Source organism: Pipistrellus hanaki (assembly GCF_964339955.1).
Source record: "Pipistrellus hanaki genome assembly, chromosome: 3".
Classification (NCBI taxonomy): domain Eukaryota; kingdom Metazoa; phylum Chordata; class Mammalia; order Chiroptera; family Vespertilionidae; genus Pipistrellus; species Pipistrellus hanaki.
The window spans coordinates 11312576-11456754 of NC_140505.1; the positions used below are offsets into that span (position 1 = coordinate 11312576).

The window sequence follows — 144179 nt, forward strand, 5'->3', positions numbered from 1 at the left end:
TGAGATTGTTTTTCCCAGGTCTGTGATAAATGCCATTGGAATTTTAATAGGGTATGCATTGTATTTGTAGATTGCTTTGGGTAATATGGTCTTTTTAGAACATAAATTCTTACAATTCATCATAGTTTCTTTCAATCTTAGCTTCAACACTACTTGAACTTTTTTTTTTTTTGGAGAATGATGGTAAAAATTCCTATTCCACCATTTTGTTGGCATAATTTCCTTTATTTTTTCACATGGCTTTGAGTTCTTATCTATTCTCCTTTCATTTCATCATTAACAACTTTTTTTTAGCATCTACTGTAGGTAAGTTTAGTAGCAACTGAGATACACCGGCCAGGCTGGACTGTACCATTTCAATTAACCTAGCTTCAAGTTCACTGGTTCTTTTGCCTGTTCTACTCTTGAATTCTTTTAGTGACGTTTTCTTTCTTTTTAAAAAAATATATTTTATTGATTTTTTACAGAGAGGAAGGGAGAGAGATAGAGAGCTAGAAATGTCGATGAGAGAGAAACATCGACCAGCTGCCTCTTGCACACCCCCTACCGGGGATGTGTCCGCAACCAATGTACATGCCCTTGACCGGAATCTAACCTGGGACCTTTCAGTTCACAGACCGACGCTCTACCACTGAGCCAAACCGGCTTCGGCAGTGACGTTTCCATTTCTATGGTGTTGTCCAACATCAGAATTTCTAAGACTCTGTTATTTAATAATATTTTTTATTTGGAGAGACATTGTCCATGTGATTCCTTTCATTCTTTGTCTATGGTTTCCTTTAGCTCTTTGAGTACATTAAGTACAGTTACAATATTGATTTAGCAAGTCCACTGTCTGTGCTTCCTCAAGAACAGTTTCTGTTCATTTCTTTCCTGTGAATGGACAGTGCTTTCTTGTTTGAATTCCTCTTTGGATGTTGCCCCTTTTCTTGACAAACTGGCCATTCTGAATCTTGTGGCAGCTCTGGAATTGGATTTGCTCCCTCTCCAGAGTTAGCTTTTGTTGCTGGTTGCGGGTTAGGTTCCTGAGTGAGTTTCCTAAACTGCTTGTAAAAACTATTGTCATGTGTGATCTATAAAGTTTCCACACCGTTAGTTTAGCGGCCACCTCATGGTTTGACAGAGCTGTCCTGAAAAGCCTGGAAACAAAAAGAAAAAAAAAAAAGGAAAACAAAATATTCTACTGGTCTTTGCAGATTGGCTCTGTATGGGTCACCCTTTCAACACTTACAACTCAGCTTTAGCCTTCACTTCTGCCTGGACTGGGGGTATAGATCAGCAAGGGGTAAAAGCTTAGGGTCTTCTCTGAGCATGCATCCTCTCCTGGATATAGGCATGTCCTTCTAGATTCCTCTTAAACCAGTGGTCGGCAAACTCATTAGTCAACAGAGCCAAATATCAACAGTACAATGATTGAATTTTCTTTTGAGAGCCAAATTTTTTAAACTTCTTCTAATGCCACTTCTTCAAAATATAATAGATTCGCCCAGACCATGGTATTTTGTGAAAGAGCCAAACTCAAGGGGCCAAAGAGCCGCATGTGGCTGGCAAGCCACAGTTTGCTGACCAGACCAAGGTTCTGGCAGTTTTCGCTACTTCTGCCCTTCCCCACCCCTCAGTGCTTTATATGGGGGGGATGGGTCCTCAGAGTTCCTCACTCTACTGTTTTCATTTACATGTGCATAATTTTTTATTTTTATATTTTTGTTGATTTCAGAGAGGGAGATAAAAATATCAATGATGAGAATCAGAGTGGCTGCCACCTGCCCCCTCCTCCTTTCTGCCTCCCCCACTCTTACTGGGGATGGAGCCTGCAACCCAGCCATGTGCCCTTGACCAGAATTGAACCTGGGATCCTTCAGTCAGCAGGCTGACACTCTATCCACTGAACAAAACTGGCTAGGGCCATATGCATAATTTTAATATAAGTAAATGCATACACCAACATTTAGGTGAATGTTTTCCTATTATAGTCTAAAGTTGTGATGTTTTATTAGCTGTAAATAAGGACTCTATAGTTACATGATATAAACATTTGTACATATTTCAGGCATTTAAGATTAACAAAAGAAATATGCAAAATTTACATGTTAGGGTGCTCATGAATTAAATAAGAGAATTTAGGGGCTAATAATGCACATATTGGCATCATTTAAGTGTAACTTTTTTTAAGTGTAACTAGCTGACACTTTCCTACTATTAGAAAAATATATTATTAATTATATTATTGGTCTGACCCAATATAGCTTCTTGCTGAAAGATGAAAAGCATCTTGTTTTCATATTTAAACTTAACGAGCTCTGTGGACTCTGAGGAACATTAAACCTAGAGTTCATTGAAATGTTTTGTCCCTAGATGCTCTAATGTGTTTGCCCCTATCATGATGTTAAAACACACTGTTTAATGTCACTGACCTCAAGACAGTATGTCATGCCTTGTTTAGAATGACCACTCCCTTCATGTAGCCTTAGGATGGTTCTCATAATAGTAAGAAAGTGAATACTTGTCAATCTCTGTAGTTATAAAATTTAATCTCTCCAAATCACCATACTTGCTGACAAGGAATATGACTTTATTTGCAAAAGAAAATTACAGTAAAGACACAACAGCATTGGGCTTTCTCATGTGAATACCTAATGCAAGGAAGAGTGTGCTGAGAAAAATGAAACATGTTGTTTATGTTATTATAAAATGAAACTCTTTTTGATAGAATTTTATATTAGGGTTTTTCTCTAAAACGTAGTAGAAGAGAAATATTTTAATCCTATCTGGCGATTGTTACACATATATTTTTAAGGGAATCTTTAATACAGTGCATCTGGTTGAAAAGTGACTTGAGAGAATATAACATACCACACACAAATTAATTTTTCAATTTAAATTGTTTGGCAAAGGTAATGATGTCATATATCATAGATGTGACTTTGCACATTACATTCTGAAAGCAAACTACATTTGAGCCAATATTTGTTTTTGGAATTTTGCCCTTAGAACTTAATAATGATTAGTCTCAAGACAGTTTATTTCCCTCTAGAATCACTCCCCTCAAGTAACTATTGCCTATACAGAATTAATAGCTTTTTAAATATTAGAATTCTGAAAACCAACCAACCAACCAACCAACCAACAAAAACCCACTGTTTTTATAGTGGCAGGTATTGAATGTTCATAGATTATATAATTTAGGCTAGAAAACGTTTGCTAATATGGGACAGGGAGGTTCTTTTCACCTGGATCACAGTATTTGAGAACTTAATAGTGTTCTGATTAAACACTATTAAGCTTTGTAGAGAGAACAAATACGTGTTAATATCATTTAGTGAACTGCACACTAACTGAAAAAATTGAGAGCTTTAAAGGGACAAATACAAATAATTATACTTAATAAATAAGTGTTCATAACATTTGGCAAACTCCAACTGTAACGTCTGTTCTGCATGAACTTTAGGATGTGAAAATGCTCAATGGATTGAGATTGACAGGTCAAGTGCTACCTAGTAACAGGCATTAAACCAGTGAGTGTGTTCCCTTGTTGCGCTTCCATAAATGCTGTTCCAATACTAAATGTATCAATCTTTGAACAGGAACTAGGGGAATTAATACGGTTTTTAATAATAGATTTGGAGATGAGTTTAGCATAATTCTGAATATCATCATGTTTTGAAAAGAGAGGTTTCATACTGCTAGCACTGATATTGATTCAGGATTGAACTTAATATGCTCCTGTATGCTTTTATATTTTCCATTCTTTATTGAATTTCATACGTACAAAATAAGTAAATTCTGTGGATGTACATCGGCTCCTATTTGAGAATATAGCTAACAAAGTTGTTTGTGGTCTATTATTTGGATCTTAATAAAAACTAGATAACAAAGCCTAATGAGGAAAAATAAAAAGTTTATTGGGCTGTTTCTAATTCCTTCTTTGGGTAGCACCACAGAAGTAAAAATTCAGGTTTGAGGTTTAAAAGTCTAGCTACAAGTTCTTTTTTCTTTTTTGGCTTTCAGCTTGTAATATTTCTATAAGTCAGACAAAATTTACATTTCCTGTCTAATTTACAGAATTGCTGTGAAGGAAAAAACACCGTAACATACGAGAAGGTGCTGTATAAACAATCAGAAACAGGGTATGCAAACATAATGTTGGACTCCTATATCTGGTTTCAAAACAGCTTCACCGACTCACTCCCACGGGGTTAATTCAGGGAATGAGGTTTTGATGGAACACGGGGGAAATGCAAGGTTAGTTCTGTGATTCTAAGCCTGGATTCCTAGATGACACCTCTGAAGTTGGAGAGAAAAGAGTTCTTAGTTCGGGTGCTGCTTCCATTGCCGATGCCTTTGAGGCATGTTGATTTAGCCATGTTTGCTTTAGGATTATAAATGGAAAGAACCTGCCTTTCCCAGGTTAGGCATCAGAGTTGTAGGTACTAGTCACCGAGCTCCCTGTCCTGCACACCTTACTCTAGTTAGGACTAATTAGAACAAAACACTATATAACCATACATATCCTTTAGCTTGAAACTGCAATAAATGTAACTTTTCAGAACATGACATATTCTCATGCATATATCTTATCTCTGTACAGCCCTAGGAATTTATTAACACACACTTCTTAGTTTCCCCTTAGTGATGCTGCGGTTTTCCTTACTAATAAGTGAACATTTAAGCATGAATTGACACATTGCCATTTATTTCAGTCCTGGAGCACACACTGAATAGGATGATATGCTTGAAAAACACAACAGTTTTTCCTTTGTTCTTTCCAGTGATAATATTGAATTTAACCACACATTTCTATAAATTAAATTCACTGGGAAATCTCACATTTATAAAATTACACAAGAATAAGCTACATTATCACAATCAACATGGAAATGTACTGAAGAATTCAAAGTAGAGTGTCAGGATCACTTTATCTTCATGGTACACTTTCACTTTCTGGAAATCCCACTTGGCTTCATTTAATTAAAAAGCTGAAAAAGAAAAATTATGGTGAGTGGAAGTAAGGAAAACAATAGCTGTTCACCCCCTTCTAAAATAGTACATATAAATATAACGAAAAATGTCACAATTACATTAATTCACCTCATTTTAATAGTCATATGAGGTAATTGTGCTGAATTAGTTCCTGTAATGGGGTCAGGCTGGGACTAAATGTAGGTCAGTGGTGGGCAAAGATGCTGATAAGAACTTAAACTTGATGGTGAAGTTTGGGTAAAACACACTATTTCTGTGGGTCACTCTCATTGTTGGCTAGACCAATGGTTAATCACTCAGACTGGCAATACAGGGGAAATAAAGGAATGGACTGAAATAAAGTGGGTAATTTCAATGCCCTAAATATTACAATTCACTTACATAATGTAAACAATTGATGATTTTTATGAAATATATAATTTCATTATATTGAACCTGAAAGAAAGTATAATAAAATTATCAGATTCTGATGAAATGGTACAAAAAACTCCAAGTCCTAATGTTAGTAAAGACAGGTTCTTGGATTCTAGTTCAGATTTGTGTGACTTCAGAACCAGAGCTCTTAACTAATATACAAAATTATATATTGAACTTGAACTGATCTTCTGATTCTAAATACTATTTTTCCATGAGTCTTAAAAACAGGAAGCAAAGTGATACAATTATGAGGATGCTTCTTGTTACTTTCCTACTTGAGACTTGATGTGTCATAAATATTTTTACAGAAATATTTTGAAAACTTCAGCATGAGTGAAAATGTCTGTGGAAAATATTGGAAAAGTAATTACCCATAAGTGAACATTATCATGTATTGCTATTAGCATTTTGCTCTTCTTAGTAAATAGGACAAACCCTTAAATTAATCTTTATTTAATACCCAAAATAAATTCAGTGCTACCAGTGAAATAGAAATTTTTTTTTTGAACTATGGCTCAGATGGTAATTAGATCAAATTCTTAATATTGATGTTTTGCTGGTAGTTTCAAGAGACTCAGGAGTCCAACTAAATTCATCAAAAGGTTCAGGGAAAATCTGTTCTTCACTCAACTCAATCATGCAAACAAGTTACTTACTCTTAAGTGTAAAGAAAAATCCTGGTTAGAGAAATGTAGATTAAATATTAAATATAAATTAAATATAAATATTTCCATCAGAATTATAATAACCGTTAGCTTTAAACATTTGAGTAATTAATACTATGTGCCACTGAGTAATTATTACTATGTAATGGCGATGTGCCATTGATTTTACATGCTTTCTCTCCTGCAGTCCTTACACTAAGCAAAATACATATGTAAAATTTTTCCATTTACAAACGAGAAAACCAAGGTTTAAGTTAAGTAACGTGTCAAAGGACACAGCTAGTAACAAGCAGATCAGGGATTTAAGTCGGGAAGTTTAAAGACTCAAAAGACAATCTGGGAGAACTGAGTGATGGTATGAAACAATGATGGAGGGGGTAAAAAGTGAAGACTAAAAATGTGGGGAAGATGTATGGGCATAGGATAACATGTACAGTAGACCTTTATCCTCTTCAGCATAGAGACCAGCAAAAAAATAGCAGTATGAAGTACTGAGAAAATGTTCAAGGTTTTGTGAGGTTTAAGAGACAATAAAAATGACATAAAAAGATCACTCTATGTAGAGAAGAAACTAAGACAGATTAAACAGAACCCAAAATTGTGAGGGAAGTGAAAAATTAGTTTACAAATAATGATGGTCATGATTCTGGAGACTTTACTTGCTCTTTTTAATACTCTTGTTGCCCTGGGAGCTCATGTGCTTGACAACTCCTGTACCCTGCAGACAGGATTTAAGGGAGATGACCCCACAGCTCAGACAGGGTACATTTCTCCACCCCGAGTGCATTTATCTTTATGTGCGTGGGAAGAAGAGAACTGGAACGGAGCCTCTGCCATGTGAGAAGAGAGGTGGGGCTGAAAAGGCTTACTCCTCCACTAATAAAGCACCACAGGCAGATCTCCCCGTTACAGGATTAGTTTTGTCCCCCAGATAAAGCCGTGTACTGCTGCCGTCACTGAGTAATTAATAATATGTGCCACTGAGTAATTAATACTCTGTAACACAAAACCATCTTAAGATAACTGCATAGTGCGCATTGGGGAAGAGATGTAAGGTCTGATGAGATTTAACTTTATGAATGTATCACTAGTTGCCCTGACTCAGCAGTTTTAACTCTGCAGAAGGAAACAATAGGCCCTTTGCTCCCTAATGAAGAGAAGAATGGATAAGCTATTAGGAGGACCTCACAGAGAAAGGAAAACATTTATTCTCTTAAGGGAAGCTGAAGAAGGAATATGCTCAAGAAATAAATTTGTGCCCGGTTCATGAAATGACCAAGTATTATCTTGCTCACCAATTGTATTAGGTTTTAGTAAAAGTCTAAAGTTTGGTTATAATGAGGTGATCTGAGAATGAATTTACAATAACTGTCTACCTCCAGTCATGACAATATGTTGGTGGAAATTGAGATATTCATGACAACTCTAGTGACCAGAGATTATTTAGCATTTAATTTCCCTTTCAAGTTGGCTTTTCTTATTTGAAAAAGCTAAAACTCTGTAGAATTCAAAAGATGATGCAAAGTTTAGTAAAAAAAACTTAACAGATTATATGAGAAAAAAACTGAAAATGCAGTAAGCATGATAGGTAATCTAAAAGAAAAAGAAATTTTGATGAATTCAACAAAGCTTAAAACCCATTTTGTTATATGGATAAGCACACACACACACACACACACACACACGGTGATTTGAGAATGAATTTTCAACAACTGCCTATCTCCAATCATGACAATATATATATGAACATCTTTATAAAATATACTCTGGTATATTTTACCAGATTTATAAAGTATATTTTATAAAGATGTATACATCTTTATAAAATATACTTTATAAAATATACATCTTTACAAAATATATTCTTAAAGTATATAAAATATACTTTATAAAATATAATCTTTATAAAATATACTCATAAAATATATATGAACATCTTTATAAAGATACCATGTCTTCTATCTCCTTTGTATAATCTATGCTGAACACATAGCAGTGTTCACACTTGCTTAACTGAGTTTAAAATTTCTGGGAAAATGAGTTATTTACATCACTCCTTGAATATAAATTAACCATTAAAATTCTGTTTATTCTGTCAGTTAAGAATGAATACAGTCACGTTAGTATATTACCTGTAAGGATAGCCATGGTACTTGGAACGAAATATGGAGAGCAGAAAGCTGAAGAAGAAGACCACCAGACCCAGTCCCACCAGGCAGATGACTAGAGAGACAAAAGACACCATCAGTGTCTAGATACATGCAACCCAAACGTCTCCATTTAAAAATGCATTCAACAATCACAGTGTACTTACATCAATAGCTCATGGCACACACAGGTAAAACAAATCAGATAATCCAAAATACAATGGATTCACTATTTTTCACATTCTTCCCAATGAGCTGGAATGTTTTGGTTATGAAAACAACCGAAGTGACTGATCTAAGTATTCTAATAGTTTTCCTCTTAACAGAGTTCTACATGTACTAAAATGCCCCAGGAAGTAAAAACCACAAATGAAATTATTCCCTGTATTATGAAGCATAAATTCTATTAGCAGAGACATCTGCATTATTGGAATGCTAAATAGAATTTTATTATCATTGCCAGGACTGGTTTGGCGTCGGCCTGCGGACTGAAAGGTCCCAGGTTCGATTCTGGTCAAGGGCATGTACCTTGGTTGTGGGCACATCCCCAGTAGGGGGTGTGCAAGAGGCAGCTGGTCGATGTTTCTCTCTCTGTCCCTCTCAATTCCTCTCTGTGTAAAATCAATAAAATATATTAAAAGAAAAAAAAAGAATTTTATTCTCAGGGCCATGAAGTATTTATGAAAAATAATTTTAGATTATTGCATCAGTAAAAGCCTGTTAAAATAATTCATTATGATGTATAGAAAGCTAAGAATAAAAGTTTGGAGAGTAAAAGGGAGTATATGTGGTATGGTATTCTCAAAATAATGGCCTAGAAATCTGTTAGTTTTTATTCAACTCTATAGTAATATCATTCTCTCTTGAGTACAAATTAAGCGCTTAATAACATTCAATTGTAGTCTCTGTGACATTTCATTTCAAACAAGACCATATAGATGAACATCCAAGGAAGAAAAAAAGGTGCTCTATATCACAAAATGAAAAATTCTTTAAAAAATATTGTAGAATATCCAAATATGCTAGACACCAGGCACTAGATGGAGCATGTAAAAACATAGCTAACATAGCTTACAACATGTCTTACAATTAAGTCTTACTAAACCCAGTAAAATGGTGTTTTACTTTATACCTTCCTACATTTAGTACTTTTACCAAACACTTCTTTTCCTTTTTTATTTTAAAAAGCTTTTCAGAAGCTGAATAAAGCTTTTCACTCCCTTTGCCACTCTTAGTGGCCTCATTTGAATATGCGCAGTGGGAATGAGGCTCAAAATATGTGAACACATAAAAAATATTTGATTTTCTGTGGTAGAACAAAATAATGCCACCCAATACTTGTATAGGGATAAGGGAGAGGAATTAAATGGCTGGTGAGGCATTAGTAATTACTAAATGAATCACTGTAGCCCACTCCAGATGACATACTTGTAAGAAGTAAATGCTGACACAGGAGCATTCCAACCTGGTCAATAATGACAGTGGTTGTATATTATATCAATCCTGCTAGAATAAAGAAATAACTTAAAAATATAATCTCTCACACACAATTTGGCAGTAGGGATTGGAGAATCCTATATAATAAAAGCCTAATATGCAAATTGTTCCCTAGACAGGGAGTCGGAGAGGGAGTTCGACCAGGGGGTGGGGCTGCCAACCGCCCTTGGGCCCTTCCCCCCTGCTTCTCCACCCCAGCCGGCAGCGGTGGCAGGCAGCTGGGAAGGGAGGCCCTGGCTAGCAGTGGTAGCAACTAGGGACCCTACCTGTGCACAAATTTCATGCACTGGGCCTCTAGTTATATATAGAAATATCGACCAAGAGAGAAAAAGTTGGAAGTATTGGTTTCATAGACATTGTGTGATTAAAATATTAATACAGATTTATTACTATTAAGCCTGATATGATAGGACATATGGTAGTATATCATCACATAAGAATTTGCCTCATAAATGTTATTTATCAATCCTAAGAGCATCACATTGTTTATCCAGATATATCATGAAATGATATATCTGAACAATGCTTAGCTAAACAAAGTAACCTTTACTTCACTTCTATATTTCTTCAAAATGGTGTATAAAGGAAATAATGGAAAATGGTAAACTGAACTGTATATTTCACCCAATACATTTTAACACTTAAGATACCCAAGTGTTCAGAAATCACTATGATGTACTAACAATCATATTACCCTACCTACAATCCCATAAAGGAAGTAAGTTTTTTTATTTTAAACTAGAGGCTCAATACATGAAATTCATGCATGGGAGGGTCCCTAGGCCTGGCCATCCATCGGGGCTGATCTGAGGGGTAACCGGCAGGGTGATCAGGGGGGCTCTGCCAGCACCCACCTTGGCTGGCCTCAGGCCTCCGGGTTGGGGGCAGGTCCCGTGTTGAGTGTCTGACCCTGGTGGTCAGTGCATGTCAGGATGAATAGTTGTTCCACTGGTCATTCCATTGTTTGGTCTATTTGCATATTAGGCTTTCATTATATAGGATAAATTATTCGTCTTTAAACTTCTGAATAGATTGTTAGCCTTTCTCAGGTACCTGTGCTCCTAATACACAAATTCTGGGTTTTAAAAAGGGCTCAGAAATGCACACCTGATTCCTGTGGCATAAGGACCTATCATTTGACCATACATCTCTCAGGCTCCCCCACTGCCTGGTAATCCAGGGACTAGAGCCTCCATGGAGCTGGGCAGAGCACCCTTAATGAGGGTGGACAGAATTTCTCCTTTCTCTGCAGTTCCACAGAAAGTCACCCAATACCATTGGAATATAGTTTTAATTATTTGCACACATTTAATAGAAGAGTAAAAAACACTGCAACCTTCCTCAACCAGAACATTTCGTTAGGAGTTTGTTTACAAAGGACTTTTGTATTCCCCATTTGATTTAAACGAATCTTAAGTCTAAAACAAAATTACAGAAAAACAACAGAGAATTACTTCGTCTTTTTCCAACATCTCCTTTGGATGTTGCCGCTTCATTTAGAAGAACCATCCCCATGGTGATAGCAGCATCTATAGTAATTGTCAAGGAAAAAGTAGCAATAGATCCAAATAAGACAAATTAATTTTTTGGGATCTGAACACAATGTTTTCTATAGTAGGACACAAATTACAAATGCAAACAGAGGTAAGTACAACTTAATCTAAGCTGATAAAATAAATAAAATTATCATTTTGTATTTAAATCTACCTCCATTTAAAAAAATACATTTTTATTAATTTCAGAAAGGAAGAGAGTTAGAAACATCAATGATGACAGAGAATCATTGTTTGGCTGCCTCCTGCACACCCTCTACTAGGGATCAAGCTTGCAATCCGGGCATCTGCCCTTGACTGGAATCAAATCCGGGATCCTTCTGTCTGCAGGCTGACACTCTATCCACTGAGCCAAACCAACTAGTGCTAACTTGATTTTTAAAATGTATAACCTAAAACCTTGTGAGATTTTGCAAATAATTGAAATGCTCTTAAATTCTAGAACCCTCACAGCATGTATGCTTTATGTGGACTCTCAAAACCAATAATGACATTTCACATTATACATAAAGACAGTATAAAATCACAATGACACATTACATTAGCAGTCATAGGAAATTATAATATATTCAGAATAAAACCAACCAAATTTGGTCAGAAGTCTAAAGTACCTGTTTGTAAGTTTGTGTCTTTAAACAATAGCTGTCTTAATCTCCATTGCCTCCATCTCCTGGTAACCAGCATTTATTGTTTTAACACATTTAGTTTTCTTGGATTTCACATGTAAGTGATAGCATGAAGTACTTGTCTTTCTGTGTGTCTGGCTTATCCCAGTGCACATTCCGGTTACCTGCAGGTTTCTCATATATGGCCTTTATTTTGCTAAGGTTTGTTCTGAGAAAGTTAGTCAGCTGAGGTTTTTTATCATGAAAGGATGTTGTTGTATGATTTTCTGTACCTACTGATATGAGCATGTAATATTTCCTTTCATTTTAGTAATATAATATATATCACACTTATTGATTTCATATGTTGAGCCATGCTTCCATCGCAGCGTACTTGGTGGGCGGTGTACAATCCTTTGTGTTCTTGAATTTGGTTTGCTAGTATTTTGTTGAGAACTTTTGCACCTATATACATCCGGGATAGTGGTGTACCAGTATAATTTCCTGGGGTGCCCTCTATGGTTGTGGTAGCAGAGTAATGTTGGCCTCCTAGAATGAGTTTGGAAGAGCTCCTTACTCCTCAGTTTTGGAAGAATTTGGGAAAGATTGGTGTTAATTCTTCTTTAAAGGTTTGGAAGAATTCTCCAGTGAAGTTATCTGGTCCTGGAAATCTGTGTTGGGAGACTTTTGATTATAGATTCGGTATCTTTACTCATTATCGGTCTGTTCAGATTTTTCTATTTCTTCCTGATTTGGTCTTGATAGGGTGTGTGTTTCTAGCAATGTATCCACTTCTAGGTTATGTAGCATGTAACTATTCATAGATTGTCTTATGACTCTCCTTATATCTGCAGTATCAGTTGATCTTCTGGGGTATTTTTTGTTTTTTTTGTTAGTCTAGCTAAAGGGTTGGCAATTTTGTTTATTTTCTTAAAGAACTTCTTAGTTTCTTTGATCTTTTCAATTGTTTTCCTGGTTATATTTCATTTATTCCTGCTCTGATCTCTATGAACCCCTCTGAACGGAAAGTTCATATCCATAAATATGTATATAAAGAAATGCAAAACTTGGTAACCTTTGTACATATAACCCAAACATAGGAATTTTAAAGCAAAGAGATGCCTAAATACAGGCTGTGCACAACCCCCAATTAAAATACCTTATTAGAAAGCAGTAGGGTCAGAAAGTATGATCTCATCCTCAGAATGTTTCCTGCAAAAGTACTGAGAAATGAGCTGTGACCCTACTTTAAACTTGATGGTTAAAATTAAGATATAAGAATTAAACTAAAATGGCTTTAAACTCACCAACCCTCCCTCTTTTATTTTAAAATACTTTTTAAACTTAAAATCTTTGATTATTGAGAATTATTGGGCTTAAGTTCCATAGTATCAAAGGAAACAAAAGTTTAAAATTAAAAAAAATCTACGTAATACTTATCATTTGAGAAAAATAATTCACATTTATAGATGGATTAATTTTTAAACAGAGGAAAAAGCTAGATGCTCATTTGTCAGAGTTGATGTGTAGAGCTTCCTTCACTGGGTGGATGCTGAATAATTAAGGAAAGCCCCTAGAAATCTGGGAAATATTCTATGTCTAACTCTTGGATAATAGATGCTTTTCTGCCATTACAATTATGGCTGCAGCCAAATTGGCACAACATTGAAAGATTATATGAGATGTCAGTATATAGTGGATAAACTGTAATGTTCCTGAGACTTGTTCTATTGTTCTGAGATTAATGCATACACACACAATCTAGTCCAGGTATTACTTTGCACGTTTGTATTAATATCGTAGTAATATATAAGGTACTTCAACCACTGCACAATTTCTCTGCTGAGCCTGCCAATCATTATCTTAAAAAGTCAAAACACTGACATCCCACATAAACTAGAAAATGCTATTTGTGCAAATTATATAATAACCAAAGGCACTGGGCATCCTACTGAACTAATAACAAATGCATTTGTACTGCATTATAATTCATTCTCAATTGCACATGATGTTAGGTTCGCTGCTGCTCCTAGGAAGAGAATCACCAGTGCCAATTTAAAGATGAATGAGAACAGATGTTAAAAAATATATTAACACATTACAGAAGACTTAAAGGGATCTAAATGTAAAATTATCTTCAACTTGCATCCATTATTAATTTTCTCCTATGTTTTTGTCTTCAATATAACACAGTAAAATATAAGAAACATTTTTCTCTATCACAAATTGAAAATAAATGCAGAATCAATGACTCTTTCATGATAAATGAAAAACAAATATTTTCTCAAATGAAAAGCAAATGTGATCTTTATAATTATATATACTAGAGGCCCGGTGCATGAAATTCATGCATGGGGGCGGGGTGGGGGGTGTTGTCCCTCAGCCCAGCCTGCACCCTCTCCAATCTGGGACATCCCTCTCACAATCCAGGACTGCTGGCTCCCAACTGCTCGCCTGCCTGCCTTCCTGATTGCCCCTAACTGCTTCTGCCTGCCAGCCTGATCTCCCCCCGCTAACCTCTCCCATGCCAGCCTGACTGATGTGTAACTGCTCCCCTGCCAGCTTGTTTGCCCCCAACTTCCGTCCTCAGGACTGATCACCTTCAACTGCCCTTCCCTGCAGGCCTGATCACCCACAACTGCTCTCCCTTGCAGGCCTGGTCCCTCCCAACTGCCCTTCCCTGCTGGCCATCTTGTGGTGGCCATCTTGTGTCCACATAGGGGCGGGGCCTTTGACCACATAGGGGCAGCTATATTGTGTGTTGGAAGAACGGTCAATCTGCATATTACTCTTTTATTAGATAGGATAGAGGCCTGGTGTACAGGTGGGGGGCCAGCTGGTTTGCCCAGAAGGGTGTCCCAGATCAGGGTGGGGGTTCCCTTGGGAAGTTGGGCGGCCTGAGAGGCCTGTGATGGTTTGCAGGCCAACCACGCCCCCTGGTGACCCAAGCAGAGGCCCTGGTATCTAGGATATATTTACTTTCTACAATTGAAACTTTGTAGCCTGGAGTGGAGGCTTAGGCCTGCTAGGGCAGGCGGAAAGCTTGGCTTCTCTTGTTGCCAGAGGAACCCAAGCCTCTGTAGCTGCAGCCATCTTGGTTGGGATTAATTTGCATATGTGTTGTGATTGGCTGGTAGGCATGGCTTGTGTAGCAAAGTGATGGTTAATTTGCGTATCGCTTTTATTAGTGATGGTTAATTTGCATATCACTCTTTTATATATTTCTAGTATTTCATATTAGCACTTCCAACTTATATTATCTATGCTATCTTCAGAACTCAGACTTTAAGGACACGGGGAATCATGGGACAGGTCAGAGTTCATTTAGCTGGCAGTAAAGCCAATACAATACCTCATGTGTCCTGTACCCACTGGCACACAGACTGTAGCTTGGTGAATTCAGGTAAGGGTCAAGTTTACTTAGCAAGGCATGCAAACATTTTCATTACCCAGCCAAATCTCCTCTTCACAATTTGTGAATATTCTCTCTCATGTTATGTTCCCGTACCTGCAGTGCCTCCTACTGGAATATTCCCCCTCACTTATTCTCCGACAGGGAAACTTCTTTGGCTACTGCAGCAAAATGGACCCAACAGTCAGCTGAACTACCTGGACATCCAGGTGCTCCGCTTTCTTGCTGCGTCTGAGCACTGAGCTTCGCACAGGCCACTGCAGGGTAATTCTTTTTCGATCTGTATACTTTCTTGTAAATAGCAAATATCTGATTTGCATCCAGTACTAAAACATAACTGAACGAAAAATAAAAATAATTTTTTTACTGGGAAAACAAAGAATTATATAAATTCTTCTTGGTTCACATATATGTATTAAAATGCCATAATATTTCTTATACTTTTTATATAGTTCTTTTTCATGGACTACTTAGGATTATTCTTTTTTCTTCACTAAATAAGAAACAAATAAGAGAAAATAAAACACTACAATTAGGGAGAAAAGCATTTATAGTAAATATAAGTATATAACCTATGACATCAAACAACTCCATCTGTTCTTTCTTAGGTTTTTTCCAACAAACTTTTGCCATTGCATCTAATCATCTGGCTTACTAACTTAGGAGGAAAAAAACCAAAGGCAGAAATGGTCTCTACAGATTTTTTCCCAAAAGGGAAAATATACACACATAAATTGCAAGAAAAAAAATATAGTGTTAAAAAATTAGCAGACTACCAAATAAAAGTAAAATCACAAATTATTACATAATGACTTCTTTAACTTTTACTGATAATTTTAGTGAGTCTACCATTTTAAAAGAAATGTTCTTTTTCATAAATATCTATGAAATAAAGCAATAAATAATTACTGGTAACATAAAGAGAACAGGGACTTCTAATTCTTTTAGGTATTCCTGCTAAACTCTATATGGAAGACTTCACACTGCTTATGAAATTTCTTTGCATCCTAAACTCAGCTTCATGTCAATGAGCCATGAAATGAAACCTTGGAGAATTCCTGCATATAATAGAGCTTTCATTTCTTTTGTGAAGTACTCCTGGTGTGTTTAATAGACTAGCTTCTTTGAATAAAGTATGCTGCTAGAATGCTACATCAAGAACTGAAACAGGGCAGAAAAAATGTGTGTGTGTGTGTGTGTGTGTGTGTGTGTATTATATATATATATTTATATATATATATATATATATTTATATATATATATATATATATATATTTATATATATATATATATATATATATTTATTCAGAGTTTAAAAGTGACCTGCAACAAATATTTTTTTCTTACCATTGTACTTGAACACAAAGCTATTTTACTTCATAAACATACACTTAAGAGACAAAGTAAGAGTAAATATGGCCTTGCCCACATTTTTAGATATCGAGACGTTCTTATAAACATGTTTGCAAATATTTCATTTTCTCACTTAAAGCCCTCCTGATATGCAGAAAGGATTAATATCTTATCATATTAATGTTGGAACACAGAAAACTGTAGTTATTGATGAAAATCACAAAATTTGAGAAAGTTTACTAAAATGTAGGTATTTCCAAGTTCAATCTAAGAGGCAAAGTACAACACACATAAAAATACTCATCTTAGTCATTTCTTAAGTTTGAAGTCATAAAAGATAGGGGTAATTAAATAAATGCAAACTAGAAACAAAGGACAGATATGCACAATTCCATGTATGCGCCAAGGATGTGTGGTCACGTGGGGGAGGAATAAGAAGGTTGAGAACTGGTACGAGGAAGAGGGTCAGTGCTGATCAGTGAGCTTTAGGAAGACACAAATAGGAAATGGAGTCGTCATCTCTCTCCTCCAGCTTCATTTCCAAAACCGAAACGTCACACGACTCACACAAACCTCAGTTGTTTGCCTAAAGGTAACTCCCCACTCATAGAATTGTCTTAAATTTAGTACTTGAACTTCCTTCCTCCGTATGCTGCTATCTTCTTGACCCTTCTGCCTCCAAACTCCAAGCAGGGCAGAATTACCAGATTCAAAACAACAGGTCTGTTATGTGCCAGAAAGAGATTTCTAACAGTCCTACATCTCCATTTTTTCTGACTGATCATAATATTTAAGGGGACCAGTACTAAAATAATGTTTTTCATCTTGCTTTTTACATTATTGGATGCTCCTCCGCCTACCATTAAGATCCTATGGGAAAAACCATATAAGTTTTACAAATAACTCCTAGCCAGAGATAACCGAGGCAGAGCAAAAGCTCTACTTTAACATCCATTACTCAGTAAAAATAGAAAATTAGATTCTGTTAATGATTCAGAATAAAAGCCAAAATTATAATGGAAAACAATTAGCATAGAAATCAGAAAATTACACATAGAAAATTTAAAATATAATGCCTTTTATAAGTCTCGGTACTTATTAGCAGAAGAGAATTAATTTGACAGCACGTGGTTTTGTCTTTTTCAATCATCAGTACTTTAAAGGATACTCAGTACCAGAATAATGTGGGATTCGGCCACGAACTGGGCCTGGCTGCTTCCATGGATGTAGCTCTAAAAAACAAGACAAAGAAGCAATGTTACAATCTGTGGAATTAGGGATTTTTTTGTATGTTGTAGTTTTATATCATGACAATAATGGAAAAATCTGTTAACTAAGCTCTATTTGGAGTTGTTGTTTTTTTTTTTTTTACTGGAATTATTATTTAATAACTAGAAATAATAGATGGAAGTGTTGGTGGCTGATATTACTGTAAACGACAGGCAACAACTTAATATCAATGTGAACTTATATCTTGCTCAAAGGTTTACCACATACATACACACAATGTATAATAATAGCAAAAGTTGTAAATTAGAGCAAGTTAACCTTACTAAGTTTACTGAGTCCATTAAAATAAGTCAATAATAATCTATCAAATAGTCACTCTTCTCCACATTATCAAAATAACAAGGTAGCTTTATAAGTGCATTCGTTTCATTAGAACATTTTTAATTGATTTTTAAAATATTAAAATTATTCTAGCTCATTAAGAAATGTGTAGTTTTCCATACTTAATAAGAACCGTATTAATTGATATCAGTAGATTACAGAAAATCTGACAAAAATCATCTAGGATATTTTGCTTCTAAAAATTCTGACTTCTACATTATTTCAGCTGTTAATTTCTCATGAAAATTGGTTGCTTGGCAGTTGTTTTAAATAAAAATACTTGTCTAAGTTTTCTGTTCATAAAAAAAAATTCGAGAGAAAAAACATGATATAAAATTTAATATCCTCAATTTTACATCACATATGAAGAGTAATTGTATTATTTGAGAAGAACCACTTTAGTCCTGTCAAAATTTTCCTTTGTTTTTATTTTGACAATCATATGGATGAAGCATTATGCTTCACTGGAAAGAGTATTTCTGGAAGTATGGAACAGAGTGCGGAATCTCAGAGGGAGGGCGGGGAAAAATGAGTGGGTGGGAGGTGATCGACCAAAGGCCGTGTCTGTGTACGACCGGTAGTATATGCATAACCCATGGACAGGCTGAAGGCTGGGGCTAGCTACAGAGGGGATCAAAGCGGGGAAAAGGGAGACATGTGTAATACTTTCAACAATAAAGAATTATTTAAAGAAGAAAAAGAAAAAAGTGAATAAAGCAGACTATTTTAGGCTAAAAAAAAGAAATTATTCCTTCTTGGCCTTAGCCCAAAACACATCACCAAATGTCTCAGATATTCAATAGCTCCTCATTTATAGAATTAGGAACAAAATTAGATGATTCCTACTATCTCTTTGAAGTATATAAAGTCTTTTTTTTTTTTTTTTAATTCTGTATTGGTATTTTCATGTAAAGGCTGTTCTTTATACTCTGATCTAAACTATACTTGCTTCCATCTCAAATTTCTCAATAATTTCATAGTGCAACTGCCTCATCCAAAGGGATATTTAGATGTAGAAGCACAGCTTCAAGCAAACTGGCTAAAAGATAATCGTTTCTTGGCCATTCACATTATAATTTCTGAGGAATCCTATCATATATGTTTTCTTCTGACTCTATATAGGATATTTGTATTTAAGTGATGCATGCAGTTTGAAGTAATATGTAAAGCAATGAAATCCCTTTACAGCTTGAGCATGATGTTTATTGATATTCTTTCTCCCTCTGATTTTTACTAATTCAGATAAGGGGGATATTAGTAAAATGGTAATTTAATCCTAAATATATACATATTTAACCACATATCTTATAACCACAGTGCATTTGCAGATCAGATGACTTGTCAAAAAGAAAATGTGCATGTCTTTTGATATTGGATGCATATCTATTTTTCCATGGAGACAAATGGTTTGATAAACCCATTAATATAAATGTTCTTTACTTATTCTGTCCAATGAACACTTCATAGAGCATACAGATCAAAATCAAATAAAATAGTGACTAATAAATAGTACTTTATCAGAAAGTTCATTACCACAACTTACTTAAAAGCCAGTTTTATACAGAAGAAATATTAGATGACTTGAAGTTTGCAGAGTTAACATAAATAATATATATGAAAAATACACTTAATTTCAAGTGACCTCTTGAAAATAAATTAGTATATATATATATATATATTTTACTACAATGGTCCCAACAACTTTTATATAACAGTATCAGAAAAGGAAATGGAAATTAACCAAAATATAGTACATGTCAGAAGATAAAAGAAACCTCATTCCTTTTATTCCTCAATTCTTGGGAGGTAAAATGGTCATTACGTTCTGCTTTTTCAATATTGAGTGTGTGGGCAGTGAGTCATCGGTGAGGAGTCCTTTATGCCCTGGATGTTCTAAAACAGGAATGGCCAGCGCCGCCCCCTGGGCTGTGACTGCGAAGGCGGTCGCCCTGGTGAAGAGCACACTGAGCTTGAAAGGCAGGAGCCCTGGTTTCAAGTGCGGATGCTAAGCATTCAGTTTGAGAAACCAGTTGCTAATCTTGGTCTGTTCAATCATCGGAGCCTGAGTCTCCTAATGTGTGAAATAAAAACTGAGATCGATTTTACCAAGAAATCAGGGTCGTATAGCGGTTTATAAAATGGATTTTAATCAAAATGTCTGCCTATCCTGGATCTGCCACAAGTATGATCTGGAACAAGATTACTCTAAGCCTCCAACTGTTCAACCAAATAATGGAATAAACAAAACTTGAAAAGTGACTTAGATAATACAAGTAAAAAACTTTGTATCAGGCTAAAAACCCAAAAACAGTCAGTCAGTGTTATCTATTAGTCACTTGACTCACAGACAAGCATAATGTCCTCTGGTTTATGACTCTTGTTAATCAAGAATAGCAGATATGCCTGGGTTAAAGTCTCCTGCTATGAATAACTGTTTTTAACCTTCTTATTCAAGTGTCTTACATAGTAAGCTAATATTAACATGATCATCTGTGGAGCAAAAGCAAGGTATAAACAACCAATCCATTAGATAAACCTTAATAAATACTTAGTTAAATGGGCTTTCAAGTAAAATCAAACAGTACCAGAAACAGAGTACATACAAAATGCTGTACAGTGACACATACATTAGTATATAAGACAGGAAATTGCACTTTTGAAGACAATGATATATAGGACTCAAATTAGTTACTATTTCTTCCTTTTTCACTGATAAAATATATATTGGCATCTATTTGCTTTGGTATACGTTTCTTAAATAAAAAGTGTGCTTAAGCCAATTCTAGGGAGATGTAAGTTATCTTGATAATTTTAAAAGCTGTAAAGTATTTTAAAATTATTGCTGACACCAAGAAAATGGCAAATGGATAAAACAAAGAGTAGATATTGAGGGTGTTAAGTAAATGACAATTTGTCTAAGTCCAAGATCAAATCCACAAATGTAGATTTTTAGGTCCTTTTTTCATTTTAAAATACATGATTACAAAATGAACCAAGAACTGGTCAATATACATTTTCTTTCCATTTTCTTTCCTCTGTTCTTACATAAATCATGAAAAATTACCTGTGTAAACTCTTTTAGCCTTTTCAGCCTTTATTTTTTCCCCTGCCTTCCAGTACAAGGACAACAAACACTTGACATTTAAGAAAGTCTTTTAAGTATAATCTCTCAACTACCTAGTAATAGTGGGAAAAAGGAAACATGATAATTTAGTATAAACATAACAATACAGAATGCAAATCTTGTCTTTGACAGCACTTCCTAAGGAGACAAAAGGGTTGCCCCCTGCTTTTAAATAAATTTATGTCTTTAATCTTGGCTGTTTTAAGATTTGCCAGCAGAAAAGCCACTAGTTTCTTCAAAGCCTATGTAAAATGAGGGGTCCACTTTTTAAAAATTATTATTACTTTATCATCATTGAGTAGCCCTCATAATATATTTCCCTTAGAAACTTATTTTCATCACTAGCCAGTTGTCACATTTAAGGAAAAATGAATTCCTTCAATTCCTCAGGACCTTAGCCTCCAGATTTCTAAACAAACAGCACTAGATTTAGAATACAACTTTGCAGCATTATAGGAAAAGTAACCTGTCTACAGGTAGGCTTGTATGTTCACCACTGCATTGTGGTGAATCTAAATGTTAATGAACATAGACACCTCAGTAGGTAAAGAGAAGCAGGAAAGCAAGGTTAAATGTGTACAGTCAATATCTTCCCATCATGTACACGCAGGCTATTATTACACATTTTTGTGCGTGACAGAACCTACCATGTCATTCTAACTGAATAAGATGGTATTTCAAAATATGAAAGTCAGTAGGAAAGGAATAACGACACCCTAGTTCCGAGTCTGCTTCGTGTACTACAGTACCCAGAACACTAAAATAAAATAATCCCCATTCTCTCCTTTTCAGTTTCTTCCTGGGAATATTACTGTCCAGGAAAGGATTTGTTTGAATTGTGTCTTTAATAAGGACCCAATTGATTGGTACCATCTTGAGCAGGATTGAAGCATCATGTAGTGGGAAGATTCTAGATGCCTTTCAGTGTTTCTATTAGTTTTAACATTATGTAAGATAGCATATCTCAACAGTTCAAACGAATCCTTTCCTGAGCAATGTATCCCACACATGGGTGAGATCATGTGATATTTAACATTCTCTGACTGCTTATTTTGTTTAGCATAATACTCTCCAGATCCCGCCATGTTGTCTCAAAAGGTAGTTCTTTTTTGAGAGAGAAGAGGACACAAAAATAGCACTGTGATAGCTTTTTAAACAACATAAACTGATTAACAAAGATAGATCCAGAGACAAAGAAACATGGAACAGACCATCCAATCTCAGAGGGAAGCTGATGGGGTGATGGTAAGAGATCAACCAAAGGGGGGGGTGTGTCAATGGAGGAAAAAGGAGATGTATGTAATACTTTAAACAATAATAAAACAAAGAAACAAAAACTAGAATAAAAACATATCAGAGCCCAAAGAATCAAAGCTGAATTAGATTTAAGCCAAAAACTAAAGTAGTATGGATTATAACTTCAAGTATGAAATATATATATATTTCATATATATGTGTGTATATATGTACACACATATATATGTATACACACACACACACACACATATTATATATATTAAAAATAAATAAATAAATAAAACAACAGCAGCAACCAAACAGTGTAGAAAAGGCAGGCAGGTAGGCTTCTGTTGAGCTGAGGCAAAAGGAGGTATCCTGGGTCACAATGCTCCTGAACAAAACAAGCCAAAACACGAGGTATTTGTCACTCTGACATTCTAATAAAAGATCCTCTGTTTCTGGTTGCTAGTCATACATCTCCAGCCCTTTCCTTGCGGGTCTTTTCATTCATCAGCCTGCATCAACGCCTCAGTCAGCACTAGTGCTGCTAGGCTCCCACACCAGTGGCAGCTGTGACAGAGACCAGACAATAGCTGGGCCAGGCCTGCTGGGGTTGCCTGAAAGAAGAGGTATAAACAGGTATTACCTACATCTACGTGTTTGATTTCCCCAGAGGCTATATGTAACTCATGCTTGAAATTCCTAAGAACTTAATTAAATATTTGGCTTGAACTAGAAAATGATTACAGTACACATGAAACAGGTCTTGTGAAAACACTGATAAATTGGATTGCTGGCCACGCAGGTTTTTTGTCTGTCAGCTGTCAGCAATAAGACATTGAAATGTGGAGTGAGGTGCCCTTACTACCCCAGCCAGACGCTTCCATTTTACTTATCCCACTGGAGCCTTAAGGCTGACCACTCAACAATGGGCTGTTTGTTTTAAAAACCACACAACAGGTTCCTAGACTCCATCTATGCAGATTCTCATACAATAGGTTAGTGGTAGGACCAGAAATTTACTCGGTTCAGAGCCAAAAGCCATTTCTACCTTCCTACATTTTACAAGAGGCTGTATGGGGAGAGGAATGTGTATTTCTGTAAAAACTGTCAGAAAGGCTACAGATTCAGAGAATAATATCTTAGGAGTAAGAAGTGTTTTTAACAATAAAAGAATTGTTCCATATTCAGAGAAAGCATCTTACTAGTAAAACTTTTTTTTTTTTTTTAAACAACAATGCCTTCCTATTTCAAGTGTAAGTAGCTTAGAGCTCCATGGCCACAAGCCTGTGAAGAGGGCTGCCTTCAAATTGGGCTCAAACAACAGAAGAAAGAACAAGATGCTCATCAGCAGGTCCAACCGATAGCACCACAGCTTATGTTTACCAATTCCCATTTCAACCATCCCGTCTAGTACGGAGCGGTTCTGTAGATCCTACCAGACCCACGGTGAAGTCACAGAGGCAGATGCTGAGCCACTGGAAATGGGAGGACCGCAAGCTGGCAGCTCCTGCCCAGGGACATGGAGCAGTGGGCAGTGTTCGGACAGCTTGGCTCCAGCCTGGGTTGGGCATGCTTGGTCTTATTCAAGCCCTTCTCTGAAAAATGTTGTCAGTCCTGATAATAAAGGAGAGAAATCTCTCTCCTATGAGCTTTACCTGAATTACAGTGTCGGTAGTCCATGTATTTTAAGAAGGGGGGTAATAATAATAAAATAGACAACATCAAAAACCACCACAAAAACCTCCAATCAGTGCTAGGGACATCTTAAGCAGAATATGCTGAAATAGTTCAACACAGTTGTCCCTACCTACAAGGCCAGTGAGAACACAGAGTGCAGCTGGAACACTTGTAGGGGACAATAAAACAGCCTCAAGGCCCAGACACTAGTGATACAGTTAGCATTTGAAGAAGCACACTAGTCATACAGTTAGTATTTGTAATAGGCAAATGAGAGAGAGCTTCTCATACCAACCGTATACCTTGAAAATGCTAAGAATAAAAATAGGACAACATAATAAGATTTAAGTTTCTTCCAAGTCTACAGCAAACATTTAAAAAGTCCCATGCTTCACCTTCTAGGTAATTTAGTAATTAATATTTTGTTGACAACAGATTTCTAGACTTATGATCAATTTGTTTTATTCAGTAACAAAAGAAAACTTGAAACATGCTGTATAATTGCTCTCAACAGAATTTTCTTTTGTAACTAAAGTAATAGTATCAAAATGAAAAGCTGTTTGTTATATTCTACATTTTAACATCCAACTGAATAGGTTTTAATGTGAGATACTGAATATGTAAATCTATAATGCTTTAAAAGCTTTTCTAGCTGTCATATAAAAAGAATAATATAATTACACTGAGTTTTTTCCCCTCTTTTAATCTCCAGAAAGAAAAAAAACATCAAGAAAGATTAATATTTCCATGTCATTATTATAAATGTAAATCCAAAAATGCAAGAACAATGACAACAACAAAAAAACTAATTCAGCTTAAAAGTTACATCATTCTGTTACAAATAAAATCACTCATTTCATATCACCCAATTTTTGCATCTATCATTTGTCTAGAAATGTATTAAGAACATAATTTCTCTGTGCCCTAATCCAGCTTTGCCAATATTTGAATTATTTTCCCTGGAAAGCCATTTATCTCTGTAATTTTTGTGCCTGGTACAGACAGTTTTTGTTATTTATAGGACTATTAGGTGATAAAAAGATGTTATCAGGCAAACTCAATGAAATGCATTGACAAAAATAAACAAGAACCACTCTGTTTTCTTTCGAAGCTCAGTCTCTTAACATTTTTTTTCCTGTTTTTGCTGTATCTACATTCAGTCTCTTAACATTTTTTTTCTGTTTTTGCTGTATTTACTGAGAATTGGCCATGTGGAAGTCCACATGGCCAATTCTCAGTAAACGCTCTGGTAATTCTGTATATGTAAGCATATTCACATAGATGACACATACCCTGGGTGTCTAGGCCATTACTTCTTGATAATAAACTTTTTATCATATGCTGGGTCATCTTCTGATCATTATTTGTACTCTGTACTTATTCAAATCACTGACTCACTGATTGCAAGTTGAGCATAATACTGCTGAGTCTGAGTCCCATTGCACCACACTGGACTGTCTGCTACGACTGTGTCCAGTCCAGTTCTTCAGACAGCTTTAGTTTACATCCTTAACACTTCTCTCCCACTGTGCTAAAAATGACCCTTTCTCTGAAGTTCGCCTAATGCCACTGCTTTGCAAGCCCAGAATCGAGCACTTCCCCACCTGTCCAGGACCACTGCACACTGAAGAGCAGTGCGGAAAATCACTGCCTGAGTCTCTGACATCGGCTGTGAAATGTAGTGCCATGGTACGATAAATGAAGCCTGTCCCGGAAATAAAAATGACCCTGATCAGGATTCAGACATTAGACCCATACAGCACAGCTGACAGTGCCATGGCTTTGCAGGCCTTGAGAATGGGTTTAACTAATGATGGATGTTACTGGCTGAACCTGCTAATCTTCCAAATATGACATTAAGTTCTTGGGATAATTTTCTGTTTCTGCTTACTATTCCAAGGCTACAAATGAACAGCATTCATCATTATATTTCATCAGTATACCACCCATGTGAATCCAGGTATATGAGAACTACAATATTTTACATGTAATAGCCTGATACACAACTTCTGGTTTTACTGTAACAGTTTTATAACCCAAACACAGCAGTCATCTTCAACAAAAGCACTGCACTCTAATGGCCGAGGACTCTGGCTCCAAGCCAGGCCTCTAGGGTTGAATTCTGTGTGGAAGTGGGCATATCACTTAACCAATCTACGGTTCAGTTTCCTCATCTGTGAGATCAGGCTGTTATAATAATACAAAGCTTTTGGAAAGGCATGTCATGAAATAAGCCTTCAGTAAGTGTTAGCTCTAAAGGTGTTCTTATACTTATTTATTCCACAAATATTTATTCAACACCTAATGTGAGAGGTTACCTTTTTAGTCCCTTGAAATAAAATAGTGAACAGAGCAAGTATCTCTGGCTTACGTGTGTGTGTGTGTGTGTGTGTGTGTGTGTGTGTGTGTGTGTTGAGATGAGGGCAGGGAGCAGGGGGGTAGAGAGACAAAAACAAAATAAATAATGAATATATAATATATGTACATATAAATAATGTAAAATAAAGTGTACACTAAGGACATTAGGTAGACACACTGATTTTGTGGAAGTACAAACAAGGCAGTGGGAATAAGGACCAACACAAAGTCCTTAAGGTAGAAATGTGTTCAAGGAACAGTAAGGCCAATGTGTTGGTGAGGACTTACACTTCACTGAGTCACCTGAGAAACCATAATAGGAAAGTTTTGGGCAGAAGAGTAGCATGATCTATGTTGAGAATAGATTATGGTGGAGCAAGGATAGAAGCAAAAAGTGGTTACTTCAATAATCCAGACAGATGGTGTTGGTAAATTATGTTAATGGCAGGTGCCAAGAAGTTACTGAATCCTGGATATATTGTGAAGGAAGAACAGTGTTTTTTGTTTTCTATGTGTTTTATACAAAAGGAGAGTAACTTTATAGGTAACAGAATGTGTAGTAAAAATTTAGTTAAGGTTCAAATTGTAAATATATATTGCAGTATTTATACTACTACAAATCTAGAACATTTACTAGTACATGCAATTGGGGATACATGAGTTTAAATAAAATCTGTATAATCAGTTACATTTAGGTTTATTAAAGAGGTCATCATAATGGTAGCATATACTTTAATTATAAAGAAAATATCTTACATCATTTGTTTGTGAAAGTTCTATTTTCTCTTTACATTTTCTCCTATAGTCAACAGCTCTTCTGTAGCAAAGACCTATTCCCAAGCAGGGGTAGGTTTTCGCATCTTTTGAGGTAACTACTAGCACATTTCTACTGAAATATCGCACACGAGTGGCATTAATACTATAAAATCAAATCATTTTAAATGTCAATAATCTCTGTAACAACTAACTTATCTTTGCCAGCTTCCATGCTTCTGCTTGTCACTAACACAGCCATTCTTCGAATGATCCGAGTTTCCACTTGGATATCCCTGCCTATTCTAGCTAAATCTCCTCAAAGCTCTCATCAGTCTGCTGCTCACAAACCTTTAAAAATTTAAAATTGCCTCTAGGCCAGTCAAATCCCTTGGCACTGTAAGTCAAATGCCTTTGAATCAATCAGTCAGACCACCAATATATAAATCCAACAAATACCTATTTGGTACTTAAGAATAAGAGATTCTGCGCTCCACACAATGAGAAAAACAATATAAAACATGGTGTTTCTGCTCAATAGGAAACAGCATACGTGCATGGAAAGCTATCTGATCACCAAGGCCAAGTGCAAGGAGGCCGCTATGGTGAATGCTCCAGAGGTAGCAGACCAAGATTGGAGTCTGTGCTGGAGTTGCCTCCTTTGTAAATAGGAATATCACTATCCTTCTTATTGTGAAGTGCTATAGAATTAAACAGTATAATTAATAGGTACTAAATTGCATGATATTTAGTAAAAACTATAATATTGGCTATGAATTTAGCTATGTGTTCTAGGGAAATATAAAAGATGAAATTACTGTAGGCTAAAATAGAAGAGACTCCAAAGATGGTTAACTGTAAACAGGATACTTCAATGTGGATTTTGTAGTGCCCTGCTGTTGTACTTGAGCCTTGATTGTTTTGGGCTTGTCAGTGGGTGGAACTGACCTCAGGCTGACTGGCTGTGAGGGCTGGGTGTGTCTATAGTGGAAACGCTGTTATGTGGGGGCTAACCCCACTGGAGTTAAGGCTTTTATGACAGGTGAGTTCACCCTTTGAGTGTATTATTTGTGGAGTTGGGTGAATGGTGGGTGCTCTGATGTGGTCTGGAGCCACCACCAACTGTGTTGGTTCTGGAGACTTTTGGGAGGGGTTCCAGTGCAGGCTGTCAACTGTGCCCAGCTAGGGCCACCTACTGGGAACTACAAAGTGAGGCGCTGTTGGCTGCCACTTGTGCTGGCCTTGGAGGTACTTAGGAGAGACTATGCTCCCACTTGATACCCTTAGTGCAAACATGTCAAACTCTCGGCCACAAGGCGGTATGCCTACATAAATAAGGTATGTGGCCCACCGGCTGTGCTGTGAGTTTGACCTGCTTGCTTTGGTGGGACCCACATTGTTAATAGAGGCCAACTGCTTCTTGAGCCATGTTTGTGATTGCTTATTTGAAGTTATGTTTCAGCTAGCAGTGGTCACAGCTTAGGTCAGAGGGCCATCTAATAGGAATCACAATACAAACTGAGACTGGTTGTATCTTGTGCTGGGCTTAGGGCCACTTAACAAGATGCACAGGGTCCACTGAAGCCAACCCCTGACAGTCTGAGGTTTGTGGACCTATCAGGTATTGTGGAAAAGTCCACAGTGTGAGCTGAGGCAGGCCCGCTGGTTGGGTGGAGTGGATTCTCAGGGAATCACCAGGGTTGGGTGAACACTAGGCTAATGGAGAGCTCAGATTTGATGCCTACCTGCACCTGAGGGCTGGGTGAGATAAGGGCTCAAGAAAAAAGCAATGGTGCTTATCTCAGAGAGAGCCTTCTCAACCCCTGCTCCTCCAGCTTTCACCCCGAAGCCAGTAAATTTAGTTCCTTCCTGTACCTCCCTGGTGATCTGCAAGATGCTGCTCTTCCCTGGAGCCCAGAATGAGTGAGTATGTGAATGAGTCTGGCTTGGCCCTTCAAGAGAAATGCTTGGGAATGCAGTAGTTCTTGTCTCACTCAGATGCAATCTCTGCTGGTTTTCACAGCCTGCAGTCATGGGGATTCTTCTTACCCACTACTGATTGGGGATGGAGAGCTGGAGATGGGGTTAGGGCTCCTGGCTCCACAGGTGGGACCCCCCCACTGCCCAGATCTCTCTCCAGATTCTTCATTGCCACACGTGGGTGAGGGGCCAGCCTGTTCCCATCTCTGCCTCTCCTACCAGTCTTCTGACTGTTTTTATATTCCTGGTTTATAAGGCTTCTCTTCAGCTAGACTCCATGATGGTTGTTCCATAAATTGGTTGAAATTCCATGTGGTCGTGGGAGGAGGCAAGCACAGCATTTACTCACTCCACTATCTTGACTAGAAGACTACATAATTATTATTTGATTATCAAGTAATGAAATATTTATCTTTGTATTAGTATTTATCTTGCATTACAGACCACATTTCATTATAAGTTGGCTATATTATAAAAACACTGATAATAGTGTTATGTTTTCTCCACTCTTGCAAATATAATTTTAGGATAAATGTTTCTTCTATTGACATTTGAAATGTTTTTTAAGTATTCACATTATGACTTTGACATCTGTTTGATAAGTGCAAAATCACAAGAAAAGTTTGAACTGAAGGGCACTTTCTTAATTAGCTTAAAAATTACTATTTTAATATCTAATTGAATAACTTTGTCAGATTATATATTATAGAAAATCTTTGTTCTATTTCCTGGGAAAGCACTTCAAATAGAATGCTGTTAGGAGAGATACTATTTTCTGCTTTTCCGCTGCTTCCTACTGATAAAAATAAATACAAAGAGCCCTGGCCAGTGTGGCTCAGTGGGTGAACATTGTCCCATGCACCAGGAGTTGCTGATTCCCAGTCAAGGGTACATGCCCTGGTTGTGGGCTTGATCCTGGGTAGGTGACAGGCAGGATGCTGCCAATCTATGCTGTGCTCTCACATCAATGTTACTCTCTCTAAAAAAGCAATAAACTCTTTTAAATAAATACAAAGAACAGTTCTACTATGCTCTAAAATGAAAATATCTACTATGCTCTAAAATGAAAATCACCAGATATCTTATCTAATAATAGAGAAATACATAAATTGACCATACACCCACTACACTGACAGCCAATCAGAATGAGTATGCAAATTAACCCAACAAATATAGTGGTTAATTTGCATACATACCTGGGTCCCAGGTGACTGCCAGCCAGCCATTGGGAGGGGTGGGGGGCTCCTTCCCAATCCTAAACCCTGGGGTGGAGGCTTTAGGCTTGGGCAGGGGCCCAGCCTGTGACTGGAGGTGCTGGGGTCCCCCTTCCCAAGCCTGAAGCCTGAGGTGGAGGCTTCAGGCTTGGGCAGGGGCCGAGCCTGGGATCAGAGGGAAGGGGAAAAAATCAATGGAAACATATCCTCAGGTGAGGATAAAAAGAAAAATAAAGAAATGTCATATCCTATGAAAGACACATCTTGAAAATGCTTAAAGAAAGTTGTCATTTTTTCATGGTGAAGGGACTGGAGTCCATGCTAGTGAAAATACCTTGGTGACTGCAGTGACTGGCAGTGGCTGCAGCAGCAGGGTGATGAGGCTGGCACCTTTCCTTGATCAGCCTGGTCGCCTCCTGCAAAGGGAGGCCAGACTGGGGCTTAGGTCCGCTCCCAATGGGAATCGGGCCTAAGCCTTCAGTAGGGCATCCCATAGGGCTACCAGTATGTGAGAGGAGGCAGGCTGGGCTGAGGTACCCCTCCCCAGTGCACGGATTTTATGCACTGTGCCCCCAGTATATATCCTATCTAATCAAGAAAGAATATGCTAACTGACCCTCATGCCATCACAAAGATGGCGGCGCTCACATCCAATAAGGAGGGAATATACTGACTACCATGTCCTCAAAGATGGTGGCACCCACAGCCAATCAGGAGGGAACATACTAATTGACTGCCACACCCTCAAAGATGGCAGTGCCCACAGCCAATAGAGGGAATATGCTAATTGACTGCCATTCCCTCAAAGATGGCAGCGCCCAGCCCCCTCAGCCCCACTAAGGTGGCAGGCGCACGGCAAGACCAGGCCTACCCCCAGGCAGGCTTGGCCTTTCTGCGCACCTGACTCAAGAGTCCCCCAGTCCCTCAGCCCCCAGGGCTGGCCCGACGCACAGGCAAGACTCAGATGGCGGCTGCCCAGTCAACCCCCAAGGCAAAGGCAAGACTCGGATGGTGGATTCCCAACTGCCTAGGGCCAGCCTGAGGTGCAGTCAAGCCTTGGATGGTGGTTGCCCAGCCACCCAGGGCCGCCTGAGGCTCAGGTAACCAGGGCCGGGTGAAGCTTGCACTGCTGGCAGTGGCAGCAGCAGAGTTGTGATGGGGGCATTGCTTTCCCCTTATCGCTGAGTCACCTCCCACCCCTGAGGGCTCCTGGTCTGTTAGAGGGGGCAGGCTGGGCTGAGAGATCCCCCCTCCAGTGCATGAATTTTCATGCACCGGGCCTCTAGTATATATATATAAAGATAGCATAAATATATACCTTAATAGCCACTCATTTTTCAAAGGAGCACTATGCTAGATCAAAGCACTGGGACAATAAAATGTTCAGTGCCTGTTTCTAGATTACAATCTAGTTCAATTAAGTACAAAACAAAACTGTTTCTCTTAGACTCTGTTGAAATCTGAGAGAGATTCAACGAGGCACAATATTAGCATCTTAAAAACCTGTATTTAACTGGCATTTAAAAATCTGAATTTACAACATGTAAGAAAACAAGCAGTAGAAAACGGATGCCTTGAATTTGATCTCTGTTGAGAATCAGCACAGAGATTCAAGCTTGATAAGCAGGAAAGGGAATATGGAGTTTTACCTGATCATAAATAAGGCTTGGAGTGTGAGGCAGTAGATGATAGCATAAAAGTAATTCTGTGTCTAAGAAATGTGCTCACTGAACAGCCCCACCTCCATCCCCACAGGAGGGAGTACTTAGGAGATGCAGGAGGACCCTCTTCTCATCTATAACACAGTCACGCTCAGGGACAGAATGCAGTCTGCTGAGAAAGTTTTATCAGAACAAGCTGTCAATGTGTAAGCAAGAGTCATTTTACAAGTAGTTTGGTAGCTCTATCCTATTATAAAAACTAGTTACATAAAGATTTTATTCAATGTGTACGTTAATTAACGTATATGGCATATTGTTAGGTAATCAAATCCTATTTAACAAACATGTTCATCCGGATTTCTAAAAGTGAGGAATCAACAGGCAAGCATCTCAGCAGGTCTTCCTGGCCCAGGCTCTAAATTAAACAGTAACACGGTGGCCTCTGTGCGGCCTCCTGTGTGTAGCTGTTGAGGATTGTAGAGCCAACTGTCCCAACCCTCTCCCTGCCTAAGCGCTAACTGCCCAAGGACACAGACTTATTTAAGAAAATAGGAGATCCAAAGCTCTCTGTTATCTGAGCTTCTGCCGGCAATATTTTTCTAATCTTTTTTTGGAAACCACTAACTCTTTGAGGAGGGATTACTTCAGAAATACAGCTAGCTTTTCTGTGTTGCCTTGAAGTATGGTTTTTCCTTGTACAGACACATGATAAACACTTTCTTCCCCCATTCACTTCCAGACAATACAGCTATGAAGCAAAGAGCAGGTATTAATTTCTAAGTTACAACAGAATGACAATCCTTGGACAATACAGTTCCAAAAATTCTGCACATAATTCTGGTGGTTTTAATTCCCCTCTCTGGACCACAGTTATCTGTCATTTTCAAGTGTGTCTAGTAATGCTGAAACCTAATGAACCTCAGGTTTAACAGTCTGATGTAGGTACGGGAAAAGCTAAGAGAAAGTTAGCTTTGTTTCTGTTACTGAGCAATATAAATTACCTAGAAATAAAGGTTGTGCTTCTGCCCCTCCCTGTTCAGTAACATCTGGAGTGAGCATGCAAACTTGAGCACGTGCAGTTAGGCAGGGGGACGCTGACTCCATTGCCGAGCGGGATGGAGAACAGTGGCCAGACTGGGGGAGTTACAGATGTGCCTGTGACAGCAGGTGAAGGAACTGGAAATAGGTTTTCTAGAAAAGAGTCCAGAATGATAACCTCCAATGTTTGTGCAGCTGACCTGTGGATCTTAGAAGGCATCACTCTAGGAGACTGGGGAGAGGAGGGCGGGGCACAGGGGGGAGCGTATCACTAGCATTATGCATTTCAAAGGAACTGTTTTCAACTCAATACAAGAAACATCTTCCCAACAAATAAAGCTAAAACTAGCTGGCTCATGAGGAAAAAGTTATCTAAATTCTATAAAATAAAAGGCTAATATGCAAATTGGCCCCGAGAGTTTGACCAACCAAGATTGTATCCGTTCACTATGACATGCGCTGACCACTGGGTGGTGGCGCAGAACCAAGAAAGGCCCCCGCAGGCAACCAGCATCCTGGAAAAGGAAGGCCCTGAGAGGCCCTGATCACCGGCCAGGCTTAGAGACCCTACCCATGCACAAATTTTGTGCACCGGGCCTCCAATTGTTTAATAAGAGGCTCAACAACTATTACTTACTGTAGATGTTGTAAAAGGGTTTCTAACTCAACTAGAGGATTCTGGCTTTGATAACTTCTAGAGTCTCCTCAATTGAAGATCTATGAAAAGTCTCTAAAAAATAAATGCCAGGGTTCAAAAATGAGTCCCATCTAGGCCTGAAAATAGATCTCTTTATTTTCACTCCACACACAGTATTGATATAATGGTTCTTTCATTCTCATCCCATTGCTATTACCTCAGTTGAAGCCTTAATAACTTGAAATTCATCAACAACCTTTTAACTTATCTCTGAGAACTGAGACCATCTGTGTCAACATGACTTAATAGTTTCTTCAAAGAAATCTTCGCTTGGTAAAGATAAGATTGTAAAGCCAAAAAATAAAAATAAAATAACCTCACTGCTTGCTTCCGGAAATTCTTACAGATCAATTTATCAGAGACAGTCCACACACCTGTAACAAACAGCTTAAAGATTCTCGCCTCACCATGTCCAGAAAACCTAAGCTACTCTGATTATGTGTGTGTGTGTGTGTGTGTGTGTGTGTGTGTGTGTGTGTGTATGCCTGTACTGAAAAGCCCACCTTTAAACCATTTCAGTCTGGAGGCAAACTCTTTCCAGTGGAGCTCTCCCCCGGCAGGCAATATCCATAATGCGAAGGGAAAACACGGGCAAAATGAAGCCACCTTCCTTCTGTTTTTGTGCAATTACTCTCGGGTTTGGTTTTTCCCCACTGTGTTGCTAAATCTTCCTAAGTGGATGCGGTAGGTCTCCCAGAGCTGTTTCTATGTGTGGATAGCTAGCTATCCAATCGCTGAACTTCGTGGGGGCCAGGGTGGCTGCATGTTTTCATTTTTTGCAAGTGTAGCAATTTTAAAAGTCACATTAGTTATCTCAGATCATTCTACCCTTATTAATACCAGATTTTAATTACTGATAAGTGATAGCTGATTGACTGGTGTTTACTAGCGTTAATAAAATAGGAAGGAGAGAGAGAGAAAGAGAGGCATAAGATTTGAAAGTTTCTAGAATGAAGAAATGCTAGGAGAAAAATGCAAAGTATAAAACTTCCTGTAAAATGAGAATACCCTCAGTGATATCTTAATCAGTAATGAAGTCTAAATCACAACCTCATATTACAGGTAAAGGACTGCTACTTATATTTACAGTATATTTTAATAAACTGGATAGTTTAAAATATGTTGAAGATGATCCATGTTTTCAGAACTTAATATATTAACCAATAAGCAAATTGGAGAAAAATAATGCTTTCTAGTGATCAAAACCTAAAATATAAACAATACAAGAACATTGTGAAGACATTGCAACGAAAGGTATGGAAAACACTTCATTTTTCAGAAAAATGAGGAATGGTATAGTATCTGGCTGTATCAAATATTTTGATACTAAAATATACAGTCAGATATTATAATCACCTAACAGCACATATTACTTTGAGATGTGATATTTCTTCTTTACATCTAAGGCTTAAGAGAGTTTGTATCACCGTAGGGCTCCTGAAAGACAAGAGAGTGGTATTGCTCTGTCTATCCCACTCTTGCACATTCCAGGTGCTGTCAAGATCTTTAAAGCATGAACCATGGTTGGTCCCATGTAATTGAGCATATGAGAATAAGTTGTAAGTATTAGTGTGCATATTCAATTAAACTGACCCAGACAGATAGGTACTGTGGGTGTGATGTGACCTCATAGAACGGGCAAAGCATTCCTGAAGATTTCGTGTACATTTGGAACCTAAACCTGCAACCTTTTAAAGTCTTAATAAGTACATACATTGCAAATCAAGTTTCAAACACAATATATAGTTAGTGACAACTTATTTCATGTTTCCTTTATTATTAAAATGTTATTTTCATCCTTTCAGTGAAAGAAAACTATAATGTTACCTAACTTTCAGGACTTTTGACTGATTCCTGCAAAACCTGATGTACGACACAATAATTTTATTTCTTGGCAGAAATAAATGGTTGCTTTTTATAAGTATTGTAGTTGATTCTTTGGGAGATAATTACAGCTTTTTTGCATTACTAATAGCAGCTCTGCTAGTACATCTATTATATAAAATTAATTTTAAGAATGAGGCTTATTTTAGATATAAATTTCAACAGTTTTTTAAAACTATTTTTACACTCAGGGATAAAAGTGTAAGTTATAGTAGATGCATGTACTATTTAAAAATTGTTTCAGAACATTCCATGGTATATATTAACTCTGTATTTCAACACATAGTTTGGGGTAAATACAAATGAAGTATCTTCTGAATAAGTGCAAATCCTTTTAAATAGATTAAACTTTGGGCCTGGCCAGTGAAGCTCAGTGGTTAAGCGTCAACCCATAAACCAAGAGTCACAGGTTTGATTCCCAATCAGGGGACATGCCCAAGTTGTGGACTCAATACCCAATAGGGGGTCTGCAAGTGGCAGCCAATTGATGATGCTCTTCTCTCATCAATGTTTCTAGCTCCCTAACCCTTTCCCTTCCTCTCGTTCTAAAAATCAATGAAAATATATACAAAACAAAACAAAAATTTTTAGTACATGTACTTAAAAGTCTATATAGTCTTTTTTTATTTCATCTAAATTTTTATCCTAAGTTTTCTTTTTTCTTTTTCTTTATTGATTAAGGTATTATATATGTGTCCTTATCCAAGTCTATATAGTCTTATAAAGAAGCTATAATAATGAAGCTATAAAGCTGAGGAATATTCCGATTTTTATGGTCAAGATTTCATTTTATTAGTGATGATTATGCAAAAAGATGATGTAAAATTGAGAGGAATAAATAAGCAAATAATCACCACAGCCATTCAAAGAACTTCATGTTCACCCAAGGTCATAAAGAAACCATTTCACCAAAATAGTGACACTTTAACTAGGAAAAGAGGTTTTAAGTGTAGAGAAAGGAGGAATGTCATTTCAAGATCATTTATAATATTATAAGAGAAAATGTATTGTGTGTTCACTGTAAAACCAAATTAACAGAGAATAAAATAATCTGATTCATTATTTTACCTGCATACCACTCTAATATATGCTTTAGGCCATTAGCCAAAAGACCTCAAAAGTTAAAAATATTTGGGGCAAGGGAGAAAATAGAGGAGAGAGAAATAAAGAAAATGCGGATGTCAATAGACAGATATAGATCTGTTATTTTAAAATAGCATGATTTATGCAAAATAATGAGAAATTTCTCTAAGGCATATCTATCATTTCTTTCCTTTAGGGTTATTAATTACTCTGAAAATTTAGAAGTCATTTATAACTAAAGCATAATTTGGTCTACAACATGACAAAATTACACTGTGGGATTTTTTTAATAGAAGAAACAGTACATTTTCGTTCTGTTTTGATAAATATATGTGACATAAAGACATGTTTTGTTTCAGACTTTATGGGGTAAAAAACTTCCTTAAACATACAGAAACACTAAAACAGAAACATGTTTTTTTTAATGACATTTAATTTAATCTTTTTCTTTTTAATTAAATTTATTGGGGTAACAGACATCCTATATAATAAAAGGGTAATATGCAAATTGACCCTGAAGCAGAAGGCCTGGTCCCTACGACAGGCACTGACCACAGGGGGCAGAAGCTCCATGCAGAGGCTGCCCCCTGGTGGTCAGTGCGCTTCCACAGGGGGAGCACCGCTCACCCAGAAGGTGGCTCATAGCTGGCCAGCATAGCAGGGGTAGATGGAGCCTCTCCCGCCTCCGAGGCAGTGCTAAGGATGTCCGCCTACCGGCCGTTAGTTGGACATCCCCTGAAGGCTCTGGGCTGCCAGAGGAAGGGCTGGCAGGTGGACATCCCCCGAGGGGTCCCTGAGTGGACAGGGTGCAGGCTGGGCCAAGGGATCTGCTCCTTGTACGAATTTCATACACTGGGCCTCTAGTTTGGATATAACGTAATCTTTTAAGTTTTATACAAATTTTCTCAAAGCCCCTAATCTTTTAATATAAAGGTGATGCAAATAATATGACTACTAATGTCATAATTTTAATGCTAATTCCACCCAAGTTTATGAATATTGTATTTAAATAATAGATTATCATTGCAGACTTGAAATATAATACTTGAAAAAAGTGTATTGAACAAGAAATACTATGAGTCAGTAACTTATTTTAAAGTTGCAGCAAATATAACTTTAAAATGCTTTTTAAAAAACTAGACTGAATACGCTTATTATGAATTATGTTCATACAATTAAATGAATTTTGATAGGATGAGAATAATTTCCTTGGTTTTTAAGGACCACTGGGGTCTATGTAGTACATTACTCTTTCCAATGTACTAAATAATTTTCCAAAATTGAAAAAAGTTTGAACAACATGAACAAGTTAACAAGTAATTTATTCCTTTCTCTGCAGGAGAGTCAATTCTTCTCTTTGTTTTCCATTTTTTCCCCCTCCGGATTCTCAGAGTAAGTGTGACATATTAAACACATTCTCATTTTGTAGTTGTATAATCCCTCTGTGTATGTGCTTTCAAAATTTTAATTACAAAGTACAAACAAACCTTTGGAAGGAAAAACAATGTTTCCCCTGACATACTTAACATTTTTGAAATGTTGAAAATATAACTTAAATCCCTATTTGCAAAGAACATTTATTCATCTATTCAGCCATTATTTACTTAATGTATGTCCTGTGTGAAATGCTTTTTTAGGAAGTAGAATACAAATCCCATGGTCTATCCTAGGTAACAACAGTTGAAAGGAAGTATAGCAGCAGTTTGGGTTGGCTACAAAAATTGGTAATCAAGATCAGTCAGAGGTCAGAATCAAGAGCGCAGAGAGCTAACTATGAAGACGGAAGTCACACTAGGTGGACAGAAAGGCAAAGAGTCTTACCAAAGGTCAACTAGGCAGACAAAACTATGAAAATCAAAAGACTAAAAAGGCAAAAGAAGTAAAATGCAGAGTCATAACAACAAAGTGATCATGGTACTGAACAAAATTCTAAAACAGCCAAAACCGGTTTGGCTCAGTGGATAGAGTGTCGGCCTGCAGATTGAAAGGTCTCGGGTTCGATTCCGGTCGAGGGCATGTACATTGGTTGTGGGCACATCACTGATAGGGGGTGTGCAGAAGGCAGCTGGTCGATGTTACTCTCTTATCAATGTTTCTAACTCTCTATCCCTCTCCCTTCCTCTCTGTAAAAAAATCAATAAAATATATTTTTAAAAAATCTTAAACAATTCCAGCTTCTAGTACCAGCAATGCAGTAAGAAGCAAGGAAGGCTTTAATGACTGGGATGTGGGAAAATCCATATGCAATATCTGTGAGCTCCATGATACTGGAAAGCATAGTGTCTGGAATTCTTTCTAAATATATTTTTATTGATTTCAGAGAGGAAGGGAGAGAGAGAGAAACATCAATGATGAGAATCATTGATCAGCTGCCTCCTGCATGTCCCTAACTGGGGATTGATCCGTTACCTCCTGATTCATAGGTCTGATGCTGAACCACTGAACCACACTGGCCGGGCTAGTGCCTGGAATTTAATGAGCTCTCAACAAATATGGATTGTATAGAAAAATAATGAACAGCTGAAACCAGTTTGGCTCAGTGGACAGAGTGTCAGTCTGCGGACTGAAAGGTCCCGGGTTCGATTCCGGTCAAGGTCATGTACCTTGGTTGCAGGCACATCCCCAGTAGGAGGTGTGTAAGAGGCAGCTGATCAACGATTCTTTCTCATAGATGTTTTTAACTCTCTCTTTTCCTCTGTAAAAATCAATTTAAAAAAATAATGAACAAATTAAAGGGAAGAATATCAATTGTGAAATCTACCATAAGCTTTCTGCATATCTTTAGTATGTTAATATTGTGTTTCTAATTTTTTGTTTAAAAAATTTCTTCATATATTGACCTTCTCTTTTCTGATGGTATGGAAAGTAAACAAACGTAGTAAACATCCCTGTAAATATATTTATACAAAAATAATTATAGTTAGCTTGAATAAGCCTATATAACTTTCAACTTGTTACTAAAGTATGTCCCTCAAAGAGCAAGCTTTTGCAAATCCCTGAAGCATGAACATATAAGGCTGCTAGGCTGCCTGAAACAAAGTGTGCTTCCTTAATGATAAATTCTAGCGTATGCTATATGCCATTTTGCAATCAAATGCTTTTGCAGTGTTCGTAGAACACGGTTCTTAGTTCTATTAACAACTGAACTGCAATGCAGCGGAAACTTTTGGATTGTATTTGGTAAACCCAGAGCAATCTTTAGGCAGCAGATAAAGGCCAAATCTTAAAAAATGCATTTATTTATGTTGGGAGTTATAACCTAAGTATGAGCTTTATCTCAATGAATGCATTTCATTTAAAATGATTGGTTTTTTTTTAACAACAAAAAATGTCTTTATGCCCCAGGTAACTATCCAAGTGTATAGGTTCCCTTTAGCTACCCAGTAATGGCTGCTTCTGTGATGACTTTTATGCTGTTAAGTGGACCATTACTACTTGTGTCATTCCATAGCATCTTAATAGGAAAAAACAAATAAGCTTGCAATTAGCACAGCACCATACTGTCTGCATTATTCCTTTTCTTTCTCTATATTTAGATTTTAAGTTCAATACAGTGAAACTTATTCTGGTAGCATTTTTAGATTCATCTAGACATGTTTTATTCCACAATTAGCATATGAATATGTTTAATATTTTTAAAAGAAATAGCTAAATCAGGACCCAACAACCGCCCCCCCCACCCAGTCTTATCCACCCTGCCTGATCTAGTTAGTTCAGACTAGTTAGAAAAGATAACTAGTCAAGCTAGAATCACTAGTCCAGAGATAACATTGGTTCATTATGCATCAATTCAGTTCATGACCAAAAACTCTCTTACCCATTCTGGCCAACGTGTCCTGAGAGTATACTGCAGGATCTGAGGTGAGTAAGCAGTAGGGGTAACTAGCTCAGAGGACGGTCATACATACCACTTCTCCAAAATGCAATGCAAAACACAGACCCTGCTGCCAGAGCATCGATAACCAACTTACTATAAGGAAACACATTATCTCTTCATCTGCATACGAATGGTTACATTGTGTAGTAAGAATTATATCATTTCTGATGGATACTCTTTATATACTATACACTTTATATACTTTACACTTTCCTTGCAAGATTGTTTACAAGACATATGACATTGGCTTAAAAAATTACCCACAATTGGTGAGACATTTTGAGTACTATTTGTTGCTATTTCTTGCAGAGCATGATATCTTAACAACACCAATTCAGAAGTATAGTTCTTCTCAACGCCTTTCCTTTGCTTTGGAATCAACTAGAAAAGAATAAAGCTAGCACATCACTGGGCATTGCAGTGTACACTCCCTGTGCGTGCCCTGTGTGTTCTCTGGCCCCTACACCTTCAGCCTGACTCCGCCACCAGCATGGCATTGCTGATTGGATTTCTTTCATGGCTTAAGGCCACCAGTGTGGGGCAGCAATGCCTTCCCAGGGAAAGGGCACTCAGCCTGGGGCTGAGGAGGTGGCATATAAATACCCAACTGCCCTCCCACCTCTTCTACACTGGCTCCTGGAGACCCCCCCATCCCTGACTGACACTTTTTTGACTGTCTTCTCTTTCTGGACTCAGTTTTCCTCTTCTGTCCCATGTGTCCTTCTCCTCTGATACAAACTATTGTCCCCTGCATCACTGTCTTTGAGAAGAACCCTCACTAACTTTTAGAAGTGCTAATACACGTAATACCATATTTTATCTCATAGACAACGGCAAGGTAAGACAAGCTGTATTAGACTCCTCTTATAGAAGAACAGACAGACTGAGTAACTTCCCCCAAATAGTATAACTGGAAGAGGCAGAGCTTCGGACGAACTCAACCTGGTTTTCTTTCCTGTTTATTCTGAAGTATCAGGCAAAGAGAAAGGCAAAGAGTTTGCTCTTAACATAAACCTCTTTTAAGCTTGTAAAATGGCACAGATTAAGCCATGTTTATTAAGGTATGTTAAAGAACACTACTGCACCCCAACTATTTACATCAGTCATATTTACTGATGACGGTCACTGTCTACAATGCACTGGTTACTTCCATATAAAAACACTTTTATGAAGTCATCCTTGGGGTATATCTGCTAGATGAGATGATATCCTTGGCTGCAAAATTTTACTAAGGTTCTCCAGCCCTAAACCAAGGTCTCTCCTTTTTAACACTTATGTTTTGTGCCCGATGATCCTTTTTTTGGGGGGCTGCCCTTTGCACAGCGGGGTGTTTGGCAGCACCCCTGGGCCTACCACTAGCTCCCTTAGTGGGTACTTGCCCCACAGCTGTGACACCCTGGCAAGGAGGGGGGTTCATCCTTGGTTGCATAACATGAGTTTTAGTCCAAACATACTTTCACTTCTTCCTGAAAGACAGCCAATCTCCGAAGGCAGTAACGTTTAATGTGGCCTTGGTACATCAACTATATCTATTTTATAAACTGTATTTACTTTGACATTTTACAAATAAAGAAATGTTGCACCTAAGTGCTACTAGGTTCCATAGTTAAACGTGTGGAAGAAATAGCAGTGGCTGTGAATCTTACGTTTCTAAAACATGACTTAATGGTGTTACACAGAAAAAGCCCTGGCTTTGCATGCTTTAGCCAACAGCGGGCTCTGATCAGTCCGTGTTCCCCACTAAGCTCCATAGAGCCACCAAGCCATGAGGCAGACCCCGAAAGGCTCCGGTAAGAAAGGGGGAAAGGAGAGATGCCAGGCCTTCTTAAATGCAGACAGGGAGGCAGCAACATTACAAAGTACAGCTATTAAGCCCAATGCCAAAGCACAGAACTTCCATTACCATCCAGATCAATGGAAATGGACACTAGCACACAATTTTTGTGCTTATGAACTTTGAAGTTCCTTTTAGATTTTCACCAATTTGCCTACATCTATTCCTATTTCCTCTTGTGACCATCTATACTGCTGTGGTGATAATATATAAGTAGAAAAAACAGTTTATGCATATAAATTTGATGTAGGTACACTGGCTGATTTTCAAATCAAAATTAAAGCAGTCCTGAACTAAAAAAAGAAAAACCAAATATATATTATATATTATGTGCACGTACATGGCAGCGGTAGCAAATGAGGAGAGAAAGAACACGGATTCACACAGACAACCCTTTCTTCCCGAACACTAACCCCAATTTCCGCTTCCTGAATAAACAGAATTGCAGGTGAGAGTATGGATGCTTAGGAAGTGCACCTACCACTTGTCCGTTGTGCGGGTTCTTGTGAGCATAGGGAGGTCCACGGATATGATTCCACATCTGACCAGAAGTCATGGCGAAGACGATACACTGAAAGACAGGGTGCGGTGTGTTTCCATTACAGTCACAGTCTGGCTCATTCTGCTAACATTATACAGCGTAGGCTATTTTACACACTATAGAGGGGGAAGTACACTGTGATGACATACCAGAGATACCATGGCCCAGCCGGTCTTGTTATAGATGAACTCCAAATTGTTCCTTCTTAAATAGAGCAAACCGCCAACAAGTGACACTAACAGGGCCAGCGCAATGGTGCCAGAGTAGTTGGGTGGTCTGAAGACTCGAATCTGCAAAAAAGCAATGAAAACTTTAAGTGAAAGAAAAGTACCATTTTTTTCTTCTCACCACATTCTAAGTCCTTCCAATCTTCAATACAAATAATTTAGAAAGAGGACACCTTACTTGCAGACCTTGCACTAATATTCTTTTCACTCCTTACAAATAAAAAATGCATACAAAATGCATTCCTTGAAACATCATGGCAATGTGAAAGGTCTAGCTCTTCATTTAGGTGACTGCAGTTAAACATATGTGAAACTACTTTTGCATATTCAACCCAGAGCTGTTCTAATAATCCAGAGAACATGGGATCATATGGCAAATAGTAAAGGTGAGATGGGGGCATAATATTTGTATTATTTCAAATTGGGACCTGTGTAAAAAGGCTTCTTAAAAACAGTTTTATTGATAAATAATCCACATAGCATACAATTTACTACTCAAACTGTACAATTCAGCTTAGCATATTTATTGATATATGCAACAGAAGCAAGAATCAGAAAATTAGAATCATTTCAATAGGAATTCCCATACCATTTAGCATTTATTCTTTTTACCCTCCCTCTAACCCTAAGCAACCACTAGTATATACTTTCTGTCGCTATAGATTTACCTATTCTGGACTTTCATAGAATATGTGGTCTTTTGTTTTGGGTTTCTTTCCCTTAGCATAATGTTTTCAAGGTTCACCTTTGTTGTAGCATGTGTCCATACTTCATTTATTTTCAAGGGTGAATACCATATTTTACTTATTCATTAATCAGCTGATAGATATTATGAATGCTGCTGCTATAAACATTCTTGTACAATATTTTGTGTGGGCATATGTTTACATTTCTCTTAGGTATATATGTAGGGGTGGAATTGCTGGGTCATATGGTAACTGTGTTTAATAATTTGAGAAACTGTTTTAAAGTGGCTGTGCTATTTTTCATTCCCACTAGTGGTGTATGAGGGTTCCAATTCTCCACTTACCAACATTTATTATCTCAATGACTTAGCCACCCTTGTGAGGGTGAATGGGTATCTCATTGTGAGTTTGAATTGCAGTGCCCTGATAACAAGCCATCTTTTCATGTACTCATTGGGCATCTGTAGTCTACTTTCCTTGCAGAAACGTTTATTCAGATCCTTTACCCACTGTTTAAGTGATCTTTATGTTACTGGGATGTAAGAGCCCTGTACAATAGATATAAGTCCATCCTAAGAAACATGATTGGCAAAGATCTTCACCCATTCTGTATGTTGTCTTTTCACTTTCATGATTGGGCTTTAATGCACATCAAGACTATTTTTCATAAGTAGACATAATTGGTATGAACTCATGATTTCACAGTATGCATAAGCCTTGATTATACTAGCATTCACCACTAAAAGAAAATAAGGCTCCTAGGAGAAATGGCTAATTGAGTGCTGGGTAGGGTAGGTAGGCAGATGCAAGATGAGCCTGAAATAGAACAGTTGGAGGTTATCACACACCCTGACCTCAAATTTTACCACAAACCTACAATAATCAAAACAGTATAGTTTTGGCAGAAAAATAGAACAAGGAACAAAACTGAGAAAACCCACACATACAAGGCCAAAAAAAATGTTCTGGCAATGGAGGCAAAAACATACAATAAAGAAAAGAAAGCCACATGCAAAAGAATAAAACTAGAAGGCTGACACCATACTGAAAAATTAACTCAAATGTAAGACCTGCAACAATAAAATATACAGAAAAAAAACATAGGTACTAAACTTAACGTACCAAACTTAACGTACCTTGGTCACAAAAGGGTTTTTGTGAACTTAACTCCAAAGCAAGGGAAGTAAAGGCAAAAATTCATGAATGGGACTAGATCAAATTAAAAAAATCTCTGCCCAGCAACAGAAACCATCAACTAAATAAAAGGGCAGCAAACCAAAAGGGAAAAGGTATTTGCAAACTATACCTCCGCTAAGAGTCTAATCTCTAAAATATATAAAGAACTCATACAGCTCACCACCAAATAATCCAATTAAATACTGCACAGAGGACCTGAGCATACACGTTTCCCAAGAAGACATACAGGTACATGAAAAGATGCTTAACTTCAGTAGCTACAAGGGAAATAAAAATTAAAACCACAATGAGATACCACTTCACAGGATGACTGCTGGAATGACTATCACCAAGACAATAAATAAGTGCTGGGAAGAATGTGGAGAAAAGGGGCTGGTGGGAATGTAAACTGGTGCAGCCTCTATGGAAAATAGTCCAGAGGTTCCTAAAAAAATTAAGAATCAAGTTACCATATGACCCAGCATTCACTCTTCTGGGTATCTACCAGAAAAAATTTGAAAACACTTACCTATAGAAATATGCATACCCATATTTCATTGCAACATACCTATATTGATATTCACAATAGCAAAGCCATGGAAATAACCTAAGTGTCTTTCAACTGATGACTGGATGTGGTACATTTATAAATGGAGCACTATTCAGTCATAGAAAGGATTAAATAATGCCATTTGCAACAAACAGATGGACCTTGAGTATATTATGCCAAGTAAAATAAGTCAGGTGGAAAAGAATAAGAACCATAGGATTTTATTCACATGTGGGATATAAAATAAAGGAACTCATAGACACAGACAATAGCATGGTGGTTACCAGAAGGGAAGGGCCCTACATACATACATACATACATATATGTGTGTATACATGTATACATGTATATACGTATGCATGTATATGTATATGTATATGTATATGTATATGTATATGTATATGTATATGTATATATGTGTGTGTGTGTGTGTGTGTGTATATATATATTGTTAGAAGGATACGAGATGAGATTTTGGGTGGTGTGCACACAATGCAATATACAAGTGATATATTATAAAACCGTATGCCGATAACTTATACAGTGATTTCCTCTTTAAAAAAAAAAAATTATGGCTAAGTAGTTCATTAGTGATGGTCAACCCATGGTACGTGGACCACTGGTGGTTCATGAGGTCCAAAAGGTTGGAGACTGCTGGTTTAAATCATCCTTGATTACTTCCTTAAGTTAAATGACATATAATAAAGATATGACATAAAAGAATAGGTAGACCACTTTGCAGTGCCAAGAACAGTTTATGTGTGGCATTTTTTTACATGGTTCTTGAAAAAGTGTTATCACATTTGTATCTGCCCAAATAATAGATAAAAATTATACATTTAGCTTTTTAATTAGAAATTGATTATTAATACCACTGAGTAATAGTCAGTATATTTTTTAGCTTCTGAGACTACTTTGTGCCTCACATACAGTTTAATAATTCTTAAATGATTTTTAGAATGATATTTTAAATTCACCTAATTTATAGCTTACTAGTGGCCCAGTGCACGAAATTGGTGCACATTAAATGGGAATTTATTGCTATTTGCCCTTTCTCTATAAGAGAAGTATCAAAAATGAAAGAAAATGAATAAAATGGATATGAAAACCTTTCTCCTGTCAGAGTCTGGGGCACACCATGGGACCCAGAGTCAAGTCCCCACCCACCCATATGTATACCTCAAAATCCCATGAGACCTGGATCTGGCCAGCACCACCCCCATCAAGCTCCACCAGGCCGGGGGCGCAGCCTCAGGTCCCTGCTGATTGCTCATTACAGGAACCCCGCCTCCACTCTGGGTGTAGCCATCTTGTGATGATCTGAGGGTCAATTTGCATATCTATTATATAGAATAGCTATCAGACAGTTTTCTCTAAGAAAGGAAAAATCCTGCATAAAGAAATTTTTAAAAACCTGTGGCCTTCTTACAATGCTCTAACAAACCAAGCTAATTAGTCTATGATTTAAAACTGTGGGGGAGAAATACATACATGAACATCCGTTCTGTCAGCAATCCACTTTGCGAGCTGTTCAGCTGCAAATCCAATTCTTTGAAGGTCAAAAGTATCAGCTCTCTTGGGTCTGCCTTTTGGAGGGAAATGCATGAATGTAGGAGCAGAGTTCATGTTGAGCTGTAAGACAGAAAAACACAACATTAAATATAACATCTTTATATAGAGTTCATTTAAGAGCTCATGTATTTTGCTCCATGAATTTTGGAAAGATAGCATTTATTCAAAAACCCAGTGGCTTTCCAGAACTAATTACTGTTTTATTCACCTTATGGCACTCCTAAGTAAAAATAACTTAAAAATTAGGCTGAACCTCCACATTCAACAGGCATCATTCATATTTTATCAGCTATTTCATTCTTTTCCTACTTTAAATTCCATAATTAGAGTAAAATCTGAAGTGATTCAAAGTGCAAAACAGAAATATTGCAATTTGTCAGTGCATGGACTATTCTATATCTTGAGATATAGAGAAAAAGTACTGGCATCTGATGAACAATGTAAATTTCCAGGGGTCGGCAACCTTTAAGACATAAAGAGCCACTTGGACCTGTTTTCAAAGGAAAAAAAAAACCTCGGAGCCGCAAAACCATTGCGACATAAGTGATACAGCTCCCCGCGCCCCCCCCCCCCCCCCCCTGCTATCTGCCCTGCTAGTGTCGGACCTGCTGGGGGCCGCAGAAAGGTTCAAAAGAGCCGCATGCGGCTCCGGAGCCGCAGATTGCCGACCCCTGCTCTAGGCCTAGTGTACAGCCTGTCCTGTGGGGATCGGGCCAAAACCAGCTCTTGGACATATCCCAGGGGTCCCGGATTGCGAGAGGGCAGTTCTAAGGTGATGCACTCTGGAATCGGGCTTCACCCGAGAACCACAGCTGCCAAGTACCCACAGCTCAGCAGCTCCTGCCCCTGGTGGCCATTGCCCATTTTAGATACTGGTCGGAGGGTGGCTTAGGCTTCTACATATAGAGATTATGGAATTAATTTAAGACAAAGTAGATTGACCTCTCTATTAAACTTTAAAAATGCTGATGACCGTTACAGAAGCCAACATTTTTGCTCTAAACTAGGGGTGTCGAACTCAATCAGAGAAGGGGCCAAAATCTAAAATCCAGCCTAAATCGCGGGCCGAATGGTTTACTGAACAGTCATAAACTGACAATGTCATAAACTGACAGCGGAGTGCAGTGATGACAGCGCAGTGCGGGCCACATTGCAAGGCCTGGCGGGCTGGATTTGGCCCGCGGGCCTTGTGTTTGACACATGTGCTCTAAACAATCTGATTTTACCAGACTAAAGTAGAAATACACAATGATAGTCTTTTTCTGTTTAATTTCTCTGTTAACTCAACTGTCTTAAAAGTGGTTATATCTCATTATTTTCTAAAGGCAATTTCTATTTGAAAAGTCTACTGAGTAAAATATTAGTATAGTATAAATGGTGCTTTTAATAATAAAATATCTGAAAACAAATATTAGATGAATTTGCTTTGAGGAGAAAACTGCAAAATATATATACAGATTAAATTCTTGCTGCTCAGGAGTTACAAAAAATGTCACAAATTAAAAGCCAAGAGATTTTCGGCCATGACTTGAACTACAGATCAGCATTTCCCATAAGAGCACGGCTCACATCGAGGTAAAGACCCAGCAGTGGGGTGCATGTTGTGGACATTTAATTAATGCTTGTTAAGTGGAACAAAACAGTCACAGGTTCCTTTCCGTTTTCTCCCACTCCTGACTGTGTTCATGTGTGTTTCCCTGACAGACGGATGCTCAAGGGATAGCTACAGCCAACGTGGAAATAGAAGATTTCAAGGAAGAAAGTCCCTGCAGTGGAGCAATCACAAAATCCAAACAGAGGCTTAACATCCTAGAATTTTAGAGCTAAAAAAAATCATATAATTCCAAGTTTTCATCTTAATTAAATGTACAAATTCCTCAAGGCTGCAATAAAGCAGGGTACAATGCAGGCCTGATTTCTAGTCCTCCTAACACACCACGTTCATGAACTCCTTGGCCTGTTGTCAGGCACTTAGCCTCAGCCACTGCCCAGGAATCACATGTAATTGAAGGCACTTGCCCAGCAAGTCCCCGGCGCGCCAAGAATCGCCACATTTCTGCACTTATCAATATTGTATTCCAACAACACAAAATTGCTGACAGTGCTTTAAAGCATCAGTTTAGAGAGAGTAGTTCAACAAAATGTGATTCAATAATCGATGAGAAAAAAAACTTAAGCATTAAAAATCTTTTAAGTGGTTCTCATGTCAAACAAAATATATAATTCTGTTTTTGTGTGGATTAAAATTACCCATAAAAATCATTAACTGCTATAGCTTTTATACATTTCTGCATTTAAACATGAAAACTCATTGCTAAGCCAGCGGCTAGGTTTTAGAAAAGACAAAGTGGATCTATATTCATAATTCTGCTGAATAAAAATTAGCCTGAGGAACTTTTTCAATTTAAAACGGTCTTGATTTCAGCTCTTATATCTATGCCAAACTTAAAGTTTAAAGCATATAACATAAAATATTTCAATGATTATCTCTAACCATACAGCCATCTGGTTATATACTGTCACTGCCAGCACAAAATAGGCTCATAGTTTTGTTTCATCTGAATTAGCTGCCAATATTTTAAAGATGGAGAAATTGCATTTGGATCTCTTCTTGAAAACCACATCTAGATGGGGCCTGCATTCTTCAGTCCCAGAGCAGGGCTGTTCTCCTCCATCCGCTGCAGCCCCCACCCACACCATCCTGTTTCCTCAGCAGGGAGCCCAAGGATCAGCTGCATGGTGTGCAGCTGATTTTATTTCTTAAAGTAGTTAGGAGAACAGCGAAATATAAGGCTCCATTAAAGATCTATTTTTTAAAAGACCAAGAAAGACTTTGTTGCAATAAATATAGGAGAGAGCATATTTTCTCATGCAAGTGAAGAACTAATGTGTTAAATAGGCTACGAATGTGCATAAACAAAGATACCGTAACAAAATAACACCAATCCAACCTACTCTCTGCTTACGGTAGTTTACAGCCTGTCCAGGACAGACATTTGAGCTTGAAGCTTTTGCTCTAGCATTCGGATTGGGCCTGGATGACTATTGCTCATATATGGTAGAGAGGAGTCACGTGTACAATGAAGAGCACATCCATCTGACAACCTCTAAGAACAATTATGAGATTCTATAGAGACCTATAAATTACTGGAAGGAATATGTGGCTTTTATAGTATTATAATTTTCCTTTATAAGGAAGTTAATTGATCAATATTTGATTGAATATATGAACAAAAATCAATATCCCCAAAATGCAAAATAAATGTATGGAGATACTAAAAGACCAAAGGTGAAGGGTACCAAAGGCAAGAGAGGGAATTTATCTTATTATTGGGTCGGCAGCTAAGTAATTGCGGATTTTTTAAAGAAAAAGACAATTTTTTCATGGAACTAAATAACTTTATTCTGTAATGTATTGCCCATTTTGATCAATGACCTTTTGCCATCTTTCAGGCAGCATCATAATCCCACGTTCAAAAAACTTCTGGTTTTTATTAGCAAAAAACTGAATCAGGTACGATTTGACATCATCATCATTATTGAAATTTTTACCATTCAAGGAGTTTTGTAAAGATCGAAACAAAAAGTAATCAGATGGTGCAAGGTCAGGACTATATAGTGGATGTGGCAAAACATCCCAACCAAGCTCCATTAATTTTTGCCGAGTGACCAAAGATGTGTGTGGCCTTGCATTGTCATGATGGAATACAACACCTTTTCGATTTGTCAATTCGGGCCGCTTTTCTTCAACTGCATTGTTTAATTTCGTTAGTTGTTCAATGTAGACATCAGAATTGATCGTTCGGTTGGGTGGTAAGAGTTCAAAGTAGACAATTCCTTTGTAATCCCACCAAACTGATAACAAAACCTTCTTTTGATGAATATCAGCTTTTGATGTTGTTTGAGTTGGTTCACCTGGCCTGCTCCACGATCTTTTCCGCTTGATATTGTTGTAAACAACCCATTTTTCATTGCCAGTTATCAGTCGTTTTAAAAATGGATCATTTTCATTACGTTTCTTTAGCAAATCGCAGCTGCTAATGCGTTGTGTTAACTGTGATTCTTTCAGTTCGTGAGGAACCCATGTATCGAGTTTTTGAACATAGCCAAGTTGTTTTAAGTGATTTTCAATGCATGTATGTGATACATGAAGTTTCTCTGCAATCTCACGTGTTGTACTGTGACAGTCCGAATTGATTATTGCTTTGATTAGGGCGTCATCAACTTCAACTGGACGACCAGAGCGTCTTTCATCTTTGAGTGAAAAATCACCAGAACGAAATTTGGCAAACCAATTTTGACACTGCCGTTCTTTTAAGGCTTCGTCACCATAAATAGCACATAACTTTTTATGAGCTTGCGATGCGTTTTTCCCTTTGCGGAAATAAAAAAGCAAAATATGACGAAAATGTTCCTTTTGATTTTCCATTTTTCAACGAACGCCAAACAAAAACTACAAAACAGATCAAAAAACTTTTTTTACTGATTAACAGCTGAATAGCCAACTATCAAATACAAAATGTGTTTTACATTTGTACTATGTCTGCAAACCTAAAAATTCAACTGAAGCCATATATGTGTGAAACCCGCAATTACTTAGTTGCCGACCCAATATTTATCTTATTCAACTAGAAACTGGCAAAGATGAATAAATAATCAATCTGGGAGAAGAAGAAAAAAAAAAAAAAACCTCATTAATGACCCTTTCCAGTTAATGAACTAGACTCCTGACAAAACTAAATGTTTCTCCATAACCTGGCAAAGCATTATGCCAAAATGTCTTGTGAGAAAAATAAAATAGACCAAGATACGCCAACTAATCAATGCCTGGCACTGCAATAAGTTTTATATTTGAAAGGTACCTGATAAGCAGATAAACATTAATAACTGCAGGGTACGAGCTAGAAATCTGGGAACCAGGGTGCTGAACTTAAATTCTAGCCCCATATTACGCTAGCTTTATAACCTCCCACAAGGACTTCACCTTGCCATACCTTAATTTCCTGATCTGCGAAATAGCCTTAACAACACCTTTCTCAGTGGGTCATTGGGAAGCTAAGGGAAAGAATACACATGAAGCACTGAAGAGAGTCCTTGGAACATAACTCCTTGCTGTTAGCAATGACAATGACACAAATTGATGACAACTAGCATACTTATACCACAATTCTGAGCCTTGCTCTATGGAGAGGACTAGATGACAACCTATTAGTCTGCTCAGCTGCTGTAACAGAACCAGAGATGGGCCGCTTAAGTGACAGCAGCTTATGTCCTCGCAGTTCTGGAGGCTGAGAGTCTAAGACCAAGGCTCCAGGAAGATTTGCTGCTAGTCAGACTGTCTTCCTGGTTGGAAGATGGTCACCTTCTTTGTGTCCTCACATGGCTTTATGTCTGTGCACATATACTGCTCCTGTCTCTTCCTCACAAGCAGAGCTAGGAAGTTCTGTCCTCTGCAGACACCAGTTTAAAGAGGTAATTAGGGTTAGTAAATGAGGACCTACTGGATTAGGATCCCATCCTTATGACCTTATTTTATGTTAATTACCTCCTTAAGGTCCCTGTTTCCAAAAAATGTCATATTGGGGTTAGGGCTTCAACATATGAATTTGGGAGGGACACTATTCAGTCTACAACAGAAAATAGACTAGACTTTGCAAAAATTATTTTGTATATAAAATTATATCTGCCATATGGGAAGATTAAAACACTAAATTTTAAATAAAATGTCATACATTTATGCACAATACTACCTTAAACCACATTTAATTAAATATCAAAATAAAGTTATTGCATGTAAACTGCCATTGCATGATGACAAAACACATTTGCTCCACAATCCAAAAATTAAAATGTGTTTACTGTACTTGCTAATGGCAAACACTATTCAATGATAAAAATAACATTAGCTGTACTTTAATCCCAACAAGCAATTTATTATAACTGCTACTATATTTTTTAACTTAATAAATAGTATGTGTACCAGGCAAACAAAACATATCAGCCATAACCAACTCTATTAAACATATTAGCAAAAGAAAATATATCTTTTACCTGTTGAAAAACATCTGTCCCCTCATCATAGTCCACCATACTGAAGAAGAGTTTGTTACAGAAAGCAGATGAATAGCGCCAGGAGTTAGCCAGGATTTGATATTCTTCATTAGCTTGCCTGATAAGAACAATGGAGCAGAGTAGAAACATCAGTATTTAAGCACCAACAAAGCTGTTAATAAAACAGGCAATTCTAGGGAAAGAAGTGGCCAGTTTTTATATGAAAAGCAAGCTAAGAATATATTTTATATTTTTAATTGGTCATAGAAAAAAGGTGAAATATTCCATGATGTGAAAATTACATAAAATTCAAATTTTATTGTTCATTAATAAAGGTTTATTGCTACAGAGCCACATGAGTCATAGACATATTTTTTCTGGCTGCTTTTGTGCTATATATAGAAAGGCAGAGTGTAATTATTGTAATTGAAACCATGTAGCCAAAAGCCCATCTTGGAACTTTCAAAATCAAGTTTAACAACTCTTACATTATTTTGTGGCATATATATTTAAATTTTCTGATAACTTTTAGTAAAAGGCATAAAGCTATTTTTAAGAATATTTGCAACTCACTTTAACAGAAAAATAATAAACATGAGAACATTTTAAAGTTGTAAACAATTATATTACAACTTTTTATAGCCCATTTATCTAAAAATGCATTTACATTCAAACCTAAAGGTAATAAATAAATTAAAAGGGCACAAAGAAGCCAATGATATAAACAAGACTCCTCTAAGAGCATATTATTTCTATTTTCAATTAATTTCTATTGGACATTTTGTTGATTTTCCAGATAATAAAGCACTATATTTAGGTGGAGGGATGGAAACTGAAATGATACTGTTGGAGGATGTAAGCATAGTAACTGAATAAAAAAAAGTGATTGCTAAAATGTTAATAAAAAGAGTTGTTCTTTGATATAGTAGTAGCTGATTTTTCAGTTTTAGGGAGTCCCGCTCCTAAAAATGTAAGTAAAGAAATGAGTATACTTCCACAATAATAAAAAGCCTTCAGTGACTTGACCCTGACAATGGAGTAGGTCTGAGCCTCTTTGCACACTAATAAACCTTTAAGAGGCCAGTACTACCTTAAAAAAACATTAGAAGAATGAATTAAAGTTATATATATATATATATATATATATATATATATATATATATATATATTATATATAATTTTGCACCAAAATAATTTTGCTTTTAAAATGCAACTTAGGGAAATAACAAATCAGCAAAAACTGGCATTTTTTATGATAGTCTAAAAAATGAAAATGCTTTGTTCTGAAAAATGCAGGGAGAATCAAATTTTAGTATTCAACATCTGTGTATAGTATCTAATGGAATTAGATAAAACAGAGATACTGTTCAATTTCTTTTCCTCATAATGTTCGAGCCTAACACAGACCTACTAGACTCTATCTACTAAGCATACATTCATACACTCGTTAATTCACTCCATAATACACAGGTATGCCAACAACATGTCAGCTGATGCAGGAGTGAATAGTGTGTACAAGCTCCCTGATCTCAGGGGGGAAAAATGCCAGTGAGAAAGAGAGGCCTCACACAAGGAAACACAAAATTTCAGATAATCCCAAGTACTCTGAGGAAAATAATAAAATGTGATAAGGAATATTGATGAGTCAAAGAAAATGAATTCATTTTGCTTTCAAACTCTGTATCATTCACTTTTTCAGCTTGACTTCTCAATGATCAATCTATCGTTCCAAAATCCTGAAAAATGTCCCAAAGCCGGCATCATAAAGACAAAAGGCAGAGTAGAAGACAAGATCCTCCAAACTCTGGACACAACTCATGTCTACTATCTATGTCTCTATGAACAGACCACACTCAAAGGGCCTCTGTTTTATGACATCCCATGCTCACTCTTAAGCATTAAATCCTTTGTTTGGAATGCTCTCACTTCTTTCAAAAGCTGCCTCTCCTTCAGAAGTCATTCCCTCTCTACCCCTATCATACTTGTTCAGGTAACTATCTGAAATGGAAATTGTTACACTGCAGTGCTACTTATTTTAAGTACATATCTGTATCACATTAGGCATATTATATTTACACATTGATTGCTCAATGGATGGAACCCAATAGAGAAAAGGCATTAATAAAGTTGATGATGGTGAATAAATATACTTTCCTAAATAGACAATATATCATTTATACCCTAAAGCTAATGAATCACTAGAGACTCTGAACTCTGGAGAGTCTGAAAGTCCACTTAGTCAGATTTAAGTCCCAAGATAATGTCTCTTGTAAGACTAATTTGCTTTATTGGTGGTCTTAGGGAGAAAAAAATAAACACTTTAAATCTATGTACCATAATAAATAAATGCTCTTTGTCAAGAACAGTGGTCATGAGTTAAAAGGTTGTAATGACTAAATTATCAATCATGTTCTTAATGTCAATTTCAAATGCAAATACAGAATCTAGATCTTAATTATCAATGCTATTTATTCAGCATTTTAATATATGCTGTAATAATGAAGTATATCTCAGGTCCCCACCTGTAAGAAGCTTGTTATAGAAAGGAATAGACACATATTAATACATAAGTAAGATATATATGTATTTTAAAAGGTTGCAAACCATAGGTGCTATGTGAAATTCAGAGGAGGCCGAGAACACAGTGGACTTGAGCAGTTGGACAAGGTGAATATAAAATGTAAAACTCCCAGAAAAGAATGGAGGAACTAAAATTATAAGAAAGAACATTAAGGTAACAGAATCAGTGTAAACAAAAACTACGGCGTCTGAAATATGTATTGTGTGTTCACTGTTAGAAAATAAAAGACTGGAAGCTCTCTTCTGGTGGAGAGATAAATAGGATTTTGATTTATTCTGTAAACTGAACAATAAGGAATGTTTTGAAGGGAATTATGCAAAATGCTAATTAAAAAACCTGTGTCTGGCAACAGTGTTTGCAATATATTAGAGGAAGAGAAAATAAACGTTTAGAAACCACTCAGAATCCTATATAATAAAAGGCTAATATGCAAATTGTCCTCTCAACCAAAAGTTCAACCAGTTGTTTGACCAGGGGGCGGGGCTGGCCCTCCAACCTCCCCAGGTCCGTTCCCCAGGCCAGACAGGTAGGCCAGACCCACCTGTGCACGAACTCATGCACTGGGCCCTCTAGGTTATTATAATGGTTTAATCGGGAAAACATATGAAGCTATTTAAATAGTCTACAAATGAAGATATGACCTATTTCTTACATATTCTCCTTTAGAAACTGGAGCACCAAAGTAACCAGCAAAATTTTCTACACAAGTTTCTCTACTTAGGAATAAATCTACCTTGAACAGAGAATTTAGGGGAGCCAAGCAAATTAATTTTTCAACACAAAATACTTAGAAAAAAACTAAATATTGACAAGGAAAATGGGAGATTTCTTCTGTTGGGTATAATTCACTAGCAGTAGGGTCACTGAACAGATTTGTTATTAAAAATAATTCGATGAACCTGAGAAATATGAATTTCATGTAGATGAAATCTATTCAGAGTATAAAAGACTGAGTAGAAAGAATGTGCCCCAATAACATAAACTCTGTTTTCTAAATTTAACTCTATTACCCTTATCCCCTCAGTCCAACGTCCTACTGATTAGTAGGGACAGAAGAATCCTAACTAATGACAAATAAGAGATTCACTGGATTCTTGTACATGTTGGTGTCAGTTTGGACATTATAACAAACAAAGTAAGGCATCACTAGTGCTTATTAGCACACTTCAACCTTCACTGCCATCTAAATTGAAATCTGAAAACCACAAATGCTCCCAATGTTTCAGTCAAGTAAGTATTATTTCCAACACTGTTAATTAAAACAAATATTTTCTGTTTCGGGAGTTCACAGGATTATTAGGCTTAATTTTATTACTTCAGTAAATTGTTCTAACCTGAAGAGGGCAGTCAAGTTGCACCGAAACATTAGGGAAGGTTTAAGCAATGTCTGCAGGGCATAGTTCTGATCAATCTGTTCTAGAAAAATCTCCATTTTTATTATGGAAAGAAGGGAAAAAAATCATTTAATCCAAATGCTATAACTTTTTATATTATAATCATTTTTAAAGGTTATGTAAAACTATTGTAAAAAGAATTAACTCATCTGTAGCTGTATATATTTAATATAATCCCCATGACATTAATTTTTAGCTATAATGCCCTATAAAATAACAGATTTATATCAAAATCCCAAGATAACCTTTTTATACTCATATTTCATAATGAAGTATAAATGTATATAAATACATATTGCTTGGTGATTCTAAAGTATGTCTTCATGAAACCCCACATTAGTCAATTTTTATAGACAGTGATCAATATAAAGAGATCTAGTGTGAGCAGAACAACCTATTAATTATGGTCCTGAAGAAAAAAACAAACTGGCTGGCAAGCAGCACCTACAGAAAGATTTTAACAGAGTGGTTTCTCTCTGGCTGTGCTACACATGCCCAGGACCCTACTGAATACAGTGGAATTTATTACTAGTAAATAGACCCAATGCCTCTGAAGAGCTGAGAATTCAACAGTTCCCTACCATATTCTCATAGACTCTGCTTAATTCACTACTTGGTAAGATAAATTCAAGAGGTTGGTTGTACTCATTATGCTCTCTATTTCCTATACATTTATATTTTCCTTTATCCGACCTAAGTAGTCACATTTCCATAGGAAACAACTCTAACATGTTCAAACTGATGAATAGAAAGGACCTACAACCAAGATTACTCTACCCTGCAAATTCAGAATCGAAAGACAAAGAACTTTCCAGATTTCCAGACAAAAAAAAAAAAAAAAAGCTAAGAGTTCATCACAACCAAATCAGTATTATATGAAATGTAAAATGGTCTTATTTAAGAAGATCAAAACTATAAACAATAGTATAAACATGTGAATCTATACTATACTAGAGGAATATGCAAATTGTCCAGGACACTATCACATAACGACCAATCAGGATGGGGGCTGGGCCATGGCAGAGAGCTCTCAGCACACCTGTGCCAGGGATCTGAAGGGCACAGAGAGGAAGGGAGAGCAGATAGGCAGTCGGGGCAATCAGACCAGGAGGGGAGAGCAGATAGGGCAATCAAGCCAGGAAGGGAGTGCAGATAGTGCAGAAGGATCAGGCCAGCAGCAAGGATCAGTTAGGCAGTTAGGGCAACTAGGCCAGGAGGAGAGAGCACTTAAGGGGATCAGGTTGGCAGGGGAGCAGTTAGGGACATCAGGCAGGCAGGTGAGTGGTTAGGAGACAGTGGTTCCAGATTGCATTAGGGATCCCGGATTGAAGAGGGTGCAGGCAGGGCTGAGGGACTCCCCTTCCCCCCATGCACGAATTTCATGCATTGGGCCTCTAGTGTATACCTATCTATCAATACATATCTACAAACAATGAACAAGCAGAATAGAAATAGAGTTATAGACACAGATCACCATCATTGCAACCTGACTCCACTATTATAATTACTACTGCAAGGCACCCACCTGGAACTGATACAATTTCAAGCAGAAGATGCAATACAAATTGGACTTAGGAATCTTACCATAACTTGGCCTGTTTACTTTGTGGAGGAGACCATATTAGTCAGGGATTGTCCCTATCCATTTCTAGCAAACTGACTATATTACCCTACGACTTCCTCTCAGGGCTACTACTGGCATCTACTACGGTCAACGGTCAACACCATTCCCAACTAAGATGTCACTGTTGCAGATAAACAAAGTAGGCTTAGAATGTCTGGTTAAGCCAGAAAGCAAAGACTAATAGAGAAACATCATGCAGGTCAAATTTTGGGTAACTTGCATAATGAAGAAAAATAACTATAGTAATGAAATAGTGACTATAATAATAACCTTTGAGATATTATTGCTATAAAGGAGAGCTTTACCTACACCTCTCTTTCCTCTTTTGAGCAGCTCAGGGAATTAATATAGAAGGACCAACAGAATTTTAAAAAAAATCACTTCACAATCACTACTAACAAATTTAGGCAAAGATTATCAATGAATGCTACAATCACTGGGTGAAATGTTACTGAGAAACAGGATAATTACAAGATCTCAAAGTATCTTCTCCCCACACCACCTCCCTCCAGTACTTATTACATAGGAAAAAGGACATGTTTAAACAATACAAAATGTGGAGATCATCACCCTAATGAGGCGATAGACTTCATCACTGGCATTTGAAGAACTTAACATTATGTGCCTCCTGAGATGATGCACTAAGTACACAAAAACTGCAATAGAACTACCTGCAAACAGTAATAACTGCATTTAACCACAAGGAAACAAACAACAGAGATCCAGAGCATGGGACACCACACAAGGCAACTGGCCTGGATTCTTTTTAAAACCAGAAATTTAAAAGTGAAAAGAAACTAAAGCAGTCTAACAATCAAGTGCAATTTATGAACTTTGACAACATCCCAAATAAGAGGAATAGGCTGTAAAAAACATTTGGAGACAAATATAAAATTTAAATATGAACAGTACAGCAATACTTTATTGAAATCAATCAATTCACTTAAAAATAATAATGGTAAGGTAAGAATTCCCTTTTCTTAAAAGATGCGTACTTCAGTATGTAGCAGTTATATTTCATGATGTTCCACAATTATATGTACTTCTGCTGATATGTGAGTCATGTTTAATGTATACTTAGAAGAGCAAAATCAAATGTGTCAAAATGTAAATAATCCATAAATCTTGGTAAAAGGTGGACTGTATCAATGTACTACTGTTACAATTTTCTATAGTTTGAAATGAAGATAGGGGACTAATGCTGGACTTAATATACAAATAATATACAAAACAGAACGGACAACTAAAGGTTGCTGAAAAGAGTTGAGATTACCCATTCTCAGCAAGGAACACCAAGGAAGAAATTTAATGTGGTTAAGCTATATCATATGCCTTAACTTAAAAAATAATAAACTAGATGGAGCTCAGCAATAACCCTAGAAACTCCTTTAAAGTGGTCCTGGATTCATTCATTCAAGCTTGAAACAGTTCTCGTGTATTAGCCAAACCAGGCAGAGCATGTGTGAATGCCATGAGGGTGTGCCAGTCTTTCACAAAGAAGTGAAACCTTTTGTTGCTGTAGCCAGGCATATTAGGGTGACAATAATTAAAGCCATAGAGAAATATTATCTAAGGAACAGAGGAAATGATAAGGGCTATAGTTCCAAAACCATTTACCAAGCACTTACAAGAGCATTAAGTGATGTACAAGGGTAATTTTATCTATACACAATTTTCACCTTCTGTGCTCACTTTAAAATGTAATCTCATAAGAGACATGACCTCGCTTTAATGAAACAAAAGGCTGATAGCTCTTTCTGCGTGGTTTTGGCCAGCTATCTCCAACGTGCCAGTTCCTGTTATGAGATGTTAGCCTCAATAAAAGCTTTTCATGATCTAATGAGTTTAATAAATGCTGGCGATGGATTCCTGCCTTAAAAATTAATAATCTTAATTGGAAACACAAAAGCAAAATGCAAATTACAGTTCACAGGATAAAGGCAATGATGAATGTGTACACTTTAAAAAAGCGTTAAACTCTATTAGCTCCAGAGCCACAAATCCCAACCCTGACAGGTATTAGCTGTGTGACTGGGTAAATCATCTCTCTCAGCTTTGAGGTTCTCATCTATAAAATGATTTTTTTCAGACCTAACCCTTATAGTAGTAAGGGAAAAAAAAAAAAAAAATATATATATATATATATATATATATATATATATATATCCTATATAATAAAAGGCTAATATGTAAATTGACTAAATGTCGGAAAGACTGGTTGCTATGATGTGCTCTGACCATCAGGGGGCAGACACTCAATGCAGGAGCTGCCACCTGGTGGTCAGTGTGCTCAGCCAGAAGCCAGGCTCATGCCTCCACGGCAGCAGGATGCCCACAGGGAGCAGGCCTAAGCTGGCAGTGGGACATCCCGAGGGCTCCCGGACTGTGAAAGGGTGCAGGCTGGGCTGAGGAACCCTCCTGCATGAATTTCATGCATTGGGCCTCTAGTCTATATATATATATATTTAAAAGGCTAAGTGATGGACTGTACATACGCATGTAAAACAGAACTGCAGGTACATATGACACGCACTGGCAATTTAAAAATAAACACTGACTCACACATGCAAGATGCATATAAAGCTCTCATCGGCGCCAAATGCATGTGTGTTCTATCATGTAGGTCGTGAATTTGGTTGATGCTTCTATTATACAGAAAGGGCGAATAGCAATATTAAAATATTTCTTCTAATTAATTTCCTTTCAATGTGCACAGATCCATGCATCAGGCCATTAGTATATACGTATAGTCATATATATCACATATTAATATATATGGCAACATAGAACTCTAATAGTTTACACATAGTAAACAATAATTTTATTTTATCAGATGAGATGGATGTTAGCTACTTAACATTTGATATGTTAATGTAACAATTTATTCAATTCACCAAGACATCAAAACTTTGGTTATACATGCATCTTGCATGACTCTACGTGTACTTTCTTATTTTCCTTCACCTGGACGTTTTCTTCTTATACTTATTGATCCACAGTAATAACCTTAGAAGAGGACATTTTGTTCTCAGAATGTTTTGTGACTTCTGGAAGAGATGAGTAACTTTGTGGTAGAGTACATCTAAGATTTAGCAATTATGGGTAATATTCCCTTTAGTACAATTTGATAAAGGAAGTTGGAGTTAACGCTTATGGGAGTGAGGTGAGAACTGTATTGAGTTGTCTTAATTAACAACTTTATTTGGCCCAGGAGTTCGATGTTAGCACTGAATAAGGTGAGAATTGAATTCTGAAATTTGTGAATGAACTGACTGTGTGAAGGAAGAGCAGCATGATTTGCTCAGAGGGCTCACAAGGAAGCCAACAGCTCATTCACCAGCCTAAAGCAACTGGAGAATCTAAGTGTGGGTGAACTGTAGAAGAAAATATCTTAAAGAAAAAGCAGGAAGTCTCACAAATGAAAACAAAAAGATTTTAAAATTATAACTACAAATTTTTATAAATATTCTATAGAATTATAAAAATAGTTTTATTTAAAAAAAAAATGAACCAAAATTTCATTGACACTGAAAAACCTAGAATTCATGCTAAAAAACATAAAATTAAAAAAAAAAAGATGACTACTTATAATAGGGTGTCTTTTTCAATGACTCTACAACTCCCTTTGAGGCAAAATTTAGAATACAATTGAATAATTTTTCTCAACACTTTACCTTTTCTTAGTTGAGATCTCTTTGATCTACTCTGCCAACTATCCTATGGGTCACAGTACTCTCTTGGTTCCATAACAGTAAATCTCAGAACAATGCTCATCCACAATTTAACAAATCTTCCTTTGACATTTCTATTAGTCTATAATATAAATGTATCATCCTCATCTAACAAACTCCAAGGCATCTCTCTATCAGCTCACTTAATTTTCTTCCTTTCCAACTCCATTATCACCCTGAACAATTTCAGTACACATGATTTAATCTAGACATTACCACAGCCCTGTAAGTTTCTCTACAACATCAACAATCACCTATATTATAATTCAGTAAATTACTTATAAATTATTAAGTAAACCCTATATGACTTCTTAATTTTCAACTCCATCCTATTTTTACAAAAAATCTGTTTTTCACTCTCATTAAAATAGAACTTATTTCACACCTAATTTTTCAGCTGATCCCTGGCTTCCTTTGATTCCCCCACCCAACTTTGAACCCGTAACCACACATTTCAAATAGTAATACTGTATCACTAGCACTCTCAAAGCACTTCTCTAACCCCCTTCACACCATCAGCCAGATATGCTAACCCTAAGGAAGATGTTCTTGCTCCTAAGTTGCTGAGTATTGGGGCAGAAAATGGTTTCAGTACAGATCCCTCACTAAGAAGTTGGGTATTCTGGTTTCAAAAGGGATCCTCAATACTATATGGTCATCCAACCAGTCTTCCCAATCCCATTGCTCCTCAAGAAAAACAAATAAAAACTCTAAATCATGAACTTGATTCTTATCTTCCCTTTCTCTTTACTGGTTACATACTGGAATTACAGAGATCATGTCTGTGTAAACGCCATTGCCTTGGGGCCATCCCAAAGCAATTAAATCAGAATGTCTGAGTATGGGAATCATATTTGACTCTACACTTTTTATTCCTTTTCAAGGCTTCACCTGCTTTTTCTTCTTTAACAACCTACCACCACACTGATTTGCAAATTATTTTAACTTTTTATAATTACTTCAAATGTTTTCTCTCATAATTCTAAAATTATTCTAAATTATGAAAGTGCATTAGAAAACTAGAGGCCTAGTGCACAAATTTCGGAGGGGTGGACATCCCTCTCGCAGTTCGGGACTCCTTGCTCCTTACTGCCAGCCTGCGCACTGCTCCTTCGCACTGCCCCAGAGGCGGGAGAGGCTCCCACCTCGCTGCTGCACTCGCCAGCCGTGAGCCCGGCTTCTGGCTGAGCAGTGCTCCCCCTGTGGGAGCGCACTGACCACCACAGGGCAGCTCCTGCACTGACCGTCTGCCTCCTGGTGGTCAGTGCACATCATAACGACCGGTTGTGCTGGTTGTTCGACCGAAACGGTCGCTTAGGCTTTTATTATATAGTCTATAATAAGCAAACAAATAAGTAAAGGTTATTTTGAGCTCTGTTATTTAAAAAAAAATTAAGGCCAGTGTGGCTTGGTTGGTTCGGTGTACTCGCATACGTATACCAAAAACATACCCAGGTCTCAGGTTCAATCCTCAGTGAGGGTGCATGTGGGAGGCAACCGATTGATGTTTCTTTTTCTCTCCCTCCCATCCTCTCTATAGGATCAATAAACAAACAAAATTAAGGGTCCATATTTGAAAATTCATTTAACAACATATAATAATATGTTAAGTAAAATCATTTAACAGTATATTATGGTTAATGTTATCTGAACATATACAAGTATATGTAACTGTGAAATAAATACTTTGATAAGGTATTTCTAGACTATACCTGACAGAAATACAATCATCAGCCGAAACCGGTTTGGCTCAGTGGATAGAGAAGTCGGCCTATGGACTGAAAGGTCCCAGGTTCTATTTAGGTCAAGGGTATGTACCTTGGTTGCGGGCACATCCCTAATAGGGAGAGTGCCAGAGGCAGCTGATCGATGTTTCTCTCTCATAAATGTTTCTAACTCTCTATCCCTCTCTCTTCTTCTTTGTAAAAAATCAATAAAATATATTAAAAAAATACAATCATTAAATAAATATATTTCTTCACACAGTAGTGAATATAGAAATTCAATTAATTCAATATTTAGATGCAAGAAAATTATTTTCCTAAAACATATTTGGTATTATAACATGGCAAAAGACATTTTGTAGTTTTAGGGGAAACAACTCTTACACAAAAATATCAATTAAGGTGGTATTTTTTCTGCCTTGGGCTTCACAGCATCCCTTAAGATGTTTATTTATACCTTCCCTATCCATATGTGCTAGCCCAATTCTGACAGCAGTATTAATGCTCACTTGAGTACTGGTCCTCAAATTTGATAGGAGAGGAACTAGGAATCATCTGAAGAGATGTTTTTCAAAAAACTTTTGTTCACTATCCTCTCTACCCACTGTGCACCATGCCCTATGATATACACTCACTATTAGGTTATGATGAGATCCTTCTTGAAAATTTCAGAACAATGAAATTCTCTTTCTGTAAACTCCTATGAACAGAACTGTTTAGTCTTATTCAATGACCATGTCACTAATAACTTCCATTGCCACTAGAGCTAACAATGATTCAGATATTTTTAAAAAGTCCACAGATGAATAAACAATGTGTGGAGTTACTACACAAAAAGCAATTATTTTTTCAGAAAACAGTGGTCAACTAAGAAGAAACAGACAATGGGTTAAGGTTGGGGGTGGGGTGGGGAGATCTCTAGGCCTAAATGGTTTTGCTCAAGAATTCTATCAAACATTTAAAAAAGTAGTAACACAATCTTCTAAAATTGTGTAAGTTTTCACAATCTCTTCCAGAATAATAAATGGGGATATAACATTTCCCGATTCACTTTATGAGGCCAGTATTTCCCTGGTACCAAAACTAGACAAAATAGCATTAAAATGATATAAAAAGTGACCCAGATCAATATCTATCATAAAGATAGATGTGAAAATTTTCAACAAGATATTAGTAAACAGAATCCGGCAATGCATAAAAAGAATAATATTAAGAGGGATTTATTCCAGGTTGTAAGACTGGTCCAACATTGGAAACTCAGTCAAAGTAATTCACCATATTAACAGGCGAAAGAAGCAAAATCATATCAATTCTGGCAAAAGACATTTTGTAGTTTTAGGGGAAACAACTCTTACACAAAAATGTCAATTAAGGTGATATTTTTAAATTAAATAAGATAAAAACTTAACAAAATCCAACAACCATTCAGGATAAAAACGCTCAACAAACTACATATAAAGAACTTCCTCAACTTGATAAAGGACATTTATAAAAATCCTATTGCTATATCATACTTAATGATGAAAGTCTGAATGCTTTCTCTCTAAGATCAGATCAAAATTTAAAACTAAATTCTTAGAAAAAAACATGGGGAAAAATTTGGGGATCTGGGGTTAAGCAAAGAGTTCTTCAATTTTGTAAGGAAAGCAAGAAATGTAAAAGAAGAAAATTATAAATTGGACCTCACCAAATTTAAAATCTGCAAAGGATTCCATTCTAGCATGAAGAGAAAGCCATGGACTAGAAGAAAATATTTGAAAATCACGTATCTGATAAAGAACTAGCATCTCTAATACATAAAAAACTCTGAGACCACCAATTAGAAATGGGCAAAAAACCACACATATTTCACTGAAGATATATGGATGATAAATAAGCATGCGAAACAATATTCAACAAGAGAAACAAGCATATAAAAAGATGTTCAATACCATTAGCCATGAGAGAAATGCGAAATGAAACCACAAGGAGACAGCACTCCATCTCTATCTGAGTGACAAAGGCAATGCTGATGAGATGAAAAACCACCTCACTTACACACTACTGTGGACGTGTAGACTGACACAGCCACCCTGGAACCATTTAGACAGTTTCTTGTAAAGCAGAACAGGCAGCCACCATACAACCTAAGCACTATACTGTCTGGTGTTTATCCCAGAGAAACAAAAACTTAAGTTCACACAAAAACCTGTATAAGAAGTTTCACAGCAGTTGTATATGTCATGGCCAAAAACTAAAAACAACACTGATGTCCTTTAACATATGGGCAGTCAAAATGTGGTATTTCCATATCATAAAATACTACTCAGTAAAAAAAGATTAAACTATTGATAAACACAACAACTTGGATGGATTTTGAGGGAATTACATTAAGTGAATGAAAAGCAAACCAAAAAGGTCATACACTGTATGATTCCATTTACATAACAGTCTTGACAAAATACAGAAACAGGGAACAAAGTTTGGAGGTGGGGAGTGGAATGGTGTGGGGGTGGCAATAAAGGACAAGAGGAATTCTTATGGGGATGGACCTGTTCTGTATCTTGACTGTACCACTACCAACGTGCTGCCGGTGAGAGTGCGTATAGTTCTGCAAGCTGTTACCGCTGTGGGCCAGCAGGTAAAAAGGATATGATTTGTTTGCATTTTCTTTTTTTTACAAATGCACATGAACCTACAATTATCTCAAACTAAAAAGTTTCATGAAAAAACAGCATTTGCTACAAATGTATTATATTTGTACTTGTCCAAAATTTTCTTTAGGATATTTCTACTGAAAAATATTTCATGCATTTCAAATTGTTTACTTCTATTTCACAGTTCTAGTCATTGGAGAGATTGAAAATTAAGTGGACTTTTTGTGTCCTCTCTATAAAACTGTTAGAATAGATTAGACTAAAGGGACTACTTCACTGTCTACAAGATATTAGGTGAACTACAAGGCAATATTCAAACCAAATTCTATCACATTCTTACCTTTAGGTAGGACATACTGATAACTATTTTTCATAATTATATATGAAAATGGTCAATAAATGTTATGTAATAAAAGAATATTGGCTTATCAATGTCATTTCCTAGAATACAATTATTTTAGCTTACTTTTAAATGCTCATTGCTATATGTGACTAAAACATTGAACTGTTTTATTCTATTATGTACATTTATCTTACATATAATAAATATTATAAGCACACAATAGTTTTTAAAAAATTTTAATGCTTGATTACCTGCACACAGAACACTGCCGCTGAGGTTGAAGAGCCGTGAACATAACAATCATAGAGTAGTTCCGAGGTGGCGTCTTTATAAACTTTCGGAATTTGTCGCCATTCAGTCGGAAGATTGAGCGCCTGGCACTCCATTCCATCAACTGTTCTACTTTTTCGGCTAATAGATTCTGCAATTAAATATAGGAATTTAAATTTACACAAGGTTAAAGTCCCTCAGTTTGTATTTCATAAAAGCAGAATTACATGAGATTATATTTTAGCAAATGTTATTTTCTGTTAAAAGTCGTCGTTTTAGTGAACAATACCAGACGTAGTAAGACACATCAACATCACGTATTCCTTGAGATCCACAGATAAGAGCACATCACCTCCCTAGTACACTTAGCAAAATGGTAAATCTCAATCTAATCATGAGAAAACAATACACTGACACAAGTTTAATAACAGTCTATAAAATAACTAACCAGTGCTCTTCAAAGGTGTCAAGTTCATGAAGACCAGGAAAGGCTGAGGAACAGTAACACGGAGAAGAGGGAGAAATGACAACTAAGTGCAACATGGAACTTCTCACAATCTGGGACCCCTAGGGGGATGTCGGACTGCCGGTTTCTGCCCAATCCCCTCAGCAGGCAAGGCTAAGGGACCCCACCAGTGCACGAATCCATGCACCGGGCCCCTACTACACATATAAAATCTTTGGTTAATCTCTTCACACCCTCTCCCCTTCCCTCTGAGATTCATCAGTCTGCTCCATGTTTCCATGCCTGTGCATCTGCCCCCCTGGTGGTCAATGTACTCATAGTTACCGGTCAAACCATCGCTTAGGTTTTTATATAGAGAGATACATGTTATTATTTATAAACTTCTAAAATAAAAATTAATCAATAAAGTACAAGATCTGTATATATATATTTTGAGTATTCACACAAAGTTGTTAACTTTTGTTCTACTTTCCACCCACAAGAAGCAGTGTGTTCAGTTTTTATATCTCTTGCCTCAAGTAACTTTCCCATTTTAAAGTCAATAACCCAAGAGCAGGAAGCACCAGAAACTGCTATAAGATATATGGCTTTGATCATCATTTCAGAACGCTCTCTGATCATTTGTCACTAATAAAGAGCCAATGACACAGATACACTCATTTCAGAAATCATAAAAAATTGAGTTTATTTTTTAAATTTAGCATTATCATTCATACTTTAATATAAGGTTTACAACAAACAGAAAGACATGTTTAATGAGTACTTTCAATGTGTCAGTTATAATACTAGGCATACAACATGTCAGGTGCCAACCAACATCCCTATTGCACAGAGAAAAAATTCAGGTTCAGAGAACCTAAATTACCTACTCAAGATCAAATTACTAAGTGGTTAAGCCTGAATTCAAAGTTGGTTTTTCTACTGTTAATTCCTAGGTTGTTTATCCATGTAATAGTGGTGTGTGTGTGTGTGTGTGTGTGTGTTAAATGTTCAGGTGTGATATCTCTATACACATGTATAGTCTTTAAAAAAAAAAAAAATCTGGGGAACCATTTAAACAAAATTAGAGCTTTCTACATAGTGAGATAGTTTATTATGAAAGTTCCTCTAATTTAATTCCCTGATTAGGCTTAGAAAATAATTCTTTGTAAGCATGCATTCCTTATGGTAAAAAATAGGCCAGGTAAATAAGTTAACATATAGTTTCCAGATGCTTAAATGTTTTAAGATAATACAGAAAGATGTATTTTTAAAGTACCAATACACTTGAAAAAAATAATAGCAAAAATATTGAGCATTAAATATGGATTTAGAACACATAATTAAAGAGACATGAGTTTCAGATTCTCTATTTAGGAAGTAGTTTGCAGAAGTGAGCGATTTGATTAGCTGTCTCCTTTGTACTGAAAAAACGGTCTGGGAGGGGAAGGGCTACATGGTTGACTCACACTTTCTAGAGCATCCTATCTAATAAAAAGCTAATATGCAAATTGACTGAACAGCAGAACGACCAGTTGCTATGATGTGCACTGACCACCAGGCGGGCAGACGCTCAATGCAGGAGCTGCCCCCTGGTGGTCAGTGCACTCCCACAGGGGGAGCACCGCACAGCCAGAAGCCAGGCTCACGGCTGGCAAGCGCAGCAGTGGTGGTGGGTCTCTCTCCTGCCTCCACAGCAGTGCTAAGGATGTCCGCCTGCTGGCTTAGGCCCACTCCCTGCGGAGAGCGGGCCTAAGCCATCAGTCAAACATAGCCTGACGATTCATGGACTGCCAGAGGGCACAGACTGGGCTGAGGGAATTTTCATGCACTGGGCCTCTAGTCTATTATAAAGAAGGTTGAGCTAATTCTCCAAAGAAAGTATTTCAAGCTGATATAGTAGAAACATTCAGTAAGGAACAGAAAACTGGTCAATGTGAATTTAATGACCTAAGAAAGAATCGTAGGTTGAGCATCAGCCTCCAAACAGGGCTTACTCCACTGCAGCATCTCTCTGGGATGGGGCTGTAGCCTTAGCTAAGAGCCAGGTTAGGAGCATTTGTCCCTTCCAGGTATGTATTGTATTTCCATTTCAGAGCCATTTGTGCTTCTCTCTGTCGGAAATGTTTTCCTCCTGCTACCATTTCATTTCTGCAGAACTGCTTTCACACTTCACCACCTTCTCTGTTTGGGTGTCCCTTTTGGTCTCTTAAAGAGAGTAATACTCAGGAACCTTGATTCCCTATTCCCAAGGGGGGAAAAAAAATTCTGAGGAAACTTTGTGTGGTACATGTTGAAGGTATCTCTTGATGACACATCCATAAGATGGAATATAATGTAAACTTTTAAAACTGAGGAAGATACGTCTATTTTTAAATTAGAAAATAATTTGATGGCTCAAATCAAATGATGGTTCCATATTTATATACAATGTGACCTTACTAAATTATTTCTCTGGATCTCAGTTTCTTTATCTCTAAAACAAATAATACCTGACAACAATGTTGGTAAAATTAAATGGCACAATGTTTGGAAAACTCATATCAAGCATCCTGCAAAGGACAGGCACTCCAATTTTGTTCCCTTCTCCTCAGGTTAATCCCTATCAGCAACACTGAGAGGAACAGTGCCTCCTGAAGGAACATCTAAGTGGAAAATTTTTTTAAAATAACCTCATAAATATCTTAAATCTCAGAGCTATCTAACGTTTTCCCAGTACTTAGTATATGACAAGCACTGTGCTAAGTTTATAAATGAACACTGTGGATTACTGATTACATGACAAGACTGCATAAAATTTATGGAAAATGAAAGAGGAAGGAGTACAGCAGGTCCTCCTCTCAAGGCCTTATGGCGAAGATGCTCTAGCAGTAAAAATAATGCTTATATTGGTATTTCGGTTATAGCTTTGGTGTTAAATGCCTTAGTGCCATCAGGACAATATGGCATATAAGATCTCATGTCTGTGAACACTAACTGGTCGGTAATGGCTAATTTAAATTTAGCACAGAGGGAAATTCTGAAACCTTGGCAGGGGCTATGTAAAGAGTGTGTGATCAGTTGGATTTTGTTGGCTAAGGCCAGGATATAGGAACAGGGAAGTCATAAATCTACCAGATCAGAAAAGACAAAATAAATCTAATATTTAGAATCTTAAAAGAAGAAACCCTGTCCTTGCTTGTTACATTGTAAAAAGCAAGAGCTAGCAGTTCCCACGTATTAATGAAGTTAATGTAATCAGTCATATTAACTATCGGTGCCCAGCCTATATTTTTATCTTAATACTTTTTATTAAATCTGAATTTTAAGGCAAGTCACTATAACAAACAAACTGGCATAATCTATATGCCAATCCACAACATGATATTACTAAAATTTCTCAATTCATGCTTCTACAAATCAATTCCTAACAAAAATACAAATAAATAAATGGTACATTTCACTAAGCATCATGGAATAAAATTGTTCATTCTAAAGTAAAACTTACATATGAAAAAAAAATCTCACTAATCTAATACTTTTACATCCATACTAGAGGCCCAGTGCACAAAATTCATGCACAGGGAGTTGGGGGGGGGGGGGTGGACACAGCTTGGCCTGTACCCTCTCGCAGTCTAGGAACCCTTGGGGGTGTCTGACTGCCAGCATTGTATCCCTAGGTACATTTCAATGATGACCAGATGCACCAAAACAAAGATATACATGTTGTCTCATGTCTTAAGAGACATCTGAATAAAAAACATAGAAATAAAGTTACTTAAAACATTTATTCAAACATCCATGCCTTTTTTAGACAAGAGAAGCCTCGCAACACTGCAGTGTTTCGTTAAGTGAAGTATTTCTAGAGAGGCAGTAAAAATATTCTTAGTAACACTCATGTAATAAGTGGCTTTACCAGAATTGGGGGTTATTCTGTTTTATTTTTCACTACCACATTAACAGTTATTTTGTTGTTTTGGATTTTTACTTAATTCATGTGGGCTGGTTCCATGACAATTTTTCACTATAAATTGCTTTAATATAATACTCCCCTATCAAGAGATAGCATCATTAGAATTTTGACCCCTGAAAGATCAAAATATGAAGCCATTTTAACAAGGGACAGTCATGAAGGGGGCTAAATGAGCATCTGTTTTTATTGCATTGCATTAGTGTCAGTCACCATCTTTATTGAACTCCCTATCTTTCTGTTAAATAAATACCCCATTTTAAAAACAGGCACCAGTGACAAAGACTCACAGCAGCTGCAAAAGGAGAGAAAAAACCCTTCCTACAGCTGAACACAGCCATCTGGCCTTACTCTCCTGGGGCCTGGATCCAGGCAAGGCGGCCATTGCCAGTGCTAACAAACATAGCAGAAATCCTATTATAATCATACAATGCATCACAAAATAACGCATTGTTTTAGAAGCCTGGTTTGTATATAACTTTACCGGTAATAGCGACATGCAATGTGTTATAGCTAAAGAAAATGTTTTCTACAAAAAAATGTGAAAACAGCTGAAACCGGTTTGGTTCAGTGGTAGAGCATCGGCCTGCGGACTGAAAGGTCCCAGGTTTGATTCCCGTCAAGGGCATGTACTTTGGTTGCAGGCACATCCCCAGTAAGGGGTGTGCAGGAGGCAGCTGGTTGATGTTTCTCTCTCGACGTTTCTAGCTCTCTATCTCTATCCCTTCCTCTCTGTAAAAAATCAATAAAATATATATTTTTTTAAATGTGAAAACAAAAAATCAACCATTAATTGCAAAACGGAGAGATTATTTTTCTTAGCAAGGTTATTCTTAAGTCACACAAACTGATCAGTGAAATCTGTGATGGTTAAATTATTAAAACCAAGAAAACCTAAATAGAATCCAACACAGCCAAGAGCAAAGTTTTAAATGTTTTCCAATGCCTTTCCATCAACCAAAATAAGATGTGGTCTGCTGAATTACTTCCAAATGACAGAAGTAAAATATTTGGGGTAGAGCAAATTATTTCCTTTAGTTATTTTGTATAAAAGGTATTAAAATTATCACAGCTACCTATTAACTCAAATCTGTGTTACCGGCAGAGGACCAAAGATTTGTGACCCCAAGTCTCCAAAGAAACTTCTCGTGTGGGGTTTTATGTAGAAATCATCCTATATAAGAGGGTAATATGCAAATTAACCCTAATGGCAGAATAACACACTGGCCACCAGAGGGCAGACCTCAATGCAGGAGCTGCCCCCTGGTGCTCAGTGCACTCCCATAGGGGGCGCTCTGCTCAGCCACAAGTCTGAGGACTGCAAGCTCAGCAGCAGTGGCGGGAGCCTCTCCCACCTAGCAGTGCTAAGAATGTCCGACTGCAGCTTAGGGCTGCTCCCCTCTGGCAGATGGACATCACCCGAGGGGTCCCAGACTGCGAGAGGGTGCAGGCCGAGCTGAGGACCCCTCCCCACCGAGTGTAAGAATTTTTGTGCACCAGGTCTCTAGCTGCATAATATTAGAGAAAATATCCTAAGTTCACACCTGACCCGAGAACAGAATGAGATATCCCTGCTACTGTTCCATTTATCTCCACAATATCAAGAATGGATCATAATTGAAATGTATTATTTATTAAAAGCACAACAGTAATGTAAGATAGCAAAGCAAGCAAAAAACTGGGTTCAGTACAAAAAATGAATTCAGACCCTCTTAGAAGGGGCCAGGACTACTACTTGAAGATGAACTCAAGAGATAAATACAAATAAAGAACTCAGGAAGGGAGAATCTATGGATAAAATTCCATTTCATTGCAAATTCATAAACAGATTTACCAAAACTCTCTCATGGCTGACATAGGTCTTGGTCCAGACCCTGCTCCCCATCCACTGTGGCAGAATTTCTCTTCTTAAAGCATTTGCTATCATGATCAGAGAGAGCGGTCCAGGGCAAAAGTGTATCGTTAAAACTTGGAAGTAGTCTGTACATCTGGTCCCATGTTTAGTGTGAATATTCATTTGCTAAAAATATTATACAAATATTTTGTTTCATTTAACACATAAATGTAATATGCTGTATTAAAAATACCATTGTAAAAGGTTAAAGAATATTATGTTATAAATTGGCAAATCTTTCAAAGTTACCCTAAAAAAACATATAAAATTTAATGCATGAACCCTAATTACAGCAATAACATTTCTAACAATGTATCCTGAAGAAATCATCAGTTAAGGCACATGTGTTTATGTATAAGGATATTCACTGCAGTATTGTTTATAATTGCAAATGTTTGTTAATCTTATGTGCGCCTATAAAAGGAAGATTGCTTAGATCAATGGTTCTTAACCTTTTTAATGCCGTAACCCTTTAATACAGTTCCTCATGTTGTGGTGACTCCCAACCATAAAATTATTTTCGTTGCTACTTCATAACTGTCATTTTGCTATCGTTAATGAATCGTAATGTAAATATATGTATTTTCCGAGGGTCTTCGGCTCACAGGTTGAGAACCCCTAGCAGGGTAGCCTATGATCCTCAGAAAACACAGATATTTACATTACGATTCATAATAGTAACAAAATTACGGTTATGAAGTAGCAACGAAAATAATTTTATGGTTGGGGGTCACCACAACAAGAGGAACTGTATTAAAGGGTCGCGGTATTTAAAAGGTTGAGAACCACGGGCTTAGATCATAATCATAATATGGCACAGAATAAAACAGAATCATAGTCAATAACAAGATGAGACAGACTTACCTAAAAGGATAGTCACAATTTACCTTTAAGTAATTAAAAAGGATTACTTGTCAGAATATTGTGTAAAGTACTGATTCATATTTCAAAATAGATGTGTTTGACTTTTTGTTCAATTTATTTTATGTACATGCTAAATATCTGAAAAGACATACAGCAAACTGAAAATGGCTTATCTCTAGAGAAGGTTACTTTATAAATGTCCATGTTGTTTTAAATGTTTACCTACATTACTCTGTAAACAACAGAACAACAGTTATTGCCCCTGGACAAAACAGTGAAAGATATTGAAAAAAAAGTAGCTAAAAGATAAGATATTGTGATTCCTCGAGGGAGAAATGTTTAATGCAGCCAGGGGTGCGTTAGTTACCCTATGCCTCCTTGCTCTTATCATCTATTGATTGCTCCTACACTCATCTTCCCATCTATTGATTGATTCTACAGGTATTTTGAAATCTACACTCACTTCAATATAATCCTTACTTTTGGACAGGTTGGTATTTGAGAAAATGAGACTGTTTCATTATATTCTAACATGCAGTTACTGCCACATTAATCTTTAGTAACAAACACCTTAGATCATTTCAGAAAAAGGACCTGGAGTATGTATAAAAAATCCTTTAGTAACCAGGGTTTTATGTATCTATTTACTAAGAAACAGAAGAAAGAAATCCCAGAAATTTCAAGTCTAATTTAGTGAACCAATAAGGTAAAGGATAGAAGAAATCAGTATGAGCCCAAAGAATAAAACTATTTTCCTGGCTCTAGCAAAATAAATTTTTGAGTTTTTCTGGTGATAAACATGCCAGAAATGGACAAATTAAATTATTGCAGAGTAACACAGTTCTAACCACATTAATGGAGTTTCCATTCTGCCACCACAAACATCAACCATTATTCAAAGGCTTACTTTTACAATCTAAGTAGAAAAGCAAAAAAAAAAAACCCACAAATCCTAATGTCCTCTTCCAATATCATAATATCATATCGAAACTTTTATTATCATAATTTTGTTTTAAAAGCCTATGCATTTATTTCCATTGCTGTAGAGAACCCCTTCATATTATTTTCTATTTCCCTTAACAATGGTCATACAGGTTTTTCCCATTTATTTTTTAATATTATTTTGTCTAAAGTATTAGCAATAGTAGTACATATGTCTCCCCTTTTACCCCAGTGACCTTCCCCCAGTCTCCCCGCCCCCCTTCCCAGTGTCTTACGCCCATTAATTATGCTTATATGCATGCATACAAGTCCTTCTGTTGATCTACCTCCCCAGCCTTCCCACTGTAGTTTGACAGTCTGTCCGATGCTTCTCTGCTTATGTATCTATTTTTGTTCATCAGTTTATAATGTTCTTTATTATCCACAAATTTAGTGAGATCATGTGGTATTTTTCTTTCACTGACTGGCATATTTCACTTAGCATAATGCTCTCGAGTTCCATCCATGATGTTGCAAATGGTAAGAATTCCTTCTTTTTTATAGCAGCATAGTATTCCATTGTGTAGATGTACTATGGTTTTCTACTCCACTCATCTGCTGATGGGCATTTAGGCTGTTTCCAAATCTTAGCTATTGTAAATTGTGCTGTTATGAACATATTTTAAAATTTATCTTTATTGTTAAAGTAGTACATATGCCCCCCCCCCTTTTAAAAATTCTACTGTTATCTTTGTAAATGCAGATGCAGTGACTCACATATCTGCATATTATACTTCAATGTCTGCACATCTCCTACAATGTAAACTTCAAATGCTTTGAATAGCATTTCTGACCCTTCAAGCCTTGGCCTCCATTTATACCTGTCCAGCCTCAACTCATGTTAATCCCAACAGAATTGTGCAAGTGCAAAAGGACCCGCTACTTGACAGTCCCTGAATGCATTATATTTCCAGATGGTTGTACCACCTAAGGTTCTCCATTCCTCTCCCTTCCCCACCACTGCCATCATCACCACCCCACCACACACACACACACACACACACACACTCTCTCTCTCTCTCTCTCTCTCTCTCTCTCTCTCTCTTTCTCTCTCTTTCTTTCTCTCTCTCTCTCTCTCTCTCTCTCTCTCTCTCTCTCTCTCTCTCTCCATATTCCAGCACACAGCCTTCATCAACATGTCTAACTCCTCCTCATTAGTTAAGACTCAATTCAGTCAATTACCTAACTCTGAAACCTTTCCAGTGCTTACCATACAGAGGCATGGACATATCCTTATAGATCATAAAGTGAATCTACCTGTACTTATCTTATTTTTGTTAGTTTTTACATATGTCTCCATCACTAAAGAGAGTCTCTGAATAGGATATGCTTCAAATTTCCCCTAAAACTGTAAACTCCTGCAAGAGTACTAGTACACATTTGATAAAATTATCAATAAGTAATCAAAACAGATAACATGCTATTAAAATTTCTTATATCCAAGTTGAATTTTCCCCACTTTAAAATACAAAGAGAAAAAAAACAAGACATCCCTGTCCTCCTTGATCTGTCTGCCTTTAGGTCAGTGCTTTGCTGAGGTGAACAATCTTACACCTGCTCACTGACACATCAATACATTGTCCTCTACCTATTTACTCAAATTAACTATGTCTATGAGGTTCAAATGTAGAATGTCCAAGAAATACTAAATAAGCTTAACATCAACTAAGATCTAAATATTTTTAATTTCCATAAAAAACATTAAGCAGTTATACTACTGTTTGATCACATTTCCCAAAAATAGCTTTTTAAAAATATATATTTTATTGATTTTTACAGAGAGGAAGGGAGAGGGAAAGTTGGAAAGATCCATCAGCTGCCTCCTGCACACACTCTACTGGGGATGTGCCCACAACCAAGGTACATGCCCTTGACAGAATCAAACCTGGGACCCTTCAGTCTGCAGGCCAATGCTCTACACACTGAGCCAAAACAGAACAAGTAGCTGTTTTTAACATTTTCTTGAAAAATATGGCCCCGTTAGTAGAGAGCAATCTATTATACCAGCTGTCTTCAGCTCTGATTCAGCATATCTGCTTACTACAGTGATTTCCCCTTCTTTCTTCCCTTTCCCGGTTTTTCATCCTAAAACTACATCCTCATTGGAGAGTCTCTTCTCAAATAAGAGGGATTTGTTGTTGAAGTTTAGGATAAATGGTTCATGCTTCTTATAAATATACTCTATTAGGAGTTGCCCAAGAAAGGAAAAAAAAAAATCCTTTTTTAAAAAAAAACCACTACCATTCCCTTCCCTAAAGAATATACTTGTTGAAGTTGGAGTGGATGTAATTTAATTAAATCTCCCACACAGTATGGCGTGTACTATACCTGACAGTTGGTGACCAAAGGTGAACGATTCTAGTAGAAATTAGTTTGCTATCTCACCAGGTGGCCAATTTCATTTCAAAACCGTGATAATATTTTAATTTCTTCCTTTTAGTGGGTACATGTTTACACATGTAACACCCATCTACTGGAACTACTTTTGCCCTCTGGAGCAAAAGTATGAACCATAAAAGATACATTTAAAAATTCAGAGGGAACAAAGACTAGCCTTTATCTTTCTAAGCTACACTTGTCAAATTAGTACTTCCAACATCCCCATGTGACACTGCCTTCACACTCCACCATCCCTGTCAATCTCTGCATTGGCTCTTGCTTTTAAATCCAAAGTGAATGGTACTCGCTCTTTATTTTATTACAAAGTGACCGTGAATTTATAACAGACCTTAGAAAATAACTCAAAATAATACTGAACCTTATAATTATAGTGATTAAATAATAAATGTTTAATGCCCTACTGTTGTGCCCGGTAGATTCTGGAACCCACAGGCCACCAGGGAGCCGAGTCCAGTGCAAAGGCAGAAAGTCTTTATTTATTCTAGCCCAGGCTAGGGTCCGAGCTGGGGCACCAGGCAGTGGCCTCACCCGTTCCAAACTCGGGCCGGCTCTAAGTTTCCTTCTAAGTGTTATACTTTAGCCCAGCTATGCAAGCAAGCACCCTTTGCCTCCCCCATCCCCGCTCCCTTGCATAAGTCCTCTTTTGCCATTGCGGCATCTCCTGGGTGGTTGTCTCCGTGATCACAGGTTTGGCTGGTCTGTTCCCGTGAATGCATTCCGCAGTGATCAGGTCCCTCAGTTCCGGGGAGGTGAATTCCACAGCGGTCAGGTGGGTGGTCATGAGATGAGTACCTAAGGGATGAAACCTCCCTCGGGGCCTAGCCTTGCTTTAATGTTTGCCATAAAGTATTGTATTCTGCCTTTACTCAACCTTATATTTATTGTTGTATTCTGGTTTTACTCAACCTTACACTACAATGAGGAGCAAATGACAATACTAAGTTTGTATCTGTAAAGTTCTGAAAACAGCATTTCACATAGTAGTGGTAAACAGTGTTTGACAAATAACATTAACTGATCCACTGTTCATATATATACTAATACATTTGTTTGTACGGAAAATAATACAATCATTAATAAATAAAATAATGCAAAATAAAGTTTTGCACACTCACAACTGTAAACCTACGTTTGTCCCACTCTATGTATGAAATGTGTGTGATCACATGTAAGAATAGTTAACCTATTTAATACTCGAGTTTTTAAAGTTTTTAAAAACAGTTTTTTTCTTCAATATCAAATTGCTCAAAAACTGAAATCTAAAAACCTGCCAAAAATTATAGAGCACTATTACCAATCTGTAGTTAGAACCCAAATCAGGATCACTAAACCATTAAAAACAAGAGCATCTTCAGAAAATAAAGAAAAGTTCCTATTTTCCCAGCATGGGATGGAATGCAGTGCGGGGGGCGGGAAAGGAGAAACCTCATCAGCAGTGACGGCCCCTCCTACCAGAAATGTTCAATGCCACTGACTTATTCAGCTGACATCTCTAAATGCTCCCTGGCTAGCCGTCAGAAAATTCTGGGAGTGTGAGGGAGTACATGTATCTTAGGATGTATCTTAATGCAGTATCATTGACACCTTTTGTTACATTCATAATGGTTTGCAAATGGTGCCTAAAATGACGTTGGGGGGGATAGTTTTTTAAAATTTTTGTTTAGTTAGTAAGAACTTAACATAAGATTTCCCTCTTACTGAAATTTTAAGTCACCTGAATTACTGTTGACCATAACTGCAATGTGAATAGCACATTTCTAGAACTCGTTCAACTTGCTTAACTAAATCTTCACAGCCACTGAATAGTAGTAACTCCCCAGTTCCCCACCTCAGTGCCCAGCAACTACCATTTCACTCTTTGATTCAACGAACTTAACTGTTTCCCACACCTCATGTAAGTGGAATCATGCTGTATTTTCTTTTGGTGACTGGCATTTCACTTAGCATACTATTCTCAAGGTTTATTCATGTTGTCACATATCCTCCCCTTTCTATGGCTGACTGCACACCCCATTTCCTTTGTCCAGCCACCGACTGATGGACACACACTGCTTCTACACACTGGCTATTGGGAATAGTGCTGCAATGACCATGGGGTGCAGTTATCTCCTCACAATGTTTTCTTTAGTTGCTTTTTGGTAAATACCCAGGAGTGGAATCGCTGGGTTACAAGCCAGTTCCATTTTTAATTTTTTTGAGGAACTTCCACACTGTTTCCCAAAGTGGCTACACCATATTACATTCATATCAGCAATATGCATTTCAACACATTAACAACAAACCTTGTGGGGGAAAAATTTAAAAAAACAATCCCATTTATAACAGAAGCAAAAACAACAAAATACAACAAAAACAAACAAACCACCCACAACAACTAAGGAGGTGAAAGATTTGCATAATGAGAACTACAAAACATTGAAGAATGACTTAAAGCAGGCACAAACAAATGGAAAGACTTGTGTTCATGGACTGGAAGACTTAGTATTGTTAAAATGTCCATAATGTAAGGTTGAGTAAAACCAGAATACAACAATAAATAAATATAAGGTTGAGTAAAGACAAAATACAATACGAGGGAGGTTTCATCCCTTAGGTACTCATCTCATGACCACCGACCTGACCGCTGTGGAATTCACCTCCCGGAACTGAGCGACCTGATCCCTGCAGAATGCATTCACGGGAACAGACCAGCCTAACCTGTGATCACGGAGACAACCACCCAGGAGATGCCGCAATGGCAAAAGAGGACTTATGCAAAGGAATGGGGATGGGGGCGGCAAAGGGTGCTTGCTTGCATAGCTGAGCTATAGTATAACACTTAGAAGGAAACTTAGAGCCGGCCCGAGTTTGGAACGGGTGAGTGCCACTGCCTGGTGCCCCGGCTCGGACCCTAGCCTGGGCTAGAATGAATAAAGACTTTCTGCCTTTGCATTGGACGCGGCTCCCTGGTGGTCTATGGGTTCCAGAATCTACCGGGCACAAAAATACTACCTAGCGTGATCTACAGAATCAGTAAAATCCCTATCAAAACCCCAATGGCATTCTTTTATAGAAATAGGAAAACAAAACAAAACAAAACAAAAAAACAACTCTACAATTAATACAGAAGCACAGAAACCAGTCAAATCAATCCTGCGAAGGTAAAGTAATATTGCTTGTCTTTCAAACATTATTACATTTAATTTCAAGAACCAGTAAAAACCTTAACTACAGCTTGTCAACTGTGTATGCCTTAAACCTATGAAATGATATGTAAAAAGAGCAACTGTGAGAGGGTGGATACACATTAGTTGTTACTTTTCCTATTTTAAATCACTACAAATACCATGTTTCCCCAAAAATAAGACATCCTCCGAAAATAAGACCTACTTACAGGTTTCCTTCTGAGTGAAATATAAGGCATCCCCCCGAAAATAAGGCCCCCCCCAGGCTAAACATGAGAGATTTGGTCCACTGATTCTGAAAGAAATGGAGTCACGAGAAATTCACCAGGAAATTCAGGAATTGGCTTGCTACGATGATGTTCCAGAAGATGACATGATTGTCATTGAATAAATGAGTAAATTCTTGATACTGTAGGATTCAGTTTGTCTGGTTTGTGTTGACAACTACCATACTACCGTACCGTATACAGATAATAAATTTCCTTTATTTTCATTTAACAATAAATGTGTACCGTATTCTTCTTCATGGAAAAATAAGACATCCCCTGAAAATAAGACCTAGCGCATCTTTGGGAGCAAAAATTAATATAAGACACTGTCTTATTTTCGGGGAAACAGGGTATTTTATGTCATTTATTAAACAAATAACTTTAATTAATAGGTGCTACCAAGTGTAGTGGGGCAGCACAACCACCACGTGCACATATTCTTCACAGAAGAACTGACCTTGCTACCTGAGCGGAAATTCACTGAGAGCTACAGACACCATGGAACAATCAGGCAGGAGGCTCATCCACCTAGGTTCTCACAATCAGCCCTGGTTTCAGTGGAGAGAGAGTTCACAGCCGTGTCAACCACATCCCAGCTAGTTTGGTCTCAAAACATGTCATACTATCTCAAAATTAAATGTTATACTAAGTTAATAACAGTTTAGGAGCCACTGAAATTGCAGAATATGTGGAATCTAAAATTAGGAAGAGCGATAAAAAAGGGTCAGATTCTTCACCAAAGAGTACATAGTATTATTAAGTCCCCCATGTATTGATTTCATCATCTGTCAGGTGCATAATTATCCCCGAGATGCTTTCTGGAGTCAGATTTCCAAAACGGCCTTGAGAGGAGCGGGGCAGCCCCTCTTTCTCAGCAAAACAGAAGGAAACTGGTGAAAATTATCAAGAACAATCCTTCTGATCTCTGAAACATAAGGGCATGCAAAACTTGAGAAGCCTTTATTCAAGAGAATCCAAGGAATCTTGGTAAGAACAGCAGGAATCCATGGCATTTAAAGCCAGAAATGCTTGGCTTTGCAGGCCTTCTATTCTGGGCAAAGCATCTGAGGAGGAAGAGGAGACTGCTTCCCCTCACCCAGCCCTGTTCACAGGGCAGAAAGTGGGGTTTCCACTCTTGAAGAGGCAAGCTGAGAAGACTGGGGGCTCCGTTTCCTCTAACTCCCACTCCTACGCGGCCATCTATCTCCCCACCCCCAGCTCCAAGGCAGTTCAGCAGAGGCCTCAGGAAGAGAAGCAGGACAGGAGAACCAGCAGTTCCACAGCACTGCCTGGGGTATTATGCAAAACAAGAGAGGGCATAATGGCAAACAACTGGAGAAAAAAACAGACACCAGAAACAGCAGGAAAACAATGTACTCAGCATAACTCTAACTGAGGGATTCAGGGAAAGAAAAGGCCAAAAAGAGCCTACACAGATGACATTCAGAAAAACAGAAAAAGTGCCTGCCAGCTGCTAAGCCCTGGCTAAATGCAGGGCAGACAGGAAAATTCCGAGATTCGAAGACATTCCTCAAACCCCACACAGATCACTGGCCAGCATGGAAGACTGAGTGGGTCTGGGCTCTTAATCACAACCTCTAACCAAAGCCTGGCAAATCCTAGGGAGCCAGGCTTAAAAATAAAAACAAGGAGGAAAAAAAAAACTCAGAGGTTGATCCCTGCAGGAAAAACAGATCACTGCAAGAATTAACCCAGGCAAGCCACTACACAAATAAAAAATTTAAAAGAAAAAGTAAAAAGACAAATTTTGTGCTAAGTAGCAGCAAATAAAGAACCAAAGTATAATTACTTTTAAATTTCAACAAGAAAAGAATACTAAGGTCAGTCTCAAAATCTGAAACTGGTAATCATTTTCAGTTGCTATTACCCTGTTTCCCCGAAAATAAGACAGTGTCTTATATTAATTTTTTCTCCCAAAGTTACGCTAGGTTTTATTTTCAGGGGATGTCTTATCTTTCCATGCGCTAGGTCTTATTTTCGGAGGATGTCTTATTTTCGGGGAAACACGGTATATTCATTTGCAATTAATAATTATTTTAATACTAGAGGCCCGGTGCACAAATTTTGTGCATGGGGACGGGGTGTGTCCCTCAGCCCAGCCTGTACCCTCTCCAATCTGGAACCCCTCGAGGGATGTCCAACTGCCCATTTAGGCCCGATCCCCTGTCCCCGTGCACAAATTTCGTGCACCGCGCCTCTAGTATATTTATATACAAAAATATGTATTCATATGCAAAAATTATTCAGTTGATTGAATATGTCCCATAAAATGTATACTTTTGATGACTATATTTTTTTAAATGCTCATTGCTTTTGATAATTAAGTATAAAATTTTTCAAAAGAACAAATCAAGGAAAATTTAAATAAGAACTAAATGCTCAGTAGAAAAAAAATCCCAAAAGTTAAACTACCTTTTTACCTTTAAAAAAAATCTTAACACATAATAACACCAGGACTGTTAGTTCCACAGCTGGAGACATCCCTTACAACTGTAAGTATGAGGTCAGACATGCTTATTAGCTTCTAATTGGCTGATCCCTCTAAATGTTTTCCAAGTGATTTACACCTACTACATGAAAACCCATTTGAACACAAAGTGTAACATCTAGCTTAAAATGATGTTATACTGACCTGCTTCTCTAAGGTGGTTGCAGTAGACTGAATATTTGTGTCACCCCAAATTCACATGTTGAAATCCTAACTCCCAATGCGATGGCCTTTTGGGAGGTGATTAGGTCATGAGGGTGAATTGGATCAATGCCTAATGAAAAGAACCCCCAAGTTTGCTTGCCCTTTATGCGCCTTGTATAATAGGATTAAATGAGAAATCAACCATCTGCAACCTGGTAGAGGGTCTTCCAGAACCCGACTCTGCTGGCACCCTGATTGGACCTCCAGCCTCCAGAAATGGGAAAAATCAGTTTCTGTTGCTTGTAAGTCACCCAGGCCGTGGTGTTTTGTTGTAGCAGCCCAAACTGACTGAGACAAGGATGTAAACACCCCCAAATTCTCAAGAGGAATGAGACGACATTAGTCAGAACATGAGCTCTAGCTCTTAGAGAAACAACTGTGAGTCAAAACCCTGAAGCAAGCTTTGAGAGGCAGGTACCAGAAAAAATAATCAAGGCAGACATTCTTCTCCTGGAGCTAAGAGGCAGGAGAATGGTTTATAAGCCACCTCTATTTTCCAGGCCCACCTAACCCTACGTGCTCAAGAAGAAAAAGCTGCTCCGGTTTTAAGAAAGGGCCTGAGCAGCCCTAGCCTGTTTGGCTCAGCAGATAGTCTTGGCCTGCAGACTGAGGGTCCTGGGTTCTTTCCTGGTCAAGGGCACATGCCAGGGTTGTGGGCTCCATCCCCAGTGAGGGGGGTGCAGGAGGCAGCTGATGAATGATTCTCTCTCATCATTGATGCTTCTCTCTCTCTCCCTCTCCCTTCCTCTCAGAAATCAATAAAAAAATAAATAAATAAATAAAAAAGGTGGGAGAAGAAAGAAAAGAAAGGACCTGAGCAAAAGAGACCACCTGATGACCTCTAACTGCCCGAGAGAAGAGATGAGAGCAGGGCAGGGACAACTAAGCACAGAAAAAAAGAAATTGACCACTAGGGAAAGGATGATGCCTCCTATGCAATTTCCCCATTCTCATGAAGTATATGTATACTTATAATCATAATTGTACCATTTTAGTAACAATAATGAGAAATGCAGCAGGTTAATCTCAAAAGATCTTGAGGGTGGTGGTGGAGGATGGAAGGATGGATGGAGGAAGCTATCAAGTGGCAAAAACTAATAAAAATGAATAAGTTACTAAGAAGTGGATTACGGATTTGAATGCCAGTTAGGCTCCCTTAACAGGAAAATGCTTAATTTCCCTTGCTCTGTCCACCTAAGCCTGATAAAGGATTAAAAAAAAAAAAAAAAAAAAAGACAGGAAAACTTCCAGGAACAAAATACCATGCCAAAGTGGCAATGGAAAAAAGCTAAAATTACCTAAGGAAAGGATTAGCTTAGCCAGCTCCTGCGTTCTGTACCTGTACTATGAAGATAAGTGTGTATTTTACCAATTTGAATTTATTTATATATATATTAAATTCTGTATTACCTTCTTAATCACAGCTGAAAAGGTGATAAACGAATTTCATATTTATCAAAACTCCTTTAATTAAAAATGACATAAGCCTGGTTCAATCTAGCATGGCTGCAAAGGAACTGTATATGCACATACAGCAGGGAAGGAAGGAGGGAGACCTGGTTTCAGGGATGACTAGATCCAAGAGCTTGATTTATTTTCTGAATCAGTGGCACCTAGAACAAAGACTGACAGAGTCAGTACTCAAATATTTACTGAAAATCTCTTTGTTTATCTGCTTAGCTTCTGTGTATCAGAGTTTTTCATGCCCGAAGTGATAGGCAACCTAAAATCCCACCCTTCCAATTTCATGCGCCAATTAGCAGTAAGATAACCGTGCTGCTGGTTCCACTTAGAAAAGTCCCAATGAATGACTCAGTCACCTGCCTAACCGTGTACCAAATATGACAAGTGAGATACGCAGTCTGAGTGGCCTGGCCTGGTAACAGACGTACCTGTGTGGTCATCAAGGAGGGGCTGTTAAGGAAAAAAAATAAAAAATAAAAGAAGAAGGAAAGGAGGGGAGGCTACAGAGAACAGAAAAAATAAAAGTACTCCTGTACCCCTATTTAATGTGACCTTCCTTACCAGCAACCGGAACACAAACAAGCCTCTCAACTCAGCAACTTCATCAAAGGTTTCAGGCACAGTAGATCCTCCTTATCTAAGAGTTAAATGTGTGCCCAGCAAAACTACAAAGATGCGTAGAGAGGCAAAAGCTATTTATGTTAAATTCACTAATGTCCAACCACTTATAAAAGTAATACCTATGCAGACATCCATTCTTATTCCACCCAAGTATTTATCCCTGCACACCATGTCACACTATTTTTTAGTCATTCCTACATTTGACTGCAACCTTATATTTAGCAAAGGTTTTCAACAATTTTATTTTTTAAAACTGATAGAGGAGAACTACTCAAATTATATGCCAAACCAATGACAAATGAGGATTTGTAAGAATTATTACAATTAACATATGAAAAGAGAAAGATAAAATGGCACTAGGTACTTCAAAAAAGAATTATATAAATCTGCAAGAACTGAAAGATGGCCACTGAAAAAACTGGTAAAATTAATATTTTTGTGAAAATGAACTCCAGAATTATGCTCCAAAGGTCATGCATTAACTGAAGATGTCCATCATACTATATTTAACTTTTAATTGAAAAAAATCACAACAAAAGCATCACTTCTTCATTCATTATTCTTTCTAACAGATGACTACTTGCAATTAAAAGTTAAATTTTAGCATATGAGCAACTGACTGAATTTTTATCATTTTGACTTAACTTTATATAAATGACCTCAAAGCTTTTTTTTTGTTGTTTATTTCTGTGAAATACTGTTCATCATTTTAACTAGATTCAGACACTGGCCTCTTTCCAACTACTATTTATTTGAGTTATAGGGAGAGGGAGGCGAGCTTGTATACTTCAGAAATGTTTGCAACTACTCCTAAGTATTAAAAAAATACTTAAGTATCTAATCTGAGCAATACACTGGACTAAGTTCTAAGGGAGAATTGTAGATGAATAATATAAAGGACATTATGCTAATATTTGAGGGGATAAAAAAAATGTGCTATGAAAACATCCAGAGAGTTATTGATGGTGACTAATTTTAAAAAAAGTAAGAGAATATTTTAATTGAAAAAATATTAACTTTTGTGCTCTTTTGAAAATAAAGCTCTTCCTACTGCCATAGTGTTCTCCACTCTTTCCTTAAAATGAATGATAAGGTGCCAAAGTTGAGCGCCATCTTTGATCTAGCTCAACTCTGATTTTTTTTAGCTAATGAAGTATTGTGACAGAGAGATGGAATGGCTTGGCTTACCCAGGAGGACAGAGTCAGAGATAAAGCAGCTATGACTAGAACCTTTGTGTGGATCCCCAATTGGCCGAGACAATAGCAGATTAATTAATGCCCCTATGATGCATGCTACGACTTTCAGGAAAATGTGTCTCTTATGAGGCAAGTACAAGTACATACGCCTACACTGAGGCATGCCTGATGAGAAAAGAGGCCAATGTGTGAGGCACAGCTCTGTTCCTTTACCAACTGTGCAACCTTGAACTTTGTGGGGTTCTCTCATTTTGAAGAGATAATAATACCACTTATTCAAAACAATTCTATGAAAAATAAATCAGATGATGCTGTGGCTTGAAAGCTATGTTCCTCGAGACACCAGCCATTGAGATTTGCTTCTGAGCTCTAGACACATTTTAAACCTGGTGAAAATATGCCAGCAATCAAACTGCTGTTATAAGAGAGAGAGTATACATAAAGAATAGCTACTGAATTCCACGCGAGTCTAGACCTTGCAAGAAGTTTATTTCATGAGCACACTGTTCTAATTCTGATAATGTAGAGGGAAGCAAATGATACATACCAATGAGTTAGTTCAGAGGATGAGATTGTGATTTCTTAATAAGTGATGGACAAAATGTTAGGATCGGTTTTCTTTGTATACTATAATCATAAACATAAATACAAGGAACACATACTGCTCTAAATCAAGTGTTTAAATACACAGAAAGAGACTTGTTTTATTATTTAGTTTTAGCATCTCTAATTATGAAACTTAAACCTGACTATAGTACTGTAGCAAAAAAAAAAAATAGGGGCAGCTTAGAACATCACTGCAGAGACAGGAGAAACAAAGGTAACAAAAGCAGCTACCCACAGTCTCAGCATGCATCACCAAGGTGATTCTCAAGAGCTCTTATAGTTCTTAAAGACTTCCACCAAGTATCTTGGTCTACAACTACTGGGTAGTTGTGACAGGCTAAACAATGTCCCACCCCACATATTTTTAAAAATATATTTCATTGATTTTTTACAGATAGGAAGGGAGAATGATACAGAGTTAGAAACATCAATGAGAGAGAAACATTGATCAGCTGCCTCCTGCACACCACCTACTGGGGATGGGCCTGCAACCAAGGTAATTGCCCTTGACCAGAATTGAACCTGGGACCCTTGAGTCCGCAGGCCGACGCTCTATCCACTGAGCCAAATTAGTCAGGGCCCACCCCACATATTAACATCCTAATCCCCAGAAACTTGGAGCATATTACAGTTCGTGCTAAAAGAAACTGTGTAGATGTGACTAATCATGAAATAAGATTAGCCTACATTAGCCAAGTGGGGTTTTAGGAGAGGGAGGATCAGTCAATAGGAGATGTGAGATGCAAGCAAGAGGCTGGAGTGAGGCAGGTGAGGAATCAGGAAGAACGGAGGCAGCCTCTCAGAGCTGAAAAGACAAGGAACTTCCACAGCCTTGAAGACCCCTTGACTTTAGCCCAGAGAGGCAGATTTTAGACTTTTGATCTCTAATGGGAAGGGAAATATGCAGTTTTAAGCCAGTACATTTGTGATAACTTGTTACAGCAACCACAGAAAACTAATACCGTGATCTCCTGAATCTACCTCTCCTATTTCTGAAGAACGGTGGCTTTCTCCTCCTTTCTGACCTCAGGGGCACCTGGCACAGACCCTCACAGGGAAGCTGGTGATGAGTCAATACAGAAGAGTCCCCTGAGCAGGTGGAAGTAGGCCAGGCACACCTTTATGGGCCAGGCTGGAGATGGCTCCAATCCCTTCCAGTCACATGCCATTGCCCAGGACTCGGTCACATGGCCCCGCATGAATGTGGAGGAAGCTGGGAGTGTAGTCTAGCTTGTGCCTCTGAAGAAGACAAATCTGATGTAGTAAACAACTCTGGCACACCACCAACGAATGTAGAAAAAATATAATGAAGTCTGATGAAAAATATTAAAGCCACAGCCGGAAAGCAACAGAAGTCGCTCTCTAGAAGCTGTTGACAAATATGCCCAGTCACTGCGAATGCACTAACAAAAGTGGCTATTAAAAAGATGTATGCATCTTTCAAACCACTATAGAATAATGGCACATAAAGTGTCAATTTTATTATGGCATTATCTTTAAATCTTACACTATTCAGACTTAGTAATGAAATGTGGACAATGGATTTCATAATTTACTTTTATACTATCAGTCTGTTGGCAGGAGAATGAAGAAGGTAAGGTGCTACAAAGAATATCTTAAATGAGACAAGAAATCACTATTTTTATTTTAGCTGATAGAGAAATGTGAACTCAAAAACAATATAGTTGTCTCAACTTAGGTATGCCCCTAATGTTCTCTCTAATATTAGTCAGGACAGTTTGGAAATGGAGGGTTCACTGCTGTGAAGCTTACAAAGATCTGAACTTACTATTCAGAATACATAATTCTGCTATTTTGAAACTGCAAGTAAAAATCTGATAAAAGAACGGTAGTGGTTTATGCTATAATGGGTGGGAGGAGAGAGCATTTCTATAAAATTCTTAATTCCTTTTTTAATGTATAATTGCTAGTTTCCCCTGTGAAAAATAAAATATATATTATTATCCCAAACTTCTTTATCAATTGGTATCCTGAGAAAAGCTGGTTCATGGGTTGATGCTCAATCACTGAGCCACACCAGCCAGGCACCTGCCTGGGTTGTGGGCTCAATCCCCAGTAAGAGGCAGCCAGTGGATGTTTCTCTCTCATCATTGATGTTTCTATCTCTCTTCCTCTCCTTTCTTCTGTCTGAAATCAATAAAAACAGATTTTAAAATAAAATAATTCTTATCATTTCTAAATATTTTTGTGAATAATTATTTCTATAATAAGTACTATGCAATTTCAGAGTGATGAGCTTTATACACTATCATATCTGTTTATGTTGAACTTGGTAAACCACCATTTAAATATATATAAAAATCTCAAAAATGTGAGCTTACTCACGTTAGGAGTTAGAATTCTAAAATAATCCCCAATGACCCTTAAATAATTCCCTCTCGGTGAGCATGGACAAGACTGTGAATGTGACAGAAGAGCACTCCCATAATTATTTTACCTTGTATGCCAAAGATCTGCAGATGTCAAGGGCCTAATCAGCTGAGCTATTGAAAAGGGGAATTACGAGAGGATCCAAGATGGCTGCTCGGGTATACACCTAGCCGCAGCAGCTCACAACAATTTCAAGGGAATACAACTAAAATGTAGAGTGAACATTGCCCAGAGCTACAGGTAGTCGACTGACTGAAAACTCTACAATAGGAAGGAGGGAGAAAACCAGAAGGAAAATCAGAGGAGCTGAAAAAAAGCCTAAGGTACGGAGACATGCTGCGCGCTCACACGCACGCGCGCGCGGAGAGGTCGCAGCCGGAGAGGAGGAGAGGGCTGGGTGCTGCCTGGCGTTCCCTAGCAGGAAGGAAATAGAACCCCCAGCCTGGGCTGAACCCCTCGAACCGGCAGCGCTGAGCCCCAAGTTATGTGCCAGACCCTGGGGACCCAGGCTCCGGCAGGGGGAGACAATCCCGGGGGACGGCGAAATGCGGGGCCCCCGGAGTCGCGCGCACATGGCGCGCAGAGGACTGAATGTTGACTCTGATGCTGAATTACCCTAGCCGGAAGAAACAAAGCCTCCAGCGGCAACTCTGAGCCTCAGTCCAGACCGCCCAGAACTCCAGGTCTGGGCCAGTCCCTGGGGACCCAGGCTCGGGCAGGGGGAGACGGAGCTGTGAGGTGGAGTCCTGGGAGCAGGGCGAAAGGCCGAGCCCCCAGAGTCGTGCACACTGTGCGCAGAGGACAGTCTGTTGACTCTGATCCTGGACTCCCCTAGTGGGAGGGAGAAAGAAAGCTCCAGACTGGAGGAACGCCACGAGGAGCAGGAGCCCCTGCCGGACACCAGCCAGCCGGGCGCCAGCAAGGAGCCGGGCGACGGGGCCCCCAGTGGGGGGGGGGGGTGCCCCTGAGCCTTCGACTGCTGAGCGCTGGCAACGGAGCCAAGGATGGGGGCTGCTTCCTGGGCGGCGCCGACCCCGGCAACAGGCTGGAAAAGTGTGGGAGCCCGCGGAGAACAAAGGGGTGCCACAGGCCAACCTGCTGAGCTCCCAGGACAAGGAGGAAGAAACCAAAGAAGTTCTCAATGTGAAGAAATCAAGTGAGAGCAAATGATAGTAAAATTACTTAAGAAAGAATACAAAGAAGATCTTGAAAAATCAAAGACTAAGTCAGAACTCAACGCACCAGCCAACATTGCAACATAAATGCGTTTTGTTTTGTTTTTTTAAAAAAAGAAAAAAAAAAAGAGAAAAAAGGGACAGAATGTTGGAACAGCGGCGACCAGGCCTAGAGTGGCCAGGCACAAGGCAGTGGCAGCTGGGCCCGGAGCAGCAGTGGCCAGGCCCCAGAGCAGCAGCAGCCAGAACAAGAGCATCAACGGCCAGCACTGGAGCAGCCAGACCTGGGGCAGTGGCAGCCAGGCCTGAGGCGGAGGCAGCCAAGCCCAGGGTGGCCAGTCCAGAAACACCCAGACACGGAGTGGCTGGGCCCGGAGAAGCCCGGTCCAGAGCAGCCGGGTTGGGAGCAGCCAGGCCCAGAATAGCAGTAGCCAAGCACGGAGCATCCAGGCTGGGAGCGGCCAGGCTCAGAGCAGCTGGGTCGGGTGCGGCCAGGCCCGGAGCAGCGGCGGCCAGGCTGGGAGCGGCCAGGCCCGGAGCAGCTGGGTCTGGTGTGGCCAGGCCTGGAGCAGCGGCTGCCAGGCTAGGAGCGGCCAGGCCCGGAGCAGCAGCTGCCAGGCTGGGAGCAACCAGGCCCGGAGCAGCCGGGTCTGGTGCGGCCAGGCCCGGAGCAGCGGCTGCCAGGCTGGGAGCAACCAGGTCCAGAGCAGCCAGGTCTGGTGTGGCCAGGCCCGGAGCAGCGGCTGCCAGGCTGGGAGCGGCCAGGCCCAGAACAACAGCTGCCAGGCTGGGAGCGGCCAGGCCCGGAGCAGCCGGGTCTGGTGCGGCCAGGCCCGGAGCAGCGACTGCCAGGCTGGGAGCGGCCAGGCCCGGAGCAGCGGCTGCCAGGCTGGGAGCGGCCAGGCCCGGAGCAGCCGGGTCTGGTGTGGCCAGGCCCGGAGCAGCGGCTGCCAGGCTGGGAGCGGCCAGGCCCAGAACAACAGCTGCCAGGCTGGGAGCGGCCAGGCCCGGAGCAGCCGGGTCTGGTGCGGCCAGGCCCGGAGCAGCGACTGCCAGGCTGGGAGCGGCCAGGCCCGGAGCAGCGGCTGCCAGGCTGGGAGCGGCCAGGCCCGGAGCAGCCGGGTCTGGTGCGGCCAGGCCCGGAGCAGTGGCTGCCAGCTGGGAGTGGCCAGGCCTGGAGAAGCGGCTGCCAGGCTGGGAGCGGCCAGGCCCGGAGCAGCCGGGACTGGTGCGGCCAGGCCCGGAGCAGCGGCTGCCAGGCTGGGAGCGGCCAGGCCCGGAGCAGCCGGGTCTGGTGCGGCCAGGCCAGGAGCAGTGGCTGCCAGGCTGGGAGCGGCCAGGCCCGGAGCAGCAGCTGCCAGGCTGGGAGCGGCCAGGCCCGGAGCAGCCGGGTCTGGTGCGGCCAGGCCAGGAGCAGTGGCTGCCAGGCTGGGAGTGGCCAGGCCCGGAGCAGCGGCTGACAGGCTGGGAGCGGCCAGGCCCGGAGCGGCCGGGACCGGAGCAACCGGTCCCAGAGCAGCCGGGTCGGGTGCGGCCAGGCCTGTAGCAGCAACAGCCAAGTCCAGAGCAACTAGGTCGGGAGCGGCAGTGACCAGACCCGGAGCAGCTGGTTGTGGAAAGAACCAGAGCAACAGAGGCCAGGCCCGGAGCAGCCAGGCCCGAAACAGCTCACTCCTTGCCTGTACCTGCCCACGGCTGCCTCTCAGACATGGCTGGAAACTTTTGCGGGAACTTGAGGGTCTGCTGAATCAAGTGATGAAGGCTTAGATCTGGATGTGTTGAGTTAGTATAGCGCTGGGGTGTTGATCTGTGAGTGCCTTGGGTGGGGCCTGGATGAGGCTGGTTGACCTATTTGAAAATGTCTTTTGTGTGAAGTGTATCATTGGGCATGTGGAGGTATTATTGATATGAGAAAATGCTAAGTAACAGATTTACTATCTGAAAAGGGATTTATTATCGGGGAAAGGGAGGGAGGAAGAGACTGAACATAAACTGTGCACCTATGGATGAGGACAATGGGGGATGGGGAGGGGGCAGAGGGTGGGGTGGGAACCTGGTGGAGGGGGGAAGAAATGAGGAACCTTTGTAATAATATGAACAATAAAGATTGATTTAAAAAAATAAATAAATAAAATAAAATAAAAGCAAAAAAAAAGAAAAAAAGAAAAAAAGAAAAGGGGAATTACATTGGGTGGGCCTAACCTAATGGGCATTTTCAAAGCAATTAAACATGTCAGAGAGCGGTCCTGCTGGCCGGGAAGGAAGCTAATAACCATGCTGTACACTGCCTGTGGAGGGTGGCTCAGAGAGCCTAGAGAGCATAGCCAGCAAGAACACAAGAAACTTGGTCCCATGTCTGCCAGAAACTACATTCTGCCACAACCTGAATGAGCTGTAATGTGGACCTAGAGGTCCAAGTGAGAATCAGCCTAGCCCAGTGGTTGGCAAACTCATTAGTCAACAGAGCCAAATAACAGCACAACGATTGAAATTTCTTTTTGAGAGCCAAATTTTTTAAACTTAAACTTCTTCTAACGCCACTTCTTCAAAATAGACTTGCCCAGGCCGTGGTATTTTGTGGAAGAGCCACAATCAAAGGGTCGAAGAGCCACAGTTTGCAGACCACTAGCCTAGCCACACCTTACTTTCAGCCTGTGAGGCCCTGAATGGATTAACCCAGGTAGGCCATGCTTCTGACCTATAGAAATTAGATTTTTTTAAAAGGGGAGGTGTGAGGGTGTTACTGGAGTTATTTTAAGTCGCTACATTTGCAGTAATTTGTTATGCTTTGATAGAAAACTAACATACAGACCATCTTTGCATTTGTATCCCATTTCTTAAATGCTCATATGGATTATTCATCTTTAAAAAAAGCATATAAGAGCTATGGAAAGATCAATTGCTAAGCAGTTCTATTACTAGCTATATATACCACCCTCTCTGAGAGAGGAGATTATTTTAGACCATGACATTTTATGTGCAATCTACAAATAGCATCTCAGAAGAAATCCGTGAGACTACAGTGGTTGGTAAAATCACCGCAGTTCTTAACACCAGGCAGTAATTCTGTAATGACACCCTGATTATAGGAAATGCTTGGGAGAGTTTTTCTCTTCAAAAATCTCTAGAGCCAGAGACTCCTGCCTCATTGTTAACTCTGCTGTTGTTCCAGTTGCTTCTTAAGCATGAAAGATTACTGAAAAGTTTATTATTGCCTCTATTTGTTTACGGTTTTGATAATTTATATGCCAGAATCATAGTATTAATATATTTTTAATCAGAGAACTAATAGTTATTTAAATTCATACTGGCTTATATCTTATAAAATGATCCACAGCTGAAACAGTCTATAAGAATATCTAATGCTGATACTGCTAAACAAAAGGCTGCAATTTGTAAAATATCATGTTATCAAATTTCTACAAGATCCTTTATACAGAAGCAATATTCCATACATCTACAAAATATTGCAAAGGCAAAAAGCTTATCTGATTCATAAAAAAATATTCATAAAATCAGAAAATTGGTTTGAGACCTTGAAAGTAAGGTATAAAAAAAAATGAAGGTTATCATTAACTGTCTACCAATTTCTCATTTTAAGACTTCAATGCTGTCATCATATCAAAGGGGAAAACTTATGTAAAATTTTCAAAATCACAACTAATTCCTTATGTATTACATTTCTGTAATGAGTGTTCACTCCCTTAACCTTGTCATCAAACCCCAGAGCTACTAAAATTGAAAGCATTCTCCTTAATTTTCAGTCGGGGATGGGAGTAGAACTAGCACCCTCTTACTTCTGTATCCTCCCATAAAAACTCCTGCTCCTTTCGGAGGCATATCTTAAAATCATAACATTACCTAACCTTGTTTAGTCACTGCTATCTAATGAACCCTTGGCCACAACCTTCACCCTCCCATCATTCTGAGTATTGAATCAATTGCACATAAACCATCTTACTTATACCTCCCCATTCAGCTCCATGTCCCCATCAGTTCCAACAGTAGGGTCAATGCCACCTCAGCCACCCACTCCCAGGGTCTCATCTGTGCTAAAAATGGATGCAAATGCACATCAGTGCTCTAGAGCAGTGTTTCCCAAATTTTTGACATATGTGTACCCCTTCTATAATTCCTCGTACTCATGAGAACGTAGAATTAGGCGCAGCTAAGCACAGTGCAGTACATATTCCCACCAAACTCCGGTGCACCGCATACCCCCACCAAACTCTTCCTGTATCCCTGGGGGTAGGCGTACCACACTTTGGGAAACACTGCTCTAAAGAAAGAAGCGCAGAGATCCAGCCATGTGAGCACTGGCGAGGAATCCCATCCGAAACAGGAGGACGGGGTAATCTGTCTGAGTTGGCGCTGGAGGGAAGCATGTATGAGTGGTGAGATATGAAACAGGAGAGTTACACATAGGCTCACTCAGGAAAAGCACTTAAAAAGCAAGCAAAGAACTTAGATGGCACCCTAACCAGCAGTGGTCAGAGAATTTGCAGGGGGAGGACCTTTAACTGAGGTGGGGGAACAGGTGGTGCAAAAGAAGTCATATGGAGTAAAGGCTTAAGACTAAGTGAAATGTGCCCACATTTTTGGCTTTGGCAAACAGATGCATAAAAAAGCTTACCTAGTGTTAGGAACTTTAGCTGGTGTTAGGAGGCACAGTTTGGCAGGGGGGTAAAGATGAAACAGAAACTTCCTTTAATACTTTCTTAATCCATGTAACTGATCATTTTCATGAAGAAAGGACAAATTATTATAATAGCTGCTTTTGATGATGGCAAAGTCAGTAAGTCCACTGGAAATAATTACAGGATTTGAGCTCTGTTTATATTATCAGAAGTGGCCATTACAGGTTAAAACAATTCTAAATGAAGTTGATTAGGTGATAAGTGTTAATGATATAACAGAAACACCATCAAAATAAAGAAACTCCATGACATACCAGAAGAGCAAATGACATACCACTAAGAGGCTAGTCTCCCACAGTCATACAACATGAGTAAGGACTCAAAAATTAGTTTTTAATGACTGTATTCACAGACAACATGAGTAAAGACTCAAAAATTAGTTTTTAATGACTATTCAACATAATTAAGGAAAGTGACTATAAAAATCTCTAGTCAATTATCTTTGCCTGTTCACTTATTTCTCTTGACTATATTCTTAGAGAATATAACAAAACTAATTATTTTTTAATGATTGTAAATATCTCCATCAAGAAACACACACACACATATATATATACACACACAAAAATCCATACATGCCACCAATTCTTTCATGATGCAAAGTGTCCTACTGGGAAGTTCTCAAGCAATGCAAGAGCTTGGAATTCTCACTGTTTTATAATAAAACTAGAGGCCCAGTGCACAAAACTCATGCACTGCAGGTGGTCCTGCAGCCCATCCTACACCCTCTCAGTATCTGGGACCCCTCGCTCCTTACTGTCCACCTGCAGCAGAGGCGGGAGAGGCTCCGGCCACCGCTGCTGCATTTGTCAGCCGTGAGCCCAGCTTCCGGTTGAGTTGCACTCCCCCTGTAGAGCGCACTGACCACCACTGGGCAGCCATTGGGGGATGTCCGACTGAGGGCTTAGGCCCGCTCCTTACAGGGAGTGGGCCTAAGCTAGTAGTGGGACATCCTTAGTGCTACTGTGGAGGCAGGAGAGGCTCTGTCACTGCTGCTGCGCTCGCCAGCAGTGAGCCTGGCTTCTGGCTGAGCGGCACTCCCCCTATGGGAGCGCACTGACCACCAGGGGGCAGCTCCCGAGTTGAGTGTCTGTCCCCTGGTGGTCAGAACAGAACAAGTCATAGCAACCAGTCGTTCTGCCATTCGGTCGATTTGCATATTAGAGTTTTATTATATAGGATACTAGACAATTTATTCCAGTAACTACATAACTTATAATTATTATCAAGTCCAAGTATTTAGCAAAATAATTAACTTTTAAGAGTATTATCACATTTTAGGACCTCATCATATATAATGCTTTCATTTAAATGTGGAACATGTAATAATAGCTACCAATTACTAATCATCATGTTCTAGACACTGCATTAAGCACTATAGATAGTCTTATATCTGTTTTTTAGCAGAGAAACTAAAAATCAGGAAAGTCAGGTGGTTTGTCTCATGTCATACAATTAGACAGGAGCTGATCTGTAACTGAATCATCTGTTTGACTCAACAACCTACGGTGATAACAATTACTGTCATAACTATTTCTGCCTTAAAAGTGACTAAGGTCCGCCTGGCCAGTGTTGCTCAGTGGTTAAGTGTTGACCTATGAACCAGGAGGTCATGGTTCGATTGCCAATCACGGCAATGGCTGAGTGGAAGGCTCAATCTCCCTACCCCCATATGGGGCATGCAGGAGGCAGCCAAATGATGATTCTCTCTCATTATTGGTGTTTCTATCTCTCTGAAATCAGTAAAAAATATATTAAATAAATAAATAAATAAATAAATAAGACTAACGTCCATTCTTGATCCGGGGTTCAACCTCAGACTTCAATTTGGCTTCCCCATAACAAAGGAATACATCATTCATATGTCAGTAATACATAATGTAGTAAATTAAATTCTAACTGCCTTACTTTCTGGTTCAATGGCGGCAAACCTCACACTGGGCATGCGGTTCTAAACTCAGCAGAGACAGACATATGGTCAAAAAAGTACCACCTCGGTAACCAACCATTTCCCAGCATTTCCAATAAAGAATGTTTTTCTTCCTCTGTTGGAAGAGATCAGTTTTTTAACCGAGTACCAGATAGAGAACTGAACAAGACTTCAGAGATGTGGGTGCTCACTGAGTATTAAAACGTCTACTATGTAAGTTGTTATTTTGCTCTTCTTTTCCCTTAAATAAAACAGGTGGATTCTGCAATACCAGCACATAATACAGGCATACCTCTGAGATATTGATGGTTTGGTCCCAGATTACTGCAACAAAGCACATCCTAAACTTTTTGCAGGTGGAGAGGCTTGCCCTCAATTTGTAAAAAATGCAACACCTTGTAAAAATGCAACACCTTTTTCAATTTGTAAAATAGTGCAATAAAATGAGATATGCCTGTATTAGGCTCTCCCCGCCTAAAAGAAAGAAAAGCAGTTTTGGAAGACAATTGTTCTTTAATCCTCAACCATTGTCTCCCTAACTTTTCATTTAAAAATATTTTAACTGAGATGTTATTGTAACGCATAACTATGATAGATTAACAAAGTTTTTCACATAAGTATGCAAAATTGAAGATGCCATTTTGCGGATGTACACTTTTTAGGCCTCTTTTAAAGTTTTTCTTTCACCTGAAAATTACTGTGATCACAGTGTTCTTTCGAGCAGATAAAACAGAATTTCCTCATCGTTTAATTGTCTGCTGTGGTAATCACCCCCCCCCCCCCCCCCAAGAAAAAAAAACACACACTACTGTCTTAAGACAGACTATGAAATCTAAAACTCTTGGACCATGGTATATAAAGTGCTAGGAGACATATCTTTAATTTATATGTAAGTACAGTTTTAATTTAACAATGGTTCTTTTCTAAACCTCTCACCAGATATCCACCAAGAATTTTATATGGCCTACTTTCATATTAAAATTTAAAAAAAAAGTTAAAGGGAATAAAGAGGAACAATTGTAATAATCTGAATAAATAGCAACTTGAATTTAAAAAAAAGTTAGCGGGATGAAGATTGAGTTCAGAATTGTTTCAGGCAAGGAGAAAGAGAACCAAAATTATTTTCTGTGTGTGGCTTTCTGTTTGTTTTCCACTCTCTCTACCCAGCTATCGAGGAACTGTGTAATATTTTAAACCCGAATTATCTCTTGAGCCACGTGTAAAACTTCACCAGGAAAAACCATCTTGAATTATATAAAGAAAATACTCTTAACCACAAGGATGTGCAATTAAGAGACCCTACTCACACTTCCAAAATAAATAGTATCTGTCTGACCCTGCCTGATCCCAGGGAAAGAAGGATTACTGAAATTTGCAAAATAGCTCCACTATAAATAAAATCAGTCACTTCAACCCTCGCCCTCACCCAAGTTACCAGAGGCCTAGGACAGACATTAGGTGATGCGATCTTTACAAATAAATTTGCATGACTTAATGTGGGGTCACTCTCCCAATTATACGTGGAGATCAACATACAAAAAATAAGACAGGCACAGACACTCCCAAAGGGTGTTTTCACATCCCAAACGCTCCAGTGCGTGGCTCCAGGGCCTCAAGGTCCTTGACTCCAATTGAGGGTCAAGGGCGCCGCGGTCTGAAAGTCGGAAAGGTGTGAGATGCCCAGGCGCACCGTCCACGGGGGCTTCCTCTTCTGAGAAAGCCCGGGGCTCATCCACCTCGGAGACCCGGGCACCCAAAGGTCCTGCCCCAAGGCTTCCCGCCCCCTCGGCCCGCCCCGAGGCCAACATCACCCCGGCCCGGCGGCTGGGTTGCCTAGCAACGCGTCCGTTTCCCCCATCACCACCACCCCTCCCCCCCGCCCCCGCCCGCCGGCGGAGGAAGGCCCGGGGGTCCGTCCTACCTCTTTCTTCTTCTGCCCGCCGCCGAGCTGGATGCACAGGAGCAGCAGGAGCAGGAGGAACGGGAAGCTGCCGGCGGGCAGGTGCCAGGGCCGCCGCCCCGCCGGCCTGCGGCGTGAAGGAGCGCCCGCGGCCCCCATCGCCGCCGGGTGCCTCCTCCACGCGCGGTAGCCGTGCGCGCCCAGCTCCGCCCGGCGCCCCGCACCGGCCACCTCTCCAGCCGCCGCCGGGGCCCCGCCCGTGCCCTGGGGGTGGCTGCCTGCGGCTCCGCCGGGGACCCCTGCGGTGGCGGCGCCGGCGGAGGGTGCGAAGGAGAAGGAGGAAACGGACAGAGCATCCGGTTCCCGGGGAGAGGGGCCTGGGAAGCCGGGGATGGGGCAGGAAGTGGGCGTGGCCAGGGAGCGGCGCCGCGCGCCCCGCTGTTGCCGTGGAGACCGCGCTGCCATGGAGACCGCGCTGCGGGGCGGCGTGCGTGCATCTCCTGCTCCCTGACCCCAACCCTAGGCCTTCCTGCCACTGAGGCCGAGGCTAGTCCTAGGGAGGCGCCTGGGCCTGGGCGCCCAGCGCTACCTGGACCCACATCAGACCTGTCTGCTGGGATAGAATGGAAGAAGCGCTTTGAGGAATTAGTCAGGACCTGGCCACTGGAGACAAAAGGCACAGGCCAGGCTCCTGGAGTGCATTTTTAGGAACACAGCTGGGGCTCACCTAAAGGGACCTCTGAACCGCCTCTGACATAATCCCCAGCCCCTGGAGACACGGTAGCTGCCCACAACCTCACAGCCCTTCCTGGCACCTGCCAAGGAGGTGCCAATCTGCACACCTTCCTTTAGTTCCTTCTCATGAAGCATTCATGGAGCACCGAGCTGCAGGTACTAGACCCTCGGATGCAAAAGGGTATAGGATGTAATTCAGCTCCTGCTCTGGAACCTTCCAAGAACAGCAGCAGCAGGCTGTTTATTGAACATGTGCGATGAGCCAAGTGCTGCTGTCATGCTTCCTAGGGAGCCTTCCTTCCTCCTGGAGTCTAGCTCAAGAGTGTTTCATTTGGATCATAGACACAGTTTGATAGTCTGAGAAAGCCGACTGGCCTGGTCTTAAAATAGCGCTTGTAAATGCATGAATTAAATACAGAGGATTGCAAAGGAATCCAATATAATTAAATACCATTATCAAAATTGAAACAATTCTTCCAACTGGGAGTCAACCAACATTGGTATTTTGGAAATCCTGGAAAGCAATGGAGAGGTGAGAACCAATGTATAAACATCCCAAGATCACATTGTCATTAAGATATGTAATCTAGCAGCATACCTAAAAGCAATTTTAATATAAACAGTAATTTTGAAGTAGTGATGATGATATTTTGAAATATCTGCTACCATTGTACTGTAACATGAAAATATCTGTCATTTCTACAGGAAACAAAGCCATATGCACTTCTAATATTACCATGTTTTACTAGTATTGCCTGAGTTCGTGATTGAAGAAAATATTTTCATCAATGATTAATAGGAAAAAAAATTATTTTTTAACTCAAGGTTCACAGATGCTCTGAAATTCCATGAACTCCAGATTGACAACTCCTGCTCCACAACTATCAGATAAATCTTACCAGAGCGATTTTCAGTCAGAGAGATCAAGGGCAGAAGATGTAACTCAAAGTCATGCAACTGGAAAAGAGTAGAGTAGGAATTTGAATGTTGGCAGCCTTGGCCCATAGCCATTCATACACACTGTGCTATGCCACCTTTGTAAAAGGAGTTTACAAATACAGTCAGACTTCGTTTCTCAAAAGTCTCCCATCTCAAACAATTCAGTTCTCCACCAAGATGTTCTCAGAAAAAATATCTCTTCGGTGGAACCAAACTTGGTTTGCCAACTGACGACCCATTCAAGCTGATACCTCAGCGTGACAAAAAGCATCTCGGAGGCAAAAAAGGAGAGAATGCTTTTGTAGCATAATTTTAAAACATAAAGAAGCCATCGATGGTACTAATGTTGCTAAGGGTGTGAAAGAAGCAACTATCACAGACAACTGAAGAGGTAGAAAAACTTGATTTGGACCAAGGAAAAGTAGTCAGTGACAGCCATTTTGGAAGCAGTGATATATAAACAAGCAAAGATGCTGCATGCTGACCTGAAAGACATCCCGGACTGAATGCTTAAAAGAGACTAGTTTGAGGGTAGTAGAGGGTGGTTCAATACATTTAAGAAAAGAAGTGCTTATTTGTAGATTAAACGTTACTTTGGACATGTACTATATATAAAAACTTGTAAACTTTTAAAATAGCATCTTTGTGCATCTGGAACAGACTAATTTAATTTGTATTATTTCTAATGGGTAAAAATGACTTAGTTTTCAAACAAATCACTTCTTCAACAGCCTTCCAGAATAAATTAAGTTGGAGAACTGAGATAACACTGTAAATCTCTTCTCTCTATCACCCAGGCTGTTAATTTCCCATTCTTCAGTGAGCATGTTTGTCCATAGTAATTTTCCCTCCCCAAAGAATAGCTTCTTGCTTTTTCCTTGGGTCTTGTGAAAGTGGCCTCAGATTTTCTAGGTTTGAAGACAACAGTAAATGTGTGATCTGTATCAGCTAAATATCTTCATTGACACATATCATTAACCCCTTTCTCTCCCAAACTGGTCTTAATCTCTTTGTTGTAATTAAAGTGCCCCTATTCCCTTAACTACCAACTTTCAGAGCGTCCATTTTCCCCACTCTCCAATCATGCTGCCACCTCTATTTGGTTTTGAAGTTAATCCGACTCCAGTGTCTTAGGAATATGACTTCCTCTACTCACTTTGTAACTCTACCATTCCTTTGAGAGACATCAGACATCATTATTAGTCTGCCATCCTTCCCTTGTTTATAATCTTACCCTTCTCTATGGGCCTAATCCAAGACTTCTTAATCCTGCTTCTTTACATCGTATTCTTGGTAGAACAGCTAGAATGATACTTTTAATATAGAAGTCAGTGCAAAGTATTTTCTCTGTCCTTAAGCATAAAAGGCAAAGTCTTTTCCATGCCCTCAGGACCCTACATTACTTTGCCCCTGGCTCTCTTTCCAACTTCATTTCCTACTTTTCTTGCACATTCTCTCTGCTCCAGCCAGGCTAGCTTTCTTGTTTCCCTCAAATATGTTAAGTATATTCTGTCTCTGGCCTGTTCTAATTGGTGAAACTCTTTACTTAGATTTCCCATGGCATACTTGATCATTTGATTCAAGTCTAGGCCCAGATATCCTAAAATGTCATCTCTTCATTGCTCTTAAAAAAAAAAAAAAAAAAAAAAAAAAAAATCCTAAAAACACATACCCCTTAAACGTTTTTTATATAACTTATCACTACCTAAAATTATGCTGTTGCTTTCATTATTTCTAGTCTCCCTCATTAGGATTTACACTCCATGAGACAGGGGCTGTGTATGCACACTGTCCAGAATCATCCCTGTTTTTCGTTTTTTATAGTTTCCGTCACTCACTGACATTATGCTTTTGTATTCATTTTCCTGTCCTTTCCCATTAGGATGCAAACCACAGGAAGGCAGGGGCTTTATTGTCTTCATTTTTGAATCCACACTACACAGAATGGTGCATTTGTTGAATGATTGGGCGAATGTATTCCCTAAAGTACAGCACTGATTGAGTCACTATCTTTAGTCTACAGATTTGCAGTCTGTCTTCACTAGGTGCAAAAGGAGCTCCAGACTATCGATCCTGGCTCATAGCCAAATCCAGCCCTTTATTCCTGCTCTAACACAGCAGCCTTCAAACTGGAGTGTGCACCAGGAACTAGACAGACAATTGGTTTTAGGGGAATTAATTTCCAAAATCTCAACTATCACGTGTACTTTCCTGAAATGGACGGATTTAGGAAAGTGCCTGAGGCAAAGGCTATGAATTGTTCTCTTTGCCCATACCTTTCTTAGCGCAATTACCTTCTCTCTCTTCTCCACCCAGCCTGAGTGGTGAGCTGAGGTGTGCTGCCCCTATTAGTGATAAAAGTAAATGATACCAATCGAGGGCAGCAGACGAAAGGACAGTCTATGTGTTTGCATAGATGTTGAAAAAGGGAGTGATTCTAGTGGCTTAGCAAAAACCTTTTTGCTAGCCAGAGGTTTCCAATTTTTTGCCTCCAACTGGAGGACATAATCCAGTGGCCCTATAGACAATTTAAAAATCATTTGAGGGATAAAATGCTAGGTAATTTTTGGCACATTACTCAAAAGGAATTCAAAGGATTGAGTGATATTTTGATAATAGACTTCTATTCCTGTCTACGCATTGTGAATAGTTTCTTAGCATATAAGAAAAATAAAAAAAATGATAATAAAGTGATGGTGAATATTATCTCACTTGAGCAATAAATAATATTGATCCATAGGCATATAAACTGATTTTTAAAAACCTAAACCATGTCTAAAAGTAATGTCAAAATTTAGCTCATTAATATTTTTTCAAATTCATAATATGTTCTTTTTATCAGTTGGGTAGTACTAATAAATAACCAATGATAAATCAGTGAAAAAGACATTTTAATATAGCCTCGTGATCACATTAGTTTGTTTAAATCAATATACATACCTTTATGCCAGAGAACAATTGTTTTGAGCATTAAACAAAACCAATAAATGATTTTCAAGTAGAGAAATATATAAATATTACATTAGGATAAAACTCTGTTAAACTATACTGCTGGTTGGAGGGTAACTGAGTTCAACAACCTTGAAAAGCTGTTTGGCAGTATCTACTTAAGCCGAATATATCTACCTATGACCTAGCAGTTCCATGTGAACATATACTGTATTCACCAAATGACATGTACACATTTGTATAGCAGCTTAATTTCTAAAAATCCAAAGCCGGAATGAGATCAAACAGCCATTAATAGTAAAACAAATAATTTGTGATACAGTAATATTATATGTTAATGAAAAACAACCAATGACATCTATACATAATATGGATGAAATTTACAACATAAGGACCCAGCCACAAAACCAGTGTATTCTGGCTTATGGAAATAAATGAAGACCAAACAAGAACAGGGAAAGGCCAATTATTCAGAGCTTGCTTATAGCAAGGGAGTCAGCCACCGTCACCTGAGTTTTGGCAGAGACCAAAGCAGGCAGAGGAGCAGAAAAGATTAATAGTAGAAAAGGGAAGGGCTGCAGGTGTGCCCTGATTGGAGGCCATTGGCATGGGAAAGCTTTGAGTAGGCTAACTAGAAAGATGTCTTCTGTGATTGGTTAGTGGTGCATGTTTGCCTTTCTCTAATTGGTCCTAAGTTGGAAACGAGGACAAAAATTTGGAAAGCTGTCAGTGATTAATCAAATCCTGGTCATTTGGGGCTAATTGTAACAGGACCCCAGCCTGAGGTTTCGGGCTGGTTTTTCAGAACCAACCATGCTATGAGGCCTTTGGAACTGTCCATCCCACTTCCTGACCTCCAGGGAGGTAAGAGGTTGAATCAATTGCCAAAGGCCAATCATTTAACAGTCACGGTTATGTTCTGAAGCTTCCATAAAAGCTTTAAAAAAAAAAAAAAAAAAAAAAAAAAAAACTGGGTTCAGAGAGATTAGGGGTAGGTGAACACTTGGAAAAAGTATAGAAGCTCTGTGCCCCTTCCCCTTGACCTGTGCATTATTTCCATCTGGCAGTTCCCGAGTTATATCCTTTTATAATAAATTGGCAATCTAGTAAGTAAAATACTTCTCCCAATTCTGTGAGTCACTCTAGCAAATCAATTGAATCCAAAGAGAGGGTCTTTAGAACTTCCAATCTATAAGCCAGTTGGTTAGAAACACAGGTGTGAGGATTTGTATGGAATTTCAATATCATAACCCAACATTTGGATTTTTGCAACTTGAGTCCTGAAGCTGCTTTGGAAAGCTTCACTTTGCCCTTTGGGGCTCTGAAACCACCTGCAGAGCAAGCAGCCGTCCTGGGCTGACTGTCCTGGTTGGTAAACTGAGCCCACCGCATGGTTGATAAGCTGCACCCACTGTACTGGAGCTGCTCACCTAGAAACTAGGACTGTGATAAAAACCTCGTGGTGTTACCCATTGTTCTTACCATGGGAAGTCCATTTGCCTCCACCAATCAGAAAATGAGTAATGTGAGTTTATAACCTCGTTTCCCTAGCAGCCTTTCTCTTTCATGATCATCATCTGCAATTTCTTTCTTTTAAAATTCCTCCCTTCCCTCCCATGACTCCATGGGGAAGCCTGTCCTTGGATGGCTACATCCTCTGATCTGCAAATCATTCACTTTACAAAGTATTCACAAATATTTCCAGTATGCACCTGGCACCACTAGTTATTACAATATAATTGGCTATATTCCCTATGCTGCATTTTACATCCCGGTGACTAATTTTTAACTACCAATTTGTAATTCTTACACCCTTCACCTTTTTCACCCAGCTCTCTATCTCCCTCCTCCCTTCCATCTGGCAACTATCAGTTTCTTCTCCGTAGCTATGATTTTTTTTTTTCTGTTTTGAATGTTCATTTATTGTTTTTTAGCTTTTACATATAAGTGAATTCATATGGTATTTGCCTTCCTCTGTCTGACATATTTCACTAAGCATAATATCCTCTAGGTCAGTGGCCTGCAAACTCATTAGTCAACAGAGCCAAATATCAACAATAAAACCATTGAAATTTCTTTTGAGAGCCAACTTTTTTAAACTTAAATTTCTTCTAATGCCACTTCTTCAAAATAGACTCACCCTATTTTAGAGCTAAAGGGCTTATTAGTTCCTATCAGGTCATGGTATTTTGTGGAATAGCCACAGTCAAGGGGCCAAACAGCCGCATGTGGCTCGCGAGCCACAGTTTGCCCCCCACGGCTCTTGGTCTATCCTTGTTGTTCAGGATGAAAAGTTTCATTCTCTTTTATGGCTGAGTAATATTCCATTGCATGTATGTATCATAACTGATTTATCCACATAGCTCACTTCCACATCGTGGCTATTGTAAATAATGCTTCAATGAATATGATGTTTATCCACTAGATATTCCAAGAGTGCACACATAGCAACAAAATATTTTTTTCTACTCTGCAAAATTCAAGCAGTAGGAAAAGAGAAGGAGACGAACAGGAATGGAAAAATATGAAGTGAGAAGCTAACTTCAGACAAAAATTAAATTATTGTTGTAAAGGGCTTATTAGCTCCTATCTGCAAGGAGAGGAGACAAAGTTTAGATGCAGGAAAACACATTTTGACATATATACACACACAAAATGAGAGTGACTTTGACAATTTTGTCTAGCCATAAAATTTAAAAGCCAGGATTTTTGAACCCTGAAGTATAGGAATAAAATTGAAGAGGGGTCTTCTAATGATATAAAATAATCTCTCCGTTGTACATAAGACAATCTCTTCATGAGAGTTCCTTCTCATTCTGTTCTAAAGGAGCGAACAAGTAAACATCTTGCTAATATCATAAAGTCCCCCAGTAGTCACTGCAATTTCAGATTGTCTCTGGGAAATGTCACAGTCAGCGGGTATGTATGTGAGCATTATATTTACTTTTTTCTCTTTATTGAATTTATTTGGGTGACACTGGTTAAAAAGAATTATACAGGTTACAGGTGCACAATTCTATAGCACATCACTTGTACACCATATTGTGTGTTCACCACCACAAGTTATGCCCCTGTTCATCACCATTTATTCTCCCAATACCTTCCTCTATCTCTCCCACCTCTACCCTCCCTCCAGCAATCATTACATTGCTGTCCATGTCCATGAGTTTTTTTTTTTCTCTTTTTTTCTTATTTGTTCAATTCCTCCTCAACACACCTCCGAGCAGTCAGCCTGCCCTCTATCTATGAGTCTGACTCTATTTTGCTTATTAATTGGTTTTGTTCATTAAATTTCACATATGAGTGAAATCATATGGTACTTGTTCTTCTCTGACTGGCTTATAAACCATTAAGGGAACAGGGTTTGGAGCTGAAAGAGGTGCAGTTTTAGATCGAGAAGTCCCAGAACTGCAGCAATCTATGAGGCTGGTACTTGTGCAAACTTGTGTCTGTAGAATTGGCCTTGATCAGACCCCACACAAACCCCCTGACTCCGGGCAGATGAAGCTAAATAAATCATCTCTCACAAGATGGAAGGAAAACTCATTTGGAAATGGTGACCTAAAACATTTTTACCCACAGAACTCCCAGTGAGGACACCTGAATTCCTCCTTCCTCAGCACTGGCTCAAGGGGGCGCTTTCCATGTCTATTTCTGTCCCCTCCTTACAGACTGTTCCTCACACAGACTAGAGAAGAAGATTATGGCCTGGCCTGTGTAGCTCAGTGGTTGAGCATCGACCTGTGAACCAGGAGGTCATGGTTTATTCCTGGTCAGGGCATATGCCTGGTTTCCATTGCCAGTCTGGAGCATGCAGTAGACAGCCAATCAGTGATTCTCTCTCCTCACTGATGTTTCTATCTTTCTCTCCCTCTCCCTTCCATTCTGAAATCAATTGAAACATATTAAGAAAAGAAAGAAAAGCAGGTCTTGGAAGTAAATACTGCAAGGCAAGAAAACAGTTCACCAAGAAGCAATACATGTCTGATCATGGGACTAAAAATGTCAAGATAACTTATTCCTAAGTGAAGAAACAAAATAACCCAAATGCTGATCAATCATAATGAAATATCAATCAGAGCTCAGTTCAGCATAAAACTAACCCCCCATCCATGGCCAGTGTAACACCTCAAACACGTAAACATAGAGATTTGAAGGGTCTTCAATGTGCATGTGATTCCTAAGCCTTGTGTCCTGCTCCTATAGTAAGAGTGTCTGCTGAACGTGGTGGAAACTCCATTTCTGTTAATAGCTTGTGCCCTGACTGGAATTGAACTGTGACCTCCTGGTTTATAGGTCAATGCTCAACCACTGAGCCACGCTGGCCAGGCTTCCATGGTAGGGTATCTTAATAATTTTTGTCTAGAAGGTTAAACTTTAACCTTCGTGACCCACAGGTTGAGAACTGCTAGCAGGGTCGCTTAAGACCATCGGCAAACAAAGACATTTACATTATGATTCATTAACAGTAGCAAAATTACAGTTATAAAGTAGCAACAAAAATAATTTTATGGTTGGGGGTCACCACGACATGAGGAACTGTATTAAAGGGTAGTGGCATTAGAAAGGTTGAGAACCACTGGGTTAAATGAACAATATAGAGCTAAAGATAAAATTGATTTTTAAAAAAAGGAGCACTTTCTTAGCTGGGAGAGGCGGATGCTTGGTCATATTCATGGTTTGTATGGTGCTATTGTTCTTGTCTTTGCTCTGACAGATGATGGAAGGGAATTATTTCTGTCTTGCTCAGTCACCGTCACAGAGTGGACTTGCTTGATATTCACGTTCTGTGAAATCTTTTAGCTTCAACAGAGGAATGCTAAGGCCTGTTGTCAGAACCAGATCAGCTCCAAGCTGACTGAAACCAGGGGCTGATTTGTTCTTTCTCATCTTGAGTAAAATTATCTTAATTTTCTACTTAAAAAAAAAAAATCATAGGATTCCTATGAGGATAACAATAAATAAAACATGTAAGGGGATTATTACAAAGCTCAAAATATATACTCTTCATAAATAGTTGGTAGTGTTATGATGATCGTTTACTATTGCATTATAAGTATGTTTGTTTCTCTGGTGCCGAGGACACGCTGAGGCCTGGGCTTCGCTTTACTTTGTATGCCCTGCACCACCACACAAAGCAAACTGTTTGTGAACATGGGCTCTGGAGTTGGATTCTCTGCTCTACTTCGTAACTATCAGTGTGAGCTAAGGTAGATTACCTCACCTCTCCGTGCCTCCACTTCTTTATTTGTGAAGTAAAGATCATAGCAGTACTGTGAAGATGAAATAGTGAATACATACAGAATATCTAGAACAGGCCCTAAGACATTTTAAGGCTATATATTAACTTCCATTGTGGTCAGAGGTACTACATAAATATTTAACTGAATCTATATACCAGGGTAAATACAGGAGTAGGAGCAAGAGACACAATATAGGCATAGTTCTTATGTAACAAGCACAGATATTGGAATGACATGTCAAAGATCTATCTAGCTGCTTTGTGGAGAATAGACCACAAGGAAAAGGATGTGAACAGAGCCTTCAGCCCATATCCTATTACTATATCTGATACAACACAGGAGCATACAAGTTTTTTTCCCCAGAACTGTCATACAGAGGCTCATGTTGATTATACAAAACTTGGAAACTAAGGGTTGGAAATATTAGGCATTAGTATTTAATCCTAGCTGCCTTTTCTAATTTCCCTAAACATACTCATTTGTTAGATGATATTTCTAAGTAATTTTAGTATTTTCAAATTGGATATTTAAACCAAGTTTTCTGTTAAGAGTGTTTCCTAGAAATATTCCAGAATATAGTCCATTATTTTTAAACTGTATCTTAATAAATAACTGAAATATTTTTTTAAAATATATTTTTATTGATTTCAGAGTGGGAGAGAGAGAGAAACATCAATGATGAGAAAGAATCATTGATCGGCTGCCTTCTTCATGCTCCACACTGAGAATCGAGCCCACAACCCACACATGTGCCTGGACCCAAAATTGAACCATGACTCCTGGTTCATAGGTAGATGCTCAACCACTAAGCCATGCCAGCGGGGCAATAACTGAAATATTTAAGTACAATGTCTATGTAACTAATAGGAAGTAAACTATTTTTATAAATATTGTTAGACCTCAACCTAAAATTATTTCTCATAACATTAAATTAAAACATGTCTTTTTATTCATATGCTTTAGTAGCATTTGTAAAAACCCATTGTATATGCTTTCCCCCCCATTACTGTTTGATTTCTGTCCTGGAACTTCTATAAAAGCCAACTTAAATTAATATTTAAAACACAGGATAGCCGAAACCGGTTTGGCTCAGTGGATAGAGCGTCAGCCTGCGGACTGAAAGGTCCCGGGTTCGATTCAGGCCAAGGGGCACATCCCCAGTAGGGGGTGTGCAAAAGGCAGCTGATCGATGATTCTCTCCCATCGATGTTTCTAACTCTCTATCTTTCTCTCTTCCTCTCTGTAGAAAATTAATAAAATATATTTAAAAAAACAACAACAAAAAACACTAACACTAAGTTTAAAAAAAATTTTAAAAAAAAAACCACAGGATAAAGAACTAGTCTAGAAAAAGATTTATGAAAAACAATCATAGTAGTAAACAGCATACACCTGTGCAATTACATTTTCAAACTTATGTTTGGGTTGTTTTCAGATGAACCTTAGCATCTGATTTGATTATTGACCACTGGTTATCACAAACAGCATTTCACTTACTTGTTCAACATATTCTGCGTACCTGGAGATGCCAGAGGAATATATATTAGGGTAAAAAAGAAATCATTTCAAAGAACTGTTCATTGGTTGACTGAGGGGAACATGGGGGAGGACATTATTTTCTCACATTCTTGTATGTTAGATGGTCTACTCTCGATTCCAATAATTACGGGCTGTTGTTGTTCTTTGTGATTAAGCCCAGGTCAAAGCCCAGAGTCTGGCCACTCTTCGGGAGAATGCAGCCAGAGTTTTGTAGATGCATTAAGAACATTCCATTTATCTTAATGAAATTATACAGCAGGAAGATAGGGGTATGGACAAATGATTGAAGCTATTTAATTCAAGCAATCTGTAGCAATTTCTTTAAAAAGGAAAAGACTCCACAAGGGTCACAGGCGTGTAAAGAGAGTGTCTCTGAGCTTCTGCAAGTAATTGAAGAAGTGTTCTCCAGAGCCAGGGAAACACTGGAAAGGAAGCTCTGCGGCCAGGTGAGCAGGAGAGATAACCTCACTGTCCTTATTATTCCAAACAAATTCCTGAGCTGGGGCAGATGTGAGTTTGCTGCAGAATGCCTAACTGTTATTTTGATTTGTGGTTCTCATGGCTTAAAAATACTGTGATTTGTTAGGATAAAAGTGAATAATTTAACTTATTTTTTACACCCTTTCAATTATCTTTTTTTTTTTAATTACACACACACACACACACACACACACACACACACACACACACAAGATTACATTAAACTTTTAAAATTAATGAAATCTCCAAATATACAACTGTCTTCCTAATTTATTTCCTAAACTCACCAGATAAGGTATCTTATATGCTTATATTCATATGGCAATATTTTATTTTACTGAATAAATGCTCAATATAACCTTGTCATTTTCAAGGAAAGAAATGAAGGGTAGTTTTGTGTGTGTGTGTGCGTGTGTGTTTGTGTGTGTGTGTGTTTTAAACACCACAAATCCTAAGCTAAGTAGTATGAGTATATTTTCATATTAAAAGTATTACCCTGAATTTATAATCAGTCATTAAATTTTATTGGTAGAATATTATAACATATTCAATTGGTTTCCTGCAAGAGTTCATCATTTATTCCAGGAACTAAATGCATCAAAGAATATTTCTCTGGGCTAAAGGAGGGCTTACCAAGAAGCCCTAAAATTAAGGACCACAATTTATTAGTCAATGGATTTAATCTACAATAATTTTATTACTAAAAATTCATTTACTCATTAAAACTATATATAAATTAACATAGGTTACAGAAAGGGAGATGTATAGCGAATGTTCAAAATGAGTGACAAGGCCTTTTAAATTGGGGATTTGTTTTATCCAATGATATTGAAACTGTTTCTCATAACAGGGCTTAATTGCAGAGAGTCCCTATGCCACTTTGAACAAAGCAAGCTTCCCCACACTGCTGCCTCCTGGCAGAGGAGCTGAGTAACAGGCAGCTAGATAGGAGAGGCAGACTCTTAACTGCTAGTTCTTCCATTGCTCTGGAATTTTAAACCATCTAAAGGTTTTACTGTCTGAAAATAGGTACTTATTTAAGAGTAGAAAAATAATGAATAAAGCAAACATCAGGAGCATGCAAGTTTCACATAGAAAAGGGTTAATAATGTTTAAAGAACAATTTTAAATCGACAAGACCTGTATTTTCTTTATCATTAAGTGAACAGACCAATCGTGTGTATTAATCTGCAAAATATAGGAAATCTTTAGTGACCTGGCATGATTGATTTGGAGAATTCATCAGTTATTCACATTAATTTAAATGTTTTTGTACACTTTGCTAATGAGTTCACACAACTAAAAATTCTAATGTAATAATTATACTGAATATTTAAATCACATCAAATATCATTTAGTAGTTATGATCCAAAGGCTTCATGAACATCAAATGGTAAGCCCAGACGGTGTGGGTCAGTGGTTGAGAATAGACCTATGAACCAGGAGGTCACTGTTTAATTCCGGTCAGAGCACATGCATGGGTGGCAGTCTCAATCCGCAGTGTAGAAGTGTACAGGAGGCAGCCAATCAATGACACTCTCTCATCATTGATGTTTCTCTCTTCCTCTCCTTCTCCCTTTTCCTTCCTCTCTGAAATCAATAAAAATCAAAATATGATTTATCATCATTATTGGTATTTCAGCTTTACTTCTAATCCCTGCTGTGTGCTCTAATCCCCTTAATGCTTCCCCATCACCCAGGTTTCACACCCTCACGCTCTAGCTCTGTATCCTTATCATTTTATACAGGGGCTCCTGTGATAACACTTCTGTTATCTAATAGAGTCTAATCCATTGCCAAGGTGATTTTCCCCGGAATAGCATTACATGTATGTCTCCCTCCTGCTCGAAAGCCTTCGTGGCTCCCTAAAGCCAGTCTGACTACATTTCAACTTCCCTGGCCCTGGGTCCCAGCCTTTGTCTTTCTACTGGTCTCTTGTTTTACCACTTTGTTGCTACTTGCTTTCCCATTGCAGCAAATGGCCCCCACTTCCCTATCCCACACTCTGTGCTGTGCCAGGGTCTCTGCTCCATCAGTCTTCCTGACTAAGAGGCCCTTTCCAGTCCACAATGCTCTTAAGTTCCCCTTTATCATGGATGACCCAATACAAGTTACTGCATCTCCAAAAAGTCTTCCCAGAATCCTCCAGTCCACCAAGAGCTGTCTTTCTGAATTCTTTGCCTCGTCCTATAATTAGACAATTAGTGATATGTGGCATCAGTTCTCAAACTTTCTGAACTCAGACCCCTTTATACTCTTAAAAATTAGTGAGGACCTAAAGAGCTTTTGTTTATGTGAGCTGTATCTATCAATATCTGCCATATTATAAATTAAAAAAAAAAAAAAACATTTGCACAATTTATTTAAGAAGAATAGTAAGTTCATTGCTTGTTAACAGAAATAACATCTTTGTTTTTTAAAGTTGGAGTGAAGATAGTAATGTGTTTTGTTTTGTTTTTTTACATTTTTACCAATCTTATTAATATCTAGCTTAATAGAAAACAGCTGTATTCTCATACTATTTCTACATTTAATCTGTTGTGATATCACACATTATATAATTTCTGGAAAACTCCATTGTATACTTGTGAAAGAATGATAGTAAAAAGAGTTTTCCATGGAATAAACCATGGGAAGTCACAGATGGTCACCTTTATTCAAACATAGTTACCCTCTTTGTGGCTTTAAATCTCAAATAAACTTTCTCTCAACACTAATAATGGATATCACTTCCACAATGCCTAGTCTTAATTTAAGACAAAAAAAAAAAATAGTTCAATATTAGCATAAACAAAAGATACTGAGTTTACATCAATGTAAGACATTATTTTTGTTTTAAGTCCATAATACAGTTTAAATTCAAAGGAAAATGACCTTAGGAATTACTTAAATCACAACTAACTCTGTCTGTTAATTGTCCTGACTATTCACTGTTATTATGGCTAGAAAGTTGTAGATTTATTACAAGATATTATTTATAGTACATAGGCTTACTCTTTTTATTTTATTTATTTATCTATTTATTTATTTATTTAAAAAAATATATTTTATTTATTTTTGTACAGAGAGGAAGGGAGAGAGAGAGAGAGAGAGCTAGAAACATCAATGAGAGAGAGTCATTGATCAGCTGCCTCTTGCACACCCCCTACTGGGGATATGCCCACAACCAAGGTACATGCCCCCGACCGGAATCGAACCCGGGCCCTTCAGTCCCCAAGCTGACGCTCTATCCACTGAGCCAAACCGGTTCCGGCAAGGCTTACTCTTTTTAAAAGTGAAAATTAACTTCTATTTAATATTACTACTTTCAAAAACACAAAATTAACTATTTGGTATGATCAGAGCACTTAACATACATAAAGAAATAGGTGATTCTATTAAACTGTTAGGCTTATGGACAGTTTACTCCTCTACTGAAAATATTTTTAATATTTTTCTTAAGTCAATTATTTGGGAGTTTGGTAATGCACTTATTATTTAATCAACAATTATTTAGCATGCTTCTATAGGGCACATGGCACACTGGTGGGTAATCTTAGGATTTAAAATAAGTAAAATAATCTAGCCCCCCAAAAGCATACATATTTTTATGGAAGACAAGGCAAGCACTCATGAAAGTTACATAAGGAATCTATACTAATAAAAGCTTAGATGGTTGTCACTCTGTCACACCATCACACCATCACAATCCATCACTAGGGTGGGCAGGGCTTGACACTGCAAGTGTTGGTGCAGGGACAGGTCCCTGCAGCTGCTCCTCTGTGCGGCTTCCACTGGGGTTCCCGTGGCCCTGAGAATGCTGCGGAGTGGTACCCCTGGCTCTGGCCTACCTCTTTGGGGCAATCCATCCAGGAGCCCCAAAAGGATGGGTGGGGCCTTCCTCTTCGGGGTAATTGGTTGCGGGACTCAGACACTGTAAGAGGAGGGCACAGGCCAGGCTGGGGGGAGGGGGGTGACCTTGCCGAGTGCATGAATTTCATGCACTGGGCCACTAGTAAGTAATAATAATACAAGAGATATAGACTCTGCTCTGGCAATCATTTTCATCATTTTATTGTAAACATTGGCTAAGTTTTTTTTTTTTTCTCTTCCAACAAGACTCTAAGGACAAGAATTTTGAATTTGTCCAAGACCTATTACATAAAACAGTAAAAACACTGTATTTTTGAAAAGTACTGATAGCATTGGTGGGCAATTTTCTATGGGTAGAGATAATAATAGGTTGCAGGCTGGAATCAAATAGGTAGAGAGAAATATGAATGCATGATAAAAATTATGAAGGGGTAAACTCATAAATCTCCTCTATCATTTATAAATCCTTATATTTCCAGGTACATACAGTAAAAATATTTCATCATATGCAGAGGAAGGTATGTTTCATCGCATCTTATAGACTTATTTTATTTCACAGACATATAGATAGCATTTAACTGACAAGTAGCTAAGAGTAGCCAACATTTTTCTTAGAACTATATTAGACACTGAACCAAGAGGCTTGCATGAACTATCTCATTTGCAAGAGAGGCAATGAAGGCTTTCAGAGGTTTAATGTCTTGTTCAAGGTCATAATGCTGTAAAGAGGTACAACTAGAAGTAAAATCCAATTTTACTGTAACATTAATCTTGGTCTTCATGGTGTCAAAGATATTTAAACATGTCTATCTACTTACAAAACCAGAAATCTTTATTTACAAAGATCATATCTTATTCTCCTTTGTCCTTCTCTCTTGGTCTTTCCTTAATGTCTTGCAGAAAAGGAGTGTTTGTTGAATTTGAATTCATCTAAAACATGATGAAAAAGTTATCATGTGACTAGATAGAAATTAGGAGATGAAAGGATAGCAGAATAAGAGGCAAATTGGAATGATAAAAACCTAAGAATCCATTGTCAAAGTCTAGGTGCACTGCTACTGGGGAAGGGGATTCAAACACACTATCAGTGAAGTGGCCGTTCTTATGATCTACCAGTGAGCAAACAATCTCCTAATTCTATTATCCATAGGTGCTCTGCTTCCTTTTCTAGGTATAGCAAGAGCTAAGAGTAGCTATAACCACATGCCAAGGCTACTTTATTCCGTATTGAATAGGACTGTCAAAGAATGAGATAATTTTAATGCATAGGAACATTTAAGACTAGAATAAGCGTCCGGCTGCCTTTAATGGTAGATACATACCTTTCTACAATTATATCACTACTGTGATAGTGCTATAATTTATAAATAATAAACTAATGTATATCAACAACACAAAACATATGAAAAATGATAATTATATAAAGTATACTTCTGGGATTAATATCAAAACTTATTTTGAGGCCCTGGCCTGTTATCTGAATTGGATAGAGCATCATCTCCACACATCAAGGTTGCAGGTTTGATCTTGGGTCAGGGCACATACAGTATGCAACCAATAAATGAATAAATAAGTGGAACAAATTGATCTCTCTCTCTCTCTGCCCTTCCTCTCTATAAAAAATCACATAAAGAGGTTCCATCTTTTCTTATGGCTGAGTAATATTCCATAATATACATGTACCACAATCCTATATGAAATAGTGCCATTTGTGACAACATGGATGGACTTAAGAATACTACACTAAGTAAAATTAGGTTAGTCAGAAAAAGTTAAGAACCATATGATTTCACTCCTATGTGGAATATATAACTAACAATAGTATGGAGGTTGCCAGAGGGAAGGTTGTGGGTGTAGTAAAAGGTAAAAGAGGCCAAATACATGGTGACAGAAGATGGTTTGACTTTGGGTGGTGAGCACACAATGCAATATACAGATCATGCATCATAGAAATGTACACTTAAAACTTATAGACCTTATTAACCAACTAGTGGCCTGGTGCATGAAATTTGTGCATGGGGAGGTATCCCTCAGCCCGGCCTGTATTGTCTCCAATCTGGGACCCCTCAAGGGATGTCTGACTGACAGAGAATGTCCCTGTGGGATCGGATCTAAACTGGCCATCAGACACCCCTCTTGCAATCTGGGACTGCTGGCTCCTAATCTGCCAGCCTGCCCGATCACCCCTAACCACTCTGCCTGCTGGCCTGATCACCCCCAAATGCCCTCCCCTGCCAGCCACATGGCCCCCAACTGCCTTCCCTGGCCACAAGCTCATCCACCTTGGGATGACAATGCAAGCATTTGTCTCCCCGACCCTCGGCCACTCTGTACCCTCCGCCCAGGGGCCCTCTGCAGCCAGGGTGGAACATTTGCCTCATCACCATGGTGACAAAACAAGCATTCTGCCAGTTTTCTCATGCTTCCCACTCTCAGGGGCTGCCCCCCTGGGATTGGAGGACACTGGCAGGGTTGAGAGGACTGGGTGCCGCCATCTTTGTGACTTTGGGTGCCGCCATCTTTGTGACAGAGTGACAGTCAATTTGCATAGTCCCTCTTTATTAGATAGGATATTATCCCATTAAATTTAACTTAAAAATTATAAAACAGTGACAACAAAAATACATTAGTTTTATAATATTTGTTAAGTTTCAATTACGGTTTTATCTTCAAAAAGAGTTTTAAACCGATCTTAAAATTAGCCAAATAAGATAATAAAATGCAATCATTATTCTAGCAATCATGACTCCACCATCATGCTCCAACAATTTAATTAAAAGATGGGTGATAAATCTTATGTCAGCAGATGTGAATATGAGAGTGAGAAGGGAGCCAAGTCAATGAGCCAAAATACAGGATGACACAACACTGTTGTAATAATGTCTTCGTTGTATAAGCAAATGCTATTTTATGTCTTATTTGCACACCAAGATTTCATTTATTGATTCAATTTTAGGATAGTCTTGGGTTATAGGCATAATTCAACGAATAATTCCAAATCGAGAAGAGAGAACAATATAATTTAGACTGATGCAAATTTAAGCATGAAACTTATGTTTAATTTTATGAAAGAGGTGATATATTGCTAACATGCTCTTTTAGATAGGTACTAACAATACCCTTAAATAAACCTTTAGTGATATAAAACTGCTTTTAGCCCTATATTTTTCTCTCAAAATTCAAGTGCACTGCCATTACTTGTAAACGTTCCTATTAATATGTAGTTTACTTAATGTATCTTTAAAAGTCTACATAAAAAAAGAAAAATATATAAATATTATGGAAACTGAGAATATCTTTTGATAAGGAGAAGTGACTTGATGATAGCCTAATTCAATTCAATCAATTAAAAAGAAAATTTTCTATAATACATGTCTGTATATATACACATACAATATCACATATATTCAATATATTATTGTATCTATATATTAATATATTTTAATAATATTATATTAATACATATATTTACTACATATATATTTTTTCCTTCATTCCAGAGAATAAATAAAGATTTTTAAGGGGGATAATTACATTAAATTTTTTTTCATTTTTTTTTCCCTATTTTTAACTTTTCTACTTTTTCTCTGTATATCATACTATAAGGATAAAATCATAACATGTATAACTTGAGATTATTATAAATATAAGAGCAAACAAATTAAAAGCATATATCATTATGTGAAATACTTTCTTTTAAATGATAAAAGGTAATGATTATAAAAAATACTAAACAAATTAAAATTAGAAAAATATTTCAAGATATAAACACAAACATTATACTAAGTGAAAGAAGACAGGCACATATTGTATGATTCCATGTATGTGAAATCAGCAGAATAGGTAAGTATTTGGAGACTGAAAGGAGATTAGTGGTTATCAAAGGAGGAGAAAAGCAAGAGTAGGAAAAGACTGCTAATGCACATAGAAATTTTTTTGGAGTGATGGAAATGTCTTTGGAATTAGATAGTGGTGATATTAACAAAACTACAAACAATAAAAATTACTGAATTATATTCTTTAAAGGGGTACGTTTTATTGCACATGAATTATCTACCAATTAAAAATCAAAATGAAAATTAAAACTGTATCATCCTTCATTTATTTCAAGATGACACAAAGTCACTATTATGTACACCATTGAGAGAAATCTGTTATTTATGTTTCAGGAGAAAATAACAATCAAACAAGCTCGAATCTTTAGAAATACACTTTAGAAGGTGAAATTGTGATATAGCTTTTATTTTTAGCAATTATTTTTAAACATGTTTAGCAATTATTTTTAAACATCTTTTTATTGATTTCACAGAGGAAGGGAGAGGGAGAGATAGACTTATCAATGAGAGAAAATCATTGACCTATTGATTGGCTGCCTCCTGCCTCCTGCAAACTCGCCATTGGAGATCAAGCCAGCCAGCCAGGAATGTGCTCTGACCAGAATCAAGCTATGATCCCTTGGTTCACAGGTCAGAGCTAACAGTGATTAACTGTGATGTTTATCAACTGGGTAATATGCAGTATTAATTGAAATACAAATACAGTCTTCCTTTATGGTATATGTCATTGAATTTGATCATTTTGCTAGGAAGTACAATTATCTAATAGCTATGTGCAAACCTTAGATGTGAATGTTGTGGGTTTTTTTGTTTGTTTGTTTGTTTTTCCCCCTCATATTAATATTAGGGGCACAGTACATGAATTCGTACACCTTTAAAGGAATGGTGGGCCATGAGGCTGTGGGCACAGGGGTGGGTCTGGCCCATCCTCCATGTCCCTACCTGGCCCCTCTGCCATACTTGCTGGCAGCTCTCAGTCGCATTTGCTGATGGTACTGAGTGATTGGGGCCGACACCCACCATGCTCCACGTGTGCCCTGTGGTGGTCCGCACACGTCATAGTGACCGGTTGTTTGTTCAGTTGTTTGGTTGTTTGGTTGTACTGCCATTTGGTCGATTTGTATATTAGGGTTTTATATATATATTTATATATATATATATATTTATATATGTATTTATATAGATATTTTTATATATATGTATTTTATATATGTATTATATATATAATATATATGTTTTTATATATATATAGATTAGGAAGCTCTCACAATCACTTAGAGTTTAAGTTGTTACCACCTTAACATGTGTATGTGTATGTGTATGTATGTAGATATGTAAAACCATGCTTGACTGTGTGTACCTGTGTGATTGTCAATAGAATAGGGAGGAATGGTGTATTATAGCAGTTGGCTTGATGATTTTGATGCATACAAAGAATATTGAACTAGTAAGTAGGAGTTTTGAATTCTTATTTAAGTCTTGGGAATAACTTTTTATGACCTTACAGAAATCAATTTGCTTCTTTGTTCCTCAGTTCTTTACCTATAAAATAATGGAATTGGAATAAGGTAAATTATGACAAATAGGTATAATCTCAAGTGACAAATCCGAGCTTCTGGTGAGGCTCCCTGGAGATCTTTGTTCAGAAAGTCCAGGTTTCCAACAAAATTGCAGGTATAAATTAGTGACGTTAGTCATCATTATAAGGGATAGAGGAAATCTAAGCATTGGTGCTATGAAGTAGAGGAATTTTAGAGACCTTTATATTTCTAAACTTTGTTAAGATTTTATTAACATTTTTGTCCAGTTGGTATACAACTCAACCAATTTTATTAAAAAAGAACATAAAGTTAATCATCTAACTCCTTAAAATTAAACTTAAATAATATGAACATTCCAACATTATATCCCACTTTTAAAACCATAGACTCACTTGGAAATATATTACTTGTAGTGGATGGTACCTGTTTTTATATTTTGTCTGAGTGGGTATTACTCATCATTTTTATTATTCAACAAACATTGAGTGAATCGTGAGTGGCCATATTTCATAGGAGTAATTGTCTAAATATAACCTGTCTAAAGATGAAGCATTTTTGCCTTCCAGTTAATGGTAGTGTGAATGTGAGAGAACACTTCAAGTAATGAATAGCAGAACAGAGTTTCATGGAGAAGCCAAATGCTTTCAGCTCCAATTTATAAACCTACACACTTTAATTAAGAAAAGTAATCTGCATGGTAATAGAAACCCAAACCATTTTGGGGGAAAATAATCACCTGCCATAGTACCAAGCGACTATATACGTATCAAAAGGAATACAAAGAGCCCACATGTAATATATTGTAAATGAACGGTGCCAGGGACAAACAGAGTGAGCAGCAACAAAAGAAGGTAGAAAACAAAGTGAAATTGTTGGTTATTAAGGTCAGGTGAGAACAAGAAGTTGAAATGAATTCTGTATATTGGTTGGCAAAGCGTTCCTTTGTAATTGTTTTAATGGCCATTATATGCTGAGTACATCAAGGACAAAATATAGGAAATATATATATCAATTCTAAGATCAGTGAAGCATTTCTGATATACTAGATGAGGATGAATCAAATTCTGTTAACTCAGCCATGAAAGTCATTAACAATAGGTAACTATGAAAATCTATACTAACCTGACCTCTTTATAGACTCCTCTGAAGTCCCCTAAAACTTTTTTGGATAATTTTACAAAACAGAAAATTCTGGGAAAGTACTAAGAATATAGTAAAATTCCTTGTGTAATATACTGCATAAATTTTTGGGTTTGAAAACACTTGGTTAATAAACACTCCATTGCCATCTTACTCTAGGCTGGTGTTTGGATAGTCTACAAATTGGGTTTCAAATTCTACAACTAATAATGAGCCAAGGAAAATAGAACACTTGGATATTTTCTAGAGTCAGGAAGACAAAATATTCATACTAAATATAAGAGATTAGAACTTGAGTAAAATGGACTTCTAGTTTATCTACCAATCTTCCTTAAATTAGTCCATCATCCAGAGGTGTTACTCCTCAATGAAGCAAGTTAAGGGCTCCATATATCTCCTGGCAGCTGATAGAGTTGCGTTAAAACTTCTGAAACTTTGTAAAAATAATCTACTATTAATGTTACATGTCCTATTCTCTTTGTTATTATAGATTAATGATTTAAAATGTAATTAACATTATTTAGTGGAGCTTTTTTTTTGGTTTATTATGAAAGAGGAATTTTAAAAGGACATGATCAATCTATCAGGCTTAACCAGACTATACTGTATTTTGGGAAACTGAGCAAATTTAAAAAAAAAACAAAACCAATATTTATTTATTTATTTATTTATTTTATTTATTTATTTATTTATTTATTTATTATAAAACTTACTCAGACCAACTAAAATGTTGATTTTTCTCTTCTTTGTGATAACAGTGGCTGGTTTATGATGATCTAAATTTCAAATTGGCAAGTTAGATTGACTTAAAAAATCCCAAATGTTTTTGATTAAAAATAAATGTGAAAACCATAAGAGAAAGGAGTCTGTGGGATCTTTGGTGATAAATAGAGGACAAATAACATACAGCAAGGCCTCTTGAGACAATTAAATGTGCATTAAGTATGGAATAAGGTAAAACTTCACTTTCCCTGATCGGCTCACTTCCTTCAAATTTACTTCAAACTTGTAAAATAAAAGCAGCTTCTCAGACCTCTTTGCTTCCCGCTATCCAATCTGCTGCTCTTCCGCCAGCAGAGGCTCTTTATCAGGGTTGGCTTGGACTCCACAGGACTAATAAGGGTAACACCCTGTTATCTTTATTTATGTGGATTTAATGTGCACCTATCTCCTATATCAGCTTCCACACTTACTCTCCAATCTCCGATGAACTGGCTGCTTTCACTAGTATTTTGCCCTAATCTACAATGGCTCTCCATCTACAGAAATACTTCTGCTATTTATGGTTTGTCATCATTTCCCTGTGCGTCCTTTCCTCCTTTATAAGTGGAGGTTCAATTAGGTAAACAGAAACACTGTGGAACAAAGGGACTTCTTATATGGATTTGAACTTACATGTTCGTGGAAGGAGTCTACTGAAGGCTCTAGTCTGTGGGTCTGAGGGGACCTAACCGTCACTCTAGTTCAACAGGGCCAACAATTGGGAGGGAAAGCTTGAAGGGGAGAAAGAGAAGCAAACCCGAAATGCATGAGGACCAACTGGAACTTGCATATTTTTCATTGTTTCCAACTTTGACATTGCAGACAATCTTCAAAACGAGATGAGAAAATCTAAAACACCATTTATTCACATTTTTCCACTTAATCCATACCTGTGCAACTAATCACAGTTGGAAAAGAGACAAAACCATGCTGAGTGATTTAACTTCAACTTCATGGCCCGTAGCCTGAACTGGATTCCCTGGCGACCATTCTTCAGCTTTCTGATCCCCGCCCTCTCCCGCTCTCCTAGAATAATATTTTAAACCTACTCTTCTCTATTCCAACCTTTCACACTTTCTTGTTTTCACTTCAAACTTCTGCTCTTGTTTACTATTTGACTGAGAAAATAGAAGCGATGAAAAGAAAGCTTTCACAGCTCACAAACCCATCTATTCATCTCTGCGATCTGTATTCTTATGATCTCTTCCATTTGGAAGCTATAATCTCAAGGCTGAAACCTCCACTTTCAAATAAATCTCATCCATTTCTCTACTAAAAGGCACTGTTTTAGTAAGTTTGAATCCCCTTTTCCAAATTGTCAATTTTTCTTTCTTTAATACAAACATACTTTTGCCTTTTCCATCTTAAAAAACAACAACAAACAAAAAAGCTTGTCTTGAGCACACATTTCCCTTCCAGCAATCTGCCCTCTTTGGCAGCAAAACTCTTTAAAAGAATTGTCTATAATTAGTATCTCTAATTCTCCTCCCATTCTTTTAGAAATGAATTCCAATTAGGCTTTAAGTCCTATCACTCCAATGAATTGCTCTTGTCAGGATCTCATTCACCAAGAGGTTATTCCTTCTATGTATGTAGTATTTCAATAAGTTTTGTGAAAAGAAATCATTATTCCCTTTCTTCTAGGATATCTTTTAAGGATGTTTCTGTAGCTAACAACCTTTCAAGATAGGAATAGTGTCTTATTCTGGGACAAAAGTCAAGCATTATAAAAAATTAGATACTGCCCGACCAGCATGGCACTGTGATTGAGTGTCGACCTATGAACCAGGAGATCAAGATTTGATTCTGATCAGGGCACATGCCCAGGTTATGGGCACATCCCCTGGTGAGCAGGAGGCAACCGATCAATAATTCGCTCTCTTCATTGATGTTTCTATCTCCCTCTTCCTCTGAAATCAATAAACATATATTTTAAAAAATAGATACCTTAAATCCAGGGATTTCTAAAAGGTGCAGGTGTGGTGGTTTCTATTATCCCTACATTTAATTTACCAGTTTGGTGCCCATGCAACAACCAGGAGGATCCTATAACATGATGACCATTGACTCAATCAAAACAAACCTTCAGTCGCATCTGCTCTGCCCAATGTGCTCTGCTTTTGCTAGAAGAGACCAATGTGGCCTCAGGTACATGGTATGCAGCCACTGATTTGATGAATAAGTTAATTCCATTCTTATAAAAAAAAAAAAGAGTATCAGAAATAGTTTGCATTTACACAGAAAGAACAACAGCATATATTTTCAGTTTTGCTGCAGGACTATGTTCTCTCTCTTATTCTCTGTTGTAATACAACCCAAAAAGGTCTGTTTTGTGTGGACATGTTACATGTTGTTAAAGGCAGAATGTGTAGACAGAACATTGGTCCATGGCACAATGCTGATCAGATAGGATGTGCAGGAAATCTTGAAAAATTGGAAAGAGATAAATTCTGTAAAGATTTGAAAGTCTGCTTCATCAGTAAAAATATTAGAGGTCTAGTGGTCAGGGACATTCTGAGCTCTCTTAATAAAGGCAAAGAACAAATCATTATTCTTTCATCTCAATTATGGCAAAGGAAGCATAACGCCATGCAGAAACCTTCGGGCTCTTCAGACAGCATACTTCATACCTGGGAAAAGTATTCCAAGCTATAATCTGGATAATACCAAATGCTGCCAGATATTATTTCCTGTTAGATAAATCATTGCTCCATGTCACTCACTTTATTTCAATAAGACTCCATTGACATAAGCATATGATGAAGGAATTCAGACCTAAAATTAATTGACTGTACTTGGCACACTGAAAGGCCACTGGAAATGACATAACCTCATAGAAACTTGAGGACAGCAGCCATACCAAGTGCAGCAGCTGGCGGAGCAGCAGGCTGGTGCTGCAGGGTTATTCTTGAACAAAGATTTCAAGCATGTTATGAGTCTAAAGAGAAGGAAGTACAAATAATACCATGTTGTGCAAATAGCAGCTGGACTTGTAAATCAAAGGGCAATTCTTATGTGCACAGCTCACTGAAGAGGTTGTAGCACATTTACTGACTTTTTCAGTAAAAACCATTAGCATAGTCCTGCTTGGAAGAATGGGGTAATTAGACACTCTCATATCTTACTTTCCAAACCCAATGAAAAGTAAAGATTATAATTGGCTAATTGATTACTAAGAAGGAACATATATATTTTATATTCTCGATGTAAAATTATTTTAAGGTTTATCTTTTGTGCTTAAATTTTGGACTTAATATAGCATCGTTTTTCTTCTAACTGGAAAGTTCAGTTTCTGAAGGAAAAACAAACTATGATTTATATTTATTTAAAAATTTTATCACATCTTTGTAATCTTGTTCCAGTACCAAGAGTTCAATAAATATTTATCAATTTATTTTTTAAGTTCATGTTTAAAAGTGGGAGTTATACAACACAGTGAAGTAGTACAGAACCTGGCATTGAACCTAAGTAAAATTTTATTTTATTTTATTTTTTAATTTCTTTATTGATTAAGGTATGACATACGTGTCCTTGTACCCCTTTTACTCCCCCACCCAATAGTACAATTTTAGCTCTTTGATTCAATGTGTGACTTTGGATAAGTTATTTATGCACTCTAATTTTTTTTTTTGGTGTTTTTTATTTATTTATTTTTTAAAAAAATATATTTTTATTGATTTATTACAGAGAGGAAGGGAGAGGCATAGAGAGCTAGAAATGTCGATGAGAGAGAAACATCGACCAGCTGCCTCTTGTACACCCCCTACCGGGGATGTGCCCGCAACCCATGTACATGCCCTTGACCGGAATCGAACCTGAGACCTTTCAGTTGCAGACTGATGCTCTACCACTGAGCCAAACTGGCTTAGGCTTTTTTTTTTTTTTAAATAATACCTACTCTGCAGAACTTTTACAGAATTAAAGATTATATTTGTGAAGCATCATACACTGTGCATGGAACACAGTAGTGTTCAAGAAATAGCAGCCACTTTTACCAGTTTTGCCTATTTTACAATGTATTTTAGCACTTGGTGATGAGGGGAAAGCATTTTCACTAGACAATCCACTTCCTTATTTTTGGAAACTGCATATTTTCCATCTATACAAGGATAAAGCATAGCATGGATGTCACTAAGTGATATCTTAAAAATGACTTAATTTGTGTATGAGGTAATCTACATCAAATCTCCTACTCATGCATTACCTGTAATATTCATTGGACCTTCCAGTTTCTGCTTGAACACTTCCAGATACAGGACTCCTACCCCCAAAAGTCTTCAGTTTTGGGAAAGCTCTTAACATTAGACCACTGAATCTTTAAGGTGAAAACAAATTAGGAAGCTTTCTCTTTTTCCCATTGGTTTTCATCCTTCCTTCTGGAACTGTATAGAGAAGCCTCTAGTGTATACAAGACCTTCGAATAATAACATGAAAATACTAGTAACATTGAAAAGTGAATGTTAACTGCCACATTAGAGTGATTGGTATGGGGTGGACAGGCAGGAAAGACTTCAAAAACCAGCTTTTCTTAAGTTAGTTCTAACTCCTATTGCCCTTCATATCATCAATCTACCCAAACAGGCCTAGTTATTCACTATCATATTGAAAAAGAATAAATAGCAAGACAACCCATTGGTTTAAAAGATAAAAGCTTTGGAAAACAATAGTTTGATATTTGCCTGTCAATATTTTCAGGTTAATTGCCAAAAAAAAAAATCAAGTAGTAGAAAGTAGGTCATATCATTGAAGGAAGAAAGATATAAAACGAACTATGAGGGTTAAAATAGAAAACAACAAAGAAAAAAATATTCCTCAAATATAATAGGCAATGATGAAAAGAGTAGTTTATTGCTGAGCTGGAGAAGAAGGAAAAATGAACAATCTATGTCCTACTAAGGAATGAGAAATTTATATACTCCTGTCCCTTTAGAAAAGATTATGTGTTAGAGTGAAGGCCCTGTGCACAAAATTCATGCACTCAGAAGGGGGGGTCCCTCAATCTGGCCTGCACCCTCTCACAGTTCAAGAGCCCTTGGGGCATGTTGGACTGCCTGTAGTCGGACATACCCTGAGGGGTTCTTAGTGCTGCCACAGAGGCAGAAGAGGCTCCCACCACCACGCTGCACACATCATCCATGAGCCTGGCTTCCGGCCGAGGGGCGTTCCCCCTCCCCCGTGGGAGTGCACTGACCACCAGGGGGCAGCTCCTCATTAAGCGTCTGCCCCTTGGTGGTCACTGTGCTTCATAGCAATCAGTCATTTGGCCATGAGGTCAATTTGCATATTAGCCTTTTATTATATAGGATGATTGGCTGAATCATCCTCCAAGTATGTTCAAAAGATGCAAGATATAAGAAAAAAAATAGAGGATATCTGAATAGCATACTTACAGGACTACAGATACATTTGCATTGCTGCTAGCTTCCATTTTGAGAAAAGGAATTTAGAATAAATTTCTGAAAATTAGTAAAAGGATAATAATATGTTTATCTTAGAAAATGTAGGAGAGGAAAAGAAGATTATTCTTGGAAACTACAGGATGTTAAAATCAAGCTTTGTATAGTTCAGGTATGCAACCATTTCAGTTACCACATTTTAATTAAATAATACCCATCCCACAAGGACGTGCTTCCTGGCTAAAGTACTGCTATATGTTAACCTGAACAGATGCATAAAGTACAAACTCAGCTGTTAGCTTTTTAGCCCACCAATTACTACATAAATAATAGATGTGCATCATGATCAATGACCAATCACATCTCTTCTTTCAAGGTCTGTTATAGATTACTATGTACATCTCATTCAGTTCACACACAGGCAGCAAAGTATGTACTTGGGTTGCTTCCTTGTCTCCCAGTGATAAGCCCACGTGACATTTTAGAAACACAGTAATTGAAGAGGGAATTAGCCAATGAAGAGGGAAGTGCAGCAAAGAAACAAAAAGTGACAACACTGAAAGTGAAATTCTAATGGAACATTAGTGGAGTCAGAGAAGAAAGAACTGGTAATGGGAATGTTGACATCACTGCTGCTCCAAAGACTAGACATGCAGCCAGAGGAACTTCATGAAGGTGAACTTATAGACACAAAGGACCAATGTGGTTGTGACAAAAGAAACAGAAGTGTCCTAGAAGCAGTGATGCTGGCAAAAATCTCCATTTTAAAGGAATTCTGAAAAAAAAAATAAATAAAGGAATTCTGGGAGATACGTTCTGGCATTGAAAGTGCAAAAGGTGCTGAAACCGGTTTGGCTCAGTGGATAGAGCGTCGGCTTGGGGACTGAAAGGTCCCGGGTTCGATTCCGGTCAAGGGCATGTACCTTGGTTGTGGGCATATCCCCAGTACGGGGTGTGCAAGAGGCAGCTGATCGATGACTCTCTCTCATCGATGTTTCTAACTCTCTATCTCTCTCCCCCTTCCTCTCTGTACAAAATTAATAAAAATATATATTTTTTTAAAAAAAGAAGGCAAATAATCCTTTAAAAAAAAAGAAAGAAAGAAAGAAAGTGCAAAAGGTAAATAAAATAGTGAATCCAAAGTTAGGACAGAGTGGCATGCTTCACCAGAGAAGAGAAAAGGTGCTTGTCCAGATCATAAACAATCCTGGGAAAAGAAAGCAACACTGTTCAAATTACTTTTGATAAGTTATTTTGCAAAACTGTGTACAAAAATAATTCATTTTACTGGCTTTCATTTCCCTATTTATTTATAAGCAACAGTACAGATTTTTTTTTAATTTTGAAAAAAAATGTTGAAGATCAGTGAACAATCATAATTTTCCCCACTGATTATTAAGATTGTTTTGCATGGTTACAGTTTACACAGTCATTTTTATGAAGAACAACATGCTCATACTTAACTTTACAAAAATAAACCTCTTTTCTACTAAGGAATGAGAAAGGGATAGATATGTTAGATCTCAATTTAGAGAGCACTTAGATGTATCTCAGATAAACGACTCTTATGGGGTTGTCGAGCCTTTGCTGCATTTTCTATTGTGCTAGGAAATGTGGAGAGAACAGCATTTGCTTTAGTAGCTTTAGAAAATAATCATAAATCAAAATGAGGTATTGAATTCCATTAACTACTAATAAGGAGAGATGAATGTGATGACAGGTTTCTGGGGGAATTGGGCTTAGGGCAGATTGAGGATTTGAGTTAAGACGTGAATCATGAGAAGACTTGGGAAAAGTGGAGAGGGTTATTTTAGAAATGAGACGCTTTGCATAAGCACAAGATCATAAGTGACTTTGTCTTTGTTCATGTACTTGGTATTTCTTTTTTTTAAAATATATTTTTATTGATTTTTTACAGAGAGGAAGGGAGAGAGATAGCTAGAAACGTCGATGAGAAACACCGACCAGCTGCCTCTTGCACACCCCTTACCGGGGATGTGCCCGCAACCAACGTACATGCCCCTGACTGGAATCGAACCTGGGACCTTTCAGTCCGCAGACTGATGCTCTACCACTGAGCCAAACCGGTTTCGGCTGTACTTGGTATTTCTAAGGCATTGGAGTAGCAATGGAGTTTGCCAGAATGTGCAGATAAATATTTGGGGCATGATAAAAGGAAGCATAGATCCTCTGGAACCAAATGCATTGCCCTCTGGGGGTCAGTGTTAGGTCGGGACAAGGGAAGGACAAGATAGGATATCAGCAACTAGAGGATGAACTTACCACACTCCAAGGACCACACAGATACTGAAATCAAAGGCTAGCAAAACAGGAATTTAGAGAATAGCATGAACTCTAAGAACACCAGTTTTGCTCCTTCAAATTTACACTCCATTATACATACATATATATATATATATATATATATATATATATATATATATATATATATATATATATATATATATATATTTTAAGGAAGGAATCAATTTATAATTTCTAGTCTTATTTAGCCAGTGACCTGAAGATGGCAGCATTGCATTCATTCACTTAATTAAATAGGGGGTAAAATAAGGGGATAAGACAGTTGTTGAAAGAATTCAGCAAAAGTAGAATAAAAATGACTGCTCTATGGAAAAATGGATGGAATAATACGTCTTCAAATCATAGTTCATAGATGATGCATAATTCTCTAATTTATGGAAAGAATGTCAAAGATAGTTCATCTAATATATCAGAACTAAAAGTAGGTCTGCACAAAGCTGCCTTCTTTAATCACGTAAGATGTATAAAATAACATGGTAAATATGTAAATATCCTAGAGACGCAATGATGAAAAAGAATAAAAAGGAGAATGCTTTAAAATACCAAGGATAGAGACTTTTCCTACAATGCTTTATGAAGTAGAAAATCTTTAAACAATACGAATTAAATTAAATAAAAACTGATGACAAACAACAGATAAGACGTGGCAAAAAATAAGAGAATATAAAGAAAAAATGTTTTTGTTTTTTTTCTCTGATGTACGGACTGAAAAAAAAATAGAACACAAACAGTAATCAGATATAATATGGTATAATTTTCCAGAAATGAACAAGAACTTATTCCAAAGGGCATCATTTATTGCAGCAAAAATTATTGTCATTGATATGTATCCTAGTAAATAATTGAATACTTATAATAATGAAGCACTTCTTCCTGAGTATAGAAGATAAAAACAAATCACTTCCCAGCAGGGAGAGTCAGACTGACCTCAGACTTTTTCACAGTAACATTCACTGCAAGGGAGTAAAGCAAAGACCATGAAGGAAAGAAAAAAAAAAGTCTGACTGTAGAATAAGTATAAATGCAAGAAGCAGATTTTCTTCAACATGAAAGATCTCAAATAACAGATACTGGACAGGCCCCTTACAAAAGGAAAATAAATAAATAAATAACAACAATAAAATCTACTTGATGCCAAAAACTCTCAGTCAACCAAGAGAATTCAGAAATGGAAAGTTTGTTTTAAAGGGCTGGTATAGATTTTTAAATCCATTTAAATCAAAAGTAAACAATTTGAAAATGTTTGGTTGCACAACCAAATATAAATACTAAAAGCATCACTAAAGTAAACATAATATAATACACATGACAGGATGGTCAAAGAGGAAATAAGGAGATATGTAGCAAAGCCAAGTATCTATCTTTTATAGTAGAAAAATTAGCAACAGGCAGTTTTCTTTATTCTTAATCTCAGAGCTCTTTTTATTAAGAACTAGAGGCCCAGTGCACAAAATCGTGCATGGGTGGGGTCTGACCAGCACAGCCCCAATAGGGACAGATCGGGGTTGGGCTTGTTGGGAGGAGGAGATGGAGGGAGATTGGCCAGCAAGCCCCACCCCTAATTGGGGTTGGGGGATGATTGGGGGCAGGGTCAGCCATGGGGAGGGGCTGTGGGAGTTGAGCTAGGAGGTGGCTTTTAAAAGTTCTGCTTATATTTCATACTGAGAACCAAAAGGCAGGGATATATACAGATAATCTTCCCATAGAGAAGGGAATTTGAGTGAGGCAAAGTAGATTATTTGGCTAGAAAACTAGATTAGCCATGTGGACTGAATTGTGTCCCATTCATATATTGAAGAGTTAACCCCTAATTCCTTAGAACCGTGGTCAGCAAACTCATTAGTCAACAGGGCCAAATATCAACAGTACAACAATTGAAATTTCTTTTGACAGCCAAATTTTTTAAGCTTAAACTATATAGGTAGGTACACTGTTATTAATTTAGGGTAATCCTAAACTGACCTTTGCTAAAAACTCAAGGGGCCAAATAGCCTCATGTTTGCTGACCACTGCCTTAGAATGTTACTGAATTTGGAGTCAGGGCCTTTAAAAAGGTAATTTAGGTTAAATGAGGCTATGGGATGTGTTCTAATTCAATCTGACAGGTGTCTTTATGAGAGGAGGAGATTAGAACATACTTAGAGATGCCAGGACCATGTGGGCACAGAGTGACAACCATGGAAAGGGGGAGTGAGAGCGTGGCTGTCTGTAAGCCATGGAGAGAGGCCTCAGAAAAAACCAACCCTGCCAACACCTTGACCTCGGATTCCTGGCCTGTGAGAAAACAAATTTCTGTTGTTTTAGCCACTCAGTCTTATATGACAGGCCTAGCTGACTAAGACAAGTATAGCATTTATTAAAAAAAAAAAAATGTTTTTATTGATTCCAGAGAGAGGAAGGAAGAGAAAAGAGAAACATTAATGATGAGAGGAGAGAGAATCATCAATTGGCTGTCTCCTGCATGCCCCCTATTGTGGACTATGTCTGCAACCCAGGCATGTGCCCTGACCTGGGATCGAACAGTGACCTCCTGGTTCATGGGCTGACACTCAACCACTGAAATACACTGGAAAGGGAGTATAGCATTTCTTCATGAGAATTTCTGTGGGTATTTTATTGATTTCCCCCCCCCCATCATGGAATCCAACTGGGAAATAGGCAAGAAAAGAAAAAAAGAAAAGAAGAAAAGGAAAGAAAAAAGCAGGAAAACAAGGACATAATTTTGCCAACATTTTCTTATTTATGATCTAGAATTCTTTGACTGTTTATACAAAAACACCATATGTGCATGCACAAGTATATTTCTTACTATGTTATTTCTTATAAGTTGTTCACTGTGAAAAGTGGAATCAATTTTCCAAGTTAGTTCATTGATTGCAAGTCATTATATGCAGAATTAAACTATCTCTACCATGGAAGTTTGATGTCATGTTGTAGGCAGAGTTTATTGAGTATCCATTCTAGAAAACTTTTAAAAAGAAAGTGTTGGGAGTGGGGTACATACATAATAAAAAACTAGATGTAGGCACATTTACCCTCTGGTCAATGAAATTAGAAAATTCCAATATTTGAGCACACTGTAAAAAAAAAAAAAATATATATATATATATGGTGTGTGTGTGTGTGTAAATAACATTTGGAAAATATAAGTGAGCTCTTTCTTAAACCTTAATATCTGAGGATTTACTTTGGTAATATAGCTATTGTTTTCCTTAAAGGGAAAAATCACTTTAATAAATGAAAGGACCATAGTGTGTTAAAATCAAAACACCCTCTAAACCTCTGAACTATACAAAAAGAATAAAGTATAATAGAATACAACATATTAAAAAATATACACATCTTGGCTGATAAATGTATTTCCTAGGAATTATTACAGATTTTTAAAATATTATACTCTGCTCACTGTTTATATTGAATTAGATATTACTAACTTTTTTCCCCCTTTAAATGGATTTTTTTCTTACACGAGAGCATAAACCCTATTTGAAAAATCATGCAATTACTTAGTCATTCTTTGGGTAGAGGCTGCACTTTGCTGTGCTAAAAAAATTCACTTTATTCAGAATGGAATTTCTAAGTAGGAGCAAACAAGTATTATAGGAATAATTTTAAAGATATCTCTGAAAGCTTGATGTACAGAAAGCCAAGAAATATCTCATTATGTTGTTAAAGTTCCAGAAGTTCTACGCTACTGAGCTCAAAATGTTCATCAAACTGAGTTATCCTTGTTAGAACAATCTAATTAGAAATAAATATATTCTGGAATCACTTAAATCTATCAGGGGAAGAGAATTAATGCAGCTATATCATCGAGACTTTCAGAGTGCATATATCCTATTAATGCTAATTACATTTATAAAATGCAAATTACTTACTTCCCTTTGCTCTGTGTATTTATGTTAATGTGCACAATTTTAACTAAGGCAAAAACACACTTAAGCCGATAATCTTCATATAAAACTAAAATGATTAGTTTATTTCAAAAAACCCCCAGTTATTGTAATGTTGTGTATCCCAAAGTAATCTAAAGTTTTAATTTCCAGTTTATTTATTTAAACTTTTTCTTTCAACTCCATAGAAATAAAAGTACAGGGTTAAACAGTTTCTGATCTCCAAGTTTATCTTGGGAATTTAAAAAATCGCTTTTGGGATTTAGATAAGAGGCTGAGAGATCAACAGCAAACTGGCAGATGGGGAGAATAATATCGGCACTAATTAACTGAATCCAAAGATGATACTACCTAAAAATGATCTCAAATGATGCCTTAACTACGTAAGCCCGTCCAAAGGGCACAGGGAGGCTGCGCAGAGGACTAGCTCCGTCCCTGGGGATAGACTGATTTGGATTCTGGTCTTAGCTCTGCCCTTTACAAGTTCTGTAACTTTAGGCAAGTTTCTTACCATTTCTAGACTCATCTATAAAATGAACCCAGTAATCATATAAGCCACTTAGGGTTGTGAAGACCAAATTGGATCATTTAAGCCTGGAGCTTAGTGCAGTGCCTGTCAATGGAACATTTGCTCAGTAAAATTAGCCATTATAATCCTGTTGCATCAAATCATGTAGAAAGGGGATAGCTATAAAAAATAGTGGTTGGATTGTAGCAGTTGACAATTATAAAAAGTAGGTAATAGCAAAATAAAGTAAGTGAATTTCTGTATCAGCCTGTATTGACGAGAGTTGGCTTGAAGATAAATGAAGAATTGCTTCATGAGCAGAGTGACTGACACACTGCTAGTCATGGTTGTGGTGGGGCAGGTTGGGTTGCTCAGCTTTGGAGTGGCATGGGAATGAGATGTGAGTGTGTGTGAGATGTGAGATGTGAGTGAACAGAGGAAGAATATGAGAAGAGATATGATGGAACAAATACCAAATTCTCCTAGTTACTTCACGTATTTTAAAATTCTCATTCTCTCTCTCTCTCTCTCTCTCTCTCTCTCTCTCTCTCTCTCTCTCTCTTTCTGTTTAATTTTAAGTCTTTGTACTGTGACAAAAGATGCATATATTTACCTATTAAAAAGTGGCATCCATGCTCTAGCTGGTTTGGCTCAGTGGATAGAGCATCAGCCTGAGAACTGAAGAGTCCCAGGTTCTATTCCAGTCAAGGACATGTACCTGGGTTTCAGACTCAATCACTGGCCCTGGTTGGGGCATGTGTGGAAGGCAACCAATCGATGTGTTTCTCTCACATCAATGTTCCTCTCTCTCTCACTCTCTTCCACTCTCTTATAAAATAAATAGAAAAATATCCTAGGGTGAGGATTAACAGAAAACAACAAGAAAAAGTAGCACCCAACCTCTTTGGCAGTAAAATTCTATAATATCATCTCTGAATTTTCCCCAAAATGAAGTTAAATTCCACGATGCATGCTTCTTATCCTGTACTTGTTATTTTTGATACTCCTAGTGAAATTCAATTACCGTGCCATTAAAGTTAGATAGCTTTGCTCAGCCAAATGAGTCATTTTTTTTTTACTTGCTCTTGAACCCATATCTCCAAACCAATGCAATGCCAACAGAACTTCAACTCAAGGAGCAAATTCAGATGAAGCTAGCTTTGTTCTATAATGTTTTCTTATGAAAGTGATGAAGAGCTTTCCTGGCAAATGGGCCAGAAGAGGGGCCGGTGCAAGTGAAGAGTGTGGATGTAATGCCCTAGGTGATCCTGCTAGGTGACCCACAGGTTGAGAACCGCTGCTGTAGAGCCTAAGATCATGGGAAAACACAGATATTTACATTATGATTCATTAACAGTAGCAAAATTACAGTTATGAAGTAGCAACAAAAATAATTTTATGGTTGGGGGGGGGTCACCACAACATGAGGAACTGTATTAAAGGGCATTAGAAAGGTTAAGAACCACTGTCTAACCACTCCCCTGCCAGCCTGATCAATGCCTAATTGCTCCCCTGCTGGCCCAATTGCCCCTAACTGCCTTCCCCTGCCAGCCTGATCACCCCAACTGCCCTCCCCTGCAGGCCTGGTCCACCCCAACTGTCCTCTCCTGCTTGCCTGATCACCCATAACTACCCTCCCCTGCTGGCCATCTTGTGTGTTGAAGTGATGGTCAATTTGCATATTACATCTTTATTATATAGGATAGCCAACACATGGAAACAACCACAGTGTTGTATGATGGATGACTGAAATATAAAAAATTATGTCTGAAATTGTAGGGTCCTAAAAATTTCTGTATTTGCTTAGCATCATTGTAATTATATTAATTATATAAACAAAGAATAGATCATTTCAAAGTTCAAAGGTCAAAACTTTCCTCCAGTTAATGTGTATACCTTATTTCATCAGATGTAAAAGCAAAAGAGGATGGAAGATGGAGACCACTGAGTCCAGTCAGTACATGCTCCGGTTCACTACATTTTAAAGCAGATTTTATTGTTTTCAAATGTGTCTGGCATGTGTCTTAATTCTTTATGGCTAATGTCATCATGAAAGAGAGTTATGCTATTCATCTGTGGCTCTTATAAGGACTTAGGGCTCAACTATTTGTTTTTGAAGGATGCAGCAATGATAAAGATCTTTAACTTTTCCTCGCACTATTTTAGAATTTTGAAAGCATCAAGGAAGTGCAGTGGGGGTGTAATACATTAGGACGATCACCTTATAATATTAAGCACTAATGCTCTACCCAGATATTAAAAGGTATATGTATAGCTAAAAGCAAAACTAAGATAAGAGAAAGTGGCAAAGCTTGTCTCCGCATCCTTCAAGCCAGGTCCTCTGGGGAGTCCCAGAAGCCAGTCACCTTATTTCTTCACGGAAACCAGTTTCCTTATCTCTAGTTTCATATTTTGTCCTGCAGTCATATCCTCAAGAACTCCAAAGAGATTACTTTTCCTGCATACTAATCTACTTAACATCTACTGTGCAGAAAATAAGCGCACTCTATTCAGAGAGCAGGATAGTTCCAACTTGGAAAAGTAAGGCCAAAATGGTAGTATGAGAAATGGGCAGAGTAATGGCGCTGTTATCAGCTAGATCTTCGCTTTAAATTTTCTACCCACTTACTAGCAAATGGTTCAATTTTTATGAATATCAGTTTTCTCATTTGTGAAATGGGGCTGCTGGGTGGACTGGAGACATTGCATGAGACGGGCCAGCAGTGTTTGGAACAGTCCCAGGGACTTCATAATTCCGGATATTATTTCTACTGATGATCTCAGAAATTTGAGGTAGGCCCATGGATAACTTATTTGTGGTGCTCCTACAAAACACTTAAAGGCCACTCTTGTACAATTCATGAGGCTCCCTTGATTAAATGTGGTGCTTCATAACAGTAATGCACTCAGCAAATCAAATACTTTCTTCCTGCCAGGCATGATCTTCTTTATGATAACAGTCCTTGACTTTAGTATAGGGTTTCATCTTTCTCAAATTGCATTAAAAAACATTATGTGATATGATTTTCTCTTGATAATCCCAGGAGTTAGGCAGATAGGCCCTATTATCCCCATTTCAAAGATGAAAAATTGAATATGGTAGTCAGGGTACCGTAGGGCTCATTTAGTTTAAGGAACATGAAGAGAGTGTAGTCGACACACTATTGACAATTGTGTGGAAAGTTTGAGTACCCCAACAGCAGAGGCCTTTGGTTCCCCATGGCATGAAGGGCCAAAGAGTGGTAGGAAAGGGTTACTTCCATCCAGGGAGAGGGGCTGCCTGATCAGACTTTGACTTGGTTTAAGAATGCCATCAGTCCATAGGGATTCAACAGCAATGAAACCAGAGTAATAAATCTATGACCATCCTCTTTCTCCCTTTGGTGTACTGTGGTTGCTCCCATAAGCCAAAATCAACTGGAAGCCAGGAGTTAAGGGAGCCCACTAACATAGTGCGTACCAGTCACCCCACTAGGTTACAGAGCAGAGGGGCGAAGGGCCAGTGGCTATGAAAGGGCAGTAGGAAACTATCCAGAACACTGTGTTTTAACAAGTTCAGATGCTTTTGGCTAAGATGATTCAAATTTGGAAGGGAACTAGACCTCAGGTACTTTAGATTATAACTCTTGCCTTTATTTCTAAAACATACCATGTGGTCTTTATTTTACTAAGTATCTCCCTCCAATGCTTGTTCCCTTTAGTCTTAGTTTTCCTTTTTATTTCTTTATTGATTAAGGTGTTACATATGTGTCCTTATTCCCCATTACTCCCTCCTATCCCCCCCCCCCCCCCCCCCCCCCGCTCCACTCATGCCCTCACCCTCCTGTTGTCTGTGTCTGTTAGGCTTATATGCATTCATACAAGTCCTTTGGTTCATCTCTCCCCCTTACCCCCGCCCCCCCGAGGTTTGACAGTCTGTTCGATGCTTCTGTGTCTCTGCATCTGTTTTCGTTCATCAGTTTACGTTGTTCATTATATGCCACAAATGAGTGAGATCATGTGATATTTATCTTTCTCTGACTGGCTTATTTCACTTAGCATAATGCTCTCCAGTTCAATTTTTATAATCTGAAAGCAGAGTCCCAGGAGAAATCTCTGTTCAGTATTATTTCCCCAAGTAGCTACTGTTTTTCTGAGATCTTGGTTTGTTTTTGACCTGTGGGTACTTGAATTGATTAGTTCTCCCTAGAAAGAGTTAGTACCAGAACTGACAACAAAACTATTAAGGATGTTGAACTCTTTCATGTATGTATGTATATACATATATCCATATATGTGTGTATGATGTAGTCACATGCATGTATACTAATATACAGGGATGGGCAAAAATAGGTGTACAGTTGTAGCAAATAAATAAATAATACAATAATTAATAAATAAATAATATAAAAATAAACTCCATGCTTCTCATACAACTGTAAACATAATTTTGCCCACACATATATAGTATGATTTTTAATATCATCTCTCTTCCTAAATTTATACTATTTATGCTATGAATACCATAAATAAATCATAAAATGTGTTAAAGAACAGTGACGCAGATTCTATTCAGGACTATTGCAACATTGGTCTCAATTACAAAAATAACAAGGAAAAAATGCAAATTTATACTCAAGGAACATGCTGTGTGTGGGGTCAGTGGATGGAAAATTACTAAGAGGAAATACCAGAGGTAAGGGGGATTCTAGCTAAACTAACCTAACAGAATTTTTGCTGTAGGCAAGCCAGGGTGATCTGATATCACCTGGGGGTTGGTGGAGGATGAGGAACCAGATCAGATATTGAGGGTGATCAGATATCTATTGAGGGTGTGGAGATCTGGCAAAACTGACTTAGCAGGATTTCTGCTAAAATTGAACAATGGTGAGGTGAACACAAAAGCTTAAAAGCAGGACCTGGATGAGAAGAGAGCTTAGAGGAGCCTCACTAGAGTTTGGTCATAGAGAGAATCTGTCTATATCTCCAAGTATCAGTTCTCTGTCTCAGAAATTGAGAATTTATTATATGTAGAGAGAAAGATAAATGTTTTCCTATATTCTTAACATTATATCCAACAAGGCAGATAGATATCATTTCTCCTGTCTCTCATTTCTTTGTTAATTTTCCTCCCCTGGAGAGGAATGCAAAAATCCCAGCAAATGACTAGAAAGGAAATAGGAGTGCAGTGCTGGTAGAGAGCATACTGCGAAGATCTGACCCAGGAGAAGGATGAGCTATGGACTTGTTTTATCCTACACTATGTCAGCTGAGGTCCAGAGAACAGGACAATGGAGGAAAGAAGCAGATCAAGACTGGAAAGCTTATTAGAAAGAAGAAATTTGACATGATGCTCTGAATATCAGCAGTGCTCAAACTATAGGTCTGAAGCTGCAGAGCAGGAAGAAAGAAGGAAGAAAATGAAATGATTTCATACCTATACTAATGCCAGATGTTGGGGATCATTTTGATCCAACATCTAGAAAGGTTCAGCAATCTGGAGAGGGGGCTGTGTGTAGATTAAATAAGAGCCCAGAGATGAAACATAATTTTAAAAGGCATATTAGAGGAGGCAGAAGAGCCTGGCTAAAGAAACCAAGTTCTCCTTGTCTCAGACCCCTTGCTTTTTATTAACACAATTTGACCCAAGGCAAATTCAAAGGATAGGGTTTTATTTACCGAGTCCATTGTCAGAATGGGGAATAGCCTATAGTTGTTCAGGTGTTTGGCCAGTAGGAGGCAATAACATGTAAATTAAGATGCCCTGAGCTGTCTGGCAGCAAATAATCATTCTTTTCAAGTTTGGAGAAATGCTTTTAGCCATTCCCAACAGGCTATAGCATATGTGACTCAGCCCTTGTTGAGTCCCCAAGTTCCATCAGCCGTTTTATGAAACTCTTGCAATTATGACATGCTGGAACTGGCTTCTGGCACTATAGATCTTCTTATCTCAGGGGGGAGTGAGAATAAATGCAAAGTGCAGAGTGAACCCTTGATGGAGGTAGTTTACTAGTACTGTAGAGGGTCACAGAATGTGAAAAATATGTGGCCTACACACTAGAATCACTTTCAAGATGGGGGAGACACATCTGAACTGAGAACAACTGAGAAATAGAAGATTTGTGGCTTCCACATCACGTTCACTTCTTGAGAAATCAGTGGACAGAAGACCCTGTTATTTAAATTATTTTCTCCTGCTCTGTGAAGTATACATGGTTCAATATACATACTTTAAATGGGTATGTGGTGTGATTCTGCTGCATATTGACAAGTGCATATAAAGAATAAAGGTTATGCCCCTCCCCCCAATAAAAGCAAAATGTAGGCTATTAAAATTACTGCACAATAAGAAGCAAAACAGTCTCTCCTGGTGGATAAAGACAAAACTTAAAATGATCTATTCAATAATATATTAAAAATTCCAGCCATATGGTTGGAATAATCTACACAATAAAGGAAAAAAGGCAATGGTTCCCATGGAGAAAACACACTGGGATAAAAGATGAAGATAACGAAAGTGTAGGTATCCAAGTAGGACAAAAGAGGAGGCAACTGGAGTAAAATAAAGCTGAGAAATAAATAAGAATCACAATATTAAAATGGAAATTCATTCTGACAGTAAAAAAATGAAAATGCTTCTGAAGGAAAATCAACATAGTGATGTGGAGAGCAGCATTTTTACTGTTTCGTAAATGCAGAGAAAGACATAGCATTAAAATAATGAGATAAGATGGCAGAGAATGTAGTGTTCATATGCACAGCAGATGTCCCTAGATTTAGTTCAAGGCAAAGTATGAAGAGGAATCTCCGGGACATCTGTATTAGTCTGTGAGGACAGGCTGGGTTGATTTCTTGTGAGGTCTCTTCCTTGCTTACAGCCCCACCTTTTCCCTGTCTTGCCCTCAAATGGCCTCTTCTCTCCCTGCAGAGGGAGAGAGGACAGGATCTCTGTGCCATTTTCCTCTTATAAGGACAGCAGTCCCACTGTTTTAAAGCCCCAACCCTCATTGAACCTTACTTTTTCCCATTAAGGCCTCATCTCCTAAAATAGTCACATTGGGGGGTTAGGACCCCAACGATATGGATTTAGGAGGGATACGATTCATCCCATTCAGGAAAAACAAACAAACAAACAAACAAACAAACAAAAACAGGTTTTAGAAAAACCCCAAACAACTAGTATCATAGTTCAAGGATGCAACCTTGAGATGCAGAAAACAGGAGAACTAGATCTAAGAGTTTTGACAGGAGAATGTTATAACTAAAGTATGTACATGTTAGGACCACAACTGTTAGAAAAATAGAGATGAAAATTAAAAATAAAAGCACATGAATAAGAAAGTTATAACATTAATGAAGATTAAAGACACAAATGTAAATTACTGTTATATATTGTACTTCATTATAAAACTAAAAAATATATTAAAAAGTATTTCAGGAAGAAGGTTAAAATTTAATACAATATTTTTAAAATTGAATGCTAAAACGTTAGTGGGTAAGCAGCTATGAAAAGAACTAATAAAAATGTACTGAAAGTCTTGTTTAAAATAGATTTGACTCAAAAATTCTTTGTCACTTTTGACACTCTTGACACTAACTTGCTTCAGAAATATAGGCTAATGATAACCTTTGAAAAACAAAGGCAATTATGTCACTTGCTCAGTTATTTTCATTTTTTTATAGAGGGGACGTTATATCCACCTCCCTGCAGGAAATCCAGTGCACATGATGTAAAATGTCAAAGAATTATTACCGATAAAAGAAATGGTAAGAGGTGGCATGCAAGAACTTACAAAACCAGAGAGTCTCATGCGTATGTAAAATAAAGTATCATCCAAAAAAAGTCCTAAACAATACAGAGCCATACTGTTCAACATGGTAGCCCCTAGACATTTGTGGGTATTTAAATTTAAAATACTTAAAATTAATTAAAATAAAAAGTGAAGCCCTTAGTCACATGAGCACCATTTCAAGTGATCAATCGCCACATGTGGCTAGTGGCTACTAAGTCGCCCAGGAGAGATAGAGAATGTTCCCATCATGGTGGGAAATCCTGTTGCATATGCTTTTCTAAGAGTAAACTGTCACAGATGAAAGGTAAGATGCACCTGTCAGAAGCATCTTTGGAGCCTTGTTCTGTTTCTCATATGGACCCACATCATCTTTCAAATGTTCACCTATTTGAAGAAAATAGTGGGGCAGATGTGGAAGAAAAAAAAAAAGTTTGCTTATTGACGTTTTATTTACTATATTTAAATATTTCAGACAATGTTTTGCCCAATAATATAACAGTGCTGCTGAAATAAATGATGTATCTAACACTACAGGCAAGTACTAAAGATTGATTTATACTTTTTTAATTGAAATGAAAACATATGATGCATTGTAAAAAAAGGGGGGAAAAAAGATTAAGAGTAGTGCTAAAGTCTGGCAGGTGTACCTCAGTGGTTGAGCATTGATTTATGAATCAGGAGGTCACAGTTTGATTCCAGGTCAGGTCACATGGCTGGATTGTAGGCTCAATCCCCAGTAGAGGGCATGCAAGAGGCAGCTGATCAATGATTCTCTCTCGTCATTGATGTTTCTCTCTCTCCCTCTCCCTTTCTCTCTGAAATCAATAAAAAAAATATTTTT

General features: G+C 38.1%; 1 protein-coding gene across 1 annotated transcript; it reads right to left on the minus strand.

Annotated features, from left to right (window-relative positions):
* Positions 1-2551: 2551 nt before the first annotated feature.
* TUSC3 (tumor suppressor candidate 3) lies at positions 2552-100818 on the minus strand. The gene is made up of 10 exons (XM_084877021.1): positions 100450-100818; positions 67750-67919; positions 53466-53583; positions 47334-47474; positions 43353-43493; positions 43144-43233; positions 17798-17861; positions 11161-11235; positions 8195-8285; positions 2552-4976 (listed from the first exon to the last, which is right to left on the minus strand). The coding sequence occupies exons 1-10, from the start codon at positions 100585-100587 to the stop codon at positions 4961-4963; spliced, it is 1044 nt and encodes a 347-aa protein (XP_084733147.1). The 5' UTR covers positions 100588-100818; the 3' UTR covers positions 2552-4960.
* Positions 100819-144179: the final 43361 nt, after the last annotated feature.

Excerpts from the sequence above, each read along its gene's own strand:
- TUSC3 (XM_084877021.1), bottom strand. The coding sequence starts at position 100,587 with ATGGGGGCCGCGGGCGCTCCTTCACGCCGCAGGCCGGCGGGGCGGCGG. Across the intron at positions 47,475-53,465 it reads GGACAGATGTTTTTCAACAG|CTCAACATGAACTCTGCTCC; the intron begins GTAAAAGATATA and ends TCTGTCTTACAG. Across the intron at positions 11,236-17,797 it reads CCACATTATTCTGGTACTGA|ATGCTGCTATCACCATGGGG; the intron begins GTATCCTTTAAA and ends CAATTACTATAG.